Source organism: Theropithecus gelada, chromosome 7a (genome assembly GCF_003255815.1).
Source record: "Theropithecus gelada isolate Dixy chromosome 7a, Tgel_1.0, whole genome shotgun sequence".
Classification (NCBI taxonomy): Eukaryota; Metazoa; Chordata; class Mammalia; order Primates; family Cercopithecidae; genus Theropithecus; species Theropithecus gelada.
In genome coordinates, this window is record NC_037674.1 from 34,762,620 (window position 1) to 34,870,552 (window position 107,933).

At 41.9% G+C, this 107,933-nt stretch overlaps 1 protein-coding gene and 1 pseudogene across 4 annotated transcripts; both read left to right on the forward strand.

Annotated features, from left to right (window-relative positions):
- Positions 1 to 7,454: 7,454 nt before the first annotated feature.
- Positions 7,455 to 96,814, forward strand: FAM81A (family with sequence similarity 81 member A). 2 transcript variants are annotated; one of them, XM_025389522.1, is made up of 11 exons: positions 7,483 to 7,564; positions 8,305 to 8,345; positions 9,223 to 9,388; positions 27,505 to 27,601; positions 28,894 to 29,167; positions 64,585 to 64,703; positions 79,404 to 79,533; positions 81,062 to 81,168; positions 87,514 to 87,649; positions 89,923 to 90,118; positions 94,509 to 96,814. In XM_025389522.1, the coding sequence occupies exons 4-11, from the start codon at positions 27,582 to 27,584 to the stop codon at positions 94,631 to 94,633; spliced, it is 1,107 nt and encodes a 368-aa protein (XP_025245307.1). In that variant the 5' UTR covers positions 7,483 to 7,564; positions 8,305 to 8,345; positions 9,223 to 9,388; positions 27,505 to 27,581; the 3' UTR covers positions 94,634 to 96,814. The 2 variants fall into 2 exon arrangements, with proteins under 2 accessions (XP_025245306.1, XP_025245307.1); XM_025389521.1 differs by lacking the exons at positions 8,305 to 8,345; positions 9,223 to 9,388 and having other exon boundaries at positions 7,455 to 7,564.
- On the forward strand, positions 56,691 to 57,176 carry LOC112627370 (annotated as a pseudogene). Of its 2 annotated transcripts, XR_003120166.1 has the most exons (2): positions 56,691 to 56,742; positions 56,795 to 57,170. The product of XR_003120166.1 is annotated as a mitochondrial import inner membrane translocase subunit TIM14 pseudogene, transcript variant X2 (transcript). The 2 variants fall into 2 exon arrangements; XR_003120165.1 differs by having other exon boundaries at positions 56,693 to 57,176.
- Positions 96,815 to 107,933: the final 11,119 nt, after the last annotated feature.

Below are 107,933 nucleotides of genomic sequence, written 5' to 3' on the forward strand. Positions count from 1 at the left end.
AAAAAAAAAAAAAAAAAAAAAAAAAAAAAAAACAAATATGGGAGGGAAAACAAAGACAATTATACCTATTTATCTCTTTAAAAGCAACGGCATAATATTAGTTTGCTTTACTTTGTTATTTTTCTTTTTTCTTTAATTTTATTTTACTTTAAGTACAGGATGTGTATTGTCTATTAATTACAATTTTTAAACACTGCATCACTCTGTATGCCTTTTCCTAGCAGGCATGTACTCATAAAGCACTTGCTTCAGTTTCATTAATTAAGAAGATGCTCAAATCCCAAAACATGTTTGGCTCTGTATATTTTAAACTAACAATTGTTTGATTGGATTTATCCATGTAAGTACACAAACCTTCACTTCCTTTGCTAGTGCAGACCTGAGATGAAGGTGTAAGAAATCAGAGATAATGTTAAAATTAATTTGCTCCTCAAAATAATTTTTATAAGTTACTATTCACATTCTTTGACATGTGCTGGCCTTGGGGAAGACAGGGGAATGAAAACAACATTTATTTAGTTTTCACTGTGCCATGCACTTTACCTACTGAAGTTTGTAAGGCATTTTTCCTCTTCAGTCTCATTTGGTTTTTATGTGGCAATTTTGCACCTGGTACAAAGCACAGCTATGATATCAGAGGGGCCCAAGTTCAAATTCTAGCTCTAGAACTTAATAGCTTTGGGGCCTCTGACAAGTTACATAATACCTTTAAGCCTAAGTTTATTCATAAGCTGTTACAAGGAAAAAATAAAATACTATAAGTAAGCATTTAGCACAAGGCCTGACATAAACATTGCCTATATGATTGCACCAGGGCCAGGGCCAAGGGGAGGTGAGTGAGGCAAAATTTAAGGTGCAACATTTAAAGCAAACTCAATTATCAAGATAAATAGTATTTTAATGCAATATTTAAAAAATCAAAATTGGACCAGGCGCAGTGACTTACGCCTGTAATCCCAGCACTTTGGAGGCCAAGGTGGGTGGATCATGAGGTCAGGCGTTCAAAACCAGCCTGATCAACATGGTGAAACCCTGACTCTACTAAAAAATGCAAAAATTAGCCGGGTGTGGTGGCACACACCTGTAATCCCAGCTACTCGGGAGGCTAAGGCAGGAGAATTTCTTGAATCCGGGAGGCGGTGGTTGCAGTGAGCCAAGATCGCACTATTGCACTCCAGACTGGGCGACAAGAGCAAAACTCCATCTCAAAAAAAAAAAAAAAAAAATCGAAATTGATGCAAAATATCCATGATTAATAAAAAATGAAAATTTTCAATAAGGACAGGGTCGATATTCCTATTTTTCTTTGCCTGGCTTCAATATGACTTGCTATGGCACTGTATACCACAACCTTATGTGAGGGGTATTGTCATTTCTTTTTTGTTGTTGAACAGAAGCTCAAGTTGTTTTTTTTTGTTTTTTTTTTTTTTTGAGATGGAGTCTTGCTTTTGTTGCCTAGGCTGGGGGAGTGCAATAGCACGATCTCAGCTCACCGCAACCTCCGCCTCCCAAACAATTCTCCTGCCTCAGCCTACCGAATAGCTGGGATTACAGGCTACCCCCACCACACCTGGCTAATTTTGCATTTTTGGTAGAGATGGGGTTTCTCCGCGTTGGTCAGGCTGGTCTTGAACTCCTGACCTCAGGTGCTCTGCCCACCTCGGCCTCCCAAAGTGCTGGGATTACAGGCGTGAGCCACCATGCCCGGCCCAAGTTGTCTTTTAATTCTACCTATGAGAATAACTGTCCAATAATATACTACTTGGCAAAGAAGCCAAAACAAGAGTGTCGGTTTATGTGAGGTTTCGTTGTCTAAACTGTGGTGTCATGACTAGCTAATATAAGATAGCCCATGAATGTTTGCTGAACTAGATTGAACTGAACCAAAGTGGTAAAGACTATCTATGTATGTGTATATATATATTGGCCTATTTCCTGAGAATCGTTAGAAGGAAAAATTGTTTCAAAATCAATGTGCAATAGAATTTTCTATAATGTGTTTCTTGCCTCTGAATTGGGTTTTGGATAAATCAGTTTTATTATGAAGCTATTTTAGGATTTCTGGCCACAAACTCTTTGTAGAGAGACTTCTTTCAGACTTCACTCTTGAAAGTGTTACGTTGAGGGCTCAGCTGTATGCTATATAAATGTACCGAGGCTGAACTTGCCCTGTTATGTACAACCGCAGTTATCTAAGTTAAGACGTAAACAGTATTCAAAGGATCTTCTCAATATTTTGTGCTTTCTCTGCTGCTTGTACCTTAGTTGTAGCTACTTTAAAAAAATTATTGTGAAATGGATTAGCCACCAATTAATCCATAAGCAAAACATAATATTTGAGAGAATGAGCCTATACATGAAAAAAAAGTATTACCAAAAACAACAAAGCCAATTGTAGTTTATTCAAAACATATGAAAAATCTATAATTTCTATAAATAAAAAAGGAAAAAAGGGATTTTTTTCTTTTTTTTTTTTTTTTGAGACGGAGTTTCGCTCTGTCGCCGAGGCTGGAGTGCAGTGGCCGGATCTCAGCTCACTGCAAGCTCCGCCTCCCGGGTTTACGCCATTCTCCTGCCTCAGTCTCCCGAGTAGCTGGGACTACAGGCGCCCACCACCTCGCCCGGCTAGTTTTTGTATTTTTTTTTTTGATAGAGATGGGGTTTCACTGTGTTAGCCAGGATGGTCTCGATCTCCTGACCTCGTGGAAAAAAAGGAATTTTCTTAATTCTATATTACTATTGGCAACAAAAAACAGTCATAAAGAATAACGTATTGTGTTTATTGGCTATTAACCCAAGTTTTTCGTTGGTTATTCACAGAATAGTGTCCCAAGGTCTGCACCCCACCTTTGTTCAATGTAAGATTTCTCTTATTTGATGAAACATTTTATTTTATTTTTGAGACAGAGTCTTGCTCTGTCGCCCAGGCTGGAGTGCAGTGGCGCGATCTCGGCTCACTGCAACCTCTGCCTCCCAGGTTTGAGCAATGTTCGCGTCTCAGTCTCCTGAGTAGCTGAGATTACATGTACCTGTCACCACGGCCGGCTAGCTTTTGCATTTTTAGTAGAGACAGGTTTCTCCATGTTGGCCAGGCTGGTCTCGAATTCCTATCCTCAAGCTATCCACCCATCTAGGCCTCCAGAAGTGCTGGGATTACAGGTGTGAGGCACCGTAACCGGCCCGATGAAACATTTTTAAAAAGGAAAATGGATATGGTGATAATGAAAGGAATGGTAAAATTTAGATTGAGTTACTCATTGCAAAACAATCCCTTGTGCTCTCCTTGTCTGCAGACCTACAACTGTATATAAATATGCAGACACTATTTTCCCTTATCTTAAAAACGTCCACTAGGCACTACAGATCTCTTCCCACCTTCTTTACATTGCCAAACTTCTCTAAAGAGTGACCTACACCTTTCTTGCATTTCTACAGCATCCAGTCTTTTCTTTTTTCTTTTCTTTTTTTTTTTTTGAGACAGAGTCTCACTCTGTCACCCAGGCTGGAGTGCAGTGGCGTGATCTTGGCTCGCTGCAAGCTCCGCCTCCCGGGGGTCACGCCATTCTCCTGCCTCAGTCTCCGGAGCAGCTGGGACTACAGGCGCCCACCACCACGCCCGCCTAAGTTTTTGTATTTTTAGTAGAGATGTGGTTTCACCGTGTTAGCCAGGATGGTCTCAATCTCCTGACCTCATGAGCATGCAGTCCTTTCTTAACCCACAGCAATCTGATAGCTAAAAAACACTCCTGAGGGTCACCAATGACTTGCTATTCACTAAATTTTCTTGGCTTTCTGCAGGGCTTGTCCCCTGGAAACTTTCTGCCCTTGAGCCTTCTCACCTGTGTCTTCTCTGACATTGTCCTCACCCTTACATCTCTGGGTCTTCCTCATTGCTCCCGGTGGGAACCTTCTTCCTCCTCCTGGTCCCTACATATGACTATTCCTCGTGGTCCAATTCTTCAGCATTCTAGTATTGAGAATGAACAATGTCTAACACACCTCCCAGTGGATCTCAACAAACCATGGTTGAGAATTGCTGAGGACTAAACAAAGTGTTAACTCTTTGTCTATCCCAAACTCACCACGGCCTTGGCCTAACTGCTTTCTAGCCTTCTTACAAACACCACGTTGACCTACACAAGCCCTTGACCTCTACCTACCTAGAGGAGCCTGCTTACTAGCCTTACAAATGTCGTGTGTATCTCATGTTCATGACTAATGGCAGTGCAGAAACACAAGTAGAACCAGAGCCCCGCCATGGAATAAATCACTTAAACAATTCCAGCCGGGCGCGGTGGCTCATGCCTGTAATCCCAGCACTTTGGGTGTCTGAGGTGGGTGGATCACGAGGTTAAGAGATGGAGACCATCCTGGCCAACATGACAAGACCTCATCTCTACTAAAAATACAAAAATTAGCTGGGCGTGGTGGCGCTCGTGCCTATAGTCCCAGCTGCTCTGGAGGCTGAGGCGGGAGAATCGCTTGAACCCGGGAGGTGGAGGTTGCAGTGAGCCGAGATCACGCCACTACACTCCAGCCTGGCTACAGAGCAAGACTCCGTCTCAAACAAACAAACAAACAACAACAACAACAAATAAATAAATAAATTCCCACCCAGTTGGGCTGAGTGTGGCGGCTCACTCCTGTAATCCTAGCACCTGGGCATGACGAGGTGGGCGGATCACCTGAGGTCAGGAGGTCAAGACCAACCTGGCCAACATGGCAAACCCCCTCTCTGCTAAAAATAAAAAAAGTTAGTCGGGCATGGTGGTACATGTCTGTAGTCCCAGCTACTCGGGAGGCTGACACAGGAGAATCACCTGAACCTGGGAGGCAGAGGTTGCAGTGAGCCAAGATCGAGCCATTGCATTCCAGCCTGGGTGACAGAGTGAGACAGTGAGACTCTGTCTCAAAAGAAAGAAAAAGAAAAACAAATTTCCATTGTGTCTAGCATAATATACTGCACAAATTATTTGTATTTAAATGACTGCTTTCTAAATAGTATTACAGCCATGGAGTTTATAGAGTTGTTCTCTTTGGTAATTTTTTTGGTAACCTTTGCAGCATAAAATAATTTGTGGTAAATCATGGCTTTTTAATTGAAGTAATGCAAGAAAAACTCCATCTCCTGTAATGAGTTACAATCAAAGTGATTCTGGAAAAAATGGATATTTCATTGCAATTTAACCTACAGAAATAGGGAAAGAGTTGGAAAGAAACTAGTGTAGGCTTAATCATTGTACATTAAAGTTTGTCCCCTTGGGATTCAAAACAAATCACTTGGAAAGAAAAAAGATAGATAAGAAGTGGGAAGTCGTGGGCCTGATTCAAGACCACATTGAAAGCCGTGTTCTTAGGAGAAATTCATGTTTTGAAATAATTATTAATACAATTATTTGTCTTATTTGCTAATTGGTATGATTTTTATAAAGGAAATGAAAGTCAGCCTAAATAGAAGGTACCGACATATGGCAAGAGCCCCTCACCTTCCAGGTCCTCTCCTTCCCTACCTTTGAGAGTGAGGGAGTCTTGCAGCAAATGAAAAATCAAAGTTCGGTTTTGATGACCAGAAGTAAGAAGGCACTTCCTCTGTTTTATAGGTAATCCATTCTGAGGAATATTAGGATCTACTACCACTCTCCTAGGAAGCCAGGAATGGGTGCCTTGAGGCTCTGGCACCTCAAGTAGTAGAGGGGGTAGGGTCGGTATTGGGGTGGGCGGGGAAAGGGGACAATAGTAAGAAGAGGAGGAAACAAGACAGAGGGGATGTCATGTGTCCATCTGAGATGCTCTCCATATGCACTGACAGGCACCCCCATGGAGACAGGCAAGAAACATTTTGAACCTTTTTCTAGACTCTTGGTGATGGACTCTAGGTTTGAATGGGTACTTTCTGCTAACCCATGCACACCTTTCCAGATGTTGTGGCAAGTTACAGCCAGAAAGTCACTGGGACACTGAATGACAGTGTCATCACCACGACATAGGATCCAATTCAATATGTATTTACCTAGTACGCACCATGCACCAGGCAGTGAGAATCTAACCCAGAGAGGAAAGAATAATCATTGAGCTTTTGCAGCACTAAAGAGATGCTGTTAGATGAGATCTACACATCACAAGACTCAAGGCCATTACTCTCCTGGTCACAACGGCAGTGTTACATGTGTCTGTGATTATTTGGTGAATGCTTGTCAGGCTGTAAGCTCTGTTCGAGCAGAAAGTGATGTCTCTTTTTTTCATCTTCACCATTGTGTCTCAGGGCTAAGCATAGTTTCTAGCACTTGGCAGGCATCCAATAGATACTGTTGTCTGAATGAATGTTACAGATGCATTAGCGCTTTGTGAAGGGTATTAGCCCGTTTTACTGGTGAGGAAACAGTCGCAGAATACCCAAGATCACACACAAATAACAGTCTTTAATACTAACAGCCCCTAAATAATAATCCTGCGGGAGCGAGGATTCCAAAAACGCTCAGTTGAATCCACAGTTCGGGCTCTTCTACCATGTCGGGTTCCTTCCCCTGGGTTGGAAGGGCTCAGGCTCGGGGGAGACAGACAGGAGCCCCTGTGCTGGGTAAGCACCAGTGTCTGCGGAGGAGGCACGAACCAGATGAGGCGAGGCGGGCAAAGGTCGTGTACCCCTCAACTCCGCTGAAATCCCGCCCACCGAGAGGAAGAATAATTATGAGTGAATGGGTTTGCGCGTCCTGATGAGAATCCAAAATCGAAAGGAAGGTGGAAAGAGCCAGGACGCGCTGGGAGGGGATGAAGCTGATAGGAGAAGAAAGGACTGGGAAGAGGAGGGGTGTTCGCGGTTCTTTCTTGCGTCGTGTCTGCTGCGATGAGACACGATCCTGGGTCCTAACTGCAGGTGTCAAGGAGATTCAGTAAATGACACTTGGCAGCCCCGGAGAGTTCGTTCACCTGCACAGGTGGGGCGTCACCGTGGCCTAATCAAATAACTTCTCCCCAATTTGAGGTGAGGCGGGGGAGATAACTCTTTTTGTGGGAAAGCGGTTTAGTAAATAAGGTATATTGGGGCTCTGGAGAGAATTGCAATGCCACCACCGTGGCTATGATCTCCATCAGGCACCATTTCAACACGTCTCCAAATCAACCATCCCTACAACAGGATTTATTTTCCAATGAGCGAAATCCCCGCCCGCCAACTCCAAGGCTCTTGGATGCGAGCTCTGTGGGAAACAGCAGCGACGAGCAGAGGCTATTTTGGGTGTGGGAAGGAGGAGGGAGGAGGGGCGGCGCCGCCAGGCTGGGCGCGGGTGCGCGGGGAAAGCCTCCAGCTCGGGCTGCCACGGCAACCGCGTCCAGGCAACGCGCCCGGAAGCGGCTCGGGCGGCGCGCGGCGGCTCGCGCCCCCCGGGAGCCGCGAACCCTGCCGGGCCGCGCGCCGGGCCAGGCGGCAGGCGCGCGCTGATTGGACGGCGCTCCCCGCGGCGCGGGCCCGCAGCCGGGCGCCCTGCTCAGCCAGCGCCAGCGGCCGCCGCACCCAACCGCGCCGGTGAGGATATGGGCAGCCGTGGCGCGCCCGCCCCGCGCGCCGGTGAGTGCCGCGCCCCGGGAACCCCGAGCGGGCGGCCTCCGGGGCTGGGCTGCGGGAGCTCCCTGGGACGGCCGGTGACCTTGGGGCAGCCGCTCAGGAGATAGGCGTAGGGGAGAGAGAGCTGCGCGTGGCCCATGTGACATGCCGCGGGCGAGAGGGTTAACTGCATGTGACGCGAAGGGCTGAAGTTGGGCACAGAGCGCAACTGGCGTTGCATTTTCGCGGGGGCTGCAGGCTAGCGAACCAACCGACGCCCGAGGGACTGTTTGGGGGAGCTGGGGTGGTGCACGGATTGCCAGGGGTAAAGGCGAGTCAGCCGAGCCACGACTCAGAGTGAGTGACCTTGGGCAGGTTAACCATCTGCTCTTCCGCCTCTTCGCTTTTTCTCATCTTTCAAAGGAGGGGCTAGGGGGTCTTTGCAGTTCCAGAATGCTGTTGTGCCATCCTACTGCGAGCTGAGAAAGAGCCCTAAAGTACGGTTCTGCAGGTACCGGAGATGCAAAGCTTGACCATGTTTATTCTAGGAGGGGTTTCCATTAATTGGCTCCTAAAGTGGCAAGAAATGTTATCGTTGTCTGGAAGATTATGGAGCAAGCAGTCGGTGGTCCGGAGAACGGCTTCTTAAGATGCACAGGTTAAAACCTCTTAGGTGCCCTAAAGACATGAACAAAATCAGGATTAATGCTCCTAAGTTCTTCTTTCCTGTAGTTAATCTAATAGGAAACTTTGTATTTGAACAGGTAAAATCAAAACCCAATCGTGGCAGGCAGCAGCAAATTGAGTGAGTCATTTCTTCAATGTGCACGAGGTTTATGTGTGTGTGTGCGCGTGTGTGTGTGTGTGCGTGTGTGCGCGTGCGCTCTCGTCCTCAGCTTGAAGTCTGTGTACGGCAGTGTTAGAAATTATTTCATAGGAGTAGCCAGAAATAACGCTAGAATGATTCGAATCCACAAAAGTGCAGCTCTCTCAGAAGCAGGGGCAAACATTTGCAACTTGCTTTTAAAATAAGAGTTAGGTTTGTAGAGAATAAATATTGAGAACCATCCCCAGGTTTGCACACTGTATGTGTCTTGTGTGTCCTGTCACTGAACGTGTGTGTGTGTGTGTTGGGGGGCGGGGGGGATTCCGTGGCACTTATCCTATTTTTAGCATTGACTGGTACTAAAAAAGACACTTAGGCCCCCTTCCATATCCACTGTCTATAAAGTTCCCTCTTCCACGGAGGGGAAGGGAGGAAGTACCCTCTCACACGTATCCCTGGTTGCCCCTTCTGACTTTCTACTTAAAGGCTGCCCTTGATTTTCATTCGAATCTGATTTCATCTGTATAGGAATGTGGGTTGGGAAGACACAGTTTCCGATGTTAATGAATAAGCTTCTGCAAGCTTGTTTACCTGAGGGCTTAATAACCTTTAATGTGTTACATGTTAGAAATCTGATAGCATATGGACGGAACAATCCTGAGTGCCCAGGGATTCAGCCACGAAGCCCTACCAACCCTTTAATGAACCACACCACATGGTGCTTGGAACCCTCCTTAGAGCATTATTCAGCCTCCTCTCTCTGCAGGCCACTGGGCTGTGTCACTCCGACCTGGCTTTCAATGTCTTGTTTCTTGTATCCTGCAGCCACACTCTTGCATTTTCATTTTTTCTGTAGCTGAGCCCACCTTCTCTCCTGAGCGCCAGAGCCTGAGTGAACAACTTCCCACAGAAGAGCCTTCTCTAGTGTCCTCTGCCTCTCACCAGAGTAGGGAGGCTCTTCCACTTGCTCCTTAGTGCTGCCTGCAAACCAATGCACCATCACCAACCAAGTCTCTCGGAAGGTAGTGCTGTCTGCTTATGCCCCTACCCTCCTTATCTTCTGGTCCCGTGCTTCCCAAACCTCGGGGCTCCTCAGAATCACCTGGGAAATTTTGAAAAACTTGGTCTTTGGACTCCCTCAGATACACCAAATTAGAATCATTGGGGGCTGGGGTAGGGTGGGGGAGTAAGACCTAAAAATCCCTATTTTAAAAACAAACCCCAAAAGGAAGAACAGCAGGAGAGGATGAAGAGAAGACAGAACTCTCTGGGCAGTTCTGATGTACACCCAGGTACAGTGGGGATCTCTTCACTTAATGCTACAAAAAAGTGATAAACAAACAAAAAACGTGAGCAGCCAGCTTCATTCTCTTCTCTGCTTTGTCTTTTGCCAGGGACTTTGGGGTTTGTGTTGAAGCTCTCTTAATTCTTTGACCTTGAAGTTCCTCAACATCTATTCCTAGAGCCTCAGTGTCCACTTTGCTTCAGCTAACATCTTGGACTTGTTCAGTCTTGAGCAAGACGGAACCTTCGAGATCTTGAACTTGGACTTCAGCCTATTTAGCTGATACTACCCACATACTGCTCTGGATTTTAACCATCACCGAGGACCCTGATCCCTTAAGCAGTTGCTGTTCCAATCCTTCAGCCCATCTGTGACTCTGTTTCTCCACTTGGGGCATGTAGGTTGCTAGCCATTTCTGTTCTGTCTGGGATCCCAGAATCCTTTGTTTCAATGTGTTGGGCTTCTCATATTCCAGTCCTCAATCCAAAATCACCCCCCTTACTTGCTTATTCTTCTCCCAGCCTGCCACATTATCCAGGAGGAAGTCACAAAGACTTTTGGACAGGTTCCATTGGAAATTTACGCTGCCTCTAATTTCACCAGATAAATTCCCACTTTACCTTCCTCAAGACCCCCAAGTGTCTTTCTCTTCCTCTCTTTGTCCTTCTTTATTTCCTCTTTCTCAAAGGAAGAAAATGTCTACAAGTCCCTTCCCCAAGATTAATCCACATGCACTCCACACTCTTCATTCTGTCGTCTTGATTCCTTCCTTCTCACCTCTTTTGGGAACTGGCTGCATTTGTTGTTCGTCTTCTCCAGTGTCTTTGGTCCTTCCCTACTCCGCCCCAGCCCTTACTCCACCATATGGGTCATCCTCCCCATAAGAAACTATGGTAGGGTCCTCGCTCTGTCCAATAGAATTTTCTGTGGTAAGAAAAATATTTTATATCTGCACTGTCTCATAGGGTGGTCACTATCCACATGTGGTTCTTCAGCACACGAAATGTGGCTAGTGTGACTGAGAACCAAGTTTTCCGTTTAGTAAATTCTAAACTAATTTAAATCCAATTGACGTAGTCAGATAGGGCCAATGGCTCTTGTATGGGGCAGCAGTGTTCTTGATCCTGCTACTCTGTTGAACTGTCCTCAGGTTGTCTTCTTTGTCCAGTAACCTATTCTGGTTTCACCCTCATCTTTCTGTTGAAACTGCTTCCTTGGAGGGCTCTGGCATAGGTGTCCTGGCTGCAGATCTGAGGCCTTTGCCCTGTCCTTCTTCTCCTTGGTCCCTGCCCTGCGTCTCCTGGCAGCGGTCAGCCCTTTGTGCCTCTCTCTCTCCCTGTCTCCATGACACTGGTTGTCCAGGCCTACTCGAACCTCATTTGTTTCCTTTTTCTTCCTGGCCTGTAGACACAGGGATGCTGTGAGATCCTGTCCTTGGTCTTTCTTTTCCTTTTCCTCTTCCCTTCTCCCTGCCCCAGCCTCCCCTCTGAGCCCGCAGTAGTATTTAAAGAGCACTGGGCGCTTTCCCCGCGCCTCACTGGGCGCCCTCGCCCACTTGTACTACTTCCTCTAATCCTTACTCCAACTCTGTGAGGGAGAGACTCTGATTACTCCCGTTATGTAGGTGCAGAAATTGAAGTCGAGGGAGATTTGAATAACTTAAAGAAAACACTGCTTTCAAGGAGCAGATCTGGGAAAGAGACTCCACCAGTCTGACCTTAGAGCCGCACTTTTAACCCTGTTTACTCAGGGCCCCCAGGTACCTTCAAATCTATATTTTGGGCCCTGAGCTGTCTCCCACATTTCACTCAGAATGTAATACTCAGAAGCCTGGCTGCTTTGTCTCTACCTTGTCATCCTGGCTTCTGTAATAATTTTTCCCCTTTTTAAACCTTTTACTTTGAATAATTCAAATTTATAGAAAAGTTACAATAATTGGCCAGGTACAGTGGCTCACGCCTGTAATCCCAGCACTTTGGGAGGTCAAGGTGGGTGGATCACCTGAGGTCAGGAGTTCCAGACCAGCCTGGCTAACATATAGTGAAACCCCGTCTCTACTGAAAAAATACAAAAATTAGTTGGGCATGGTAGCGAGTGCCTGTAATCCCAGCTACTCAGGAGGCTGAGGCAGGAGAATTGCTTGAACCCAGGAGGTGGAGGTTGCAGTGAGCTGAGATCGTGCCACTGCACTCCAGCCTGGGCGACAGAGCAAGACTCCGTCTCTAAAAAAAAGAAAGAAAGAAAAGTCGTAATAATTAAAATAATTCCCAACATACCTTTCAACCAAATTCTCTAAATGTTAATTTTTAACACGCTTGCTTTACCTTTCTCACTCTGTCATATTCTCTCATTCTCTGTCTCTGTGTCTGTGTGTCTATGTGTTTATGCACACACATATGTATACACACACACACACACATATGTTGTCATTTTCCCTGAACCATTTTAGAGTAAGTTGTAGACATGGTACACCTTTGTCCTCCTAAATACTTAAGTGTATATTTCCTTTTAAAAAGGACATTTTCTTGTATAAGTGCCAAAATCGGAAAATTAGCATTAAGAGCTATTATCTAATCAACAGGCCTTATTCACGTGTCATCTATTGAACTAATAGTGTCCTTCATAGCAAAAGAGGAGAAAAAAAAGATCTTTATTGTTTTATTTTGTTTTTGAGACAGAGTCTTGCTTGGTTGCCCAGGCTGGAGCGTAATGGCACGATCTCGGCTCACTGCAGCCTCCACCTGCCTGGTTCAAGCAATTCTCCTGCCTCAGCCTCCTGAGTAGCTGGGATTACAGGCACCTGCCATCATGCCTGGCTAACTTTTGTAATTTTGTAGAGATAGGGTTTTACCATGTTGGCCAGGCTGGTCTTGAACTCCGGACCTCAGGTGATACACCCGCCTCGGCCTTCCAAAGTGCTGGGATTATGGGCGTGAGCTGCCGCACCTGGCCAAAAAAAGCTTAAAAAAAAAAAAAAAAGATGTTTTCTGGTCCAGGATCCAATCCAGGATCTGTGTTACATTCGTTGTCATGCCTCTTTCATTTCCTCTAATCTGGGACAATTTCCCAGTGATTCTGTCTCTCGTGAACCTTGACACGTTTGAAGTGTGCAGTCCAGTTACGTAGTAGAATGCCCTGTAGCTTGGCCTTGTCTGATGTTTCTCATGAGTAGTGGAGTGTGTCCTTCTCAGTGCATTCCTTGATGACATTAGTGCCGTCATCCTCTTCTGTGTAACCAGAGCTTGAACACCTGGGGTTATTCTGACTTTCTGTTCCTTACACTCCCACATCCAGCCGGTCATTGGGTCAAGTTGAGGTGTTCCCTGCACAGTCTCCCTCCATTCGTGCCTTCCTTTCTGCTCCTACTATCTCTCTCCTGTTTGGGGCAGTTGTGGAATGAAGGCCTGTGCACACTGGCCTCAATGGACTGTTCCAGCCTAATCAGCCACTGCTTAGCAACAGGAACCCAAGGGTCCCATAGTCCTCAGCAATCGGTATTTCCTCTGCTTTGCCCCCTCTCCACCCCTTCTCATGCTGCTCTGAATTCACATCATTTACCCCTTTGAATATCAGACTCAAATGCCTGTTCCTCAAATGCTTTTCCTGATGGCCCAGTTCAAACTGATCCTGCCTTCTGCCCAGTGGCACTGGCCAGCCCCTCCGTTCTTGCACAGTGGCTTGCTAATGTTATTTCCCTGCAGAATGGAAGTTCCTGCAGTGCGGGGGCTGTGTCTTGTTCAGCACTGTAGAGGCTCAATGAATATTTGTTGACTGGACTAAATTATTTGATGAAATCATTAAGCAAGTACACAGAACCACCATGGAGCTGTCTGCTAGCACGTGGTATGCGATGGTGGATGTGAGACCCATGCCTTACCCGAAGAGTCAGGTGGGTGTTGGCTCAAAATAGGATCTTTTTAGTAAAACGGTGGATAATTTGAGAAGGCATTTTCATGTTGTAAGTGGGAAAAATGATTCTTCCCTGATGACATCTTAACGTCGTGTGTATGTGTCAAGACAAAGAAAGAGCATATTTGATTTTTTTAAAAAAGAGTAGAGAAACTAACGTAGCATATTAAAAATGGCCCATCTAGTTCTTCACACGCCAAATGAGCAGCTGAATGTGAGAGGAGTAGTTTCTCCAGCTCCCTTCCTCCCTGGGAGCCCTGGAGCCACCTGCCTCCTCTGGCTGTCTGGCCTCCTGTGTCTCCTCTGCTGTCCTTCAGCACTGCCTCCCCACCTTACTCACTGTTTCTCTCCTCCCATATTTCGCTCTTTCTGTCTGTTCCTCTCTCTTAATTCTTCTACTGTTCTCCCTCTCCCTATTGACTGTTTTATTTTATTTTTTGACTTATTGGATGTGGTTTTATGTTCCATGAGTTTTTCCATATAAAAGCAGGTGATTTTTGCAAAAAGAGAAAAACCCAATTGGTTTTTATGCCTTGGTGGTCTTTTGTTGACTCCCTTCCATGCTCAGTGGTTCTCGTTATTTAAAAAATGTAGTTATCAGTGATAATAAAATGGTTTATCGGAAGGAACATAATTACCTCTTTCTGGTACACCAGGAAAATTACTAGGAATGTGCTGGTTGATAAATATCAAGAAGCCTAAAATTTTCAGTTGCTGCCAAGGGAACATTGGTACTTGAGGTTGAAAATCAGATTTCAGTGTGGTGAAAACTCAGATTTCCGGGTGGCGAGCTGCTGAGCTTACTGGGAACTTCAGTCTTCCTCCTTGAAGGTGTCTGCACTTGCTGACTGGCGGTCACCCCCTGCCCCACTACAGAACGCGTTTGTGGAGATGACATTCTCTCTGGATGAAGCAACTACAGAAGTGCAGGCAAGAGATTCTGCTGCCGTCGCTGAGTGTGGCTTAAATAAAAAGCATGTTTATGTGGGAGAGAATGTGTGGGGGTTGCTTTCGCATTATGGAATTCTTAAAATTGTTGAACCGGGAAGATGTTATTCAGAAACCCCTGGTGCCTTCAGCTTGTTTTTTGTTTATTTCAGGTTTCTTTTTTCCCCCATTTTTAATTATCTCTGGAAAAACTCAAGAGTCCTCCCCTGCTCCTAAAATAGTTATAAAATTAATGTGCTGTACTCAGGTCGTTACTCCACGTAAAAGAGTAGAAGACTCCCATGTTAAGCAGAGAAGTTCAGCCTCCTCTCTCTGAGTGTGAGAAAAAGGGCATAGACTGGAGACTGGATCTTTCTTCTGAGCCTAAATTCTTAGCTTTTCAGCCAGCAATTCATAGAGGGTAGAACCAAAAGTCACCACTGGCATTCTGTCTGTACAAGGGTACACAGAATCGTGCCTTCCCCTCCTAGTTTAGTAGGTAGAGAGTTTACATGGGCTTTTAATAATATTTTTTCTCTTCTAGCTGTTGCACTTGGCAGATTTCTTTTTTAACATTTGGTTATGTGTCTTTTCTAATGCTAGAAGAAAAGTTGCCAAATATTGCTGTTGATTATAATAAAACAACCTAAAAGTAATGACTTCTTTTTTGGTGTGAGTGTCCGGGCATGCTGCAGGGTGACCTCCAGCCTCCCGCCGAGCTCACAGCGTGAGTGTCCGGGCACACTGCAAGGTGACCTCCAGCCTCCCGCCGAGCTTACAGCTGGAAGGGCACCTTCAGTCAGCAATCGATATGTCATTTGGGTAGAGCAACTCAATAATGAAAACAGTGGATCTTCCCAAATTAGAAAAACAGAAAGGCGAATGAACGAATATGTATGAGTGTCCCGTGAAGAGGCGCTGTGCTAGGCTTTGTGGAGATTACAGGTTCTTGTAGGATGTGGTTCCCGCTGCCCTACAGCAGCTCACCTGGGGAGACATAATCCGTGAAAAGTTCAAATAACAATAGAAGATTTAAATAGCATTTCAAAATAGCTGTTATTAATAGAGGAGAACAAAAACCAATCTGTTTTTGCAAGGGTTCTCCTAAAAATGTTAACATCATTCTAAGCTGTGGAGAGTGGATTGAAGCAACATCAGTGACCAGTCACTGGGTTCTAGGGGTCTGTCTGTAAATCTGTCTGGACCTGCCAGAGGCCGTGTGTGCATTGCAGATTGACCGCCTCCCTTCAATTATGCAGAAATAGCTGCACTGGCTGGAAGAGCACTGTCAATGGTTTAAGCATTCTAAAGTTCACCTTTGTGGGTCCGAAACACATCACCCCTCTCCCTTCTACCTCCAACAGAATTCCCTTTATGAATGTGATAGAATGGAAGGGAAAGAGTGCAAGTCTTGCTAAGTGGACTGAAGGTCATTTTCACAAAGGGCATTGAAAGTATCTGCTCTGGGACCCCGTGGAGGGACTTGCACTTTTCCTGGAACCTCAAGTTTTTGGAATACTGTGCTGGCGTCACTCCAGAACCACTGGACCTGTACAACATGCTGATTCCCTGATGCACAGGCGATCCAGGCTTCAGTCCCAGCTTTGATGAGAGCACCAGCCTCAAGCCTTGTTCTGTGCCCACAAGGAAATGAAAGTAAAAATTGATAGCAAACTTACTTTAACTAAACCATAGTCTTTGCAGCCCAGAATCAGGCTTGTTTCTTGGTTTTGATTGCTGTAAATGAACGATTTATGCTTTTTATTGTTGTTGTCGTTCACTGGTTCATTCTTTTCTTCAAGAAGGTTTTATTTACATTTGTGTCATTGTGAAAATAGCGCACTTGTTGAAGTATTTTGAAAATTAGGAAAAGCAGAATAAAAATGTACCCAGTGCCACTATTTACATTTCGATTCATTTCTTTCCACTGTTTTACAAGATATGACTATACGAATACTTCTAGTGCTAGAATCCTTGCCTCACACTCTCCAAGATGGTTGTAGGATTTCTGGATTGCTGAGATGATGTACAGTTGCAAAAATGTCAAGATGTGTCAGGTAAGCTACATCTGCTGTTGGCCTAAGGACAGATGTTTTGGTGTGAGGATGCCCAATGTCTTAGAGACCATGTAAGTCCTTGATGACGTACCCAAATTTCCCTAGATCGGCCTCACAGCCATAATGCCATGTGCATTCCTCAATATGCTAGCCCAATATATTTCTCCCAAGGACGGCTCAGCTATTCTAAAAAATTCTGATCAGGAGTGGGGAGAGGTGAGCTGCCTATGAAGAAGACAGAGTGTGCTTATTTGCACTGTTTTCATTTCCTTTGCACATAATTTGGAGGCACTTCCCCAACTGGGACAGTGTGGTTAATTTGTGGAAAGCTCCTGCTACTAGCACTGGTCCTTCCTTTGGCCTTGTCAATCTAGATACATTGGCTTGGGAAATTAGGCATCCTGACCTCAGTTGCACAGCCCTCTTCCTCCTTTTACCAAAGCACATGATTTAGCCAGATACCAACTATCCACACCACAGAGATCATTCCAGCAATTTGGCATGGGGAAAGTTGGTAGGAGGATGAGTGAAGGGAGGGGAGGGAGAAACAGCGTTAAAGGTAGCCTCAAGACCATGGAGGCATCTAGGCATGGAGGGAGGAGGCCTCAGATACAGGAGAGAAGGCAGGCAGATAATTGGTGGCCTGGGCACTCAGCAGGGCAGTGGTTACCTTGTCCTTGACTTTGAGTCTCCTACCTCATCCATCTTTGCTGGCCCATGGTCAAGCAGTCTTCTCACTGTGGGGAGAAAGTGAAGGGGGAGGAGCAAGAGGAGCAGGATATGGTAGTGGTGGCAGTGGTAGTGGAGGTGGATAACTTCAACATTTGCAGGGTTGGCTGGGTGTGGTGGCTCAGGCCTGTAATCCCAGCACTTTGGGAGTCCTAGATGAGTGGATCATGTGAGGTCAGGCGTTTGAGACCAGCATGGACTACATGGTGAAATCCCGTCTCTACTAAAAATACAAAAATTAACTGGTTGTAGTGGTGGGCACCTGTAATCCCAGGTACTCGGGAGGCTGAGGCACAAGAATCACTTGAACCCGGGAGGTGGATGTTGCAGTGGGCGGAGATTGCGCCACTGCACTCCAGCCTGGGCCACAGAGCAAGACTGCCTGAAAGAAAAAAAAAAAAATTGCAGCGTCCTTTAAACTCATGAGTCAAAATGTTTGCACCATCTAAATTGTGGTGCCTTGGAGCAAAGCTCTGGTTCCCAGGCCCTGGTTATAGTTCTAAATAATGTGTACTATTGTGCATTGTAGGATGTTTAGTAAGATAGAGAGAGAGAGAGAGAGAGAGAGAGAGTGTACTATAAATCCACCTTGGTGGGTTTTGTTTTTTTTCTTTTTTACCTTAGCATTATAGCAAGGACATAAATACATAAATATATTCTTAGCGTTTTTTTGTTTTTTAGTTTTTTTAGAGACAATATCTAGCTAGCTCTGTTACCCAAGCTGGAGTGCAGTGTCACGCAGCCTTGAACTCCTGGGCTCAAGCAATCCTCTTGCCTTAGGCTCCTGAGTATCTTGGACTACAGGTGTTCACCACCATGCCTGGCTAATTTATTTTTTATTGTTATTTTCTTGTAGAGACAAGGCATTGCTATGTTGCACAGGCTGGTCTTGAACTCCTGGCCTGAAGCGATCATCCTACTTCAGCCTCTCAAAATGTTGGATTACAGGCATGTAATCCACTTTCCTGGCCAGCTATTGATATTCTTTTGAGTGGATGTGCTGTGTTCTAACCGCTCTTCTATTGTTGGGCATTTAACCAATAGCCATTTATAGAAATATTATCATCTAGTCAAGATCACATAGTATTAGGTATGGTTAAAATGCTTTAAGAGTAGAGATTTCATGGGGATTAGTTACTTTGCCATGGAATTCCAATTTCATGGTCCTAGAATGTATAGGGCAAGAGTGAGTTCTGTACATCCCCTGGAGTGTCCAACAATTTAACTCCCCTTTGAACTCTTGGTTTACATATTTTTTTAAGTGGGGGCAGGAAGAAGTAATTTCTTTCTTTTAAATTGACACAGTGAAAAATTAAGAAGTAAAAGATACATTTAGTCAAAGCTCCCAGTGTTCTATCTGTTCCTGTCTATTTTTCACTTAGAGAGAAATATGACCCTGACTTGGTATTTGTCATTTCCACATTCATCTTTAGATGTTACAGATTTGGCATATTACTTGGCATAATTTAAACCTTTATAAAATGACATTGTGTAGTGTTCATATCCTTCTTCAGCTTACTTTTTTCACTTAATATATTTGTGAGATTCATTCACATTGGGGCTTGTAATTATAATTCATCGTTTTCTCTTTCTTTCCTTTTATTTATTTATTTTTTTGAGACAAAATCTCACTCTGTTGCTCAGGCTGGAATGCAGTGGCGAGATCACTGCTCACTGCAGCCTTGACCTCCCCAAGCTCAGGTGATCCTCCCACTTCAGCCCCTTAGTAGCTGGGACAATAGGTGTGTGCCACCACACCCAGCTGATTTTTTTTTTTTTTAATGGAGATGGGGTTGCCATGTTGCCCAGGCCCACTCCTGGGCTCAAGCCATCTGCTGCCTCGGCCTCCCAAAGGGCTGAGATTACAGGCCTGAGCCACTGCACCTAGCTGCTAATTCATTTATTTTCAATCCTATTTGTTCTTTCATTGCATGAATATGTCACAGTTTATTTCTCCATTTGCCTAATGATGGGCGTTCATTCCCACCTCCTCATTTTTTTGCTATTAGAAACAATGCTACCTTGAGTATTCTTGCAAATGTCTCCTTAAGAGCACATTTGGAAAGTTTTTTGAGGATTCGTTAGTAGTAGAATTATTAGGTCATTAGGTTTGTGCATCTTCAGCTTTACTAGATATTGAACACTGCTTTCTAAAGTGGTAGTATCAATTCACACTCCCATCTGGTGTTCCTGTTGTTCCATATATATTCTTGTCAATACTTGATCTTATCAGACTTGATTTTTTGGCAGGCTGATGTGATGAAATGGTATCTCTGGGGGATTTTATCTCTTATGGCAAATTAGATTTATTTTATAGTTTGCTTCCGTTGGCCAGAACAGAACCAAAGTTACGTATATTAAAAACAACAACAACAACAAAACTTGTTCAAGTGCTTATCCTTCAATATTCTTTTAAGATTTGCCAAGCAAGACAGCCATTTGGAAATCTATTTAGACTTAAAACTTAGATTATAAAATAAATATTCTATTTCCAGTGAACAGAATTATACCCTGTGTAATTTGGTATTAGAACCTCAGCTGACTCCAACTGCCCACTGAGTACAGGTGACTGTCAGTTGGCTGGTCTCTGGATGCTGTATTCTCTTGGTTAGAAGCAAGTCACAGGTCCCGCCCACACTCAAAGGGAGAGGACCATGCAAGGTGTGAACACCAAGAGACAAGGATGGTGTTGGTGGGGGGCGCACCTTATGAGTCTGTCCACCACAGCAGGGACCCTTTTTGATCATCATGTTTCAGCATCATGGGTTCCAGTGTCGTGGGTTTAGATCAGCATTGTTAGGGTGATCAGAGACTATCCGGAGGCTGACTTACCCAGCCTGGTTCCCACTGGAAGTGAAATTCCAACATATTAATTCACATCGAGAAAAGTAGCTGGCAGATAGACTTAGGCTTGTGTTTGCCAATTCCTGTGTACTCTTCTTTTATGCACAGCTACACGGAAAGCTAAAAGATGTGGTTGGTGAGTATGGACTCAGGGCAAGGAGTGAATAGGATTATCTTTACGCTCATATCATTGGACCATGAGAGCCTAATGCATCCCCCTGTATTATAGAACTTTTCCTGCTGCCCTGGATTCTTAGGTCCTTGGAAACACCAATAATTTTTTTTTTTTTTTTTTTTTTTTTTTGAGATACAGTCTCACTCTATCCAGACCAGGCTAGAAGGCAATGGTGTGATCTGGGCTTACTGCAACCTCTGTCTCCTGGATTCAAGTGATTCTTCTGCCTGAGCCTCCCGAGTAGCTGGGATAACAGGTGTGGACCATCATGCTCTGCTAATTTTTGTATTTTCAGTAGAGATACGGTTTCATCCTGTTGGCCAGGCTGGTCTTGAACTCCTGACCTCAAATGATCCATCCACCTCGGCCTCCCAAAGTGCTGGGATTACAGGCATGAGCCACCACGTCTGGTCACCAATACGTTTTGTCTCTTCAAACTCTGCTTTTAGTAGACATGCTGTGTATACCATCCTCCTTTCTGGTTGCACATTCATTCTTGAGCCAGAATATAATTCAACTGATTATATTCAATAGCATGAAATTAATTCAATTCAGTTATCTCTCCTGGACATTCACACACCCAGCAAACATTTACTGATCAGCTCTGATGTGCCAGGTGCTTGGGATATAGCTGTGGACAATACAGCTCCTCGTGGAGCATGCAGCATAAAGCCAAAGATGGATATTGAACTAGTATGATGAGTGCTTGCTGATTTCAGTAGTGAGTGTCAGCAGTGTCTTGGATCGTTTTTATAAATCAGCTGTTCCCATCTCTTTCTGATTCTTCAGATTTCATTGTCAGAGTCCCATCTTAACTTGGATTTTGCAGTCTTCCCCATTGACTTTCTACACTACCTGCATCATTTTGTAGAGCAAAGGAAAGGAAAATAAGATACCAAAAAGCTGAACTGATCCATGATTATAAATGCTATTTCAGTGAAAATGTCCATCATTAAGAGACTAGCTAACAATTACGGTAGATCCATTCAGTGGACTATCATGCAGGCATTAAAGACGGTGATGTAGGCTGAGCATAGTGGCTCACATCTGTAATTCCAGCACTTTGGGAGGCCAAGGTGGGAGGATTACTTGAGGCTGGGAGTTTGAGGCCAGCCTGGGCAATATAGTAAGACCTCATCTCTGTAAAAAAATTGAAAAATTAGCCAGATATGGTGTTACGGGCCTGTGGTCCCAGCTACCCTGGAGGCTGAGGCAGGAGGATTGCTTGAGCCTAGGAGTTGGAGGCTGCAGTGAGCTATGACCAAGCCACTGTACTCTAGCCTGGGTGACAGAATGAGACCCTGTCTCACAAAAAAAAATTTTAATGGTGATGTATATCTTTATATATTGACATGGAATCATGCTTATGATGTAGTGTCAATTCGTAAATGCAGCATACACATAGTCTATGAAGTATTATATTATATTATATTATATATTTATTTATTTTGAAACCAGGTCTCACTGTGGCACCCGAGCTGGAGTGCAGTGGCATGATCTCAGGTCACTGCAGCTTCCAACTTACCAGGCTCAGGTGGTCCTCCTACCTTAGCCTCCTAAGTAGCTGGGACCGCAGGCATACACCAACATGCCTGCCTAATTTTTGCATTTTTTATAGAGATAGGGTTTTGCCATGTTGCCCAGGCTAGTCTTGAACTCCTGGGCTCAAGTGATCCTCTTCCCTTGGCCTCCCAAAGTGCTGGGATCATAGGCATGAGCCACCGCTCCTGGCTGAGAGTTTTATTTTAAAAATCATATAGGTATTCTATCAGATGTGCATAAAGGGACATTAGCCAGGGAAGGGAAAGGAACCAACCCTTACTGGAAGCTTATCCAGTGCCCTAAGGCCAGACACTGTTTTGGATACTCCATAGCCTTCTGTGGCTAATGCCTGGTGATGCAGAGGCTGAGGTCCTAGGTTCAAATCTCTGCTCTACTTCTCCTTAGACATGTGATGTTGGGCCAGTTGCTGAACATTTCATAGTCTTAGTTTCCTCTGGTTCAATGTTGATAATAAGAGTAATCCTTTACAAACAATTGTGATGATGAATTAAACTAATGCACATAAATGTGCTTCGTGAGTACCTGACCTTCACGAGTAAGCAGTTACTCCTTACATTATGTGTGAGCAGCTGTTAGTTATGTGACCCCCAACCCAGCCAACTCAGGTGGGCCCGCTGAGATTGTACAGATAGTGGGGAAGCCAGGATTCAAGCAAGAGCCTTTCTGATCCTACCAGCATGTTTTCTGTGAGAGAAAATTGTGTTGGACTGTAGTTATATAAAGGGAGAGTGAGAGAAAGAGGGATGAGAGAGACAGTAGAAGGAGGAAAACAGGCAGGAAAAATGGGAAGTGAAGAGAAAGGGCAAAGGAAAATGAAGAGGAATCAATGGCAGGGAAAGCAAAAAAAAAAAAAAAAATTGTAAGAGAGGAGGCAGGGAGAAGGTAAGGGAGAAGAGCTGGAAGAGGGTAGGGAGGGAGGCAAGAGGAGAGAGAGGAATGAGAAGCCCTAGGTGAATCCGCATGCCTCTCCTGCTACTCCAGCCAGATCCCATCTCTGGGCTGCCTGAATTCCCAGTCTAGTCACCAGGGCCTTGGGCCTGCATGCACCACTGTGCCTCCCCATCTCCTCCGACTCCTGCTTGCCTGGGAGGCCCTTGCCTTCCACCATCCCACACAATTTCCTATCACTCCTCAGGGCCTGCCGATCAAGTCCAAAGGCCTGTGGGTGCTGTTGGAGGTGAGTTAGAGAACGACTCCCAGCTGTCTTTCCAGACAAACCTTCCACTGTTCCCGCCCTCTATCCTTTCACTCTGTTTTTAGCTATAAGGAAATAGGGTTTTCTTTCACCATCATGTTACAACCGCTTTATTCATAAATGCTTTGCCTATTTTCTATTCCGATGGTTGGGCCTAATGTATCAATCCTATATTTTAATAGTGAAATGAAAAATTAACTGTTTTTACATGATTGATATTCAACTCATTAGTAAAAATTGTTGTTTTAATTTATTAAATTCATTTACCATTTTACATTAAAATGGTATGGCAGGTTTTTCTACTCAGTGTCATGTTACTTATAAAACCATAATAATTGGCATTAATGTCTTCTTTTTCATTAAAATATTAAAATACTCATCTCTATGTATATCTACTTCCTTTTTTGTTTCTCCCTTTATAGAATCCTCATAATCACAAATAATGATTTTGATTTAGATAATAGCAGTTCACTTTAGTCTTCTGTGAACTCCTGAATTCTATTTATATATTGCATATTTGGGGCATTTGGATTGTTTTTCTTTTTTCCTTTTTTGAGACAAGGTCTTACTGTGTCACCCAGGCTAGAGTGCAGTGGTGCATTCGTGGCTCACTGCAGCCTTGACCTCCCAGGCTCAGGTGATTTTCCCACGTTAGCCTCCCAGGTAGCTGGGACTACAGGTGCATAACACCACGCCCAGCTAATTTTTTTTTTTTTTTTTTTTTTGTAGAGACGGGGTTTTGCTATGTTGCCCAGGCTGGTCTCAAACTCCTGGGCTCAAGAAATCCTCCAACCTTAGCCTCCCAGGTGGGACTACAGGTGTGTGCCACCATACCTGGCTAATTTTTTTTTTTTTTTTGATTTTTTGTAGAGATGGGATTTTGCCATGTTACCCAGGCTGGTCCCAAACTCCTGGGCTCACCCTAGCCTCCCAGGTAGCTGGGACTACGGGTGTGTGCCACCACACCTGGCTAACTTTTTTTTTTTTTTTTTGTAGAGACGGTGTTTCACCATGTTGCCCAGGCTGGTCTCAAACTCCTGAGCTCAAGTGATCCACCCACCTTAACCTCCCAAAGTGCTGGGATTACAGGCCACAGTGCCTGGCCCCGGATTTTATTTTTTGTTATTTTTTCCCATTCTTTTCTTCTTGCTTTACCTACCTGTCCCTTCCCCCAACTTCTCCCAATTTTAAAACTGTGTAAAGTGGAGATTGTTTAATATATTGTTTAATATAGTGGAATCACAGCACAATCAAAACAGCATGAAACCCAGACCCGTGTGATAAGGTTGTAGACAGACCTGTGGTATCAGTGATCAGATTTACAAACGTACAGGAGATGATAACCTCAGGCAGGTAAGCCAGAATTAACAACGGGAAGATCTGCAAACGATGCTTGGGAGGTTATTTAATCCTGTGACTTATTCATTATCAATCTTTATTCATCTGCAATATAGATCCCACGTTCTGGCAAAGATTCGTGATGCTAACAAACCAAGCGACCTGCCAGATATGCAGATCCTCACCAGATTCATAAAGGGCACCCATTCTGAATAATGTGTCTTGTGAGCTCATACCTTATGAAATTTCTTGTCATAGAGCTGCATAGCACTTAGGAGGGTTTGCTTCTGAAAAGCCATCTCCGATAATCAGTGGTGTGGCTTGACTTTTGTGGCTCTGTTCAGGTAGATGAAATGACCTTCAGAGAAGGGGATGCCAAAGTCTCCATTCTTTCAGATACTTATTGAGTGTCTAATATTTGGGATTCAGTCTTGGTAAATAATTATACTTTTTAACTAAACTGTATTGCCTTATATCTTTATTGCTGCAGTTTCTGATCTGGAGAAGTGCTGGTCATTCACTCAGTCATTAACAAACACTTATGGATACTTCTAGGTCAGCCCTGTGTCTATTAAGATTTGAAACATGCCCATAAAGAGCGTGTTGTTTAGTAGGGGAGCTTGACTATTAAACAACTAAAAAGAATAGAGCATAATAAATAGTATATAAACAGATCAAGAGCTGGAGAAATGCAAAAGAGAGAACCATTTTATAGACTGGAGGGGCTGGTGAGGCCTTAAAGAGTGCATGAGTTTTCTAGGCTGGCAGGGGCGGGAAGGGCATTTCCCATAGAGCGCATGCAGAGGCGTGATGGCAGGAGAGTGCAGGACATATCCAAGGACGGTGGTGGATGGGTGGCAGGGGGAGGGTTCTGGGTGACTGGAGCAGGTGATTGTGGTAAGGAGTGGCCAAATATGAGGCTGGAAGAACAGGTTAGGCAGGCCAGAGCATGTTCAGAAGAAAGGAAGTAGAGGTTGGAGTGTTGGAGAGAAGGTGTGGAACAATCTCTCCATCCCCTATTTTGGGAAAGCCGACTCATTCTCATCAGTTCTTCCTGACCTAGCTGCTACCCAGGAAAAATCGACCTCTCTCCTGTTTTCCCTCCCCATGTGTTTTTGTTCATAGGGTTAGCCACTTAACCCATTGTTTTTGTTTGTTTGTATTTGAGACAGAGTCTCCTCTGTTGCCCAGGCTGGAGTGCAGTGGCGCTATCATGGCTCACTGTAGCCTCAACCTCCCTGGGCTCAGGTGATCCTCCTGAGTAGCCTCCAGAGTAGCTGGGACTACAGGTGTGCATCAGTATGCCTGGCTAGTTTTTGTATTTTTTGTAGAGATAGGGTTTCGCCATGTTGCCCAGCTGGCCTCGAACTCCTGGGCTTGAACTCCTGGGCTCAAGCAATCCTCCCACTTCGGTCTCCCAAAGTGCTGGGATTACAGGCATGAGCCACGACCCATTGTTTTCTGGTTGGTTTAGATGACTTCTCCTGAGGGAAGGGATTTTTGTTTTTCCTAGTTAGGTTACTTAATTAGCTAATAGATGCCAAATACATGTTTCTTAAGTTAGGCTACTCTGTAGATTAATATCTCAACTGAGATGTCTTACAACTTTAAAACTGTAAAGATTCTGTGATCCTAAATAACAGCATTTCCCACACTGGCCTAATTTTATTTATGGTAGTCCCCCCTTATCAATGGTTTCACTTTCCACATTATCCAAGGTCAACCATCGTCAAAAATGTTAAATAAAAAATTCTAGAAGTAAACAATTCATAAGTTTTAAATTGTGTGCTGTTCTGAATAGTGTGATGAAATCTTGTGTGATCCTGCTCCCTCCTGCCCAGAACGGGAAGCATCCTCTTGTCCAGCGTGTCCACACCATGTATACCCGGCCCTGTGAGTCACTTAATAGCCATCTCTGTTATCAGATTGATGGTTGGGGTATTGCAGTGCTTGTGACCAAGTAACCCTTATTTTACTTCATAATGGCCCCAAAGTGCAAGAGTACTGTGCCTAATTTATGCATTAAACTTAATCATGGGTATGTATGTGTAGGAAAAAGTAGTATATATAGGCTTCGGTTTCAGGCATCCTCTGGGGGTCTTGGAATGTATCCCCTGCAGATAAGGGAGGGCTACTGTAGTCTATATGGCAGAAATTCTTCTCTTTGACACTGAAGAACTCTTTGGGCACCATAGCTTGTTTGGCATGAATGACTTTTTTTTCCTTAAATGTAATTTGTTTCAAGTTCTTTGTCTAAGAAAGTGAAATGTTCACATTTTGAAACTCCAAAAATAAAACACTAGAGAGATGATGCCAAAACAGTGATTTCAATCAGAAATGCTTTCTGAATCCAGCATCTAAATGAGAATTAATTATGGAATCTGATCATGGTTAGTAGGCACTCATTGTTTTAAGGCAATTGATGGCAGTATTGAGGAACCTAAAAAAGTATTTTAAACGTTCTCTAGTGTTTTTCATATTTCTAATGAGTTGCGATGGCCAAATGTTCCTTATATGCAAGATGAAATATGAATGATTGTATCTTATTATAAAGTTTTCAAGTTCTGATGAAGAATATCATTCTCGTTCGCTTGGTAGATAGATATCTTCCCACAAATCAGATCACATTGATCATGTGCTATTTTATTTGAGATTAATTTAGAAATAAGTGCTCTTCATTTACGATGGAACAAGTAGTAAAAATTTTCTGAGATCAAATTTACTGAGGTAGTTTCCTGCAAATTTCTACAGAGAAGTATAAGATTGAATAAGCCTATTAAAGACACTCTAGTTTCTGTTAAAGTGGTTTCTCAAGCTTGAGATGCAGATTTGAAGTGAGGAAACTTCAGGAAACTCCATTGCACAGTCCCTGTTGATCTGTCTTGCAAGGCTTAGCTATATTAATTTCAGAAGAGCTTTGATTTTGCTTGATTGCTTTTCTTCTTATTTGGAAACATATGCTGTTTATTTCATGTATATGATACAAAGCATTTAATAATATAACTGAACAGTGTTTCAACATAATTTATGATCCACTTAGCAGCTTAATAATAAGCTTTTGAGGTTAAGTTCTAGATATAAACTGTTAAATAATTTAGTGCTTATTTTTTCAACAGATGTGAATTATTAAAAAGAAAATGGCCCAACGGAGCACTGTACTTCCTTCTCGTGTCACCAAGGAAAGGTATAATTTATGGAAAATATGCATCTAAGGTATACTTTTCCTTTCCACTCATCCCATGGGGGCTGCTAGTGGGTGTGATAGTTATAAATGAAAACTTGGGCTGTCACATTATCCAAGAATGGTTTTGTTCAAGGGCAAGAGAAACACTGTTGTGTCCTCTAGCTTTCAATTTATAGGATACTGTGGACCACTCAGTGACCCCAAGAAATAGAGATTTCACAGTAGTCCTGCAGTAGGTAGTCCTGTCTCGACAGTAGTCCTGTCGAGAGTGAAATATAACTCTGGGGACTTGAGGCTAACATCCCTGTTAAGCTTTTTAAATCAGAAGTTGCAGATTAGGGGCCTATCGGCCAAAATTGGCTCATGAAGTACATTGCTTGGCCTGCATGCTCTTGAATACGCTTTTTGGAGACAGAGTCTCACTCTGTTGCCCAGGCTAGAGTGCAGTAGCACAGTCACAGCTCACAGCAGCCTGGACCTCCTGGGCTTAGGTGATCTCCCACCTAGCCTTCTGAGTAGCTGGGACTATAGGTATGTGCCACCATGCCCAGCTAATTTTTAAATAGTTTTTTATAGAGATAGGGTCTCCTTGTGTTGCCCAGGCTGATCTTGAACTCCTGGGCTCAAGCAATCCTGCCACCTCAGCCACCCAAAGTGTTGCAATTACAGGTGTGAGCCACTGCGCTGGCCTTAAATACTTTTAAAATGAATCGTTAACATTTTAAAATCAAGTGATTTCACAATCAAGTCTGAATTTGCTAGCTCTTCTTGAAATATCAGATGATCTGGAAAAAGGGACCTGAAGTCCCTGATGGTTACTGATGGGTGCAGCAGAACCGTGGCTCCCTTTAGCTGGGAAATACCCTTTCCAGTTCTCCAAAGTCCCTAACACTCCCTATTGCCTCATATGTAGTAAGCTTCACTAATTTATGTCACCTGCCTGACCCATGTAGGCATTGAGTTTGTAACCACTGTTTCAGAAAGGGAGGAGGAGGAGAGCATGTTAGGAGACTTTGTTTGAACTTGATCTTGATAACATAGATTATATTGGGGAGACATCTCGGTGTACCAAAGTCTGCCAGCCTCTTGCTCTTGGAAGCCATGGAGACCACTTCTAGCACACTTAAATCTGTGGGCATGATTATTTAAAGATCTTTCCCGGCTCATGAAGAAAACTCTTTTAGGCAGAAATCCTGCCTCAAACCCTATTTAGCATGTGGTTATAGATAATTTGTATTTCCAAACCTCTCTGGGAAGTTTTGAATCTGGCTTTAAAAATTCTCTTTTCCCAATGAACAGCCCTCATGATTCCCTTCTGCAGGCGAGTGAGAACCATGCCCCGACACAGCCAGTCCCTGACCATGGCACCGTACTCATCTGTAAGCCTCGTGGAGCAACTGGAAGACAGGATCCTCTGCCACGAGAAAACCACCGCCGCCCTTGTAGAGCACGCCTTTCGGATTAAAGATGACATTGTCAACAGTTTGCAGAAAATGCAAAACAAAGGGGGAGGTGACCGCTTGGCCAGGCTTTTCTTGGAGGAGCATATCAGAAACATAACTGCCATAGTGAAGCAACTTAATCGGGATATCGAGGTAAGGTTTGTGAAAGTCAGGTGGCCTATGTCCCTTGCCACAGAATTGCCCCATGTCAGGAGGTCACCCAAGTCTAATTCCTACCTCCCAGGCAGTAATGCATTTAGAACAAAGCTGTCTGTCTTGTCTATTCTTAATTATCGCCAAGGAGACAGCTTGTGGAAATATCCTAATTAAATTTATTCCAGTATTTGATAACAGTGACTGTCAGTGTTATGTTTAATCTAAATTTACCTTGCTGATTATTAAATGACTTTATTTTGTTTGACTCTTAATGAAGAGAGGGAAGAACTAGTCAAATAGTTTCTCTCTGTAATCTTTCACATCTTTGAAGACAGCTATTAAGTCAGTTACTAAGGTCAGACTTTGTTGCTTCAGGTTAAATGTTTCTAGTTCATAATGATTATATGTAATACAGTTTATAACTCAAACAATTTAGGCATTCGAATTGCTCCTCAGACTCCCCTTTTTATTGCTGTAGTTTTCTTTGGAGTGAGACCAATAAAAGGCCAATATTGTCTATTTTTAGAATTGGTAGATTTACTGCTATTTATTGAACAATCACAGGGACCACACAGTTTAGTTCAGAAAGCTTCAGATCATTTAGGGCTTGGGTTTCCCTCACTACTCAATGTTCATATCTTTCACATGTAATGATTGAATATATGAATAATAGATATATGGCTAGATTAAGGAAAACTTTTGTTTCCTATGATGGAGATTATATCTGAATTATGCTTCCTAAAATTAAACCTCATTTCTTTTTTTTCATTGTCAGATTTGTATTTATTTATTTTAATGGCTTTATTGAGATATAATGTAAATGTCACAAAAAGTATAAAATTAAATGATTTTTAGTAAATTTATAAAATTGTGCAACCTCAACACAATTCAATTTTAGGACACTACCATCATCTTCCCAAAATTCGCATAAGCCTGTTTGCAGTCAAGTCCTACTTCTACCCCAGTCCCAGGCAACCACTCATCTACTTTCTGTCTCTAGAAATTGGTCTTTTCCAGACAGTTCATATAAATGGAAACCTTACAATATGAGGTCTTTCGCTTCTGGCTTCTTTCTTTCCTTTTCTTTCTTTCTTTTTTTTATTTGTTTGTTTTGTTTGTTTGTTTGTTTTTGTTTTGAATGCAGTTGTGCAATCGTGGCTCACTGAAGCCTTGACCTCCCAGGCTCAACCAATCCTCCTATGTTGGCCTCCCAAGTAGCTGGGACTACAGGTGTGCACTATCACGCTCAGCTAATTTTTGTATTTTTAATATTACAAGATCCATCCATAATATAGTATTTTTTTTAGAGACATAGTCTCACTATGTTGCCCAGGCAGGGCTTGAACTCCTGGGCTCAAGTGATCTGTCTGCCTCAGCCTCCCAAAGTGCTGGGATTACACATGTGAGCCACTGTACAGCCTGTCCTCTCTCATTTAGCATAATCTTTCTGCGGTTCAGACATATCCTAGCATGTATCATATTCCTTTTTATGTCTGAGTAATTTCTATTTTCTGGATATACCACATTGTATTTATCTATTCAAGAACTGATGGACATTTGGATTGTTTCCAGTTCTTAGCTTTTATGAGTAAAGCTGCTATGAACACTTGTGACAGGTCTTTGATGTAAAAATATGTCTTTATTTCTCTTGAGTAAATTACTAGGAGTAGAATTTCTGGGTCTTATAGTGAGCTTATGTTTAACTTTTTAAAACATAGTCAAATAATTTTCCAAAGTGGCTATAACATTTTACAATCCCACAAGCAATATATGAAGGTTCCAGTTTCTCTAGCCCTCAGCAATACTTGGCATTTTCTTTTTTTATTGTAGTCATTCTAATGGATGTGTAGTGGTATCTCATTATGGTTTAAATTTGTATTTTCCTAGTAACTAATGATCTTGAACGCCTTTTTGTATGCTTATTGATCATTTGTATGTCTTTGTTGGTGAAATGTCTAAGTCTTCTACCCATTTTTTAAAAATTAAGATTTTCTTCATTGTGGGAAAAAAGCTACCATTTTAACCATTTTAAGTGTACAATCTAATGACATTAAGTACATTCACAATGTTGGGCAATCATTATTACTGTCTGTTTCCAAAAGGTTTCCATCATCCCAAACTGAGACTTTGTTCCCATTAAAAAGTAACCCCCCACTCCACTTTCCCCTCAGCCCCTGGTGACATCTATTCTATTTTCTGTTCTTATGAATTTACTTATTCTAGCTACTTCATATAAGTGGAATCAGACAATAATTTGTCCTTTTGTGTCTGACTTTTCTCACTTAGCATAATGATTTCAAGGTCCATCCATAATGTAACAGGTATCAGAATTCATTTTTACATTGGGTTATTTGTCATATTATTGATAACTTATGCAAGTTTTTATGTAGTTTGGATACAATTCCCTTATCAGATATGTGATTTACAAATATTTTCTCCCATTCTGTGGCTTATATTTTCATTTTTGTAATAGTGTGTCTTTTGAAGTATGAGCATTTTTAGTTTTAATGAAGTCTAATATCAATTTTTTTCTTTAATGGTTTATTCTTTTGGTGTTGTGTCTTTACAACTATTTGCTTATTAACTCAAGGTCACAAAGATTTTCCCCTATGTTTAATTCAAGATTCTTAGTTTATGCACTTAGGTCTGTGAACTGTTTTGAGGTAATTTTTGTATATGGTGTGAGGTAAGGGTCTAAGTTAATTTTTTTTCATCTTGCTATCCTAGGAAAATCTATACTTCTCCCATTTGTCCTTTTGTTGAAAATCAATTGACCAAAAAATATAAGGGTTTATTTCTGGATTCCACTGATCTGTATGATTTTCTTAATGTCAATACCACATTGTCTTGATTTCTAGTTTTAGAGTATATTTTTGAAATAAGGTAATATAAGTTATCCAACTATGTTCTTTTTAAAAGGTATTTTTGGGCTAGTCTATGTCCTTTGCATTTTCAATTAAATTTTAGGATTAGCTTATCAGTTTATATTAAAAAGGTGACTTTGATAGACATTGCTTTGCATGTATAGATTTTAAAAAGGCTGGGTGCAGTGGATCACACTTGTAATCCCAGCACTTTGGGAGAGAGAAGTAGGAGAATCACTTGAGCCCAGGAATTTGAGACCAGCCTGAGCAACATAGTGAGACCCTATCTTTCTCTAAAATAATAATAACAATAATAATAAAAACAAATAATGTATAGATCCATTTGGGGAGAGTTGCCATCTTAATACTGTGCCTGATTGTTCAAGGAACCAACTTTTGGTTTTATTAATTTTGTCAGATTTTTTTGTTTTTGTTACTAATTTTAAAATTTTAAAATTGACAGACAATAATTATATATATTATTGGGGTACATAGTGATGTTTCAATACATCTAATATGCAGTGACCAGATCAAGGTAATTTTGTGTCCTTTAACAAATTGCTGTATCTCCTTCCCTTCCCCCTACCCATCCCATCCTCTAGTATTCTCCATTCTAATTTTTACTTCTTTGAGATCAACTTTTTTTAGCTTTCACATATGAGTAAGAACATGCAGTGTTTAACTTTCTGTTCCTGGCTTATTTCACATAACATAATGTCCTGCTGTTCTATCTGTGTTGCTGCAAAAGACAGAATTTTGTTCTTTTTTATGGCTGATAGTATTCCATTGTGTATATATATATACTACATTGTCTTTATCCATTCATCCATTGTTGGACACCTAGGTTTGACTCCATATCTTGGCTATTATGAATAGTGCTGCAATAAACATGGGGGTGCAGATGTCTCTTCAATATACTGATTTCCTTTCCTTTGGATAAATTCCCAGTAGTGGGATTGCTGGATCATATGGTAGTTCTATTTGTAGTTTTTTGAGGAACCTCCATACTTTTCTCCATAGTGGCTGTACTAGTTTACATTCCCGCCAACAGTGTATAAGAGCTCCCTTTTCTCTGCATACTTGCCAGCATGTGTTACTTTTTGTGTTTTGGTAATAGCCGTTATAACTGGAGTGAGATGATACTTCATTGTGATTTTGATTTGCATTTCCCTGATAGTGATATTGGGCCTTTTTCCATATATTTGTTTGCCATTTGTATGTATGTCTTCTTTTGATAAATATTTGTTCAAATCATTTACTCATTTAAAAAATTGGATATTTTTTGCTGTTGAGATGTTTGAGTTCCTTCTGTATTCTGGATACTAATCTTATTGGATGAATAGTTTGCAGGTATTTTTCTCCCATCCTGTAGGTTGTATTTTCACTGTGTTGATTGTTTCCTTTACTGTGCAGAAGCGTTTTTGTTTGATATAATCCATTTGTTTATTTTTGCTCTTGTTGCCTGTGCTTTTGAGGTCTTCTTAATAAAATCTTCTCCTAGACCAGTGTCCTGAAGTGTTTCCCCTATGTTTTCTTCTATTAGTTTTATCATGTCGGGCCTTACATTTAGGTCTTTTGCCCATTTGGAGTTTGTTTTTGTCCAGGGTGGATGGGGGGGCCCTAGTTTAATTCTTCTGCATATGGATGTCCAGTTTTCCAAGCACCGTTTGTTGAAGATTTGTCTTTTCCTCAATGAGTGTTCTTGGCACCTTTGTCCAAAATCAGATGGCTGTAGATACGTGGATTAATTTCTAGGTTCTCTTTTCTGTTCTATTGTTCTGTGTGTCTGTTTTTATGCCAGTACAATGCTGTTTTGGTTACTACAACTATGTAGTGTATTTTGAGGTCTGGTAGTGTGATGCTTCTGGCTTTGTTCTTATTTATTTATTTATTTATTTATTTATTTATTTAATTATTGAGATAGAGTCTCACTCTTTTGCCCAGGCTAGAGTGCAGTGGCATGATATTGGCTCACTGCAACCTCAGCCTCCCAGGTTCAAGTGTTTCTCCTGCCTCAGCTTCCCAAGTAGTTGAGATTATAGGCACATGTCATCACGCCAGGCTAATTGTCATATTTTTAGTAGAGACAGGGTTTCATCATGTTGACTAGGCTGGTCTCCAACTCCTGACCTCAGGTGATCCACCCGTCTTGGCCTCCCAAAGTGCTGGGATTACAGGCGTGAGCCACTGCACCCAGCCCTAGCTTTGTTCTTTTTGTTCAGGGTTGCTTTGGCTATTTGGGGTCTTTTGTGGTTCCATAGAAATTTTAGGGGTTATGATTGGGCGCAGAGAACATCCTTTGTTTTTTCTTTTCTTTTCTTTTTTTTTTTTAATTATACTTTAAGTTCTAGGGTACATGTGCACAATATGCAGGTTTGATACATAGGTATACATGTGCCATGTTGGTTTGATGCTCCCATCAACTCATCATTTACATTAGGTATTTCTCCTAATGCTATTCCTCCCACAGCCCTCCACCCACTGACAGACCCCGGCGTGTGATGTTCCCCTCCCCGTGTCCAAGTGATCTCATTGTTCAGTTCCCACCTATGATTGAGAACATGCAGTGTCTGATTTTCTGCCCTTGTGATAGTTTGCTGAGAATGATGGTTTCCAGTCTCATCCATGTCCCTGCAAAGGACATGAACTCATCCTTTTTTATGGCTGCATAGTGCCCCATGGTGTATATGTGCCACATTTTCTTAATCCAGTTTATCATTGATGGACATTTGGGTTGGTTCCAAGTCTTTGCTCTTGTGAATAGTGCTGCAATAAACATATATGTGCATGATTTATCGTAGCATGATTTGTAATTCTTTGGGTATATACCCAGTAATGGGATTGCTGGGTCAAATGGTAATTCTAGTCCTAGATCGATTGCCACACTGTCTTCCACAATGGTTGAACTAATTTACACTCCCACCAACAGTGTAAAAGTGTTCCTATTTCTCCACATCCTCACCAGCATCTGTTGTTTCCTGACTCTTTAATGATTGCCATTCTAACTGGTGTGATATGGTATCTCATTGTGGTTTTGATTTGCATTTTTCTGATGACCAGTGATGATGAGCATTTTTTCATGTGTCTGTTGGCTGCATAAATGTCTTCTTTTGAGAAGTGTCTGTTCATTTCCTTTGCCCACTTTTTGATGGGGTTGTTTTTTTCTTGTAAATTTGTTTGAGTTCTTTGTAGATTCTGGATATTAGCCCTTTGTCAGATGGGTAGATTACAAAAATTTTCTCCTATTCTGTAGGTTGCCTCTCCACTCTGATGGTAGTTTCTTTCGCCGTGCAGAAGCTCTTTAGTTTAATTAGATCCCATTTGTCTATTTTGGCTTTTGTTGCCATTGCTTTTGGTGTTTTAGTCATGAAGTCCTTGCCCATGCCTATGTCCTGAATGGTATTGCCTAGGTTTTCTTCTAGGGTTTTTAGGGTTTTAGGTCTAACATTTAAGTCTTTAATCCATCTTGAATTAATTTTTGTATAAGGTGTAAGGAAGGGATCCAGTTTAAGGTGTAAGGAAGGGATCCAGTTTCAGCTTTCTACATATGGCTAGCCAGTTTTCCCAGCACCATTTATTAAATAGGGAATCCTTTCCCTGTTTCTTGTTTTTGTCAGGTTTGTCAAAGATCAGATGGTTGTAGATGTTTGGTGTTGTTTCTGAGGCCTCTGTTGTGTTCTATTGGTCTGTATCTCTGTTTTGGTACCAGTACCATGCCGTTTTGGTTACTGAAGCCTTGTAGTATAGTTTGAAGTCGGGTAGCGTGATGCCCCCAGCTTCGTTCTTTTTGCTTAGGATTATCTTGGCAATGCAGGCTGTTTTTTGGTTCCATATGAACTTTAAAGTAGTTTTTTCCAGTTCTGTGAAGAAAGCCATTGGTAGCTTGATGGGGATGGCATTGAATCTGTAAATTACCTTGGGCAGTATGGCCATTTTCATGATATTGATTCTTTCTATCCATGAGCATGGAATATTCTTCCATTTGTTTGTATCCTCTTTTATTTCATTGAGCAGTGGTTGTAGTTCTTCCTTGAAGAGGTCCTTCACATCCCTTGTAAGTTGGATTCCTAGGTATTTTATTCTCTTTGTAGCAATTGTGAATGGGAGTTCACTCATGATTTGGCTCTCTGTTTGTCTGTTAATAGTGTATAGGAATGCTTGTGATTTTTGCACATTGATTTTGTATCCTGAGACTTTGCTGAAGTTGTTTATCAGCTTAAGGAGATTTTGGGCTGAGACAATGGGGTTTTCTAAATATACAATCATGTCATCTGCAAACAGGGACAATTTGACTTCCTCATTTCCTAACTGAACACCCTTTATTTCTTTCTTTTGCCTGATTGCCCTAGCCAGAACTTCCAACACTATGTTGAATAGGAGTGGTAAGAGAGGGCATCCTTGTCTTGTGCCAGTTTTCAAAGGAAATGCTTCCAGTTTTTGCCCATTCAGTATGATATTGGCTGTGGGTTTGTCATAAATAGCTCTAATTATTTTGAGATACATTCCATCAGTACCTAGTTTATTGAGAGTTTTTAGCATGATGGGCTGTTGAATTTTGTCAAAGGCCTTTTCTGCATCTATTGCGATAATCAGGTGGGTTTTTGTCATTGGTTCTGTTTGTGTGATGGATTAAGTTTATTGATTTGCGTATGTTGAACCAGCCTTGCATCCTAGGGATGAAGCCAACTTGATCGTAGTGGATAAGCTTTTTGATGTGCTGCTGGATTCAGTTTGCCAGTATTTTATTGACGATTTTCACACTGATGTTCATCAGGGATATTGGCTTAAAATTCTCTTTTTTTGTTGTGTCTCTGCCAGGCTTTGGTATCAGGATGACATTGGCCTCATAAAATGAGTTAGGGAGGATTCCCTTTTTTTCTATTGATTGGAATAGTTTCAGAAGGAATGGTACCAGCTGCTTTTTGTACCTCTGGTAGAATTCAGCTGTGAATCAGTCTGGTCATGGACTTGTTTTGGTTGGTAGCCTATTAATTATTGCCTCAATTTCAGAGCCTATTATTGGTCTATTCAGGGATTCAACTTCTTCCTGGTTTAGTCTTGGGAGGGTGTATGTGTCCAGGAATTTATCCATTTCTTTTTTTTTTTTTTTTTTTTGAGACAGAGTCTCACTTAGTCGCCCAGGCTGGAGTGCAGTGGCGCCATCTCGGCTCACTGCAAGCTCCGCCTCCCGGGTTCACGCCATTCTCCTGCCTCAGCCTCCTGAGTAGCTGGGACTACAGGCGCCCGCCGCCTCACCCGGCTAATTTTTTGCATTTTTAGTAGAGACGGGGTTTCACCGTGTTCGCCAGGATGGTCTCGATCTCCTGACCTCGTGATCCGCCCGCCTCGGCCTCCCAAAGTGCTGGGATTACAGGCGTGAGCCACCGCGCCCGGCCAAATTTATCCATTTCTTCTAGATTTTCTATTTTATTTGTGTAGAGGTGTTTATAGTATTCTCTGATGGTAGTTTGTATTTCTGTGGGATAGGTGGTGATATCCCCTTTATCATCTTTTATTGCGTCTATTTGATTCTTCTCTCTTTTCTTCTTTATTAGTCTTGCTAGCAGTCTATCAATTTTGTTGATTTTTGAAAAAAAAAAACAAAAACAGCTCTTGGATTCATTGATTTTTTTGAAGGGCTTTTTGTGTCTCTATGTCTTTCAGTTCTGCTCTGATCTTAGTTACTTTTTGCCTTCTGCTAGCTTTTGAATTTGTTTGCTCTTGCTTCTCTAGTTATTTTCACTGTGATGTTAGGGTGTCAATTTTAGATCTTTTCTGCTTTCTCTTGTGGGCATTTAGTGCTGTAAGTTTCTGTCTAGACACTGCTTTAAATGTGTCCCAGAGATTCTGGTACATTGTATGTTTGTTCTCATTGGTTTCAAAGAACATCTTTATTTCTGCCTTCAGTTTGTTATTTACCCAGTAGTCATTCATGAGGAAGTTGTTCAGTTTCCATGTAGTTGTGCAGTTTTGAGTGAGTTTCTTAATCCTGAGTTCTAATTTGATTGCACTGTTGTCTGAGAGACAGTTTGTTGTGATTTCTGTTCTTTTACATTTTCTGAGAAGTGCTTTACTTCCAATTATGTGGTCAATTTTAGAATAAGTGTGATGTGGTGCTGAGAAGAATGTATATTCTGTTGATTTGCGGTGGAGAGTTCTGTCAATGTCTATTAGGTCTGCCTGTTGCAGAGCTGAGTTCAGGTCCTGGATATCCTTGTTAACCTTCTGTCTCGTTGATCTGTCTAATATTTACAGTGGGGTGTTAAAGTCTCCCATTATTATTGTGTGGGAGTCTAAGTCTCTTTGTAGGTCTCTAAGGACTTGCTTTATGAATCTGGGTGCTCCTGTATTGGGTGCATGTATATTTATGATAGTTAGCTCTGCTTGTTGAATTGATCCCTTTACCGTTACATAATGGCCTTCTTTGTCTGTTTTGATCTTTATTGGTTTAAAGTCTGTTTTATCAGAGACTAGGATTGTAACCCCTGCTTTTTTTTGCTTTCTGTTTGCTTGGTAGATCTTCCTCCATCCCTTTATTTTGAGCCTATGTGCATCTTTGCACATGAGATGGGTCTCCTGAATACAGCACACTGATGGGTCTTGACTCTTTATCCAATTTGCCAGTCTATGTCTTTTAATTGGGGCATTTAGCCCACTTACATTTAAGGTTAATATTTTATTATGTGTCAGTTTGATCCTGTCATCATGATGTTCGCTGGTTATTTTGCCTGTTAAATGATGCAGTTTCTTCACAGCATCAATGTTCTTTACATTTTGGCATGTTTTTGCAGTGGCTTGTACCGGTTGTTTCTTTCCATGTTTAGTGCTTCCTTCAGGAGCTCTTGTAAGGCAGGCCTGGTGGTGACAAAATCTCCCAGCATTTGCTTGTCTGTAAAGGATGTTATTTCTCCTTCACTTGTGAAGCTTAGTTTGGCTGGATATGAAATTCTGGGTTGAAAATTCTTTTCTTTAAGAATGTTGATTATTGGCCCCCACTCTCTTGTGGCTTGTGGGATTTCTGCTGAGAGATCCACTGTTAGTCCGATGGACTTCCCTTTGTGGGTAACTCGACCTTTCTCTCTGACTGCCCTTAACACTTTTTCCTTCATTTCAACCTTGGTGAATCTGACAATTATGTGTCTTGGGGTTGCTCTTCTTAAGGAGTATCTTTGTGGTGTTCTCTGTATTTCCTGAATTTGAATGTTGGCCTGCCTTGCTAGGCTGGGGAAGTTCTCCTGGATAATATCCTGCAGAGTGTTTTCCAACTTGGTTCCATTCTCACCATCACTTTCAGATACAACAATCAAATGTAGGTTTGGTCTTTTCACATAGTCCCATATTTCTTGGAGGCTTTATTCATTTCTTTTTACTTTTTTCTCTAACCTTGTTTTCTCCCTTTATTTCATTAATTTTATCTTAAATCACTGATACCCTTTCTTCTGCTTGGTTGAATCGGCTGTTGAAGCTTGTGCATGCGTCACAAAGTTCTCGTGCCATAGTTTTCAGCTCCATCAGGTCACTTAAGGTCTTCTCTACACTATTTATTCCAGTTAGCCATTCGTCTGATCTTTTTTCAAGATTTTTAGCTTCCTTGTGATGAGTTGGAACATCTTCCTTTAGCTCAGAGAACTTTGTTATTACCGACTTTCTGAAGCCTACTCTGTCAACTCGTCAAAGTCATTCTCCGTCCAGCTTTGTTCCATTGCTGGCGAGGAGCTGCAATCCTTTGGAGGAGAAGAGGTGCTCTGAGTTTTAGAATTTTCAATTTTTCTGCTCTGGTTTCTCCCCATCTTTGTGGTTTTATCTACCTTTGGTCTTTGATGTTGGTGACCTACAGATGGGGTTTTGGTGTAGATGACCTTTTTGTTGATGTTGATGCTATTCCTTTCTGTTTGTTAGTTTTCCTTCTAACAGTCAAGTCCCTCAGCTGCAGGTCTGTTGGAATTTGCTGGAGTTCCACTCCAGACCCTGTTTGCCTGGGTATCACCTGCAGAGGCTGCAGAACAGCAAATATTGCAGAACAGCAAATATTGCTACCTGATCCTTCCTCTGGAAACTTCATCCTACAGGGGCAGCCGCCTATATATGGTGTCTGTCAGCCCCTACTGGGAGATGTCTCCCAGTTAGGCTACATGGGGGTCAGGGACCCACTTGAGGAGGCAGTCTGTCTGTTCTCAGAGCTCAAATGCCATGCTGGGAGAACCACTGCTCTCTTCAGAGCTGTCAGACAGGGGTGTTTAAGTCTGCAGAAGTTGTCTGCTGCCTTCTGTACCGCTATGCCCTGCCAACAGAGGTGGAGTCTATAGAGGCAGTAGGACTTGCTGAGCTGAGGTGGGTTCTGCCCAGTTCGAGCTTCCCAGCCACTTTGTTTACCTACTTGAGCCTTAGCAATGGTGGACGCCCTTCCCCCAGCCAGGTTGCTGTCTTGCAGATTGATCTCAGACTGCTGTGCTAGCAGTGAGCAAGGCTCCATGGGTGTGGGACCCGCTGAGCCAGGCACGGGAGAGAATCACCTTGTCTGCCAGTTGCTAAGACCTTGGGAAAAGCACAGTATTTGGGTGGGAGTGCCCTGTTTTTTTGGGTAGTCTGTCATGGCTTCCCTTGTCTAGGAAAGGGAAATCCTCTGACCCTTTGTGCTTCCCGGGTGAGGCAACACCCCATCCTGCTTCAGCTTACCCTCCATGCACTGCACCCACTGTCCAACCAGTCCCAATCAGATGAACCAGGTACCTCAGCTGGAAATACAGAAATCACCCGTCTTCTGCTTCAATCATGCTGGAAGCTGCAGACTGGAGCTGTTCCTATTCAACCATCTTGGAACACCCCTCTTTTTTTTCTTTTTTTGAGACAGGGTCTCAGTCTGTCACCTAGGCTGGTATAATGCAGTGGCCCTATTACAGCCTACTGCAGCCTCAACCTCCTGGGCTCAGGTGATTCTTCCACCTCAGCCTCCTGAGTAGCTGGAACTACAGGTGCATGCCACCACACCCAGCTAATTTTTTGTAGAGACAGGGTTTTGCCATGTTGCCCAGGCTGGTCTTGAACTTCTGGGCTCAAGTGATCCTCCTGCCTCAGCTTCCCAAAGTGGTAGGATTACAGATACGAGTCACCACACCTGGCTGAGAACATACTTTGTATATTTTTAATCTCTTTACATTTTTTGAGACTTGTTTGATGGCCGCCTTATTCTTACTGATTTTCTTTGTTGTTTTATTAGTTATTGAAATATCCAACTCTCATTGCTGAATTGTCTGTTTCTTCTTCCAGTTCTATTGGTTTTTGCTTAATGTATTTGGGCACTGTTGTTAGGCTCATATAAGTTTATAATTGCATATATCTGCCTGATGCATTGACCCTTTAGCTGTAAAAAGTCTCTCTGTGTCTCTTGTAATATTTCTTAAAGTCTGTTTTGTCTGATATCAGTATAGGTATTCCAGCTCCTTTATGGCTACTGTTTGCATAATTCATGTTTTTTTTTCAGAGAGACCAAATCTCTGTCACCCAGGCTGGAGTGCAGTGGTGCAATCATAACTCACTGCAGACTCAAACTCCTGGGCTCAAGTGATTCTCCCACTTCAGCTTCTGAGTAGCTGAGACTACAGACATGTGCTACCATGCCCTGCTAATTTTTCTTATTTTTATTTTTTGTAGAGATGAGGTCTTGCTGTGTTGCCCAGGGTGGTCTTGAACTCCTGCCTCTGCCTCCCAAAGTGCTGGGATTATAGGCATGAGGCACTGTACCTGGTCTCTTTTTTTTGATAATTCTCACCAAGCTTGTGCCTCTTGGCTCTGGCCTATGTATATAGTTATCAGATTTCACTGTTCTTTGAGATTCTTGCATATGTTTACTAAGGACAAGGATTCACTCGTAATTATATCCTAATTGAAGTGCATTTGTCTTCAGGGTTCTAAGAGTTCTAGTGTATACTTCTTATGATGCTTAAAGAAAACGACTGTGTATTTGTTAGTAAGACAGTGCAATGGATCTTTGTGGCTTTGGTGACTTATGGTATCCATTCCAATTTCTTTTGGTCACAGCAATTTGATTTCTCTTGGGATTTACCTTTCTTTCATTGAGTACAGACTGGGATGGCTAATAATCAGATTGCCTTTCCCCCTTTTTAGCTAAAGGGGTTGGGGCCCATAACTCAGGCCAGAGCACTGAGACCCTCCCTTCCTGGAATTTAAAACCTGAGCAGGCTGGGCTGGGCGCAGTGGCTCATACCTGCAATCCCAGCACTTTGGGAGGCCAAGGTGGGAGGATTTGTTGAACCTGGGAGGTTGAGGCTGCAGTGAGCCATGGTCATGCCAGTGTACTCCAGCATGCGTGACAGAGGGAGATGCTACATTGAAAACTAAAACCAAACCAAGCCAAACCAAAACAAAAACCTGAGCAGGCTGATTCCAAGACTGGAAATGGCCATAGTACCTTCCTTGCAGCCACTTTGCCTGTGGGATACTGGCTAGTAGTTCCTGCTGCTTGGACCTCAGGAAATACTCTTTGTATCTTCTTCCCAACCTGCATGACCCAGCTTCCCTGTTGATTGTGTGCTCCTTTCCCCATTCCTTTTCTTTTTTTTTTTTTTTTTTTTTTAATGTTTTCTGGAGACAGGGTCTGGCTGTCATCCAGGCTCAAGTGCAGTGGTATGATCATAGGTCACTGAGGCCTCTTAACTCCTGGGTTCAATTGATCCTCCCACCTCAGACTCCTGAGGAGCTGAGACTACAGGCACAGGCCACCATGCCCAGCTACTTATTTTATTTTTTGTAGAGACAGGAGTCGTGCTGCGTTGTCCAATAATTTCCATTTGCCCCCTTAAGTTAGTCAGGTCCAATTACCTGCAACTAAAGAAGTATAATGACCTCAGAGGAACGTAGAAAGTTTACAAAATTGCTGTAAATAATGTACTTGTCTTTGGTCGCTGGTATCTATATTAAGAAGGATCTTTTCAGTTTTATTTTTGGGTGCTGAGTCAGTTTTATCCCAGCGGCTAAAAACTAAGCAACCCTGGGTTGACAACTGTACAAAATTGAAGAACCCCAACTTGAACATTTCAATTTTGAAAGGGATTCCAGATTCATCAAGAGACTGATAGCTCTGCTGCACCTAAATCTAATGACAGGTAAAATCTAAGTGATGGGGATCAATAAGAATTCTCAGGTTCCCATCCCCTCAACCACTGGCAAAGAAGTACAGTAGGCCCCCTTATATGTGGCCTCACTTTCCGCAATTTCAGTTACCTGTGGCCAACCATGATCTGGAAATATTAAAGGAAAATTCCATAAATAAACAATTGATAAGTTTTAAATTGTGTACCATTCTGAGTAGCATGATGAAATTTCTCACTCCCCAACCTGTGTGGGATGTGAATCCCTCCTTAGTTCACACTGTATATGCTACCTGCCTGTTGGTCACTTAGTAGATATCTTGATGATCAGATCAAAGAAACGTAGTGTATGTAGGGTTTGGTACTATCTGCAGTGTCAGGCATCCACAGGAAGTCTTGGAACGTGTCCCCTGCAGATAAGAGGGGGCTAAGGTATGTTACGAAAAATACAAACTTCCACCATGCTTCATATTAGAAAATAGTGTTACTTCCCCATTCTTAGAATACCCAGCACTTTCCTGTGGGAACTCAGCTCTGTTCCCTTTGCTTATGGGGGTAGGGGAAGACTAGAGATGAGAGTCAATCTATTCTGACATTACCGTCCCCTCCATGTAAAAGCACAGTATAACTCTACCCTTAGGAAATCTTCGTCTTAATTTTTTCTGTCAACATAAGAGGTGATGGTGTTTTAGCTGCAACTGCCAGATCCAGGGAATAATTTCCTGTTTGGTAGCTGCCATGTACTACTCCAATGGCCAGAACCACTTTGTTTTATTTTATTTTTTAAAGACAAGGTCTTGCTATGTTGTCCAGGCTGGTCTTGAACTCCTGGGCCCAAGCAATCCTCTCACCTTGGGCTCCCAAAGTGTTGGGATTATAAGCATGAGCCATAGTGCCCAGCCAGAGCCATTTTAAATACATAATTTCCAACTTCAGCTAGGCCACTGACGCTATTTAACAGTTCTTTCATTCTAGGAAGCCCTCCTTGCCAGTTCCTCTCATGCTCCCAGTTTCCTTTCCCTCAGTGTATCCTGAACACCTAACTCATGCCACTGTTACTATAGCATTTATTGAATAGGACTAACATTGTTTCTTTACAAGCCTCTCAAAAAGAGAGGAACCTTGTCTTACTCATCTTTGCATTGTCTACTACAATATTTGGAGTAAAATGCTATGAATGCTGTCATAGTATATTTGTGTTGCTATAACAAAATACCTGAGATTGAGTAATTTATGAAGAACAGAAATTTATTTCTCACAGTTCTGGAGCTGGGAAGTCCAAGCCCAAGGCACTGGCATTTGGCATCTGGTAAGGTCTTCTTGCTGCATCCTCACGTGGCAGGTGGAAGGGCAAGAATGACGAATCCTGTGTCCTCACATTGCAAAAAGATTGAACAGAGTGGACCCCCTCCCACAAACCCTTTTTATAAGGGCCCCAGTCCGTTCAGGGTAGAGCCCTCATGACTTAATCACCTCCCAAAATACCAAGCCTCTTAATACCACCGCAATGGAGATTAAGTTCAACATGATTTTTGGAAGGGGCACCATCATTCAAACCTCAGCAAATACTTATTAAGTGAATAAATGCCCAATACAGAGTGAAGCCAGTTGTAGATATGCTGGTAGCAAAAAGGACTAGAAGAGACTGAAGTTATCAATGCAAAGAGCATCCTTTTCAGATAGGCTGAGTGAAGTGGCCTGAGGTATGAAGGCCAGTTAGCGGCAGTGCTGAGAATAAACCCATGTGGCAAAACTCCAAAAATAAGCTCTTTTCTACTTTACCTTTTGGAAGCTCTTCTAGAACCTGATCTTCTATAATCGACTCTCAGATGTGACAGGCTGTGCTGTTCAGCCATTCTTTGCTTTCTGAGTTTCAAGGATAACTTGTTTACGAAACTAGATAATTCTAGCTTTATTTCTCACTGAGTTCTCCCCTGACCCATCCTTGCTTTGACGAGAGTTCACTTGAATTGCTTTGATAATCCGGTTTATCAAAAAAACTACCTAAGGAATCTAAAGTCATCAATTGTTTAGACTTCTGCTAATTAATTTTTCCCCAATTTTTTTTTTTTTTTTTTTTTTTTTTTTTGAGACAAGGTCTCACTCCCTCACCCAGGCTGGAGTGCAGTTGTGTGATCGATCTCAGCTCACTGCAACCTCCACCTCCTGGGTTTAAGCGATTCTCATGCCTCAGCCTCCTGAGTAGCTGGAATTTCAGGCACACAACCACACCTGCCCAATTTTTGTATTTTTAGCAGAGACAGGGTTTCACTGTGTTGGCCAGGCTGGTCTTGAGCTCCTGACCTCAAGTGACCCACCAGTCTTGGCCTCCCAAAGTGCTGGAATTATAGGCATGAACCATCACCATCACGGCTGGCCTCAACATGTTTCTTTAAGATGATTTTTGAAAAATTTATAATGCAGTGAGAAAGTAATTTCAATTTTGCTGTTTTCCTAACATCCAGAAACACATTTTATGTAATGGTTATTCTTGCCTTAACCAGACAGCACTCTTTTATATTTACATATATTTTTGGAGTGTGCAATTTTGCAAGTGATGATTTCCATGATAGACAGGGAAAACTGAGTAAAATCTAAATTTGGCAAAAAATTTAGTTTGTATTTGAGTGTTTACTTTTTTTATAACTGGTAGTAACTATATATAATGACAAAGTAACAACCAGGAAGTTTAGAAATTTAAGACTCCAATGTGAAACACTAATTATATTGATTTATATGTATTATGAACCTAAGCGTGTCTACCTAAACATATTAGGATGCTTGATGACAGATCAGAATTGCTGTCTTATAGCCAAAGTTCATTAAAATAAAATCATGATTGTCTTAGTTTAGGCTGCTATGACAAATTACCATAGACTGGGTAGCTTAAACAACAGAAATTTCTTTCTCATGATTCTGGAGACTGGGAAGTCCAAGATCAAAATGTTGGTAGATCCAGTGTCTGGTGAGACCCCCTGCTTCCTGAATTGTAGATGGTTGTCTTTTTGTATCCTTACATGGCAGAGAGCAGAGAGCAGAAGCAAGACCTTCTTTTAAGGTACTAATCCCATCCATGAGGGTTCTACCCTCATGACCTCATCACCTTTTACAGGCCCCACCTCGTAATACCATCACATTAAGGGTTAGGAGTTTAACATACAATTTTCTTTTTTTTTTTTTTAGACTGAGTCTTGTGCTGTCATTCAGGCTGGAATGCAGTGGTATGGTTACGGTTCACTGCAGCCTTAACCTTCTGGGCTCAAATAGTCCTCCTGCCTTGGTCTCCCAAAGTGCTGGGATTACAGACATGAGCCACCACGCTTGGTCAACATGTGAATTTTTGGAGGACACAAACATTCAGTCCATAACAATGATGTAGAGTAAAAATTAAAAAGTACTAAAAGGAAGTCTTCGTTTATAAGTATTATAAAAATCGGCACCAGGCACAGTGGCTCACGCCTGTAATCCCAGCACTTTGGGAGGCCGAGGTGGGTGGATCACTTAAAGTCAGGAGTTCGAGACCAGCCTGGCCAACATGGTGAAACTCCATCTCTCCTAAAAAATATATATATAAGAATTAGTTAGGCCTGATGGCGTGTGCCTGTAATCCCAGCTAATTGGGAGGCTGAGACAGGACAGTTGATTGAACCTGGGAGGTGGAGGTTGCAGTGAGCCAGGATCATGCCACTGCACTCCAGTCTAGGTGACAGAACAAGACTCCATCTCTAAATAAAAAAAAAATAAATAGGGAGAGTGGGCATAATATAAAACTGATACTTGGCCTGGTGCGGTGGCTCACGCCTATAATCCCAGCACTTTGGGAGGCCAAGGTGGACAGATCACAAGGTCAGGAGTTCGAGACCAGTCTGGTCAACATGGTGAAACCCCATCTCTACTAAAAATACAAAAATTAGCTGGGCGTGGTGGTGAGCACCTGTAATCCCTGCTACTCGGGAGGCTGAGGCAGGAGAATCATTTGAACCTGGGAGGCGGAGGTTACAGTCAGCTGATTTCATGCCACTGCCCTCTAGCCTAGGTGACAGAGTGAGACTCTAACCCCAAAAACAAAACAAAACAAAACAAAAGCAAAAACAACAAAACAAAGAACAAAATAACCTGATACTTGTATCAGTTTTAAAGCAGAGGTGTGAAGATATTTAAATTGTATTTCAATGATGTAGAAGGTGTATTTTTTATTTATAGATTCTTGATGAATATCTTCTGTAAATTGCCTGGGTTTTTATCATTATTATTATTATTGCTGGTTTATAGCTGTTTTTCAGTTCACGCAGTAAAATTTTACTAGATTATTTGATTTTTTAGAGTCATCCCTCAGGTGATTTTGTATTACAAAAGTAAAGTTGAAGCCATTCTTAAGATGTGGAACTTACTCCTAGATCCTGATAGAACTAGTCAAATTGAGATATATTAACACTGTATCTTGGCAAATTTGCCTAGATAAGTCTTTATGATTTTCTATCATGTGACTCTGAAAAGTTATACACTGGAAAAATAGTAAAATATATTATCAAACCATTACCCTATGTGATCCTCAAGAGCTAGAACAGAGTCTTAATGTTTCTATTTTTAACACCTACCAATGTCTAAGACATAGTAGGAGCTCCATAAATGTTTCATAATCAAAGGCTCTGGGTCTCCTTGCCCCTTCCAGAACCCTATAATTATTGTTCATATTCTTTCAGCAGATTCCAATGTCAAAACAGATGACTCTTGTATACTGGCACACAGTAAGTGCTTGATAAATGTTAAATGGAAAAATTTGTTTTAGTACGTCTCCATCCACAGTCTCTGTTAGCAGTGTGCCTTGTGATATGGAGAAGCTTATCAATTATTTATTCCTCAGAAACTTTCCACAAATGATCATCGTAATTATAAATTTAGAGGAAGTAATATAGTCAACTATGAATTATACATGTCTGAGTTATCCATACTGTCTTTGGCTTAAGCCATTATCAATCCCTGGAAGCCAAGCCCTGGTGAGCAGTCCATGGTCCTTTTATTGGTGGTAAGCTTTCCCTTCCAAGCCAGTTTGATGGCTGGGGGAAGTAGTTTGGACCCCCATGTCTTTTTATGGCTTTAGCTGTGTCTCTGGCCTTTGGGAACCAGGCAGTGGGGTCTGCCACCTGGCTGGTTAGAATCTGCAGACCTACTTTAGTTCCCATGTGCTCAACTTCATGATGTCCTTCTGGCTTGGAATGTTGGCTTTAACCTAGTTGGGTTATGGGAAACTGTATCAAGCCCTCATCTAATTGAATATATCATACATCGTTTACTAGTTTAATAATTTGCAAATGGACTACTGGAGTTTCTGAACTTGAGCGATGAGTGCAGCATTGGGCTTTATTAACATGGCAAAGCAGAGGCGTAGACGGTGATGTTAATATGTAGTTGGACGGACATAAGGACCTTGGTTCAGTGTGCTTCCAGTACTGCCAATGAGGGAAGAGTTTTGGCTACTGGACTTCACGCATTTTACTTAAAAAGAGAATTTCAGCCTGCAGCTCTGTGATTTGGTTCTATTGAAACAGGTATATCAGCAGAGGGGTTTTGGTGATTATCATCCAAATTCATTTTGTTTTCATTCTACCCACTAGATTTGGCTTGTTGTGTGACTTGACTCCGGGGGAGAAGACAGTAAATTGAATGGAATTCGAATATTTGTTCAGTTCTGTTGACAGAGGTTTTTCAATGTAAATTAATAAATTCGTGTTCTGGTGTCTGCTCTGTCTCCAGTATATTTTAGCTTGTCTGAGTCCTCTTTGAGGACCTGATCATGTCTGGGTACCAGAGATTGATAACAGCTCAAATCAAAGGGATTGATAACAGCTTAAACCAAAGACAGGATGGACAGCTAGAGATAGTCTCTAAGCCTTCAACTCGGAAGATCAGATCCTAGAACATGGAGCTAAATTAATTGATAAATCACTCGCGAACCTACTAACAGCCAGGCATTATTAAAGGTGCTGGGGCTGCAGTAATGGCCCAAGCACACAGGCTTCTGGTCTTCTCCCTACTGCACACTTTAGTGGGGTGTACAGGCAGTCAATGCTAAGTAACCAAGGTGATGTTAGCCAATGTCAAGTGCTCTGATGAAAGGATGTGATGGAGAGTGACTGTGTGGCTGTCTTAGAAAGGATGGTGGCCAGGCACAGTGGCTCATGCCTGTAATCTCAGCACTTTGGGAGGCTGAGGCGGGCAGATCACACGGTCAGGAGTTCAAGACCAGCCTGACCAATATGGTGAAACTCTGTCTCTACTAAAAATACAAAAATTAACCAGGTGTGGTTGCACGTGCCTGTAGTCCCAGCTACTTGGGAGGCTGAGGCAGGAGAATCGCTTGAACCTGGGAGGCGGAGGTTGCAGTGAGCTGAGATCACGCCACTGCACTCCAGCCTGAGCAACAGAGTGAGACTCCATCTCAAAAAAAAAAAAAAAAAAAGGATGGTAAGGGAGTAAGGTGACGTGTGAACTGAGAATGGAATGACATATAGGGCCAGCCAAGCCAAGGTGGTAGTGTTGAGGGAGGAGACACGAAGGGAGACCACTCCAGAGTGAGGAAGTGCAGGTTCCAAGGCCATAAACAGGAAGAGGCGGGGCATGTTTAAGGAGCAGAAAGGGGACCAGTGGATGGAGTGTTGTGAGCTGGGGGAAGGGCAGCTCATGAAACTTGAAGGTTGTGATAAGAAGTTTAGAGTCTGGAAATGGGAAGCCATTATTTAGTGTTCAGCCAAGGAATTTAAATAATCCCCTCACACTCTTGGTGCTGGGGCTACATTAGTGAATAAAACACAGATAAAAGCCCTTGTCCTTGTGGATATAGACTGATTTATGTTTGGAAAAGTTCATGCTGGCTGCTTTGTGGAGAAGGATTTTAGGGGAGCAAGAATTGAAGCAGGGAGACAAGTTAGGGGGCTACTTCAGAGTTCAGGGAGAGGCATGGCATGGTGGAGATGGAGAGAAGAGGATGAATTCTGGAGCGATTTTGGAGATGGAGCTGACAGGACTTCCTGCCTATTGGAGGGAGAGACTTCCATCAAATGATAGAAATGCCAAGAAGGCAATTTGATATATGAGGCTGGAACTGTGGTAAAAAGCCCTGTAGGGGAATACTACCTTATAATTCCCTGCTCTGCTGTAGTTGGGCCTTTCTCTAGGTGATTTGAAATTATACTTCCTCATTTCCAAATCCTTCTCAATCTAGGAAGAGTTGGAGAAGGAGGAACATGGAGAGCTGTTTCTTTCCTGGTTCCTGGCAACACTGGCCTGTCTGGGGGGGGCTTAGATGTCCCAGGGGATTGGTTGCCTTCACCTTTGCAAAAACAGCATTATACAGCACATTGAGGCTCCCACAGAAGTCCTTATTCCAAGCTGTCTTGGGAAGGGAGATTTTTTAAAGATAGGCCATGTCCTTGAAAAAATAAATGAGGACTTGGGACATCACTTTTTCAAGGTGGCTAGCTTCTGCTCCATGCTTGTGTAAAGCACGTTTATTGTGTGGAACTGGACAATGCACTTTCCACCCTTTGGTTTTTCTTGCTGCAACTGAGCTCCCTGAAGGTATGCCTGATGCTCAGTACACAGTAGGTGTGCAAAAAACAAGTTTCTTAAATTGAATTGAAAATAACGGAGAATTAATGCCATATATAATGATGTAATCTTTTTTAAAATAAATGCATCATGATGATATATTGTTCCAAAATGACAAATACAGGAACATTATTGACTTTACAGAGGAATTACTTTTCTAGGTTTTCATTCTAGAATTTATTTAAATAATAAGCCATCTAACACCTTCTGTTTTCATATTACTTTCTAGTAACATGAATACTTTGTTAATGTCAGGTAGAATTCTCTCCTGTACTCTTCAAAGCACTTCTTTCTTAAATTTTTATTCATTTATTTTTTGAGACAGGGTCTTGCTCTGTTGCTCAGGCTGGAGTGCACTGGTGGGAACATGGCTCACTGCAGCCTCTGCTTCCCAGGGTCAAGGAATCCTCTTGCCTCAGCCTCCCGAATAGCTAGGACCAGGGGTGTGCACCACAACTCGTGGTTAATTAAAAAAAAAAAAAAAAAAATGTGTGTAGAGACAGGGTTTCACCATGTTTCCCAGGCTAGTCACAAACTCCTGGGCTCAGGCAATCCTCTTGCCTCGGCCTCCCAAAGTGCTGGGATTACAGGAGTCAGCCACCACACCTGGCCCCAGATCACTTCTAATGAAATACCTTATTCATCTGCATAAGAATTTGGAGAGTTAAACGGGCTTTTTTATTTCTAAGCATTTTGTTACAGCATATTTTTTTTTCTGGCTATAAAAGTAATGTATGTCCATTGTGGGAAATACAAAAAAAAAAAAGAATAAACCATAATCCCACCCTAGAGATAAGTAAAACTTTCACATTCTAGTATTTTATATGCATCTTAATACACAGCTGGAATCATGTTCCATTATTTATTTTCTATGCTTTCTTTTTGCTTAATATGAAATTGTACACACTTTCCCTTGTTGGCTAAAAGCCCTTTGTGAACCTCTGAGTGTTTGTGTAATAATGTACCTTGTAAAATACTTAACGTGTGTATCACACTATGAAGACATTTTTATGTGTACATTTTTCTTATTATTTCATTTAATATTAATTCCAAGAACTAGATTTACTAGGTCAAAGGTTATGAACATTATGAATATATATTTTTTGGCATTGGTCTCCAGAAAAGTTGTATTGGGAAGGGCCAGCTGTGCCTTTTCTTTATTTTATTTTTTATTTGAGACGAAGTCTTGCTCTGTCGCCCAGACTGGAGTGCAGTGGCACAATCTCGGCTCACTGCAAGCTCCGCCTCCCAGGTTCATGCCATTCTCCTGCCTCAGCCTCCCGAGTAGCTGGGACTACAGGCACCCGCCACCACGCCCGGCTAATGTTTTTGTATTTTTAGTAGAGACGGGATTTCACCGTGTTAGCCAGGATGGTCTCGATCTCCTGACCTTGTGATCCGCCTGCCTTGGCCTCCCAAAGTGCTGGGACTACAGGCGTGAGCCACCGCGCCTGGCAGCTGTGCCTTTTTTATTTCTGTTTTTTAGGCAAGCAAAAGATACTGAAACCTTTTTTGATTTTTGATATATTTTTAGCATTATAGATTTAAAATATTTGCTTCTTTAATAAGTGAAAATGCTATTTCTGAGGTTTTAAAAAATAGACTTTATTTTTTAGAGCATTTTTTTGGTTCACAGCAAAATTGAGCATATACTCTCTGCCCCCACACATGCGTAGCCTCTCCCACTATCAACATCCCACACCAGAGTGATATGTTATAATAGTATGATTTGTACTTCTTGTTTCTTTGCTTACTAGAAAAGTTGAACCTTTTTTAAAATGTGTTTTTTAAAGCCCCTTTTTTGTGAATTGCTTTCCATTTTCATTGCTTGGCGATTGAAAAACAACTCAAATGAAATAAGATTGGTTATAGCCTTTGTCATTTCTATAATGTCTGTTTTGTTCTGTTATTTGAGATGGAGTTTTGCTCTTGTCATCCAGGCTGGAGTGCAATGGTGTGATCTCAGCTCACTACAATCTCCACCTTCTGGGTTTAAGCAATTCTCCTGCCTCAGCCTCCTGAGTAGCTGGGATTACAGGCACCTGTCACCATGCCTGGCTAATTTTTGTATTTTTAGTAGAGATGGGGTTTTACCATGTTGGCCAGGCTGGTCTCGAACTCCTGACGTCAGGTGATCCACCTGCCTCAGCCTCCCAAAGTGCTGGGATTATGGGCGTGAGCCACCACGCCCAGCTCTATAGTGTCTAATACAGTGTATTAGGCACTGGGCTCGTTCTCTAGCTTTGGTTTTCTGGGAATGGGGTCCAAGAATTTGCGTGCATAACAAGCCATCTGGGTGAGACTTACGTACCCCAAAGATGTTTGAGAACCACTGGTCTTATGCCTTACTATAGGCAAAGGTTTGCACCACTACATGGAAAAAGAATAAGTGTTACTTTCTATTGACTCTAACTAATAGGTGTTACTTCCTATTAAGAGAGAGTGCATGAGAGCTTGCCAGCGCCTCAGTGGAAGAGTGCCAGAACCACATTAGTCAGATGTGAAGTTGCCTTGCAAGAATGTATTCAGATGACTCACATTTTGTCATTCACAGGTGATTGTAACTAGTTTGTATTCCTCTTCATAGAGCAGGTTCATTGAGAAAAAGCTGGAAGCTACAGAAATTAATAGATAGGTCTTGAAATTCTAAATTCTTTCTGGTGAAATTTTTTTTTTTTTTTTTTTTTTTTTTTTGACGGAGTCTTGCTCTGTTGCCTAGGCTGGAGTGCAGTGGCACGATCTTGGCTCACTGCAACCTTCGCCTCCTGGGTTCAAGTAATTCTTGTGCCTCAGCCTCCTGAGTAGCTGGGACTACAGGTGTGTGCTATCATGCCCGGCTAATTTTTGTATTTTTAGTAGAGACGGGGTTTCACCATGTTGGCCTGGCTGGTCTCGAACTCCTGATCTTGTGATCCACTCGCTTCGGCCTCTCAAAGTGCTGGGATTACAGGTGTGAGCTACTGCGGCCGCCCAGTGAAATTTTCCTTTTTACTGTCAATGCCGCAAGCAGGTTTCCACTAAGGGAAACACAGAATATGTACATTCCTAATTTCTTTTTCTTTTTTACTAAGAAGTTTGAAAATCTGGAAAAAAATACACAAGTATTTTCTTTATGTATGTTATACTTCAAAAAAAGAAAAGAAAATATAGTTAAGAAGAGGGAGCACAAAAACAAATTATGTAAGCATAATTACATCTCTACTTGGGCTTTTCCTATTCATTTCCTGCAAATTGTTAGTACATCAGAAATCATCAAAATTCCTAGAAATAAATAGTAACAAGCAGATACCCAGGAATATAATCTCAAGAAACTTGAATTGACGCAGAAGGCAAGAGAAGGCGGTGGTTTAGTGTGCCTGTCTCCATTCTGTTCCCAATCCAGGTGCCACCTTCCTGAACAGTTGGGATAGGCAGGCAGGAAGGCCTGGGGAGCCAGCAGGATCCCATGGTTAGGAGTCTCAGGAGGAGGGTCCAGGCTCACACCTGTGAGTGAGCCTGCCCCATGGAGGGGTGGAGGGGTTGTAGGGTGGGCTTGTTCCCCACTGCCTCTGGGCTGGGAGAGCTGAGGGAATAGGATGTAAAGAGGCATCCTCCTGGTACCTCACCTGGAGACAGGCCCTGTGCTTCCCACTGGCTGCACCACCAGCCCATAAGCCCCTTCCACTACTATCAAGACTACCTACTTAAGGCACTCCAGTGACTAGAGAGAGGAAAGTCACATCACATCTAGTGGGGCCCTGCAGCCACAAGGAGGAAGAATAAGCACTGCCCTTAACACAGGTGCAGATGAAATAGAAAACAGGTAGGCCTTGAATAAAAAAATAATTCCTACATTTAAGGAGATCCAAGTGTCACATAACATTTCTTCTTGAACTTAAATTTCTAAAAGTCAGTAGATGGACAGGAGGGCAGAGGAAGATGGCAGAATAGAAGCCTCCACCAATTGTCCTCCCACATGAACACCAAATTTAACAACTATCTACAAAATAAAGCACCTTCCTAAGAACCAGAAAGCAGGTGAGCGATCACAATACCTGATTTTAACATCATGTCACAGAAAGAGGCACTGAAGAGGTAGGAAGGACAGTCTTGAATCACTGACACCACCCCTCCCCCGTCCCCCGTCAGCAGACCACGTGGCTCAGAGAGAGTCTGTGTGCTTTGGGGAGGGAGAGTGCAGTGTTTATGGGACACTGTTTTGGAATGCAGGGCGGCCAACCAGCGGTGATAACCAAGTAGTGTGCCATGGGCCTTGGGCAAGAGTCTGAGACATTCTGGCTTTAGGGGTGCCTCTACACATTCACAGCTGTAGTGGCTGTCAGGAGAGACTCCTTCTGCTTGAGAAAAGCAGAGGGAAAAGTAAAGGGGACTTTGTCTTTGGCTTAGGTACCAGCTCGGCCACAGTGGAGAAGAGCACCAAGCAGGCTTTGGGGTCCCTGACTCCACGCCTTGGCTCTTGGACTCTTGGATCTCTAGATGTACCCTGGGCTAAATGCGGGCCCCACTGCTCTGAAGGGTGAGTCCCAGGCCTGACAGGATTCACTACAAGCTGAATGAAGAGCCCTTGGGCCTTAAGTGAACAGTGGCAGTAGCCTGACTTTATTCCCTGTGGGCATGTGGTGGACACGGGGAGACTCCTCACCCTGGGGGAAGGGGAGGGAAGAGTGGGAAGGACTTTGGTGGTTTCAGCACTAGCTCAGCCGCAGTAGAATAGAGTACCAGGTAGATTTCTAAGGTTTCTGATTCTAGGCCGGGGCACCTGGACAGCGTCCCTGGACCTGCCTGGAGCCTGGGGGAACTCGTTGCTTTTAGGGGAAGGACAGAAGCCTGGCTGGCTTCACCACTTGCTGATTGTAGAGCCCTAGGGCCTTGAGTGAACATAGGGGTGGCCATGTAGTGATTATAGCAGGCCTTGAGCAAGATTCGGTGCTGTGCTGGCTTTAGGTCAGACCCATCACAGTCCCGGTGGTGGTGGCTACAGAGGTGCTTGTGTACCCCTCCCCAGCTCCAGGTAGCTCAGCACAAAGAAAGAAAGACTTTTCTTGTTTGGGAGAAAATAAGGGAAGAGAATGAGAGTCTCTACCTGGTAATCCAGAGAAATCTTCTGGATCTTTTCCAAGACCGCAAAGGTAGTACTTCTACAAGTATGCAAGAACTACAGTGTTATTGTGCTTGGGGTACCCCCTAATGCAGATATGGTTGTAGTGACCGAAAACTTAGATTACTTAACACCCAAGTCCCTTTGAATATCTGGAAAGCCTTCCCAAGAAGGATGGGTACAAACATTGACTAACATCCACAAGCATCAAGACCGTGTAGGAAAACATTACCTCACCAAATTAACTAAATAAGACACCAGAAGTCAATCCCAGAGAGACAAAGATATGTGACCTTTTCGATAGATAATTCAAAATAGCTGTTTTGAGGAAACTCAAATTCAAGATAACACAGAGAAGGAATTCAGAATCCTATCAGATAAATTTAACAAAGAAATTGAAATAATTGGCCAGGAGCAGTGGCTCACACCTGTAATCCCAGCACTTTGGGAGGCCAAGGCAGGTGGATCACCTGAGGTCAGAAGTTCGAGACCAGCCTGGCCAACATGGTGAAACCCCATCTCTACTAAAAATACAAAAATTAGCTGGGTGTGGTGGCAGGTGCCTGTAATCCCAGCTACTCAGGAGGCTGAGGCAGGAGAATCGCTTGAACCCAGGAGGCAGATGTTGCAGTAAACCAAGATTGTGCCACTGCACTCCATCCTTCTGGAAAGAAAGAAAGAGAAAGAGAGAGAGAAAGAAAGGAGGGAGGGAGGGAGGGAAGGAAGGAGAGAGAGAGAGGGAGAGAGAAAGGAAAAGAAAGAAATAGAAAAAAAGAAAAAGAAAGAAGGGAGGGAGGGAAGGAAGAAGGAAGGAAGGAAGGAAAGAGAGAGAGAAAGAGGAGCTGGGATGAGCTGTGCTCCTGGAGGAAGCAAGGGAGCCCAGCTGGAGCCATAGCCAGTACAGTGGTAGCAGTTGGACTGACCATTGCTGCTGCAGGATTTGCAGGCTGTTATGTTTTGCAAGCCATGAAGCATATGGAGCCTCAAGTAAAACAAGTTTTTCAAAGCCTACCAAAATCTGCCTTCAGTGGTGGCTATTACAGAGGTGGGTTTGAACCCAAAATGACAAAATGGGAAGTAGCATTAATACTAGGTGTAAGCCCTACTGCCAATAAAGGGAAAATAAGAGATGCTTATCAACGAATTATACTTTTAAATAATCCTGACAAAGGAGGATCTCCTTATATAGCAGCCAAAATCAGTGAAGCTAAAGATTTACTAGAAGATCAAGCTAAAAAATGAAGTAAATGTATGATGAATTTTAAGTTCATATTAGTTTATGTATATGAGTACTAAGTTTTTGTAATAAAATGCCTCAGAGCTACAATAGAAAGATGAAAGAAAGAAAGAGAAAGAAAAAGAAAGAAAGAAAGAGAAAGAAAGGAGGGAGGGAGGGAGGATGGAAAGAAGGAAGGAAGGGAAGATAGAGGGAAAGACAGAAAGAAAGAGAAAATTAAAAAGAAGCAGAAATTCTGGAGCAGAAAAATGCTAGTGACATACTGAAGAATGCATCAGTCTGTTAGCAGAATTGATCAAACAGAAGAAAGAATTAGTGAGCTTGAAGCCAGGCTATTTGAAAATACACAGTCAGAGGAGACAAAAGAAAAAAAAGAATGAAAAAAGAATGATGCACAAGATCTACAAGATCTAGAAAGTAGCTTCAAAAGGATAAATCTAAAAGTACTGGTTTTTAAGGGGAGGTAGAGCGAGAGATAGTGGTAGAAAGTTTATCGAAAGGGATAACAGAGAACTTCCCAAACAAAAGATATCAAAATTCAAGTACAAGAAATCAAAATTCAAGCACAAGAAGGTTATAGAATACCAAGTAGATTTAACTCAAAGAAGACTACCTCAAGGCATTTAATAACCAAACTCCCAAAGGTCAAGGATAAAGAAGGGATCCTAAAGGCAGCAAGACAAAAGAAACAACATACAATGGAGCTCCAATACGTTTGGCAGCAGACTTGTGGCATGACATATTTAAAGTGCTAAAGGATAAAAACACTTAGCATAAAACCTACCATAGTGTATCTGGTGAAAATATCCTTCAAACATGAAGGAGAAATAAAGACTTTCCCAGACAAACAAAAGCTGAGGGATTTATCAACACCAGGCCTGTCCTACAAGAAATGCTAAAAGGAGTTCTTCAACATGCAAGAAAAGAATGTTAATGAGCAATAAGAAATCATCTGAAGGTACAAAACTCACTGGTAATAGTAAGTACACAGAAAAACCCAGAATATTATAATACTCCAATTGTGGTATATAAACTATTCATTATCTTAAATAGCAAGATGAAAAGATGAACCAACCAAAAATAATAACAACTTTTCCAGACATAGACAGTACAATAAGATATGAATAGAAACAATGAAAAGTTAAAAAGTGTGGAGATGATGTTAAAGTATAGATTTAGCAGCACTTCTGAATATATATGTAATATATATATGTGAAAATAAAGTGTAGAGTTTTTACTACTTTTCTTTTTGCTTGTTTGTTAGTTTGTTTGTAAGTGCCTACATCAAAAAAGAAGAAAATCTTCAAATAAACAATCTAAGGATATGTCTTAAAGAATCAGAAAAGCAAGAGCAAACCAAACTCAGTGGAATAAAGGAAATAATGAAGATCAGATCAGAAATAAGTGAAATGAGAACAATACAAAAAAATCAAAGAAACAAAAAGTTGGGTTTTTGAAAAGATAAGCAAATTGACAAACTTTAGCTAGACTAAGAACAAAACGGAAAAGACCCAACTAAATAAAATCAGAGATGAAAAAGAAGACATTACAACCGGTATCACAGAAATTCAAAGGATCATTAGAGGCTACTATGAGCAACTACATGCCAAAAAATTAGAAAACCTAGAATAAATGGATAAATTCTTAGATACATACAACCTACCACAATTGAATAATGAAGAAATCCAAAACCTGAACAGACCAGTAACAAGTAATGAGATTGAAGCCATAATAAAAAAAGCCTCCTAGCAAAGAAAAGCCCAGGACCCAATGGCTTCACTGGTAAATTTTACCAAACATTTAAAGAGAATTAATAGCAAACATACTGTAACTATTCTGAAAAGTAGAAGAGGAGGAAATATTTCCAAACTCGTTCTACAAGGCCAGTATTACCTTGGTACCGAAATTAAACAAAGAAGCAAAAAAAAAAAAAAAAAAAAAAAAACCCCAAAAAACAATAAAAAACCTACAGGCCAATATCCCTATTGAATATTGATGCAGAAACCCTCAACAAAATACTAGGAAACGGAATTCAGCAACACGTTAAAAAGATCATTCATAATTACCAAGGGGGATTTATTCCAGGGATGCAAAGATGGTTCAACATATGCAACCAGTCAGTGTGATACATCATATCAACAGAATGAAAGACAAAAAACATATGATCATTTCAACTGATGCTGAAAAAGCATTTGATAAAATTCAACATCCCTTCATGAGAAAAGCCCTCAAAAAACTAGGTATACAAGGAACACATCTCAACATAATAAAAGCCATATATGACAGACCCACAGTTAGTATCATACTAAATGGGGAAGAATGGAAAGTCTTTATCTAAGATCTGGAACACGAAAAGGATGCCCACTTTTACTACTGTTATTCCACATAGTACTAGATGTCCTAGCTAAAGCAATCAGACGAAAGAAATAAAGGGCATCCAAATTGGAAAGGAAAAAGTCAAATTATTCTTGTTTGCAGATGATACGATCTTATATTTGGAAAAGCCTAAAGACTCCACCAAAAAACTCTTAGTACTGATAAACAAATTCAGTAAAATTTCAGGATACAAAATCAACATACAGAAATCAGTAGCATTTCTATATGCCAATGGGGAACAATCTGAAGAAGAAGTCAAGAAAGTAATCTCATTTACAATTGCTATAAATAAAATTAAATACTGGCCAGGTGCTGTGGCTCACGCCTGTAATCCCAGCACTTTGGGAGGCCAAGGTGGGCAGATTACTTGAGCTCAGGAATTTGAGACCAGCCTGGGTAACATGGCGAAACCCCATCTCTACCAAAAAAATAGCTGAGCATGGTGGTGCGTGCCTGTGGTCCCAGCTACTTGGGAGGCTGACCTGGGAAGATTGCTTGTGCCTTGGGGGCAGAGGTTGCAATGAGCCAAGATCGCACCACTGCTCTCCAGCCTGGGTGACAGCACAAGACCCTGTCTCAATAATTAAATAAATAAATATAGGCCAGGCACAGGGGCTCATGCCTGTAGACCCAGTACTTTGGGAGGCCGAGGCAGGTGGATCAGTAGATTGAGACCATCCTGGCTAACATGGTGAAACCCTGTCTCTACTGAAAATACAAAAAAAAAAAATTAGCCAGACGTGGTGGCAGGCACCTGTAGTCCCAGCTACTTAGGAGGCTGAGGCAGGAGACCGGCGTGAACCCGGGAGGCAGAGGTTGTAGTTAGCTGAGATCGTGCCACTGCACTCTAACCTGGGCAACAGAGCGAGACTCCATCTCAAAAATAAAAAATAAAAGTAAATAAATATATACATATATACACATACATACCTATGAATTAACCGAAGAAGTGAAAGATCTCTGCAATGAAAACTATAAAACATTGATGCGAGAAATTGAAGAAGACTCATAAAAATGGAAAGATATTCCATGGTCATGGAATGGAATACATAATATTGTTAAAATGTCTGTACTACCCAAATCAATCTACAGATTCAATGCAATCCCTATCAAAATACCAATGGCATTCTTCACAGAAATAGAAAAAAAAAATCCTAAATTTCATATGGAACCACAAAATACCAAAAAAGCCAAAACTATCCTGAGCAAAAGAACAAAACTGGAGAAGTCACATTACCTGACTTCCAATTATACTACAGAGCTACATTAACCAAAACAGCATGGCACTGGCATAAAAATAGATACATAGAGCAATGGAACAGAATAGAGAACCCAGAAACAAATCCATACATCTACAGCAAAATCCTTTTTGAAAAGGTGCCATGATCATGCAATGGGGAAAGGACAGTCTGTTCAATAAGTGGTGCTGGGAAAACTGAATATCCATATGCAGAAGCATGAAACTAGACCCCTATTTCATACCGTATACAAAAAATCAAATCAAAACGGATTAAAGATTAGAGAGAAGCAGAAAAAATAACTATTGGGTACTGGGCTTAATGTACAGAATCTGTACAACAACACATTAAACTCAGTACCCAATAGTTGTGTTTAATTATCTTACAGAAATAATCTGTACAACAAACATCCATGGCATGAGTTTACCTATGTAAAAAACCTTCACATATACCCCTGAACCAAAAATAAAAGTTGAAAAAAAAAAAAAAAGACTTAAATCTAAGACCTCAAACTATGAAACAACTAAAATAAAACATTGGATAAACTCTCTAGGACATTGGAGTGGGCAAAGATTTCTTGAGATATACCCTACAAGCACAGGCAACCAAAGCAAAAATGGACAAATGGAATCAAATTAAGTTAAAAAGCTGCTGCATATCAAAAGAAACAACAAAGTGAAGGGAGAACATAGTTGCAAACTATCCATCTGACAAGGGATTAATCACCAGAATACATAAGGAGCACAAACAACTCTATACGAAAAAATCTAATAATCTATGTTAAAAATGGGCAAAAGATCTGAATAAACATTTGTCAAAAGAAGACATACAAATGGCAAACACAGGTATATGAAAAGGTGCTCAACATCATTGATCATTAGAGAAATGCAAATCAAAACTATAATGAGATATTGGCTGAGCGCAGTGGCTCACACCTGTAATCCCAGCACTTTGGGAGGCTGAGGTGGGTGAATTACTTGAAGCCAGGGGTTTGAGACGAGCCTGGCCAACACGGCGAAACTCCATCTCTACTAAAAATACAAAAAAAAATTAGCCTGGCATGGTGATGCATACCTGTAATCCCATCTACTTGGAAGGCTGAGGCATGAGAATCACTTGAACCCAGGAGGTGGAGGTTGCAGTGAGCCGGTATCATGCCACTACACTCCAGCTTGGGTGACAGTGAGACTCAGTCTCAAAAAGCAAACAAACAAACAAACAAAACTACAGTGAGATGTCATCTCACCTGAGTTAAAATGGCTTTTATCCAAAAGACAGGCAATATCAAATGGTGGCAAGGATATGGAGAAAAGGGAACACTCCTACAGTGTTGGTGGGAATGTAAATTAGTACAACCACTGTGGAGAACACTTTGGAGGTACCTCACAAAACTAAAAACAGAGCTACCGTATGATTCAGCAATCCCACTGCTAGGTATATACCTACAAGAAAGGAAATCAGTATATGGAAAAGATATCTGCACTCCCATGTTTATTGCAGCACTATCCACAATAGCCAAGGTTTGGAAGCAAGCCAAGTGTCCATCAACAGGCAAATGGATCAAGAAGTGTGGTGCAGATACACAATGGAGTATATTCAGCCATAAGAAAGAATGAGGTTCTGTCATTTGCAAAAACATGGATAGAACCAGAGGTCATTATGTTAAGTGAAATGAAATAAGCCAGGCACAGCAAGATAAGCTTCGCATGTTCTCACTCACTTGTGGGAGCTAAAAATTAAAACAATTGAACTCACGGAGATAGAGAGTAGAATGATGGTTACCAGAGGCTGAGAAGAATAGTGGGAGGTAGGGTGGAAATGTGAATGATTAATGGGTATTAAAAATAGTTAGAATTAATAAGATCTAGAATTTGATAGCACAACAGGGTGACTTTAGTCAATAATAATTTAATTGTACATGTAAAAATAACTAAAAGTATAATTGGGTTGTTTGTAATAGAAACAATAAATACTTGAGGTGATGGATACATCATTCACCCTGATGTGATTATTACACATTGTATGTCTGTATCAAAATAGCCCATGGCTGGGCATGGTGGCTCAACCCTGTAATCCCAGCACTTTGGGAGGCCGAGGTGGGTGGATCACCTGAGGTCAGGAGTTCAACACCAGCCTGGCCAACATGGCAAAATCCCATCTCTACTAAAACATACAAAAAATAGCCGGGCGTGGTAGTGGGCACCTGTAATCACAGCTACTCGAGAGGCTGAGGCAGGGAGAATTGGTTGAACCTGAGAGGCGGAGGTTGCAGTGAGCCGAGATTATGCCACTGCACTCCAGCCTTGGTGACAGGGCAAGACTCCATCTCAAAAAAAAAAAAAAAAATCCCATATACCCCATAAATATATACATCTACTATGTATCCACAAAAATTAAAAATTAAAACAAAGTCAGTAGATGAATGAGAGGCAATCAGTTGCCCCCAAGACAAAGTAGAAGAAATCCCTGAGACATTACAACCAAAGGTAAAGGGAGAGGAACCACAAAGGAAAGGTTAAAAGCCTTGGTGGACAGATCCAGGACACCCAGCATGTCCGTAATAGGAGTTCCAAAGGAGAAAAAGAAACAGATGGAGAAGAAATACTAGTTACACAGGAGAAGAAATTTTACCTGAGTTGAAGACATTTTTTTGTAGAGATGTAGTCTTGCTTTATTATGTAGGCTGGACTCGAACTTCTGGCCTCAAGCCATCCTTTCACCTCAGCCTTCCAAAGTGCTAAGATTACAGGCATGAGCCACTGTGCTAGGAATATTTTTATAAAATCACAAGTCAATACAATTAGAAATAAATAATACAAATGACTAAAAAAAACCTTAACTGCTTGAAAATGAAAAAAAACACAATTCTAAGTAATCCTTAGATTCCTAAGATATCTTTAGATCAAAGAGGAATTCTAAACTGCCATTAAAATATTGAAAAAAGAAAACCCTCCATATCCAATCTATGGACCCAGCAAATACTGTATTATAAAGAAAATGCCGGCTGGCGCCATGGCTCACGCCTATAATCCCAGCACTCTGGGAGGTTGAGGCGGGCGGATCGCCTGAGATCAGGAGTTCAAGACCAGCCTGGCCAACGTGGTGAAACTCTGTCTCTACTAAAAACACAAAACTTAGCCAGATGTGATGACACATGCCTGTAATCCCAGCTACTCGGGAAGCTGAGGTAGGGGAATTGCTTGAACCTGGGAGGCAGAAGTTGCACTGAGATTGTGCCACTGCACTCCAGCCTGGGCAACAGAGCAAGACTCCATCTCAAAGAAAAAGAAAATGGCTTCATTACTAAGGAAGAAATACTAAAACTAAAGGAACTTAGTTTTTTTGTTTTTTGTTTTTTGTTTTTTGTTTTGAGACGGAGTCTCGCTCTGTTGCCCAAGCTGGAGTTCAGTGGTGCCATCTCCGCTCACTGCAAGCTCCGCCTCCTGGGTTCACGCCATTTTCCTGCCTCAGCCTCCCCGGGTAGCTGGGACTATAGGCGCCCACCACTGCGTCCGGCTAATTTTTGTATTTTTAGTAGAGATGGGTTTTCACCGTGTTGGCCAGGATGGTCTCCATCTCCTGACTTTGTGATCTGCCTGCCTCGGCCTTCCAAAGTGCTGGGATTACAGGCGTCAGCCACCGCGCCCGGCCGGAACTTGGTTTTTAATGGTAAATAAAGGGACTTGCTCTGGGAGGAGCCTCTAAGGTCTCTGCCTATCTAGGCCCCCTAGTTCTCTGTTTAAGTGTGCATCAGGTGACCGTTGAAAAGGAGTCTCTTATGAAAGACTGAGTTAAACATTCTAATTTTTGCCAAAAGTAGAAAATGCTTTTGTGGAAGCATGTGAATTCTTAGATGACTCCCTTAGTGTTTTTTATGTTGCCCAGGTACTCCAGGAGCAGATTCGTGCCCGGGACAACATTAGCTATGGAACTAATTCTGCCTTAAAGACCCTGGAGATGCGCCAGCTCTCCGGTTTGGGAGATCTTCGAGGAAGAGTGGCAAGGTAGGTGTTCAAATGTTGGGGTCTCTGTTCATCAAAAACCGTTTTCTATAAACTCCATTATAGTGGGGAATGTATTAAGGAAGCCCCAAAGCAAATGCCTTGCATTCCTTTAGTACATTCCCTCCCTGCTTTGGCCATAAAATCCAGTGGTAGGAGTTAAACCTGGTTGTGAGGGCGCCATGGGTTTCTTTTGTTACGAAATTGGTGTTGTCTTCATGGGAAGAAATGATGGGAGAACTCCCTCAACTGACCTTGTAACTTGATAGGGTAGTACTATGTTTATTGAATCCGATAATATAAAGTTGACATAGTTCGTATGTCGTTTTGGAAATTTAATTTTTCCTGTTATTCATTTTTATTTTATTTTCTGAAAGTATTGGTCTGGGAAAGATTGGAAACTTAGAAAAAAGATCTTTCTCCTCAGTATGAAAAGTGCTACTTTCTCAAAGTGTGCTGCGTGGACCAGCAACCTCAACATCACCGGGGAGCTTGTTAGAAATGTACTGTCGCCAGCCCACCCTGCAACTACTGAGTTAGAATCTGCATTTTAACAAGGGCCCTGAATTCATATGCATGGGAAAGTCTGGGAAGCACTGCACCGGGACCGTGTCTAGGGCTATTTTTATCTGACTGGGACAAATTTGTCCGAAGTATTTATGGGCCTCTTCTGCCCTCTGCTGGGGCTAAGAGCCAAGTACATTAATACGTATCAGCACCGGAGCTGAGGAGCAAATGGCACTTCCCGTCAGCCTGAGGTGGCAATGAGGGTGGTCTGCAAGGAGACGGGTGGAAGAAAGAACAAGGACCTCTAGCATGCAAGGCCTCTGGAGCAGGGAGGAGTAGTGTTAGGGTGTGTTTGTGCAGACAACATGTCGAGGGCCTTGAACGCTGGGCATGTGTGTTTGGGTCCGCTGGGTAAAGATCAGTCTAATAGCAGAGGGCTGCATGGATTGGATGGGGGACAGGTTGATCACTCTCCTTCTGTGATTTTCTGTCCTCATCAGGTTGAACTTCAGTATCCTTAGTGTGATCCTTGGTGATGACACCCTGTTGACTCCCTCTCCTCTCTCTCCCCTTGCACTGTACCTTTCAGCAGTGATCAACTCTTTGTTAGTCCCTGAATAAGCCATGCTCGTCTATTGCTACACTTTTGTATGTGCTGTTCTCGTACCTAGCATTCCTTTTCCTCCTCTTTTTCTTTTCTTTTTATTTTTGAGACAAGCCTCACTCTGTCGCCCAGGCTGGAGTGCAGTGGCACAATCTCGACTTACTGCAACCTCCACCTCCTGGATTCAAGCAATTCTGTCTCAGCCTCCCGAGTAGCTGGGACTACAGGCACCTGCCACCACACCCAGCTAAGTTTTGTATTTTTAGTAGAGATGAGGTTTTAACCATGTGGGCCAGGTTGGCTTCTAACTCCTGACCTCAGGTGATCCGCCCACCTTGGCCTCCCAGAGCGCTGGGATTACAGGTGTGAGCCACCGTGCCCAGCCTCCTCCTCTTTTTCTAACTTCTTTTCAGTCTTTAAAGTTCAGCTGAAGTGTCACCCCCTCTGGGAGTCTTCCCTGACACCCCCACTCCATAGAGCTCTCCTAGCACTCACTGCTCTATCGAGTCTCTCTGTTGTCTTCCTCACTCTGCTGCCTTTACTGTGTTGGAGGGGGGTTCCAGATGTGTTATCTCTCTATAGCTGAGTGCCTGGAACAGTCTCTGGAAAACAGTAGGTACTCAACATTCATCATCCATTTTGATGAAGAAATGACCTTGGAAACTCACTGTAAGAGGGCTGGAAAACCTTAACTCTTTATTTGTGGAGTTTGGCTTAAAAGAAATACCAGCTCTGTGATACCTCTCAGAACAGCAGGGAGTTAGAAGAACTGGAGAGCTACAGGACAGAGTAGGGACTCTAGGAGGACTTTGAGGATTTTCATAGCCGCTTGAGTTGCAGATGAAGATCAAGTGATGGAATACATGTGAGAGGCTTGGTGCCCTGCATGCGATGAACAGGGCCTGCAACCACTGGTAGCTGTATCATCTCAGGGGCAAGAGCAGTGACATTGTCCTTATGATGCTGGTTCTAATACAAAGTAGAATAATTATTTTAAAATACTTTCAGAAATCTTATACTCTTCAGTTTCTTATCAACTTCTCTATCCAACTTGTTCCTTTCCTGTAACAAAAACTTTCACTCTAAAGGCATAAAAAATGTTTGTTATGAGTACTGGATATTTTTGATTTGTTTTTTAGCTCTATTAGTCTTTTGCCTGGAATGCTGATGAGACTTGATTGTTGAAATGAATTCATGTGAAATAAAAATTCTTTGGAAAAGCTTCTTGTCTTTCTTGTATTGATTATGAATTGTATTGGAGGGCTATGAACATTTTAAGTGGTATTCTTAAGTTACTAGATTGCTATATTATTTCATATTTAATTTTATAGTTTTTATGGGTCCATTGGTGATGTAATTAGTAGCAAAAGGGCCTTGATTTTTTTCGCTGTAAATCCAGCTCAGAAGGGCAAAGGCAAGTTCTCTATGGAGGTGAGATACACATTTAGCTCACGTGGCATACCATGTTCTAAACAGGACTTGATCAGACCTGAAGGCCCGATAGATGGCCCCCTTTCTCTCTCTCTCCTCTCTCTCTCTCTGTCTCTGAACAGCTTTAGTGAGAGCTAATTCAGGTACTATATAAGTCAACTACTTAAAGCACACAATTCAATGGTTTTTAGTATATTCACATAGTCGTGTAGTCATCATCACAATTGATTTCAGAACATTTTTATCATCCAAAAGGAAACCCCATACCCGTTAGCCGTCACTCCCCATTTTTCCCCAGCCTCCCCAGTTCCCCAGTCCATGGCAGGCCTACATTCTCTCTCTAATGGATTTCCCTCTTCTGAGCATTTCGAGTGAATGTGTTCCCTTGAGACTGGCTTCTGACACTTATCATGTTTTCTGGGTTCATCCGTGTTGTAGCATGTATCAGTACTACATTCCTCCTTATGGCTGCCTAGTACCTCATTGTGTACTGCATTTAAAAAACCCATTCATCAGTTGAAAGTTTGGGTTGTTTCCACTTTTGACTATTTTAAATAATGCTGCTGTGAACATTTGTCTGTTTGTTTTTGTGTGCTCATAGGTTTTTATTTCCCTTGGATATGTACCTAGAATGAAAATACTGAGTGACATGATAACTCTATATTTAACTTTTGAAGAACAGCGCAGCTAGACTGTTTGCGGAAATGGCCGCCATTTTACATTGCCCCCAGCAGTGTCTGAGAGCTCCGATTTCTTCACATCCTCACTAACAGTTGTTTCCTATCTTTTTGATTATAGCCATCCCAGTGGGTTTGAAGGGGTATCTCATTGTGGTTTTGATTGCATCCCCCTGAAGACTAATGGTGTTGAACATCGTTTAATGTGCTTACTGGTCATTGCCGTATCTTCTTTAGGGAAGTATTCAGATTCCTTGCCCATTTTTAAATTGGGTAATTGTCTTTTTATTATTGAGCTGTAAGAGTTTAAAAATTATATATTCTAGATATAATTCCCTTATCAGATATCTGATTTGAAAAATTACTGCCCCATTCTAAGGGATGTCTTTTCATTCTCTTGTGTCTTTTGAAACTTAAAAATTTTTAATCTTTTCTTCAGTTGCTAGTGTTCGGGGTGTCATAGTTAAGAAACTGTTGCATAATCCAGGTCACAAATATTTATGCGTATATTTTCTTTTTTAAGTTTTAAAGTTTCAGCTCTTACATTTAGGCCTTTGATCGATTTTTAGTTAATTTTTTCGTGTATGGTATAAGGTAGGGTTCCACATTTATTATTTTCCTTGTAGATATCTATTTATACCAGCAAAATATGTTGAAAAGTCTATTCTTTCCCCATCAAATTGTCTTAGCGCCCTAGTTGAAAATCACTTGGCGGCTGTGAACAGTGGCCAAGTCTGTAATCCCAGCGCATTGGGAGGCCGAGGCGGACAGATCAGGAGGTCAGGAGTTCAAGACCAGCCTGACCAATATGGTGAAACCCCCGTCTCTACTAAAAATACAAAAATTAGCCAGGTATGGCGGCCTGCACCTGTAGTCTCAGCTACTCAGGAGGCTGAAGCAGGAGAATCGCTTGAACCTGGGAGGCAGGAGTTGCAGTGACTCAAGATCTCGCCACCGCATGCCAGCCTGGGCAACAGAGCAAGACTCTATCTCAGGAAGGAAGGAAGGAAGGAAGGAAGGAGAGAGAGAGGAGAGAGAGAAAGAGAAAGAAAGAAAGAAGGAACGAAAGAAAGAAAGAAAGAAAGAAGGAAAGAAAGAAAGAAAAGAAAGAGAAAGAAAAGAAAGAAAGAAAGAGAAAGAAAGAAAATAAATCACTTGGCAATAGGTGTATAAATTTATTTGTGGATTCTCAATTCTATTGCATTGATTCCCAATTCTTTTCTTATGCTGGTGCCACACTGTCTTGATTACTATAGCTTTGTGGTAAATTTCGAAATTGAGAAGTGTGAGTCCTCCAACTTCATCCTGTTTTTTCAAGATTGTGTTAGCTGTTTTAGGTCCATTGTATTTTCTTACGAAATTTAGGATCAGTCCAGGTGCAGTGGCTTATGTTTATAATCCCAGCACTTTGGGAGGCCAAGGCAGGTGAATCACCTGAGGTCAGGAATTTGAGACCAGCCTGGCCAACATGGTGAAATCCCATCTCTACTAAAAAGACAAAAATTAGCTGGGTGTAGTAGCGCACACTTGTAATCTCCGCTCCTGGAGAGGCTGAGGCAGGAGAATCGCTTGAACCTAGAGGTTGCAGTGAGCCAAGATCATGCCACTGCACTCCAGCCTGGATGACAGAGCAAAACTTTGTCTCAAATTTAAAAAAAAAAAAGAAGAAGAAGAAGAAGAAGAAGAAGAAGAAGAAGAAGAAGAGGAAGAGGAAGAGGAAGAGGAAGAGGAAGAGGAAGAGGAAGAGGAGGAAGAGGAAGAGGAAGAGGAAGAAAAGAAGAAGAAGAAGAAGAAGAGAAGAAGAAGAAGAAGAAGAAGAAGAAGAAGAAATTTAGGATCAGGCTGGACATGGTGGCTCACGCCTGTAATCCCAGCACTTTGGGATGCCGAGGTGGGCAGATCACGAGATAAGGAGTTTGAGACCAGCCTGGCCAATATGGTGAAACCTCTCTCTACTAAAAATACAAGAATTAAGCCAGGCGTGGTAGCGGCCACCTGTAATCACAGCTACTAGGGAGGCTGAGGCAGGATAATCTCTTGAACCTGAGAGACGGAGGTTGCGGTGAGCCGAGGTCCCGCCACTGCACTCCAGCCTGGGCAACAGAGAGAGACTCTGTCTCAAAAAAAAAAAAAAAAAAAATTAGGATCAGTTTGTCAATTTCTGCAAAGAAACCAGTTGGAATATTGATAGGGACTGTGTTGAATCTGTAGATCTGTTTGGGGAATATTGCCATTTAAAAATATTGAGTCTTTCAGTGGGTTCAGTGTCTCACGGCTGTAATCCCAGGGATTTGGGAGGCCAAGGTAGGATGATTGCTTGAGGCCAGGAGTTTGAGACCAGCTTTGGCAACATAGCAAAACTCTGTATCTATGAAAAAAAGAATATGTTAGTTGGGCATGGTGGCACATGCCTGTAGTTGCAGGGAGCTATGATCATATCACCGCACTTCAACCAGGGTGACAGAGAGAGCAAGACCTTGTCTCAAAAAAAAAAACCCAAAAAACAAAAAACAAGCCTTTCTTTAAAAAAATTTTTTTTTAGAAACATCATCTTCCTCTGTCGCCCACACTGGAGTGCAGTGGCGTGATCACAACTCCCTGCAGCTTGAACTCCTGGGCTCAAGCAATCCTCCCACCTTAGCTTCCTGAGTAGCTGGGACTACAGGCATGTGCCACCACATCTCACTAATTTTTTTCATTTTTTGTAGAGACAGGGTCTCTCCCAGGCTGGTCTTGAACTCCTGGTTTCAAGTGATCTTCTCACCTTGGCCTCCCAAAGTGTTGGGATTACAGGTGTTAGTCACCATGCCTGGCCCCAAAATTAAGTATTTGGATCCACGAATGTGGGTGTCTTTCCATTTATTTTGGTCATCTTTAATATGTTTCAACAATATTTTGGAGTTTTAAAAGTATAAGTTTCATACTTCTTTAAATTTATTCCTAAGTATTTTATTCTTTTTTGATGCTACTGTAAATAGCAAATCTTTTTGTTTTTTTATTGCCACTGTAGACAAGTACAGTAGATTTTGTGTGTTGGTGTTGTATCCTGCAACCTTCCTGAACTCATTAATTACTTCTAATAATTTCTAGTGGATTTTTAAAAAAGATTTTCTACATGCAAGATCATGCCATCTGCAAATAGAGTTTTACTTTCTACTTTCCAATCTGGATTTCATTTCATTTTCTTGCCTAATTGCCCTGACTAGAACCTCCAGTATGATGTTGAATAAATGTGGTGAGAGCAGATACCCTTGTCTTATTTTTGATTTTAGGTAAAAGTATCCATACTCTCATTATTCAGTATAATGTTAGGTGTGGATTTTTTTTTTCCCCCCTTTGGAGACAGAGTCTTTCTCTGTCACCTGGAGTGAAGTGGTGCGATCTTGGCTCACTGCAACCTCCGCCCCCCAGGTTCAAGTGATTCTCCTGCCTCAGTCTTCCCAGTAGCTGGGATTACAGGTGCCTGCCACCACGCCCAGCTAGTTTTTGTATATCTATCAGAGCTGGGGTTTCGCCATATTGGCCAGGCTGGTCTTGAACTCCTGACATCAAGTGATCCACCTGCCTCTGCCTCCCGAAGTGTTAGGATTACAGGCGTGAGCCACTGCGCCCAGCCCAAGTGTGGATTTTCTTGTGTATGCTCTTTACTAGGTTGAGAAAGATTTTCTTTTCCTAGTTTCCTAGTTTGTTGACTGTTTTTATCATGAAGGGTATTGGATTTTGTCAAATGCTTTTTCTCCACCTATTGAGATGATCGTGTGGGGTTTGTCCTTTTTTCAGCTGATAAGGTTTATTACACATTAATTGCTTTTCTGATGTTAATGCAAACTTGCATTCTTGAAATAAATCTCACTTGATCATGATATATAATCCTTTTTGTATATTGCAGGATCAGTTTGCTAGCATCTGTTGAAATGACACCATCTGCTGTCATTTTGTTACCCCCAATACAGCTTTGCTCCATCCACCTCCTTTGTGCTATTATCAAGTATGTTAAATTTGTTTCGTAATGTACATTGTTCTATGTATGTAACAATAAAATTGTATGCATATTATTTTAAACAATTGCTTTTTAAATCAATTATGACAGGAGAGAAAATATTCATTTATATTGCTCTTTATAATTACATAATTACCTTTACCCATGCTCTGTGTTTTTTCATGAGAATTCAAATTACTATCTGGGGCACTTGTTTTTAGCCTGACAAACTTTGGTATTTCTTCTAGGGTGGGTCTTCTAACAATGAATTCTCTCATTTTTTGTTTTTCTGGGATGTCTTTATTTTGCCTTATTTTTTTGAAAAGTAATTTTGCTGGATGTAAGATTCCTGGTTGACAGTTTATTTTCTTTTAGCACCTTGAATATGTCATCCACTGCCTTGTGTTCTCAATTATTTCTGATGAAAAATTAGCTATTAATATTATTCTAGTTCCCTTGTATGTGAGGAATTGTTTTTTCTTGCTGCTTTCAAATATTTCTCTTTGTCTATGTCTTTTTCTTTTTCTTTTTTTGAGACATATTCACCCTGTCACCCACGCTGGAGTGCAGTGGCATGATCTCAGCTCATTGCGACCTCTGCCTCCCAGGTTCAAGTGGGTCTCATGCCTCAGCCTCCTAAGTAGCCGGGATTACAGGCGTGCACCACCACACCTGGCTAATTTATGTATTTTTGGTCGAGACGGGGTTTCACCATGTTGGCCAGGCTGGTCTCAAACTCCTGGCCTCAAGTGATCTGGCTGCCTCAGCCTCCCAAAGTGCTGAGATTACAGGCATGAGCCACCGTGCCCGGCCATGATGTATCTGGTATGGATCTCTTGGTATTTGCCCTACCTGGAGTTTGTTGAACTACTTGTTTGTATCAATTAATGTTTTTCATAACATTTTGGAAATGTTTTTCAAAACATTTCAGCCAGTATTTTTTGAATATTTTTTATGCTCTTTTCTCTTCTCTTTCTCTCTCTTTCCTTTGAGTTGGAGTGTTACTCTTCACCCAGGCTAGAGTGAAGTGGCAAGATAATGGCTCATTGTAACCTCAAACTACTGGGCTCAAGTGATCCCCCCACTTCAGTCTCCTGAGTAGCTGGGACTATAGGCATGCATCACCATGCCCAGCTAAGTATTTTTATTTTTATTTTTAGAGACAGGGTCTCACTATGTTGCACTGGCTGGTCCCAAAGTCCTGGCCTCAAGCAGTTCTCCTGCCTCAGCCTCCCAAGTTGCTGCGATTGCAGCTGTAAGCCACCATGCCTCGTGTCTTCTCTCCTATTATTCTCATTATGCATATGTTGGTGCATTTAATGGTGCCTTATTTTTTTTTTTTGGAGACTCTCTTCATTTTTTTTTCTTTCTTTTTTTAGTCGCTGTTCATCAGACTGCATAATCTCTATCCACCTATTTTCAAGTTTGCCAGTCTTTGTTCTACCTATTCACATTTTCTGTTGAGCCCCTCTGTCGATTTTTTATTCCAGTGTTTCCATTAGGTTCTCCTTCTTTTTCTTTTATAACTTCTATAGCTTTATTAATATTTTATATTTGAAGAAACATTGTTATTATACATTCCTTTACTTTTTAAAGTATCCTATGCTTGTTCATTCTATATTTATATTAGCTATTTGAAGTTTTCTTTTTTAGAATCTGACATCTGGGTCCTCTTACAGGCAGTTGGTTTGCCTGTTCTTTTCCCCCTGAGTGTAGTTCACATTTTCCTGGCCATTTTATTTGTATCCAGAGTTATATTGTAGCAACTCTGGATACAAGCCCCCTAAGCTTGTTTTTGAGGTTGTTTGCATGTTCATTTGTTTAGCGACTTGAATGGACTCTTTTAGTGATGTCTGTTTACCCTGCAATATGAAGCCTCTGATGTCACTTTCTCAGTACAGTTTGGGAAACGGGCGCAATCATTTGCAATGACAGTGGTTTTGGAAGGGCTCTCTTTCACTGGTATTTCCCTGATATTTTATTAGGCTGTCTTCCTCTGTTGATTTCACACCCAAATCTTAGGCTCCACTAATTACTAGAATATTGCTCTACTATTTTTGACAATACCCTGGGACATAAAGTGTCCTATAGTTTTATGGTACTATAATTAAAGAACTGCCAGCTATAAAGGGCTTAATGATACATATATACAATAATTATGTCTGTATACAAAAATTACAATAATATGGAAAATGAGCGACCAGACTGATGTTTTAAATGTCATTGTGTTTGGTATGCTACGCCAGTATGTCATATGCAGACGGAGAAGTTCTGCATCAGCATGTGGCCCAAGTCATACCCGTTAGATGTTTGGGACTCTCTAGATGGACTTCTGACCACCAGTGATTAGGAAAGCCTAGCAATAGAGTCACTCTGCCACCTGATGGCCACAACCTGAAATTGTACCTAGGAGATAACAGCTGTCCAAAGACCCAAAAAGGGAAAATTTGAAATGAGTACATTATTGTTCATCATGATGTAAAACATTAAGGATGAGTAGGAAAACTGGTTAGATTCATTGCAAATTCTTGTTTAACTAAAGCTGCTGAGCGATACACACAGCTATATTAAAGCCCTGAGACTGTCTTTTATGAGTTCTTTTTAAGACAGGAATGATGGTGTCTTTGATTTAATGCTAGATGAAATAGCAATATTGCTTTCCTCCTTTTATCTTAAATATATTTTTATTTTGAAATAATTTTAAATTTATAAAAAATTACAAAATTCACCAATTGTTAACAATATGTCATTTACTGTATTATTCTTTCATGTATGGAATTTTTTTCTGAAACATTTGAGAGTAAGAACATTATTTTAAATATAAGAAAACCAGAATTGACTTCACTGTGTGTGTGTTTTTTGAGACAGAGTCTTGCTCTGTCGCCGAGGCTGGAGTGCAATGGCGCGATCTCAGCTCACTGCAACCTCTGCCTCCTGGGTTCAAGCGATTCTCCTGCTTCAGCCTCCTGAGTAGCTGGGATTACAGGCACCTGCCACCACGCCCAGCTAATTTTTGTATTTTTTATTTTTTAGTAGAGACAGGTACACCCAGTAGTAGTACACCCAGGTAGTTTTTGTATTTTTAGTAGAGACGGGTTTTTACCATGTAGGCCAGGCTGGTCTCAAATTCCTGACCTCAGGTGATCCGCCCACCTCGCCTTCCAAAGTGCTGGGATTACAGGTGTGAGCCACCATGCCCAGCTGTGTTTTCTGATGGGAGTCTTTGGTATCCTACCTTGTGGTCTTCTCTGTGTCCCCTACCCAGCCTGCTTCTTTATTTACAAAAGTACACAAGGGATGGGTAATGATAGGAAAGAATCAAAACGCAATTAAATATACAAAATAAAAATGAAGCCTGGCCAGGAGTGGTGGCAGCACTTTGGGAGGCTGAGGTGGGTGGATTACCGGAGGTCAGGAGATCGAGACCATCCTGGACAACATGGTGAAAACCCCGTCTCTACTAAAAATACAAAAATTACCTGGGTGTGGTAGTGGGCACCTGTAATCCCAGCCACTCAGGAGGCTGAGGCAGGATAGTTGCTTGAGCCCGGGAGGTTGCAGTGAGCTGAGATCGCGCCACTGCACTCCAGCCTGGGTAACAGAGTGAGACTCTGTCAACAACAAAAAAAAAAGAAAAAAAAAAGCCTTCCCATCTCTTGGCTCTGTTTTACTCCTTAGAGGTAACTAATGTTAACAGTCTGTTGTCTGTCCTTTCAGACTTTTCTCATAAGTAATAATAAGATAATAGTTTATCATTACAATGATATAATAGTTTGTAGTCTAATAAGTTACTTAATAGTGTGATTTTAACTTTATAAAGTATTATATGTACTATTCTGCAACATAAGTTTTTCCACATAACAATATATGTGGACACTCTTCCAGTATGCACATAGATCTAGCATACTTTTTAATTCGATATAGAGTATTCTGCTACATCTATGTACTATAATTCAATGTATTTAGCCACTATTTTTTTTTTTTTTTGAGACAGAGTCTCACTCTGTCACTCAGGCTGAAGTGCAATGGTGCAATCTCGGCTCACTGCAACCTCTGCCTCCCAGGCTTAAGCGATTCTTGTGCCTCAGCCTCCTGAGTAACTGGGATTACATGCGTGCACCACCACACCCAGCTAATTTTTGTATTTTTAGTAGAGATGGGGTTTTGCCATGTTGGCCAAGCTGGTCTCAAACTCCTTACCTCAAGTGATCCACCTGCCTCAGCCTCCTGAAGTGCCGGATTACAGGTGTGAGCCACCGTGCCCAGCCCAAGCCACTGTTGTATTAATAGAAATTTATGTTATAGTACTTTTGTTTCCAAGTGAGACACAGCAGTGAAGCCAAATGATAGCTAGTGAAGTCTTTAGAATAATTTTGAGACCTTTTCAAACTACATTTTAAAACACAGTCTGTCCCTCAAACAGCTTTGTAAAGGTGAAACTGGTCTGATGTAGTGATACCTGATCATGTTTATCTGGAAAGCTTATGTTTGGACTGGAAAATAATATCTTTTTAAAAAACTATAATATTTTTTATTTCATAGTATTTTAAAAACCTCAGCTTTCCCCAAATATGATTTAAATAATATTTTGCTAAAAAATTATGAACTCAAAATAAAAAATCATGGTCTATATTTGGCATTATTTTTAATGGTCATTTATGACATGGGAATGATTTGTGAGGATTAATGAAATAACATATGTCAAGTATCTAGTACAGTACCTAGTACATAGTAAATATTTCCTTATATTCATTCATTCACAAATATTTATTAAGCCTCTACCATATGCAAGGCAGTATGCTAGGTACTAGGGTTTTAGTGACGAAAAAGGCATATATAATGTCTCCTTGCATGCAGTTTACATTCTAGAACAGTTGTTGCAAAGTGAGTCTATAAGAATGTTGGAATAATTGAGCTGGTAGCTTACTATCTTTAGAGTCAATAACAAATTGAATTTACCACAATTTTATCCATTTACTCACCATTGTTTCTTGCACCCTACTCCTTCTTTGTGGATGCTCTTTTCTCCTTACTGAAGTATATTCATTAGTAACTTTCTCAGTATTGGCTTGTGGGTGATACATTTCTTAATCTTTGCATGTTAGAAACAGTCTTTATTTTGTACTTATTCTTGGATGATAGGTTATTTACCCTCAATACTTACAAGATATTTCTCCATTATCTTCTGATATCTATTGTCTCCTATATCTATTGTGGGCTGTCAGTCTTATTTTCAGGTTTTGGTAGTTTTTGGTAGGTTACTTCTCTTTAGTCTGTAGCTTTTAAGGTTTTATATTTATCATTGGTTATCTGAATTTCCCCGTGCTTTATTTATTTTTACTTATCCCAGTTTGTATTCATTGAACATCTTAAAATTCATGCCTTTCTTCAGTTTTAGAAAATTGTTGGCATTCACACCTCAAATATTGCTTCGCTGCCATTGTCTCTATTTCCTTCTATTGGAACTCCTCCTTGACTCATGTTAGCATCCCTCTATTTGACTTCCATGTTTCTTAACTATTTTTTCATGTTTCTGATCTCTGTCCACTACATTCTGAGTGAGTTCCTTGCTACTATCATTGAATCCACTGATTCTATCTTCAATTATGTCCAGTCTAGAATTATTAAGACAAGGGCCAGGCACGGTGGCACACATCTCTAATCCCAGCACTTTGGGAGGCTGAGACAGGTGGATCACCAGAGGTCAGGAGTTTGAGACCAGCCTGGCCAACATGGTAAAACCCCGTGTTTACTAAAAATACAAAAATTAGCCAGGTGTGGTAACGTGTACCTGTAATCCCAGCTACTCAGGAGGCTGAGGCAGGAGAATGGCTTGAACCCAGGAGGCAGAGGTTGCAGTAAGCCGAGATCATGCCACTGCACTCCAGGCTGGGCCACAGAGTTAAACTCTGACTCCAAAAAAAAAAAAAAAAAAAAAAAAAATCACAGAAAGGAGTCATTGATCATCTTAGCTGCCTATAGCATGGGAGTAAGTGATTTGCTGGATGGCGTGTGCCTGAAAGTGGATGTATACCTCACATCTGCAGTTCGCCCCTGTGTCTGCCCACTACTGACAGGAGAGAATAAAGGGTTCTTCTCTTCTACCTTCTGAGTCTTGTATAAATGCCTCTCACTGTCAGAATCTAACTCAGAAGCCTTCTGGCAAGGACGTCTGGAAAGTATAGTTTGGGCCTTCAGTCCCTACGATACAAAGAGCATTTACAAGGAGCAAAAATGTTTTGTCACTTAAGAATGATCCATGTATATAAACTCTTTTCCTTGTCACTAATCCTCCAGTTTTTTTCCTTAGTCTCTAACCCTTAGCCACTTTCCTTGAATGTCTGGCCATCTCTTATTCCAGGCAAAATGAATCTCCCAATATATTGTATGAAATTCTGCCTTCCTGACAGTCTTTAGGGCGACTCCTGAGTAGACCTGTAAGCATCAGCGGTCTTATTCCAGAAGGTGTCAGCATACTGGGTGTGACCATCTGTAGCCAGGCCTGACTTTCTCCCTCAGTCCACCGGGTCATCAAGACATCAAGAACTCTTCTAGAAGCCACAGTTTTTTTGTTTTTTTGGTTTTTTTTTTTGCGTGTGTCATCATTTTATCTTTTTGTATACACAGGGTCTTGCTGTGTTACCCAGGCTGGCTTTGAACTCCTGGGCTTAAGCAATTATCCTGCCTCAACCTCAGCCTCCCAAGCAGCAGGAGGGAGAAGATGAAGAAGTCATAGGCATGGTATTCATGATGGATTGCTCCGATTGCAGACTCACCTAATGTCCCACTCTTAGGCATTCTGTGTCTACTAGAGCCCAGGAGCCAGCCAGCAGCTTCTCCTCAACAGAGGAATGTTGTCTCAGAACAGAGCATTACTTAGCTCTAAACTCTTATGGGTCCATTTGTGACTCTCCTGTTAGGACTTCACAGAAGCCCCACACAGCTCATCTGCCATACATACTTTGAGTACCACTGGATCTGCCAAGTTGCAAGGCCCACAGGACAGCAGCTTTTACTACAGCTTGAACTGGCTGCAAAGCCTTCCCCTGCTCTAGACCCCACTCATACTATACAGCCTTACAAGTGATTTGGTCAAAGTTTAGAAGTAGTATTTTCCAACATGGTAGAAGTTGCCTCCTAAGTCCAAGGAGGCCCCCAACTTTGAAAGGCAGGGGTGGTATTGAAGAGTGACAGACCACATCCAGCACACTAGCTATGCTCTTTGTATTGTCCTCTTGCTGCACATACAGTGTTGTACTCGTGATCGTTGTAAAGACTTTATTTCTTTGGTGGTTGCATCTTTAGCCTTATTAAGCAACATCCCTGTGGTTTAGCTTAAAAACCGTAATGAGGCCAGTTCTCTGAATTCATTCGAGCCTCTGTTCAAAAGAATGATTGATAGTGCAGTTTCTTTGAGTGGGTTTTGCATTTCAGAGTGTGTAAGGAAGCGTTTGCGCATGTTTTTAAACTTTAATAAGAATCAGCTTTGTTCTTTGTCTGGACAGATGTGATGCCAGCATAGCCAGACTTTCTGCAGAGCACAAAACGACCTATGAGGGGCTCCAGCACTTGAACAAAGAACAGCAGGCTGCCAAACTTATCCTGGAAACGAAAATCAAAGACGCAGAGGGACAGGTACGACCTGTTTCAGGTAGCTTTTAGAAGCGAGTAATTTGTTCTTAGCTAAGAATAACATGGTGTTGATTATTTCTCACAGGAGAAACCAGCTGGGGCACCTAGCATGGGTTTATGCCAATCATAAGCATCTTTTCTTGGCTTCTTCCGTTCCTATTTCACTAGAGTGGCCCTTCATATGTCTGGCAACCAAACTACCAACATTGTTTGGTATAGTCCTAATTCTTCCCCCCACCACCACATTCCTAGAACAACTAATACATTCCAGAAATTCTAAATGACACCTTGAAAGTTATTTCTTTCACAAGTAAGTGATCAAGCATTCCTTTACATGCCACTCATCCCAATTTTTGATTCAGGAAATAATGTATTCCCTGGGACTCACTGTATGTGCTCCCTCATCACATAGTCTGTATGTGGGACAAAATTAGGCAAAGCTAGAGCGAAGGCAGGCTAATGACTATGAGAGTATTTGACCTCAAACATCACAGATTAATTTCACAAAGCAAAACTTTTGGTATTTCAGTTTGTTTTTTGGCCACTTAAAAGTTTCCGTTTGCTATCATAGGGCCTGTCTTCTAGGATTTTTTCAACAGTATCTGCCTTATTTGCTACTGTTCGTTTAAAGAGACTATTCCAGTAAAACAGGAGCATCTGGTTAACTTATTGGATTAAATACATTTATACCTTAATTATCTCTAATAAGAATATAAAGCTACTTATGTGAAAAATACAGATATTATAAAACTATGAAAAAGAATAAAAAGACAATCCAATAATAATTTCTTTTTTGAAGAATGAGTGAGGATGGAATTATTATACCAGAGAAGAGATGCTAAGGAAATCATAAGCTTTTTTATAACCGAGCCAAAAGTAAAATATGTACAGATATCCATCAAAAGAGACCTGCTTTCTCTTTCTTCTGGATCTGACAAATACCATGAATCTTTAAGTAAGGAACATGGAACATTCTAATTTTTGCTGAAAAGACAGAAATTTCACACAGGACTAGCTTTTGTTAAATTCCAGTATTACAAGGGGCATGGGTAGGTGGTGTGAGAAAGGAACAGGAGGGAGATAGTCTACAAGTTATATTGACTGGTGACCTGACTTGTTGTGGAAGTGAATCTGAGACCTTGATGGATTTTGTAAACAATAAAAATTCTATTTTCTATGACTAGCCATTACACTGATGGTAGAAATTCCAAAGTAAGGTTGGCTGTATTTCCTGACAACTGGTAGAAGTTGTGGTCTTGGGCAGGAATTGGGCTTGCTCATCAGAGAACTATATGTAAAATTAAGTGTTTAGTGCATGATGAATTATTTTGGCAGTGCTACTGGTCTTGATTTTTCAATGGGTACATAAGGAAGAAAATGGAGGTGGGAAGATGAGGTAGACTCATAAATGAATTTATCAAATTAGATCGAATCTTAATGCCATTGACTAGAATATGGCTTACTAAATGTTTTCTGAAGTTGCATCCGAAGATGTTAGATGTGATATTTATAAGCAAGGTTTCTTTTCCAGATTTCTCAGCTTTTGAACAGAGTGGACTTGTCAATATCAGAGCAGAGCACCAAACTGAAGATGTCCCACAGAGACAGTAACCACCAGCTTCAGCTTTTGGACACTAAGTAAGCAATCAATTTATTTTAAAAAAAACCTTAAAGTTCTGTATGAGTTTATGCATTACTACAATCTTTTTCCTCTTGGTTTTTATTTATTGCACAAATTGAAAACAATAATGGAAGTTAAAAAGAAAAGTTTCCATGTAGCATGTTGCCACTTTTCCTTCATAATTATTGTTTTTTATGTTTGGATAATTATCCACCTATTCATTCAACAAGTATGTATTGCGTATTCATTGTTGGCTTAGGGGCTGAGGACCTGGTAATGAACACAAACCAGACTCCGTTCTTATCCTTATGGAGTTTAGTCTAGGGAGCTGATGACTATTCATCAATGATGTAAATGAGCATCTACTATATTATTACTAATAGTGGTAAGTACGTTGAAGGTTTGGTTCGTGGTTGTGGTAGGCTGAATAATGGTCCTGTAAATATCTTCGTGTCCTAATCCCTGGAAGTTGTGAATATACTGCCTTATATGGCAAAAGGGGACTTTGCAGATGTGATTAAGTTATGGATTTTAAAATGGGTTTTCTCTGATAAGCCTGATGTGATCACTAGAGTCCTTATAAGAGGGAGGCAGTAGGAGTCAAGAGAGAAAGGGAGGCAGTAGGAGTCAAGAGAGAAGGCTATGCGATAATGGAAGCGAGACTGGAGTGATGCACTTTGAGGACAGGGCAAAGGGTTCCAAGCCGAGCAACACAGGAGGCCACTAGAAGCTGCAAAAGGCAAGGAAACAATTCTCCCCTCAGAGCCTCCAGACGAACCCGCCCTACAGACACCTGACTTCATGAGTGAAACCTATTTTAGCCTTTCAGTTTCCAGAACTGCAAGAGAATAAATCTGTATTGTTTTCTGGCACCAGGTTTGTGGTAATTAGTTAGAGCAGCCACAGGAAACTAATTCAGCGGTGCTGTGAGAATGAGTGAGAGGCCTGGTTATGGGGCCTTCCTGAGGAAGGGATGCTGGAGGTGAGAGCTGGAGAGTGAATGGAGTTTTGCTATGTAAAGAGTAGAATGAGAATATACGAGGTTGAACAGCCCGTCGTGGGCGGAATGTGGCATGCAAGAAACTGAAAGATGACGAGGGTGACTGGAACAGGGAGTGAGGGTGAAGCAGTGGGGCATGAGGCTGCAGGGGAGGCAGGCCAGCTCGCAGGGGTGTTTTGTGACAGCAATAGACACAAATAGAAGAAGATAGAGTGAGAAGGCCCAACCTATGCCTAATCAGAATCCTATGAGAGATAATAGAGGGAATAGGGGAGAAGCAGTATCAAAAGAGAGAATGGCAGACAAGCATACAGAATTGATGAAAGAGAAATCTCAAACTTAGAAAACCAAATACAGCGTGGGTGCAGCGGCTCATGCCTATAATCTCAGCACTCTGGGAGGCCAAGGCGGATGGATCACCTGAGGGCAGGAGTTTCAGAACAACCTGGCTAACATGGTGAAACCCTGTCTCTACTAAAAATACAAAAATTAGCCAGGCGTGGTGGCGCGGGCCTGTAATCCCAGCTACTCCGGAGGCTGAGACGTGAGAATTGCTTGAGCCCAGGAGGCAGAGGTTGCAGCAGTGAGCTGAGATCACACCACTGCACTCCAGCCTGGGCAATAGGACAAGACTGTCTCAAAAAAAAAAAAATAATAATAATAATAAAGAAAAAGAAAGCCAAATACATTCCAGTAGAATAAGTAAAAAGCCAAGTCTGGACATATCAGTTTGGTGCTCTAAAACTACAGAACACCAAATACAGAAAGGTCTTAAAACAGAGAGAGAAATTAGACCAACGCTGATTCCTCAGCCATATTAATGGTGAGAAGGTGGTCTGGTACTTTCAGATACTGAGAGGCTGATTGATTGTCAGCCAGTGGAAAAATAAAGATCTTTCAGACAAATAAGAACTCAAAGTTAGCTGGGTGTATAGTCCCAGCTGCTCAGGAGACTGAGGCAGGAGAATTGTTTGAGTCCAGGAGGTTGAGGCTGCAGTGAGCTATGATTGAGCCACTGCACTCCAGCCAAGGTGACAGAATGAGACTCTGTCTCAAAAAACAAAACAAAAACAACAACAACAAACAACTCAAAGTGTACTAACAAACTACACTAGTGGAATTTTAAAAAGACAGCCTTCATGGCTGGATGTAGTGGTAATCCCAGCACTTTGGAAGGCTGAGGCAGGCAGATCACCTGAGGTCAGGAGTTCAAGACCAGCATGGCCAACATGGTGAAACCTTGTCTCTACTAAAAATACAAAAGATTAGCCGGGCGTGGTGGTGTGTGCCTGTAGTCCCAGCTACTAGGGAGGCTGAGGCAGGAGAATCACTTCAACCTGGGAGGTGGAGGTTACAGTAAGCCAAGATTGCACCACTGCACTCTAGCCTGGACAATACAGCAACACTCTGTCTAAAAAACAAATAAAATAAATAAATAAATAAATAAAAAGACAGCTTTCAGGGAAAGGGAAAAGAGACTGGGCACCATGTCTCACGCCTGTAATCCTAATACTTTGGGACGCCTAGGTGGGTGGATCACTTGAGGTAAGGAGTTCAAGACCAGCCTGGCCAGCCTAGTGAAACCCTGTCTCTACTAAAAATACGAAAGTAGCTGGAAATCACCTGAACCCAGGAGGCAGAGGTTGCAGTGAGCCGAAATCATGCCACTGCACTCCAGCCTGGGCAACAGAGTGAGACTCCATCTCAAAAAAAAAAAAAAAAAGAAAGAAAAAACAAGAAAAAGAAAAAAAAAATAATACAAAAAGAAGGTCCAAAATATAAGAAGAAAGGATGAGCAAAGAATATGATGAACATTGGGCAAATCTAAACAAACGGTAATATTAAAGTTGAATTTGCAGAGGATCAAAACACAACCAAAATATAAGTCAATGACAACATCTAAATGAGGAGGAAGATTTCTGAAATTATTCTTAGGAGTTTTTCAGAATCATATTAGAGACATTGAATAACTTTAGACTTTGATAAATTAAATGTATATATTAAAATTTCTATTCTAAAAGAATAAAATTGAGTGTATAATTTCCAAATGTTAGAAAAGATCCAAAGGACACAAATTCACATCAGATAATGTGAAAGTGTTAGCAGGGGTGTGGAGAACCGGACCTCTTTATAGCACTCAGTAAAATGTGAAGTAGTACAACCACTCTAGAAAACAGTCTGGTGTTTTCTGGAAAAGTTGGACATGTTCAGACCCTAGAGAAACTCTTCCAAATGTGAACCAGGAGCTATGTATCAGTATTTTCATAACAGCATTATTATTATTTATTTATTTATTTTGAGACGGAGTCTCGCTCTGTTGCCAGGCTGGAGTGCAGTGTGCTCAGTCTCGGCTCACTGCAACCTCCAGCTCTCGGGTTCAACAATTCTCCTGCCTCAGCCTCCCGAGTAGCTGGGACTACAGGCACACGCCACCACGCCCAGCTAATTTTTGTATTTTTAGTAGAGATGGGGTTTCACCGTGTAAGCCAGGATGGTCTCAATCTCCTGACCTCATGATCTGCCCACCTCGGCCTCCCAAAGTGCTGGGATTACAGGCGTGAGCCACTGTGCCCGGCCCATAACAGCATTATTTTTAATAGCAAAGATGGATAAAAACAAACCAAAACAAATGTCCATTAACAGAAGACTGGATAAGCTGTGGTATATTCACAAAATTGAATATTATTATTATTATTATTATTATTATTTTTTTTTTTTTTTTGAGACGGAGTCTCACTGTGTCTCCCAGGCTGGAGTGCAGTGGCCGGATCTCAGCTCACTGCAAGCTCCGCCCCCNTTTTTTTTTTTTTTTTTTTTTTTTTTTGAGACGGAGTCTCACTGTGTCTCCCAGGCTGGAGTGCAGTGGCCGGATCTCAGCTCACTGCAAGCTCCGCCCCCCGGGTTCACGCCATTCTCCCGCCTCAGCCTCCGGAGTAGCTGGGACTACAGGCGCCCGCCACCTCGCCCGGCTAGTTTTTTGTATTTTTAGTAGAGACGGGGTTTCACCATGTTAGCCAGGATGGTCTCGATCTCCTGACCTTGTGATCCACCCGCCTCGGCCTCCCAAAGTGCTGGGATTACAGGCTTGAGCCACCGCGCCCGGCCAAAATTGAATATTATTCAACAATGAAAATGAGTTCACTACAGCTACAAATCAGCGTGAATGAATCTCACAAACATATGCTGAGTGAAAAAAGAAGTAGAAAACTCATATTGTAGTACTCTTCCATTTATATAAAATTTAAAAAAATGCAATGCTGGCCAGGCAAGGGGGCTCATGCTTGTAATCCCAGCACTATGGGAGCCCAAGGCAGGCAGATCACTTGTGGTCAGGAGACCAGCCTGGCCAACATGGTGAAACCCTGTCTCTAAAAAAACACAAAAATTAGCTGGGCGTGGTGGTGCGTGCCTGTAGTCCCAGCTATTCAAGAGCCTGAGGGAGGAGAGTCACTTGAACCTGAGAGGCAGAGGTTGCAGTGAGCCGAAATCACACCACTGTACTCTGTACTCCAGTCTGGGCGACAGAGCGAAACTCCGTCTCAAAAAAAAAAAAAAAAATGCAATGCTGAAAAATATGCTGTTTTAGGATCCAAACCAATAGAATAAAATGATAAAGGACAATAAGTTCCAGTTAATGGTTACTTCTTGGGTTGTGGGGTGATTGCAGAGTACACTGGGGTCTTCTAAGGTCCTGGCCATGTTCCATGTCTTAACCTGGTGGGGGTTCACGGTTGTGTACTTAGGGTACAGGCTAGCTTCCATGCTGGCTCTCACATAACAGTGCAGAGATCAGTGGTCCGGAGGAGGCAGGCAGCACTCACAACTCAGTGTGGTTTTTCCAAGGCTCCAGTCCTTGTCGCTTCCCAGTAACCTGGGACAGGGAGAGAGTCCAGGGCAGAAGCTTTGTTTTTGAAGATATGACTGGAAAGCCATGCTTATGACTTTTATGCATCTGGAGGCTCCACCTCGCTGCAAGGGAGCCTGGGAAATGTGGTCTCTGGCTAGGCAGCTATGTACCCAGTTGACATTTGAGGGCTTCTTAATAAGGAAGAAGAAGAGAACATATTGCAGGACAAGTGGTGGCTCTACTACAATGGGTGTTCATGTTATCGTTATTTAAATCACTTGTCTACATCGCATACATTCTTCTGTATTTTATTACATATTATAATAAAAACTGGAAAGAAGTAATTAAGAGGGAGGTAGCATGTATGGACAGTTATAAGGAATCTGGGAAGGGAGAGGAATGGAAGGATGGGAGGGTTTTATTTTTTCTTTCAATTTTTCTTTTGATTTACATTAGGAAGTATCCATAGAGGGCAAGGGCAATTTGGGGAACTTTAGAGAGAAAGGGAGCCAGGTTCTAGTCCCAAGAGATAAAAGGGACTAGAAGGAAGAGCCTGGGGAAGAAGGGGACCTTAGAAGAGGAGATGAGAGACACTGTGTCCTCTGAGCCAGGAGTGTCATGGACCCTCAGAACTGCAGGGGTCTGCAGCTGGCCCAGCTCTGTGCCGCTGTGTCACCTCAGTGCCTGTGCCACCCACTCCTCGTGAGTAGGAAGCACCATCAAATGGTTTATCTGTTGTATTCTCCTGCCTTGCCAGCTTCCCAAGTTAGTGCTAAGTGCAATTCTAAGAAAAGGTAAACATGCAATTCTGATTGAGCCGAGTTTAATGCTGGCATATATACCAGAAATACGATAGTTGGAAATTGATGTTGTATGATGTCATTAAAAAAAATTATTAGAACCAGAAATAGCATTTGACCCAGCAATCCCATTACTGGGCATATACCCAAAGGAATATACATCATTCAGTTATAAAGATACATGCATACATATGTTTACTGCAGCACTATTCACAATAGCAAAGACATGGAATCAACCCAAATGTCCATCAGTGATAGACTAGATAAAGAAAAGATGGTACTTATATACCGTGGAATACTATGCAACCATAAAAAGGAATGAGATCATGCCCTTTGCAGGGACATGGATGGAGTTGGAAGCCATTATCCTCAGCAAAGTAACGCAGGAACAGAAAACCAAACACCGCATGTTCTTACTTGTAAGTGGGAGCTGAACAATGAGAACATGTGGACACAGAGAGGGGATCAACACATACTGGGGTCTGGGGACATGGGTGGGGCAAGGGAGAGCATCAGGAAAAATAGCTAATAGACGCAGGGCTTAATACCTAGGTGATGGGTTGACAGATGCAGCAAACTACCATGGCACATGTTTATCTGTGTAACAAACCTGCATATCCTGCACATGTACCCTGGAACTTAAAACAAAAAAATAAAAATAAAAAAAACTGTTTTACATCTAACTTGCAATTTATTTTTATTTTTATTTTTTTAGATTTAAAGGTACAGTTGAGGAACTCAGTAACCAGATATTATCTGCACGGAGTTGGTTGCAACAGGAACAAGAACGGATAGAAAAAGAGCTTTTACAGAAAATTGATCAGCTTTCCTTGATTGTGAAGGAAAACAGTGTAGGTATTGATGATTAGCAATCATTTAGTAAAGTTATTCAATGGGGGCCTACACTGTTTGAATGATAATACCTAGTAATTTATCACTGATTTATTTGGCACCACCTAAAGCTGTTCAATTGTTTCTTGCCTTAAAATCCATTGCCATAGTTCATATTGATTGTTTGTATTCTTCATAAAGAGATAGAACACTCTGAATTCTTTTGGTTAACAAAGACTAAGTAGAAAATTTCAGTACTTTCAGTTAAGATGAACTTAAGCTAAAACCTTAAGATCCAAATTGTTCATCTGTGTTTCTACATAAAACTAAGAATTACCAACTTTGTCCTTGTTTGTTTTAATTTCTTGATCTGGTTTTGCTTTTTTTTGCCTGGTGTTGAATAGATTTCTGTCTCCAGATCACGCCATTCTACTGTAGCTACATGTGAGATACCGCAGTGCAACATGTAAACAGAATCCACCATTTTTTCCCCCATTTTCCTTATCCTTCATCCCAGTCTCTCACAGAGCTAAGGTTTGTAGAACTGCTCAAAAACGATATCAAGAAAGTCTTGTGCTGGGCACCGTGGCTCACACCTGTAATCTCTGCACTTTGGGAGGCCAACGCAGTTGGATCACCTGAGATCAGGAGTTCGAGACCAGCCTGGGCAACATGGTGAAACGCCATCTCTATAAAAAACACAAAAATTAGCTGAGCATGGTGACACACGCTTGCAGTCCCAGCTACTTGGGAGGCTGAGCCCTAATCAAGCTTGAGCCCGGGAAGGTCAAGACTGCAGTGAGCTATGACTGCACCACTGCACTCCAGCCTGGGCGACAGAGTGAGACTCTATCTCAAAAAAAAAAAAAGAAAGGCTTGCATATGTAGTATTCAAAATTGTTATGCTCCCAAACCAGTACCTGGCAAGCAAATTTTCATTGGTTTTAATTGTTTAGCATGACATCTCCATCTCCCTTTCCTTTTCTTGCACTGTTTCCGCTTGTTGGATATTGACGATTGAGCTGAAATGACTGGTGCAGTACATCTCTAACTCTCCTCTCTCCAGATGTGGAGCTGTTGAATTGCAGACTCCGCATTGAGCACCATCAAGAGAGGAGTATCATGCCATAACCCACTTACAGCTTGGAGTTTGCAGTCTTGGCCTCCAAGCTCACTGGCAGACACAGATTCCCATAAAAACCAAGCATGTGGAAAGGAAAAAGGAAAAAAGGAAAGATTTAATTTTTGTATATGATTTTATATCTATTTAAGATACTAGATCTGTTCTTTTAAGTATTTCCCTGTATTTCCATCACATCTACTGATTGACTTACTTGGATTTATACTAATAATACATTAGTACTAATTTGTACTAATACATTTGTACTAATAATTCTGGGTCTTTGAATCACTGTTTATATATGGATTTGTTTAATAGCTAACAGTAAACCCCAGGATAATAGTGGCTTTCATGAAATAGAAACTTATTTTTTATTTCTCCTAACAGAAGTCTGGGTATAGGTAATGCAGGACTGACGTGATAGCTTGTCAGTCCTCAGTGACCAAGGATCCTTCTAGTTTAACTTTCTGCCAATCCTAGAGTGATCCATATCTTCATAATTCAGTATAGCTGCTAGAGCTCCAGCCATTCTGGCTGAATTCCAGAAAGGGAAGGAAGAAGGAAGGAGTAAGGATATACATCAGCTGTCTTTTAACTTTTCCTGGAAACTGCCGTATACACTTGTACTTACATCTCATTGAATGTAGTACTTTTTTTGTTTGTTTGTTTTGTTTTTTTTGAGACAGAGTCTCACTCTGTTACCCAGGCTGGAGTGCAATGGCGAGATCTTGGCTCACTGCAACCTCGCCTCCCGGGTTCAAGTGATTCTCCTGCCTCAGCCTCCCATGTAGCTGGGATTACAGCACCCACCACCATCCCTGGCTAACTTTTGTATTTTTAGTAGAGACAGGGTTTCACTATGTTGGCCAGGCTTGTCTCTAACTCCTGACCTCAAGTAATCTGCCTGCCTTGGCCTCCCAAAGTGCTGGAATTACAGGTGTGAGCCACCACACCTGGCCTGAAAATGTAGTCTTTATTTTGAATGACCTTGTACCCAGCTGAAAATCATGGATCTGTTAAGGAAGAAAGGGAGAATGGATAGTATGGTGGGCAACAAGCAGGTGTTCAAATCTGTTTCTTGCAGATTGTTGTTAAATGATATTATGGCTGATGTGAATGCAATGCGGATTTCTTTTTGGAGTGATTAAGTGCAGTTCTTATCATGGATCTCAGGGAGCCAGTGAAAGGGATATGGAGAAGAAGCTCAGCCAGATGTCAGCCAGACTTGACAAAATAGAAGAAGGTCAAAAGAAGACTTTCGATGGTCAGAGAACAAGGCAAGAAGAGGAGAAGATGCACGGGCGAATCACCAAGCTGGAGTTACAGATGAACCAGAACATCAAGGAAATGAAAGCGGAAGTTAATGCTGGTAGGCCAAAACCAAAACAACTCACATGCATTATTTTCTGTTTGATCTAAAATCTATTAATTAGTATCCCCTGCAACTACCTATGAACCTGGCCAATGGTAATAACTGTGAAATATCCTTAGTTGATTTTCTGAGTAGCTGTGCTGTGTTGTCTAAGTAGCTACAATGCTGTATGAATTTCAGCTGTATAAAGAGCCCCCATGAGAGACAGGCAAACAAAACTGAAATTGCTTAGCCTGCAACTGAGGTACATTTTCTTTAGCATCATCTGCCAAGTCTTTTCTGTTCATAGCCAAGGTTAACATGTCTCAGAAGGAAGCACATATCTTTGAGGGGGTTTCGAGGGCTTATTTTATAGTGCTAGCAGTACAGTACCACACTGGCAATGAATGAGTTTCCTCTACTGGCAGGTCAGCACGGCCCGTCAGTTCACACTTGCTTAGAGGAGAACATTAGCGCTGATTTCAAGTTCTCAGTGCCGTCATATACAGGAGGGATTAGATTTACACTCTGAACTCAGGAATACAGAACTGTGACCACTAAGTGGAAGGTACCCGAAGACAGCTTTTAACTCAATATGAGGCAGAAGTACCTTAAAGTTCCTGAGTCCTAAAAGATTGATGGCTTTGGGAGCTTGAGAGCTCTTTGTTATGGAAAATATTCAAGTAGAGGCTGATTGATTGTGGTCAGGAAGAAGATGTTCCTCTAGTGTGAGAAGTGGAATTAAATTCTCTCCCAGCTTCTTCCAATTGTATGATCCCATGAATTTTCTTCTGTGACATTGTTCTGTTTTGGCCACATGGAAATGAAAGTGCTAGTTATCCCAAGAATAATTTTGTTATTACCACCAAATGTTTATTATTTTATTTGTAGGAGCTATAATTAAATATATAAATTGGAGAACTTGTAAAGATAAAAATGAATTTTCTTTCTTAGTCTTTGGACTTTTAAAATATGGTATTTGAATATTTCATCGATGTTTAACTTTGCATCATTTCCTGAATGAATGTATTGTTATCTATTTAACATACCATTGAGGATGTTAATATTTAGCACCTAATATGAAAAGCCTCTGAGCCTTAAGATAAAGCCATTGTCTTTATTACAAAGACAATATATTTCTTCTTTCTTTTTTTGTTTTGGAGACAGAATCTTGCTCTGTTGCCAGCCTGGAGTGCAGTGGCGTGATCTCGGCTCACTGCAACCTCTGCCTCCAGGGTTCAAGCGATTCTCCTGCCTCAGCCTCCTGAGTAGCTGGGATTACAGGCACCCGCCATCATGCCCAGCTAATTTTTTTTTTTTTTTTTTTTTTGCTATTTTTAATAGAGACTAGGTTTCACCACGTTGGCCAGGCTGGTCTTGAACTCCCAACCTCAAATGATCCTCCCGCCTCGGCCTGCTGAAGTGCTGGGATTACAGGCAAGAGCCACCAGGCCTAGCCTCATGATGCTTTTTTACCCTTTATTATTTCCATATTTTTTGGAAATTAAAAAAAAAAAATGACAGAATGAGACAGGGGCTCACTCTGTTGCCTAGGCTGCAGTGAAGTGGTGTGATAGTAGCTAACTGCAACCTCTTGGGCTCAAGTGAACCCTCTGCCTCGACCTACTGAGCAGCTAGGACTTTGGGCATGTGCCACCATGCCCAGCTCATTTTTTTATTTAAAAAAAAATTTTATTTAAGAGATGGGGCCTCAGTATATTGCCCAGACTGGTCTGGAACTCCTGGCCTCAAGCAGTCCTCTTGCCTTGACCTGCCAAAGCGCTGGAATTACAGGTGTGAGCCACTGCGTGGTCGCCCTTTTATTATTTCAGTGTATATATCCTAAGAACAAGGATATTCCCTTATAAATAACTTCAATACAATGTATCATCAATGAAATTTTTTTAATATTCAATTTTCAATGTGCCATTGTTTCCTTTATAGCAACCCTTTTCTAGTGCAGTGTCTTTTTTTTCTAATTGCATGTTTTTTAAATAAAAAATTATTGTATATATTTAAGATATACAAGATGTTTATATTTTGATATACATATACATAGTGAAATAGTTACCGTATTCAAGCAGGTTAACATATGTATCGTCTCACAGGTATTTGTGTGTGTGTGTGTGTGTGTGTGTGTATGGCAACAACACCCGAAAATGTACTCTTTTAGCAAAAATCCCAAATACAATACAGTATTATTGACTGTAGTCCTCATGCTATACATTAGATGTCTGGTTTTGTTCATTCTGCATATCAGCAATTTGTATCTTTTGACCTGCATCTCCCCATTTCCTCCTCTTCCTGCCCACCTTTGGCAACCACCATTTTATTCTCTATTCTATTTTTTTTTTTTTTTTTCTTTGAGACAGAGTCCTGCTTTGTCACCCAGGCTGGAGTGCAGTGGTGCGATCTCGGCTCACTGTGACCTATTCTTCCCTGGTTCAAGTGATTCTCATGCCTCAGCCTCGTGGATAGCTGGGATTGTAGATGTGCACCACCATGCCTGGCTAATCTTTGTATTTTTAGTAGAGATGGAGTTTCATGGTGTTGGTCAGGCTGGTCTCGAACTCCTGACCTCAAGTAATCCACCCACCTTGGCTGGCCGGCCTGCCTTCCTGCCTTCCTTCCTTCCTTCCTTCCTTCCTTCCTTCCTTCCTTCCTTCCTTCCTTCCTTCCTTCCTTCCTTCCTTCTTTCCTTCCTTCTCTCCTTCCTCCCTCTCTCTCCTTCCTTCCTTCCTTTCTTTTTCTCTTTCCTTCCTTCCTTCCTTCTCTTTCTTTTTTTAGATTCCACATATGAGATCATGCAGTATTTTTCTTTCTGTATGTGTCTTATTTCACTTAGCATAATGTCCTCCATTTTTATCCATTTGTGACAAATGGCAGGCTCTCTCTTTTTTTTTTTTGTAGGGATGAATGATATTCATCATATGCATATATACACAACTTCTTTATTCACTAATTTTTTGGACACACTTCATTTGTTTCCATATCTTGGCTATTGTAAATAATGGTGCAATGAACAAGGGAGTGCAGATATCTTTATGAGGTAGTAATTTAATTTCCTTTGGGAATATACCCAGTAGTGAGATTGCTGGGTCGTATGGTAGTTCTATTTTAAATTTCTTTAGTAACTTCTATACCAAGCTTGTCCAACCCACATCCTGCAGGCCACATGTGACCCAGGATGGCTTTGAATGAAGCCCAACCCAAATTTGTAAACTTTCTTAAAACATTATGAGAATTTTTTGCGATTTTTTTTGTTTGTTTAGCTCATCAGCTATCATTAGTGTTAGTGTGTTTGTATTGCCCACGACAATTATTCCAGTGTGGTCCAGGAAAGCCGAAAGATTGGACACCCCTGCCCTATACTGTTTTCCACAATGGCTGCCCCATTCTGCATTCCCACCAGCAGTGTACAAGTGTTCCCCTTTCTTCACACCCTCGCCAACACTTGTACTCTTTTGTCTTTTTGATAGTAGCCATCCTAACGGCTGTGAGGTAATAACTCATTGTGGTTTTAATTTGTATTGCCCTTATGATTAGTGATGTTGGCCCTTCGGGTTCTAATCCACAATTACGCATCGTATTTAGTTGTCATGTTTCTTTCTTTAGTCTCTGTTATCTGGATCAGTTTCTCAGTGATCTTGACAGTTTTAAAGAGTACCAGCCAGCCAGCATTTTGTAGACTATCCCTCCTCAGTTTAGATTGGTTTGCTTCGTTTTTTTTTTTTTTGAGATGGAGTCTTGCTCTGTCCCCCAGACTGGAGTGCAGTAGTACAATCTTGGCTCACTGCAACCTCCGCTTCCTGGGTTCAAGCGATCCTCCTGCCTCAGCCTCCTAAGTAGCTGGGACTACAGGCATGCACCACCATACTCAGCTAATCTTTGTATTTTTAGTAGAGACGAGGTGTCGCCATGTTGGCCAGGCTGGTCTTGAACTCCTGACCTCAGGTGATCCACCCGCATTGGCCTCCCAAAGTGCTGGGATTACTGGTATGAGACACCGTACTAGGCCTGTTTGCTTCATCTTGATATGATTTAGGTTGTGCATTTGGTATTCTTTAAAAATGTCAAGAAGTGATGTCATGCTCTGCTCGGGGTATCTTTTCAGGAGTTACATGATGTTGGTTTCTCCCAGTATTGGTGACATGAGCTTTGATCACTTGGTTAAAGTGGTATGTGACAGTCTTCTCCATTGTAATAGTTACTTTTTCCTTTTTGTAAATTAAAAAGTAGTCTCTAGGGAGAAACTAGAAACTCACCTGTTCCCCATCAAACTTTTACCCCAAGGGTTTTAGCATCTATTAATAATTTTTGCCTGAATCAACCATTACTAGATGCTATAGAATTTGATATAGAATTTTTAAAACATATTAACTCTTGTGAAATTTACCTCTCCCTCAAGGGTTTACAGCTGTCTATGAAAGCATAGGATCCCTCAGGCAAGTTCTCGAGGCCAAGATGAAGCTGGACAGGGACCAGCTACAGAAGCAAATCCAGCTGATGCAGAAACCAGAAACCCCCATGTGAAGGGAGCTGGGACAAAATCCTAAAAGACAGTTTTGCCAGTGGGGCTAGGAGCCGGATACCTCTGTAGCCAGGCCGTCGCCGCATTCGGGATTGTTCCATCCATGGCGTGCATGTGCCAAGAAATGTGTTTAATGGGTCTAAATGTTTACCTTGAGTCTTGAAAATACTCTTTCTTTAAAAGTATGAAATACAGTTTTTACCAGTTGATTTCACTTCTCTAAATTCAATGGAAATCCCCCGCCCTGGATTTTGAAAGGCTTTTATCTTCTTCATTTTACGAATGGAAAAATGACAATTTTTCTTCAATGCTTGATGCACTAATGAAGACTGTTTACTATTTTGAAAAATGTCATGGCTATTTTTTTTTAATTAAGAAACTAATGAATCATCACAGGAATGTGTTGTTCCTCACCCTAAATTAAGAGAATGTCCCAGTAGATTAGACTTCAACCTTTGAGTCCAATTTGGATTTTCTTATTGTTGTCTATGCATTTCTTATATTGGTTATCTTCTTGTAAATCTTCTGTCTTTTGTAAGGGGAAAGGATTTAACATTTAGAATAAATTCCACCATTTATGTAATGGAAATAGTTTAAAAATTGCTAACTGCCATATGGATTGCAAATTAAATGGAGACTTATTTAGATAAAGTAAGGCTCAATATTGGCATCGACCACCTAGATATTACAGGTTTTAATATTTAAAACTATTTTTGAATTATCCACAGCCTGTATAGTGATAGCCATATATTTAATAATGGAATGGTGGTTAACAGTCTATTTACTGCACAATTAATTGTTCACTAATCAAATAGAATGTGATAATTTTTCAGACTTTATGATCTCTCTCTTTCCAAAATTGGCACAAAGTGCTAGGGTTTATATACACTTATTGTAACTGTATTTTTGTGCCTTGGTTTTATCATGTCAATGCACTGTACTCTGTAAAAGTTTTGCAGACAAAATAGAAAGTATGATAATCTGTCAGCAGTATGATGTAAAACTGGAATCCTCTGTATTTTTTAAATGTTCTAAAAATTTTATCACTGTTAAGGTATTAATCATTCAGTATTACTAATGGAATAGAAATTCATACTTTTGTATGGACAACAATTCAAATTGATATTGCATTTATAGCACTGTCAAGAAACTTTCATCTTGAGCAACTTTATAGATGATGGGTGTTTTATTTTCAATCGCCATATGTGATCAGTCATTGGAAATTGGCCCCAGTGCTGTTTGTTCATCTCTGTATGTAAAAACTGACAGTGAGACACACTGATCTGAACTGTGAGGGTGCCCCAGGAAAAAGAAAAATAGGAATACTTTAACAATTAAAAAGAAAAAAAAAATGTTTTTTGTTTGCCAAGGACTCAGGAAAATAAAAAGCATTTTCTATTTTTAGGATAAATCACAAATGCAGTATCTAACTGGCTATTACTGTTTACCCATATAAAATATGCTGCTAAAGTACATATTTTGCTCTCAATGGCTTGACAATTTTTTTTCAAATTTGGACGTGAGAGGTTATATAGGGACTCTATTATCCAACACATATTTTCTTATTTTGCCACAAATTTCCACTTAACAAAGGAAAAAAAGAGGCGATTGCTGTTTTGCAATCAGAAAGTGAATTTCTTCTGTGGTAGCGTACACATGTTTCATGTGGTTCTCCACGTTTAAGCACAAACCACAGCACAGGAAGCCACAGCCCCTCCAGCATCTCTGTGCTCTGGGGTCTTTGAGGAGAAGGAATCAGAACATTGACACCTGGGAAGAGGGAGGCGGGAGCACCAGCTGGACTCTGGCCAAGGGGTGACGTAAGCAGGTGACACTGGGCTGTCAGCTGAGCTTCTCAGGTGCTTCTGACATTGCCAGCCCCTTGAGATGAGCCACCGCAGGCGTGCTCCACCTCGGCTACACGTTGGAATCATCTGGAGGAGTTGGGAAACCTACTGATGTCCCCTTGTGCTTCCTAGACCGATTAAGTCAGAACCTCTGGGAGGTGGGTCGCAAGCATCAGTGCGTGCCTGAGGCCTCCGCGTGTTTGGGTGTGCGACCGAGGTGGTGAGCTGCCGAGCCACAGTGCAGTACTCTTCTCACCAAAGCTCAAATGAGAATCAGCTTCCATGTTCTTTCCTTTACCAGAAATTTGCAATAAAAAGAAAAATAAAACTTTCAAATAAATGTGGTATATGATTTTTAAATGGAAAAGTCTTTTAGTGTTGAGCTGAAGACTTAATTAGGTAAAATGCCATAGGAAATATTTGTGTTTGCTCTCTGTGGAAACGCTTTGATGGTTGAAGTAACGTGCTCAAGTCCTGGCAGCCCCTCTGAGGACTGGAATGTCGTTGGGAGCTGCTGGTCTGTGGGCTTTGAGGCTGTGGGGACTTCTCTGCAGCCTTCTTGTCTCTGGCAGTTCTCGGGTGTGTGCTGTATCCCTTGTGTGTGTCAACTCTTTTCATTTTAACTAGTTGAGTTCAATACCATTTCCCCATTTTATAGATGAGAAAACAGAGTCACCTAAAGGTTAAGCAACTTGCCGCAAATCCTACAGCTAATAAGTGGGAGTCATGATTCAAACCAGGCCGCCTACTTCCACACTCTGGGAGCGTTACCAGCACACTGCACTACTTCCGAAGACACATTTTGGCTTCCCACATAAGTGACTTGCTAGGCCACTGACACCAGTCATATCTCTATATATGCTTCGCCTCCTGCCATCTGAGAACCCTTGCTTTTTAATGCCCCAATTCTGAATAGCTAATGAGGCACTCTAATTAGCTTGTCAAATGTTTTCCCCTGGCTATGTCGATGGAGGCACCAGAGGTGGGGGGAGTTGGTGCCACAGGACTTGTAGGATCACAGGCATTTCACCCCTGCCCTTGGGCTGTCTGAGGTTGTGGGCCCTGGCTTTACACATTGGGAGATGGATTGTGTTGGGGGAGTATAGAGCAGAACAGAGAAGATGGCTCCATTCAAGTTGTAATTATCTCACTAGGCTTTCAGGGGGAAAAAGAATCACAAAGCATCATGACATCAGTCCCTTGCCCTGCCACACAGCCCTCCTGACAGGTTGTTTACAACACAGCAGCGTGCTTCCACCAGCACGAGTGAGAGAGGGTGAACGGGAAGGAAGCTAGTCTTTTGTAACCTAATCTCAGAAGTGACAAGCCACCACTTCCACTATTCTCTTCATGAAAAGCAAGTCCAGCGCACACACAGCGGGAGGGGATCACACAAGGGGCTGAACAGCTGGGGATGGGGTCACTGGGAGACATTGTACCGACTTCTTGCTCCAGCCAGAATCTGGACTCTGAGAGCTAGGTAGGCCTGCAGTGCAGTGTCTACTGTAAAAGGATACCTGCAGAGGTCCTTTAGCTCTGGATTTGTAAGGATGACAAAATAACTTTTTGAGATGAACTGAACCAAAAAATGGGTCAAGATGAATTGACAATTTCCAATAGTCATGTGAGGGAACTTAGAAGTGGATCTCCCCACCCACAAGAACTGAAAGTGGGGAGTCAGTATGTGTACACCTGGGCACGGTGGCTCACGTCTGTAATCCCAGCACCTTGGGAGGCCGAGGTGGGCAGATCACCTGAGGTCAGAAGTATGAGGCCAGCCTGGCCACTGTGGTGAAACCCTGTCTCTACTAAAAATGCAAAAACGAGCTGGGCCTGGTGGCACACGCCTGTAATCCCAGCTACTCTGTAGGCTGAAGCAGAGTTGCCTGAACCTGGGAGGCAGAGGTTGCAGTGAGCCGAGATGGTGCTATTACACTCCAGCCTGGGCAACAGAGTGAGAGTCCGTCTCAAAAAAAAAAAAAAAAAAAAAAAAAATGTGAAAACTCTCAGGCCCCACCCAGACCTGCTGAATCAGAGGCTCTGAGATGGGCTCACCAAATTGCTTCAAGTCCTGCAGGTGATTCTAATATAAAATCTGAGGCCTGCTGCACTAATAAGTAGCCACTAATTACATGGATTTTTTTTTTTTAACAGTCAAGAGGTCCCTAATTGTTTTTGGCACCTATTATGCCATAAATTCACAGGGAAGAGGTTCCAGCAGCTCAGGCTCCCTTCTGTTGGTTCACAAAGTATGCTCCTCTGGGGAGAGCAGGCTGGTGCTTCAGTGGAACTTAGGTACGTTTCTCTTTGGGTTCCTTCTTTTTCTGATCATTTTCCTTCAGCGTTTAGGAAACTATCTTGGCTCTTTAAGTACCTCATATGCTCAACATATACAGTAATTCTCTTGGCTAGAAATCTTGTTTATTTACAGAAATGCCAACAGCATGCTGGGTAGCACTGTAGACTTCCAGCTTTGCCATGGTAACATTTGTGGGGTATTCCTTTTTGAACAGTACCCACTCCCTTGATGTCTATAACATCTCCCTTCTTATAGATTCGTATGTGTGTGTCCAAAGGAACAACTCTATAAATTCTAAAAGACCCAGGGGACAGAGGGCAGGTGCTTCTCCTCTTTCCCTTTTTTTTCATCATTTAGGCAAATGATTAGAAGATGGTCGTTCCAGCCAAAAGAAAATATGTGGTCATTCAAATGTAAATATAAATTCATCAGAATTAGATATATCTTAACATTTAGTTTCTCAGTTGCACTAGCCACATTTAAAGTGCTCAGTAGCCTCCCATGGTCAGTGCCTACTGTATTGCCTGTGCGAATGCAGACGAGTTCTCTAACTGCAGGAATTTCCACTGGATAGTCCTCAAAGTGTCCCCAGAGCAGCAGCATCTAGAGCAGTAGTTACCTCACTCTTCCATCTTACAGCCTGATATGGTTTGGCTGTGTCCCCACCCAAATCTCATCTCAAACTGTAGCTCCCATAATTCCTATGTGTCTTGGGAGGGACCTGGTGGGAGGCAATTGAATTGTGGGGGCCGGATTTTCCCCCTGGTGTTCTCGTGATAGGGAATAAGGCTCATGAGATCTGATGGTTTTATAAAGGGGAGTTCCCCTGCACACTCTCTCTTGGCTGATGCCATGTAAGACGTGACTTTGCTCCTCATTCGCCTTATGCCATGATTGTGAGGCCTCCCCAGCCATGTGGAATTGTGAGTCCATTAAATCTCTCTCCTTTATAAATTACCCAGTCTCGGGTATGTATTTATTAGCAGCATGAGAGCAGACAAATACACAGCTCTGTCTACAGCTCTGCACCATCATCTGTCAGGCTAAAATGAGCTTTGGAGCTGGAAATGCTCTCCAGTCTCATTCCTACAATATTATGTCAGTTGTCCTCGTTAGAATAATTTCCTAGTTCTTTACAAGATTTTATCTTTAAGCAAGATTAGTAAACTCTAGAGATCTGGCCGGGCATGGTGGCTCATGCCTGTAATCCCAGCGCTTTGGGAGGCCAAGTCAGGTAGATCACCTGAGGTCAGGAGTTTGAGACCAGCCTGGCCACCATGGTGAAACCCTGACTCTACTAAAAATATAAAAATTAGCCAAGCGTGATGACATGCACCTGTAATCCCAGGTACTCGGGAGGCTGAGGCAGGAGAATCACTTGAACCTGGGAGGCAGAGGTTGCAGTGAGCTGAGATGGCGCCATTGCACTCCAGCCCGAGCGAGAGAGCGAGACTCTATCTCAAAAAAACAAAACAAAACAAACAAACAAACAAAAACAACTCGAGATCTGCTGTATAACATTGCACCTATAGTCAACAGCTATGTGTTGTACCCTTAAAACTTCATTAAGAGGGTAGATCTCATGTTGCATGTCCTTACCACAATAAATTTTTTAAAAAAGATTTTTATCTCATCTGTCAGTTCTGATTAGTAGATAGAGGTGCCTGGAGCACTGTGTTGGGAAGGATTTGGTAGCTGGCACCAGATGCAGGGGGAAGAGCCAGTCCAACGCTGACGGGGTGGTGTCTTGTGAACTGTGTGTCTGCCAGGCTTGCCCCAGGACATCCTGGGCATGTGGGATGCCTGGCAAAGGCTTGTTGGCCAGGGGAGTCCAGTGATTCTGATGCTCCCTAGTGAGGGGGCCCCTTGCAGGTCTCGAATGAAGGTGAGTGACAGTGAGGCATTCACCTTGGTAAACTTAGAGGGGCACCAAACACTCTAAGATTATAATATTTTAATGCAATATTTTAAAAGATCAGCATTAATACTAAAAAATTCCAGATGAACAGGGCTGGGAGCGGTGGCTCATGCCTATAATCCCAGCACTTTGGGAGGCTGAGGTGAGAAGATCACAAGGTCAGGAGATCGAGACCATCCCGGTTAACACGGTGAAACCCTGTCTCTACTAAAAAATACAAACAATTAGCCAGGGGTGCTGGCGGGCGCCTATAGTCCCAGCTACTCAGGAGGCTAAGGCAGGAGAATGGCGTGAACCTGGGAGGCAGAGCTTGCGGTGAGCCGAGATCGAGTCACTGCACTCTAGCCTGGGCGACAGAGTAAAACTCTGTCTCAAAAAAAAAAAAAAAAAAAAAAATTCCAGATGAACAAAATATCAAATCTTAACTAAAAACCAGATCTGACTGTGCTATGTTGTGTCATTTTGGAACTGAGGCAAAAGAAAAAGTATTTCCCTCTATATACATGTTTTTATGCAAAAATTGGACATACTGTTTTTTGTGAGGGTTTTTGATTTTTGGAAATATTACATGTAATATTATTTACTTGGTTATTGAGATTTTGGTCTGCCCCTCTCCTTATCACTTTTTTTTTTTTTTTTAAAGACAGGGTCTCCCTCTGTCACCCAGGCTGGAAGCTGTGGTGTGATCATAGCTCATAGCTCATTACAGCCTCAGTCTCCTGAGTAGCTAGGATTACAGGTGTGCACCACCATGCCTGGCTAATTAAAATTTAAAAAAAAATTGTAGATATGGGGTCGTACTATGTTGCCCAAGGTGGTCTTAACTCCTGGCCTCCAGGAATCCTCCCGACTCAGCCTTCCAAAATGCTGGGATTACCGGTGTGAGTAACCACACTCGGTGTCTCTTTACCTTTTGCATTTGAGTCTGCTTTACCCTAATCCTGACCCTGCCCTGATATCTAGAAATTTGGAGCTAAATTCAGTGCTTAGTTTTTATAATTAGCTTATCTTGGGCTTATCTGATTGCTTTAGATGGTCTCTGGTGTGTTTTTATTTCTAATTACCATACTTTGTTTAATTTTTAAATTTGTAGTTTAATTATTCTTGAAACCGACTTGGGCCACAGGTAAAGCAAAGATCTGACTCTGAGCAGGTGTGATTCCTCTGAGACATGGAGGAAGAGAGGGAGGGGAGCGAAGATGTTTGCAGATTTCCAGCACTTGCTGCCAGCCACCAGAGAAGTGTGAGGCGCTCTCCACAGCACTACAGGGCCCGCCCATGGGATTCACTGTCCTTTGTTGCCCCCACCTGGAGAGAATGAAAACTCCTAGGGAATCTGTTTCAATAGGGAGAACCCAGAACCAAGAAATGCCTCAGGAAAAGAGCCCCTTGAGATCATGAAACCGCTAATGCAAAATTGTAGCTGAGACAGCAAAAGAGATCTGACCTAGCCAACTCCATCTTGCTTCTAAGCTCCAAGCTGTTTTTATTCTTTCCTGGGCATAGGCTGAACTAAGTTTGGGAGAAACTTACTTTATAAAAATGAAGGTGATTAACAGCCCTTTCCCCTTCTTGCCTGTATATAATGATAAAAATACATTAAATACATTAAAAACAAACCCCCTTCTTGCCTGTATTTAATGATAAAATACAAGTTAAAGAATTTTTTTTTTTTTTTTTTTGAGACAGAGTCTCACTCTGTCACCCAGGCTGGAGTGCAGTAGTACAATCCGAGCTCACTGTAGCCTCCACCTCTCAGGTTCAAGTTATTCTCCTATCTCAGCCTCCCCAATAGCTGGGACTACAGGTGTGAGCCACCACGCCTGGCTAATTTTTGTGTTTTTAGCAGAGAGGGGATTTTGCCGTGTTGGCCAGGCTGGTCTGGAACTCCTGACCTCAAGTGATTTGCCTGCTTTAGCCTCTCAAAGTGCTGGGATTGCAGGTGTAAGCCATTGTGCCCGGCCAAAGATACATTTTTAAGCAAAAATTATTTAAAGCTGATTTTAATTTTTAAAATGTACCTACATCTTGGCCTGGTGCTGTGGCTCACACCTGTAATCCCAGCACTTTGGGAGGCTGAGGCAGGCAGATCACTTGAACTCAGGAGTTCAAGACCAGCCTGGGCAACAAGGTGAAATTTAGTACTAGCTACTTTGGGGGCTGAGGTGGGAGGGTCCCTGAGCTCAGGAGGTCGAGGCTGCAGTGAGCCGAGATTACCCCAATGCACTCCAGCCTGGATGGCAAAGTGAGACCCAGTTTCAAAAAATAAATAAATAAAAATAAAAGTTTACCTACATCTTATTAAACATGTTTGTTTTTTTTGTTTTGTTTTGTTTTGTTTTTGAGACGGAGTCTGGCTCTGTTGCCAGGCTGGAGTGCAGTGGTGTGATCTTGGCTCACTGCAACCTCCGACTCCCCGGTTCAAGCGATTCTCCTGTCTCAGTCTCCTGAGTAGCTGGGATTACAGGCACATGCTACCATGCCCAGCTAATTTTTGTATTTTTAGTAGAGACAGGGTTTCACCATGTTGGCTAGGATGATCTTAATCTCCTGACCTTGTGATCCGCCCACCTTGGCCTCTCAAAGTGCTGGGATTACAGGCATAAGCCACCATGCCTGGCCATCTTATTATTATTATTATTTTGAGACCGAGTCTCTCTCTGTCGCCCAGGCTGGAGTGCAGTGGCGTGATCTCAGCTCACTGCAACCTCCGCCTCCTGGGTTCAAGCGATTCTCCTGCCTCAGCCTCCTGAGTAGCTGGGACTATGGGCGCCTGTCACCACGCCTGGCTAATTTTTGTATTTTTAGGAGAGACAGGGTTTCACCATGTTGGTCAGGCTGGTCTCAAACTCCTGACCTCGTGATCCCCCTGCCTCGGCCTCCCAAAGTGCTGGGATTATAGGCATGAGCCACTGCGCCTGGCCATCTTATTAAATATTTTTATAAAAATAAACCTATTTACGATTCAGGCATTCAATGTCCATCTAGTTGCCAATGTGTTGTCCTTCCAACCACATGGCTAATAGGGGTTTCCTGCTCTTATAATCTCTGGATGACTCATTATCTCCTGGTTGGCTTCTCAGTGTCCGTAATGTGGGTGACCAATTCCCTTTATTAAATTCTCTGTGTTTGGAATACCTAGGGAGGATTCTGCTTTCTTGAATGGACCCTAACTGATGCAATGCTTAAGGGGAGTAATTTGCGTCTGTAGCTATCATACTGTTTCTGCATACCATGTATCTGCTTTTCCTTTGGCGCTGTGTGGCTCTTGTGTTCTAATAAACTAATACCCTCTAGGGCTAGCTAAGGCTTTTTGAGTACCCAACATTGTGCTAGGTGCTCATTCCTGTGTCCGTGAACAAGTCCTGGCCAGAGCAGACCCTTGTCCTTGACGCAGGCACCTGCTGGTCCCTCACTTCCTCTGGCCTCACCCAGGAACCCTCTGGCCTAGAATTTACCTGTCTAGCAGCTGCTGTGCTGCTGCCCAAACCATGCTGGGCAGGACCAAATGCCAAGTGTCTTTAGTAAGTCTTCACCTTCCCTATTCCTCCTACAAGGTTCTCAGCTACCTCCAGCCTACCTGGGCATTTTTACCAGTTTGTCCCCAGCAGAGTTTCACCCCAAGAGGAAGAAAAGGGAGAACATGTTTGTCAACGTTCCTTTCTCCTCCCCACACTCCACTTGTGTAAAAAAGAGAACCGGGTTTTCTATTTTTGCTTCCTCTCTAGGGTGGCCTTCCACACTGTCATTTCCTCCTTTCTAGGGGGATGAGGGAGACTTAAGCCCCTTAATGGTAGCAGGAGTATTCCTTCTGCACTATGGAAGTGAGTTTGTGATCTGACTTAGGCTTAGAGTTAGTGCTCCTGACACAGTACTAGGAGCCAAAGGAACTTAGACAATTCTTTTTTTCATGACAAAGCCTGGCTTTTAAGACTATCATCTCTCTGTGCTGTCCAGGTATCTACTCTGAGTTTCAAAACTGAATGTGGACTGCATCCTCTTTGAATTCCTGTTGTAACAGTCCTAGCTCCCTCTTGGGCAAATGGATGCCTCTGCAGAAAATGGGGCGAGTTGGGGGGAGGACAAGGAAATGCAAGGGACACCAGTAAATTAGTAAATTTCAAAACTATTGTTTCCATTAACTACACATGGGTGTCTTCTCCCTAAACTGTGACCTACTTGAAGGCAGGATCACATTTTCCCTAATATTTAAAAAATGTCTATGAGAAGTCAGGTGCTAATTGTGAAAGGACTTGCAGGTTGACTAAGGTCTCAGGTGTCCTTACGTTGTCTCACATTATGACAGCTCGTGATAGTGCATCCACACCCATCAGAGCACTTAACAATAGTTCCAGATGGGCTAAAGTCTTTGATTAACGAGAAATAGAGGCTGGGTGTGGTGGCTTATGCCTGTAATCCCAGCACTTTGGGAGGGCGGATCACTTGAGGTCAGGAGTTCACAACCAACATGGCCAACAGGGTGAAACCCCATCTCTACTAAAAATACAAAAATTAGCTGGGTGTGGCGGAGGGTGCTGGTAATCCTAGCTACTTGGCAGGCTGAGGCAGGAAAATTGTTTGAACCTGAGAGGTAGAGGGTGCAGTGAGCCGAGATCGTGCCACTGCACTCTAGCCTGCGTGACAGAGAGAGACTCTGTTTCAAAAAAAAGAAATAGAATAAATTGATTAATCGATTAATGCATTGTTATTAACTAATCTTTGTAAAACGTCTACGTTTGGGGGTAAAACACCAAAAAAATAAAGGGGGGAGCGGGGGCAGGGTGTAGTGGCTCATGCCTGTAATCCCAGCACTTTGGGAGGCTGAGGTGGGAGGATTGCTTGAGGTAGGAGACCAGGCTGGGCAACACAGTGAGACCCTGTCTCTAAAAAAAGAAAGAAAGAACAAAACTCTGAAAAAGAGAAACAAAGAAACAAAAGAAAGGTAAAAATATGAGGATCACTGAATTAATCATTTACTGAGAATGTCTCCATGCACATTTTTCTTCCATATATCGTTTCTGGGCAATGTGAAAGATAAATTTTGTTGCAGACCTCTTTTTAAACAGGTGTTTCGAAAGCTAGAAGGTCTAGATATGCCTGACTTCATAAAACTCAGGAAGCAGACATCATTTCTGTTTCACTTCATTTCGGCTTTTTCTAAAACTAATCCAAAACTATAGTCTATCACTAGATGGCGCACTCAGCTAAATTTTTGAGAACCTACTCCCCAGCACCCTCTCTGCCAACCTCCCATGTCTTAAATAATGATGACTTGATACATGTACAGGACTTTGTAATTGATAAACCACTTTACCTCCCTTATAATAACCCTGTGTTATCATTATTATTCTCATTCTCAGATGAAGAAACTGAAGTTATGAATTTTAATTGAATATCTTTTGTGTGTCAGATACTTTCCTACCCACTGAGTAGGAAATTACTGTTTCTTAGCAGCCTTCTTAGACCTTAGGGAAACAAAAAGAAATTAAAGAAGAAAAGAAAAATTACGGTTTCCATTTTACAAATAGGAAAATGAAATATCAAGAAAGTTTGGTGAAGGTCACATAGCCAGTGAAACAAGGCTGAGCACCCAGCTCCTTTGGCTCCAGGTCTGGTGAGTTTCCTAGCACAGCCTCACTCTAGTCCTAACATTTCTGGGAAGGAAGTCCTGTGTCAAACCTTTGCTTTCTTTGTACAATTCTCTTAGGTCTTCATTTCATAGACCTTTAGAGCTGCAAAGAAGAAAGACAGTAAGAAGAGAATGGGAGTTAATATTATTGCATTTGTGTGTAAAGTCATTCATCTCAGATCGGGCCCAGTGGCTCACATCTGTAATCCCAGCACTTTAGGAGGCTGATGCAGGTGGATCACTTGAGGTCAGAAACTCAAGATAGGCCTGGCCAACATGGTAAAGCCCCATCTCTACTAAAACTACAAAAATTAACTGGACATGGTGGTGTGCACCTGTAATCCCAGCTACTCAGTAGGCTGAGGCAGGAGAATCACTTGAACCCAGGAGGCAGAGGTTGCAGGGAGCTGAGATCGGGCTACTGCACTCCAACCTGCGCAACAGAGCAAGACTCTGTCTCAAAACAACAAAATAAAAAAACAACAAAAAAAAGTCATTCATTTCAGCCTGAAAATCCCTCCTCCCTTTCATCACCCCTCCTGCCTTGTTTCTAAGGTGTCTTTGTGACACTTTTTTCTAGTAAATCCCCACTGCCCACTGCCCATTGTAGTTGGAGGTAGCTTGGCCCTTTGGATCAAGACTCCTCATTATTTTCAGATTTTCCTCATTGAAAATGCTTGGTGGTGGTAAGAAGTTCCCTCTTTACAATGTGATTTCCCCCACTCTGGGTCCTTAATCCTTCTTGGAATATAAACTGTATTCTAATACCTAGAAAGAAACCAATAGTTAATAGGAAATTAATAAATATTGTTGAAAAAATATTATTACTGAAAATATATTGAAACACAGGAGTAGGTGATATTGTTTCTATTTGAGGTATTGTTTCTATTGTTTCTCTCTCTTTCTTTCTTTTTTTTGAGACAGAGTTTTGCTCTTGTTGCCCAGGCTGAAGTGAATGGCATGATCTTGGCTCACTGCAACCTCCACCTCCTGGGGTCATGTGATTCTTCTGCCTCAGCCTCCCGAGTAGCTGGATTACAGGCGTGTGTCACCATGCCCAGCTAATTTTGTATTTTTAGTAGAGACGGGGGTTTCACCATGTTGGTCAGGCTGGTCTTGAACTCCTGACCTCAGGTGATCTGCCTGCCTGGGCTTCCCAAAAGGCTGGGATTACAGGCGTGAGCTATGGTGCCCGGCTGAGGGTGTTGTTTCAACTTGAAGCATCAGTGAGTCTGCAAATGATATTAAACTATATGGAACGCTAGTTATTATAATAAAATGTACTTTCAGCAGTCTTCTGGGACTTGACCACCTTGGGGAGTGTACTATAAATGTTAGGGATGGTGACTGCTCTGCCCACCACTCTCAATGAAACTGTTCCCCCCACAGTCTCTGTTGCCCAGGTGGCCTATGTCCCTGGTCACAACCGAGTGGACCAAGGCAGATGTGCTATCAAGGACAGCCAATCACAAGTGAGCAGTAATCTCCAATATGCTTTGGTTTGGTGCAAAAAGCTGAGCTGAGTCAACAGTTACTTAAATTCGTGTGCAGTCACTTCCATTTGCTGGGGGATGGACTGGTGAGGGAAGATTGACATAAATTACCTCAT

What these genes read in the sequence shown, in the direction of transcription:
- FAM81A (XM_025389521.1), top strand. Translation starts at nt 27,582, where the DNA reads ATGGAAAATATGCATCTAAG. An exon ending in ATGGAAAATATGCATCTAAG is followed by an intron (nt 27,602 to 28,893) that starts GTATACTTTTCC and finishes TCCCTTCTGCAG; the next exon opens with GCGAGTGAGAACCATGCCCC. An exon ending in CTTCGAGGAAGAGTGGCAAG is followed by an intron (nt 64,704 to 79,403) that starts GTAGGTGTTCAA and finishes TTGTCTGGACAG; the next exon opens with ATGTGATGCCAGCATAGCCA.